This window comes from Cervus elaphus, chromosome 27 (genome assembly GCF_910594005.1).
Source record: "Cervus elaphus chromosome 27, mCerEla1.1, whole genome shotgun sequence".
Classification (NCBI taxonomy): domain Eukaryota; kingdom Metazoa; phylum Chordata; class Mammalia; order Artiodactyla; family Cervidae; genus Cervus; species Cervus elaphus.
In genome coordinates, this window is record NC_057841.1 from 56,064,550 (window position 1) to 56,208,728 (window position 144,179).

At 39.4% G+C, this 144,179-nt stretch overlaps 4 protein-coding genes across 12 annotated transcripts; 3 read left to right on the top strand and 1 right to left on the bottom strand.

The window, feature by feature from the left end:
- Positions 1–1,652: 1,652 nt before the first annotated feature.
- Positions 1,653–26,292, top strand: POLI (DNA polymerase iota). 4 transcript variants are annotated; one of them, XM_043888783.1, is made up of 10 exons: positions 1,653–1,815; positions 3,408–3,530; positions 5,993–6,157; positions 10,191–10,343; positions 12,099–12,335; positions 13,238–13,416; positions 14,235–14,326; positions 18,244–18,374; positions 23,430–23,635; positions 25,227–26,292. In XM_043888783.1, exons 1-10 carry the CDS (start codon positions 1,668–1,670, stop codon positions 26,040–26,042), a joined length of 2,250 nt encoding a protein of 749 aa, XP_043744718.1. In that variant the 5' UTR covers positions 1,653–1,667; the 3' UTR covers positions 26,043–26,292. The 4 variants fall into 4 exon arrangements, with proteins under 4 accessions (XP_043744718.1, XP_043744719.1, XP_043744720.1 ...); XM_043888784.1 differs by having other exon boundaries at positions 1,684–1,815; positions 3,335–3,530; XM_043888785.1 differs by lacking the exon at positions 1,653–1,815 and adding an exon at positions 1,914–2,033.
- Positions 26,293–32,754: 6,462 nt separating this feature from the next.
- Positions 32,755–51,260, bottom strand: STARD6 (StAR related lipid transfer domain containing 6). 2 transcript variants are annotated; one of them, XM_043888793.1, is made up of 8 exons: positions 50,436–51,260; positions 49,721–49,804; positions 48,204–48,297; positions 47,957–48,042; positions 45,078–45,204; positions 41,615–41,732; positions 39,113–39,206; positions 32,755–32,982 (listed from the first exon to the last, which is right to left on the bottom strand). In XM_043888793.1, exons 3-8 carry the CDS (start codon positions 48,291–48,293, stop codon positions 32,781–32,783), a joined length of 717 nt encoding a protein of 238 aa, XP_043744728.1. In that variant the 5' UTR covers positions 48,294–48,297; positions 49,721–49,804; positions 50,436–51,260; the 3' UTR covers positions 32,755–32,780. The 2 variants fall into 2 exon arrangements, with proteins under 2 accessions (XP_043744728.1, XP_043744729.1); XM_043888794.1 differs by having other exon boundaries at positions 47,957–48,006; positions 48,682–49,804.
- Positions 51,261–51,298: 38 nt separating this feature from the next.
- C27H18orf54 (chromosome 27 C18orf54 homolog) lies at positions 51,299–81,031 on the top strand. Of its 4 annotated transcripts, none has more exons than XM_043888790.1 (9): positions 51,299–51,513; positions 52,121–52,217; positions 54,216–54,538; positions 55,811–56,593; positions 56,930–57,080; positions 59,586–59,688; positions 65,719–65,850; positions 66,213–66,283; positions 80,774–81,031. In XM_043888790.1, the coding sequence occupies exons 3-9, from the start codon at positions 54,262–54,264 to the stop codon at positions 80,784–80,786; spliced, it is 1,530 nt and encodes a 509-aa protein (XP_043744725.1). In that variant the 5' UTR covers positions 51,299–51,513; positions 52,121–52,217; positions 54,216–54,261; the 3' UTR covers positions 80,787–81,031. The 4 variants fall into 4 exon arrangements, with proteins under 4 accessions (XP_043744725.1, XP_043744727.1, XP_043744723.1 ...); XM_043888792.1 differs by lacking the exon at positions 80,774–81,031 and adding an exon at positions 66,495–71,003; XM_043888788.1 differs by lacking the exon at positions 80,774–81,031 and adding an exon at positions 69,811–71,003.
- A 16,360-nt stretch (positions 81,032–97,391) lies between these two features.
- LOC122684863 (legumin J-like) lies at positions 97,392–121,657 on the top strand. 2 transcript variants are annotated; one of them, XM_043889317.1, is made up of 10 exons: positions 97,392–97,417; positions 106,250–106,356; positions 108,776–108,997; positions 109,484–109,690; positions 111,306–111,377; positions 112,951–113,104; positions 115,142–115,251; positions 115,810–115,923; positions 117,175–117,321; positions 119,693–121,657. In XM_043889317.1, the coding sequence occupies exons 2-10, from the start codon at positions 106,273–106,275 to the stop codon at positions 119,825–119,827; spliced, it is 1,245 nt and encodes a 414-aa protein (XP_043745252.1). In that variant the 5' UTR covers positions 97,392–97,417; positions 106,250–106,272; the 3' UTR covers positions 119,828–121,657. The 2 variants fall into 2 exon arrangements, with proteins under 2 accessions (XP_043745252.1, XP_043745253.1); XM_043889318.1 differs by having other exon boundaries at positions 111,315–111,377.
- Positions 121,658–144,179: the final 22,522 nt, after the last annotated feature.

Consider the following 144,179-nt stretch of genomic DNA (forward strand, 5'->3'; position numbering starts at 1 on the left):
ATTTATTTATTTTTTTTTTCTTTTGGACCTCAGTTTCGATGAGGAGACGGTAGTTGTCTCTGCTTTTTAATATGCTGTCTAGGTTGGTCATAACTTTCCTTCCAAGAAGTAAGTGTCTTTTAATTTCTATGGCTGCAGTCACCATCTGCAGTGATTTTGGAGGCCCTCAAAATAAAGTCAGCCACTGTTTCCACTGTTTCCTCATCTGTTTGCCATGAAGTGATGGGACTGGATGCCATGATCTTAGTTTTCTGAATAAAAGCTGAGTGCTGAATAATTGATGCTTTTGAACCATGGTGTTGGAGAAGACTCGAGAGTTCCTTGGACTTCAAGGAGATCCAACCAGTCCATCCTAAGGGAAATCAGTCCTGAATATTCATTGGAAGGACTGATGCTGAAGCTGAAACTCCAATACTTTGGCCACCTGCTGGGAAGAGCTGACTCACTGGAAAAGACCCTGATGTTGGGAAACATTGAAGGCAGGAGGAGAAGGGGATAACAGAGGTTGAGATGGTTGGATGGCATCACCGACTCTATGGACATGAGTCTGAGCAAGCTCTGGGAGTGCTGAAGGACAAGGAAGCCTGGTGTGCTGCAGTTCATGGGGTTGCAAAAAGAGTGGGACTTGACTGACCAGACTGAACTGAACTGAGTGGTAAAGAACCTGCCTGTCCATGCACAAAACCTGAGAGATGCGGGTTTGATCCCTGGGTTGGGAAGATCCCCTGGAGAAGGAACTGTCAAACCCACTCCAATATTCTTGCCTGGAGAATCCCATGGACAGAGGAGCCTGGCCAGCTACAGTTCATAGGGTGGCAAACAATCAGCTGGCAGAAGGGACTTAGCACACAGGCACGTGGACAATTAACAACCTTGCGACAGTTTCAGGTGAACATTGAAGGGACTCACCCACACCTATACACGGATTCTCCCCCAAAGTCTCCTCCCATCCAGGCTGCCACTTAACAGTGAGCAGAGTTCCCTGTGTTATATTGTAGGTCCTTGTTAAGTTTTCCGCTTTAAATATAGTATCTTTAAAAAAATAAATAAATAAATAAATAAATAAATATAGTATCTTTATATCACAGTATCTTTGAGTCAAACAACAAAATGCAAATTTTAACATAATAGCTAATCATATTAGTCGGAGAAGGAAATGGCAACCCACTCCAGTATTCTTGCCCGGAGAATCCCATGGACAGAGGAGCCTGGTGGGCTTCAGTTCATGCGATCATGAAGAGTCGGACACGACTGAGCAACTAAGACAAGCATATTAGTTTACAAGGTCGCCTTGCTCTCACCATAATTTCCATCGTTTCCCCTACCCCCATCCCCATAAAATTTCATCTCCGGGTTAGCATTTCTAACAGTTGACCGGGAGAACAAGCTGCCTTCTACACAAAAATAAACATTTAAAACTTGTGATAAGAACGTAACTTCGAAGACCGCAAGGGGGAAAAAAAAGAGCTGTTTGGGATGGTAAACACTCTTTCAAGGATACGCAGGAGGGAAGCCCCAAACACCGGTCAAGAGGATTTGCAGCCCCGGTCACCGTCCGGGCAGCCCACGGCTGGGCGCACACTGCGCAGGCGCGAGCCCCCGGCTTCGAACGGAGCGCGGGCGGCCGAGGCCGGAAACTGCCTTTCGGTGGGCGGTCGCCTGGGGGAATGGAGAAGCAGGGGGCGGAGCCCGAGGAGGCTGGCGGCCGCGACGAGGAAGAGGACGCGACTCGGGCAATGGAGCGGGCGGAGGCGGGGGCGCCCGGCGGCTGGCCGGGGGCGCTGGAGCCTGACGAGCTCGACGACCTCCCTTGGTGTAAATGAGGCGGGGCGGGGCGGGGCGGGGCGACGAGGGCGGGCGCCCCGGGCGGCGGCGGCGGCGGCCGTTGGGGAGCGACCGTCCCTGCCCCGCCCGCGTCCCGCGTCTTCCCGCTCCACCGAGAGAGCGGCCCTTCGCCGCCTGGTGTCCTGAGGCCAAGGTCCCCGAGAGGGGCGGCTTCGCCCAGTAGGGGAAGGCCGGGGGCGTCCAGTGGGGTAATGGAAGCTGCGCTCGTCTCCCCTCAAACAGCCCCGCGAAAGCGGAAGGGGCCTCGGGTGCCTCAGGGTTGCGGAAGCGGGAACCGTGTCGCCCACTTGGCAGAGGTTGCGGCCCGGCCTCAGCACGGAAGGGACCGCCCGGCTCGGAACCGAACCCGGCCGGCACGTGTGCAAGTGGCCGCCTCTGCTGACCCGCTTTCAGCCTCGGGGCCCCACCCCCGGGATTTGGGGCCAAGGCTCTCTCCTTCCCAGCCTCCCCGCCCTTCGTTTTTAAAAGGCTTTAAAATTTTTAAATACTTTTAGGTTTACAGAGAGATGCACAGATAACTTTTTACCGATTTTAGTGTCTTACGTCACCGTGGATACATTTGTCAAAAGGAAGTAACGTTGGCATAGTAATTAATATTCTTAACGGAAGGACAAGCTTTATTCAGATTTTACCAGGGTTGTTTATTTTTTTTCCATTTAATTTGTTTCTGTTCCAAACTCCAAACCAGGATACCACATGGCATTTAGCCTGCCTTGTTTTTAACTGCTGTTAATAGCTGAAATCTCCTGTCTTATCCCTCTGCCCCCTCCAAGATGTGAACTATTTAAAATCCAGGAAATATTTACTCAATCTTTAAATTTAGCAAGTATTTGTTGGTAGTCTAGGTATCCAGTATTCAGCATTGAACCAAACAATCCTGATCTCATAGAGTCTGTCTGCTGTTTTGTGTTTCAGGTTATTTTTTTAAGGACATGCCACTTAGAATAATTTTTTGTTGTTTAGTCGCTAAGTCATGTCTGACTCTTTTATAACTGCATGGAATGGACTGTAGCCCACCAGGCTCCTCTGTCCGTGGAATTCTCCAGGCAGGAATACTGGAGCGGGTTGCTGTTCCCTCCTCCAGGGGCTCTTTCCCACCCGGGGTTTGATCCCATGTCTCCTGCATTGGCGGTTAAAATCTTACAGGGAGCCACCAGGGAAGGATAATTTTTAAGTTGGTTGGAAGATTTGTGTTTTTAAACTTTTCAGCCCTTTCCGACTTACTTTAAATTTTCCAATAAGCTTCAAAGTCCTAGGATTACCTCTTGCATCTTCCATTATTGATAAAAGTTTTTTTTTCTTAAAATTTATTACTATCCTGAGAAAAATACAATTCACAAAGAAATAGTAAACAGGACTGAGGACTCTACTGTGGGTGGAGTTTCTCTCATATCCTTGTAAGTTTTAGATTCTTTGACACATGTAATAAATCCAGGGGGAAAAAAACTTAAAAAATCACTCTATTCTTTCTTGGTTGCCATGTTTTAAGGGACTGGCAGTTGCTCAGAGATGATAAACAGCCTGAATGTGTTTCTTTCATTTGGTTGCGTATTGTGCCACAGTTCATGATGAGCTGGAACCAGCAGGAAGTTCTTCATGTAGAGTCATAGTACACGTGGATCTGGATTGCTTTTACGCACAAGTAGAAATGATCTCTAATCCAGAACTAAAGGACAAACCTTTAGGTAATTCTGGACTTTGATATTATTTTCATTGTATGATATGATTTGTTATTATGTTCTATTAATCATATTAATGTTGGAAGCAGTTCTGTGATGCTTTATAGACAGTAATCTTTGTTTCGCTACTGGCTGTAAACTTTATGAGCCTCATTTACTAAAAGGCAAATGTGACAGAAGTAGTATAATTAACCAAATAAACAGAAAGACCACAATAAACTTCTAGTCCTTTTCTCAATGTTTGAAATTTTACAGCCATCTTATCTCAGAAACAACCTTTTAAAAAATTTTTTAATAGACATTTTCAACTGTTCTCCCACTTTTGAAATTAACTGTTGAATTGTGTGATAGTTGGATTTTGTGTGACAAAATAATTGGATTTTGAACAACCCAAAATATTAAGGCATGCATAGTACAAGCTTTTCATGAAAACATAAGTATGTTTTAAAATAAAAAGCAAAGAAATTTTACATTGGGGAGTTACTGAGTATTGTGTTGGCTTATTTTAATATTTTGTTTTTATATTAGAAAAGTAAATTTCTAGAATTTTATTTTATGCATGTAGTAAGGATTTACCTTTGAGTAAAAGCATAAACAGAAGTTTTGGTCACTTGCTGCCACCCCCTGGTGTCTACTTTGATTTTGATAAAGCCCAATTCAGCTCAGCCTAGTTTACTAAGGAACAGAGGATGACTGATGAGTACATTTTGGTTTGCCAAGGTCTAGGGTCTTTAAAATTTCCTGAAGCTGTCAAGGAGTTAGGATTAGGGGACCTGAATTTTCTTCATTAGGCATTTCTAATTAGTAGCATTGTAAGAAGATGTTGTTTAAATAATGATTAGTAAAGAGGGATTGTAAAATTAAGATGCCAGCTTCCCTGTTGGCTCAGTGGTAAAGAATCCACTGCCTGCCAATGTGGGAGAAGTGGGTTTGATCCTTGGGTCAGGAAGATCCCTGGAGAAGGAAATGGCTACCACTCCCAGTATTCTTGCCTGGGAAATCCCATGGACAGAGGAATCTGGTGGGCTATAGTCTACAGGGTCCTAAAAGAGTTGGACAGGACTTAATGACTAAACAACAACAATATTTGCTAATAAAATGAAAGACTGTTGTTTTCTTCTAGAAACTGTCAGCATAATATCCCTTATTTCCTGGTAATCATTCATTACTGCATTTTAATTTGTTTAGTCGATAAGTCATATCCAACTCTTTTGTGACTTCATGGACTGTAGCTTGCCAGGCTCCTCTTTCCATGGGATTCAATAGGCAAGAAGACTGGAGTGGGTTGCCTTCTTCAGGAGCTCTTCCCAGCCCAGAGATTGAGCGCCAGCCTCCTGCCTTGCAGGTGGATTCTTTACTGCTGAGCCACCATCAGCAAATATATGACTGCTTAACTTGGGCGGTGACTCAATGGTGAGTCCGTATAATCCTGCTTTAAAAGACTGATTTTTTAGTTAAGGAAGTGACTAACCTGGTTTTTTTATATAGTTTACTGATGAATCATAATTTATTACTTTTGACCCCGTGATTCTGTTTTGGGGCATCATCTGACATATCAAAAATATGTGAAATGTTTCTTTGCCTGTTTATAATATGAGAATTTTAGAAAAAAGCAAACAGTTTTAGCAATTATAAGTCACTGGTAAATTAGAATTTTTAAGCAGTGTGTAGGTGATCATAATTTAATCTTTTTGATAAGGAGCGGGCTCATTATGCCACTTCACTGTCTAATCTTTTCTGTAGGTTACTGTGAAGAAAAGCTCAGTCATTAGAACATTTACTGGGGGAGATTCCTAAAAACTGCTGTAGGTTGGCACCTGTAACAGAACATAGCTTTATATTAACTGGGAAGTTATTCAGAAGACAAGTTCGATTTTCCAGCAGTGACCAGTAGTTAATTGTATTCAGTTACTTTCATCTGCCTTACTTTTGGTAAAACAAGGCCTAGAGTTATATGTAAAGTTACACAGAGTTAATTCAATATAATTTGTTTTTTTATTGTTTGAAAAAAATCCTGGAAGGACTTTATTTGTATCTTTTTGCTGAAGATTTCATAGAGTTGTTGATTTGTGGTGAAAGTGAAAGTTAGTTGCTCAGTCATATCTGACTCTTTGCAACTGCCTGGACTGTAGCCCACCAGGCTTCTCTGTTCATGAAATTCTCCAGGCAAGAATACTGGAGTGGGTAGCCATTCTTTTCTCCAGGAGATCTTCCCAACTCAGAGTTCGAACCTGGGTCTCCCACATTGCAGGTAGATTCTATGCTATCTGAGCCACCAGGGAAGATCCTGATTTGTTAAATTGTACTTCATAGAACCTTGGTGGATGGAAGCTATATTTTCTAACTGAGATAAGAGCTTTTTACTATTATCAAAACATTGTATTATAACTTAAAATTAGAATATGGAATAAGTAAATTTTAATTTTCAATTCTACTTAATTTTCTCATAAAATATTTGTTTTTTATAGGGGTTCAGCAGAAATATTTGGTGGTTACCTGCAACTATGAAGCTAGGAAACTTGGAGTTAAGAAACTTATGAGTGTCAGAGATGCAAAAGAAAAGTGTCCACAGCTAGTACTAGTTAATGGAGAAGACCTGACTCGTTACAGAGAGATGTCATACAAGGTTACAGGTACAGATTATGGGCAATATACTTTCAGCATTAAATTTTATATAGGATGCCTGTTAACTACATGATTGTTTAGTAAGTGTAAAGTGCGTAAGTCAGTTTTCTTTTATTTGGGGGCTTTCCCATTTAAAAAAAATTTATATGAGAATGACTTAATATGTCATGAGTAAATGGTGAAAGAAACGTATAGTTGGAAGGAATTGAACTCTGTCATGGGTGATGTTTATATAAATATGAGAAAATGTAAAAAAAATTTAAAGTGAGAAAATGGAAGAAGATAAATCAAAGAAAACCAGATACTTAAATTTAAATGCAAGCTGGAACTATGAAGAATTATGTTGCACTCTAATGTACTAATGGCAGTTGAGAGAGACTTCTGTAATGTTTGATTAACATAATTACAAAACAATTTGTTAGGAACTATTAGCAAAGATAATGAGTCTATTAGTTTTTTTTTTTTTTTAGATTTTTATGTATGTATTAGATATTTCAGTGTGGATAAACTCCTCCTTACTAAGGTTTGGATTTGAATCTTGCTGTTTTAGTAAATTATAGGAAAAATGAAACCATGTGTGTACCGGCATACGGCAAATAGATATCATTTTAAAGTGTATAAGAATCAGCTTTTTACTTGTTTGCTATTATTTTTATTTGTTCTTTTGTTACTTGCAGCAGCTTTCAGCTGAAAGGGTTAAATATACTATCCCAGAGCTCTTACAAATTAATAAGAGGAAACAAGCTGAAGCAAAATGGACAAAGGATATGAATAGACAGTTGACAAAAAAGCAGACTCGACAATGTGAAAATGGAATGCTTAAATTCATTTGTACTAAAAATAAGAATGTGAGAAAAAGTAGAAACAAAGTATTACAGTCTTAAAAAAAGCAATCTAGGAGCATTTTTTGAAATTAAAGATACATACTATGTTCTTTAACCCAATAATATAACTTCTAGGGTTTTATCAAATAGAAATAAAATGATAACATATATATACAAAAATGTCTCATAGCATGATTCATAATTGCTAAAAATATGGAATGAAAACATGCTCATCAGGATGAAAATGGCTAAATGAATTTAAGACTTCTCTATAATGGAATATTATATGGCCATTAAAAACAGCTCATTGGTATAATTTCATTTGATTGATAGAGGTATGCCTTGTTGAGTGGGTGAAAAACAAGATGCAAAAACCTGTATCAGGTTTTTCCATATGAGTAAAACAGTGACCCAGACACCTTCCCCCACATATGTGTATGTGTCTATGTATGCTCAGGAAGAGAAAGAAGAGAGGGTGTATACTCGGTGTTTAACCCTGGATAGCTTCTGGGGGGGCAGAGGTGGTGCTGAAACAGGGGCGCCTGTTTCAGGGGAGGGGAGAAGGGATAGCCAAGCAAAGAGCCCACGACTACTCCCAAACCCCACTGTGTGTGCGCACAGTTATGCGTGTATGTCTGAACATTTAGAAAGTAATTGTTTCCGTACATAGATGATGTAGCACAGACAGTTGTACGTCTTTGTTCTTGGTGATCTTTCACATCATCCATATGGCTCTTCCTCATTCTTTTTAATGCCTGCACGGTATTCTATTTTGTCTCAAACTTATTTAACCATTCCTTTACTGATTTGAAGGCAGTATATCTCATTTTATGCCTGTTGTCCTTATGTAATCATTAATAGTATCTCCTTTCATTCAAAAGATATTTTGGATGATAAATTATGTGATTTCTCTTATAGTGAGGGGTTATTAGGCTCTTACCAACTTTTTGCTCTTAAAAAATATCAACATGTGCTTCAGTAGACATATTCATATAGAAATTTTCACATACCTCCGTGAAGATATCCTTAAAGTAAGTTCTTAAAGGTTAACTGCTTGATCAAAGATTTGCATTAGGAATTTTGAAGACTGCTCTATGGTGCACCTCAGGTTTTCCTAGCACATTGCTAGTATGTATGAGAGTATTAGATATTCATAAAGATTTTGCCTGATAGTTAAAAAAAATAGTAAATCATTGTTTTGATTTGCATTTCTCTATGAGAAGTTTGAACATTTTTTTCGTGTATTTTTGATCATTTATATACATGTTTTGTCTTTTTTGCTTTATAATGTCAGACTAATCAGTCTAAATGATTTCTGTACCACTGCAACTCTTCACAGTGAAAAGTATCATACTAGAAAATCAATGCATAAATCTCAGTTTTTATACCGATTCTTAATTTACAAATTAGTATCTTGAAAGAATTAAAACTGCACTAATATAACAAGATATATTCTAAGCATGATTTATACATTGATAAAAAGTTATTTTTTTTATTTTTTTCATGGTATTTTTGGAGTTGAAATAGGAATGTAGCCTAATAGTCCTATACTGAATTTATCTCAGACCTATTTATAACATATAACCTTATTGTTTACTTCATACCTTCATTCTACAGTATTCCATTTTTTTCTCTAATTATAAACTCCTTTCTGTGGTCTTGTGTAATCATAAGGTTTAATAAATGCATCTGGTTTATGAAATTGACACATTGACAGCAAAAAAGGTTAACTTCACAAATAGATAAGTGATTTATTCCTATGACCTGGTAATAGAACTAATATAATCAATTTATGTTCAGCAGTCCATCAGCTTTGTACATGATTCTGTATTTAACTTGCTTTTCTGCTTGGTAGTTAAAATAAAATTTTTCCTTTATTTTTCTTATTGTAGTATTGTTTTGATAAACTTTGATTTTTCACCTGTTGCTGCTAGGCTTCAGATATATACTTTTGGGAGAAAAAAAGCAGAAATTGGTGAGGAAAATTCAAAATAATTCTTTTTTTTTCCATTTATTTTTATTAGTTGGAGGCTAATTACTTTACAGTATTGTAGTGGTTTTTGTCATACATTGACAGGAATCAGCCATGGATTTACATGTATTCCCCATCCCCATCCCCCCTCCCACCTCCCTCTCTACCTGATCCCTCTGGGTCTTCCCAGTGTACCAGGCCCTAGCACTCATCAAAACATGTATATTATCTAGGGTGAAACAGAACACCAGCCCAGGTTGGATGCATGAGACAAAATAATTCTTTTATATGGCAGACACATTGTCAGTTTTTCCCTCAGAGTAGATAAATGGATTTCTCTTGGTAGGTTGGAAATGATTTTTGAAGTTCACTAAATCATACTGTTTCTTTATTAATTGTTTTATCCTGCTGTTACAGTGTTAGCACCAAGAAAACAGAGCTTTCATATTATAGGACTTTAACAACATTTACGTTTTTATATAAGTGACTGGTAAGTTGTTTTCTGCCACCCAGCTGGTATCAGTAGATGATTCGGAGAGAAGTGAAAACTCTTCCTAATGGTTTCAAAGTTATTAGTTTTAATCCTAAAAACGAGACTTGATAGTCTTTTTGACTATTTCAAATCTTGGTTCAGTTCAATTTAGGAAACATTTGACATAAGGACTAGGCATTGTGCTAGAGGCTGGACGTTCAAATACATGTAAGTCATGATCTGTTTCTGTCCTTATGGAATGAGTTGGAGGGTGACTAGTCAAAATATTGCATTGTAGTATATTTTGTATTAAGTAACTTTTCTTTTTGACTTAGTATTAATTAGAAATTTAAATTTTATTTTTTTCCTTTTTAAAATTCTAGTGAAAAATATAGCTTGAGTATATTATTACTTATCTTTACTTTTCTAAGCAGACTCTATGACCTACTGCTTCAAGATCATAATTAACTGTATGCATTGATATTTAATGTACTACAGATAAATTATTGGTGTAGGAGATTGTGCTAAATATATTGCTATGAGTATCTGCCCAGGGAATGTTATTTTTGAACTTATTTTATTGGAAAATATTGCTTTTGTGCAGAATATGGCACAGAAAAAAAAATCCCAGTTAACTGACTTTATTCAAGATATTGTGTAATTGTGAATGTACGTAAAACCTTTATTTTGTTATTTTTTTAAGCATTACAGAGTTAAATCTAGTCTAGTTATAACTGCAGTTACATCTGTACTCCAATATTATTTTAATTTAGAGTTGTTGGAAGAATTTAGTCCAGTTGTTGAGAGACTTGGGTTTGATGAAAACTTTGTGGATCTAACAGAAATGGTTGAGAAGAGACTAGAGCAGCTTCAAAGTGATGAACTCTCAGCACTGACTGTGTCGGGTCATGTATACAATAATCAACGTAAGTGGGATCTTATGCACTCTATTTAGTAACTTAAAGTACCTGCATTTCCTAATGTTCAATCAGTTCAGTGAGTTGACTGTGTCTTTCGAAAGTTTTATGGCTTTTGTTGCCATAGTTCAGCCATCTAAGGTGATTAAAATTAGATATTGTTATTCCATATTAAACAGGCAGAAAATGGTATTTTGATGACATACAGCTCAGTGCTTTGTGCACTTTTCATTTCTCTGACACGGTCCTGTGTTAACCACTTTTAAGTGTCATGCCTCTTTAGGCCATCCTTAGGTTACAGGAGTTGGCTTCTCAGAGTAATGTTTGGTTTTCCTAAAACCATCTTAAGCGAAATTCTAGGTCGACTAAATTTGCGCTTGTTGCCTCTTTTCTTGTTGGCTTCTTTTCTCCCAGGGCAGCAAGACCCTCCCACGTTAGGCCTTGTAGGAGCTTATCCTGGCCTGCCTGCCATCCTTTGCATGCTCATGTTTAATCAGTTAGAATTCGTCTCCTTCACTATTAAAGTGCCAGTGACTGATGGTATTTCCAGGGCAGTATTGTGTTTGAAAATAAGCTGCAGTCAGCTTCACTGAATATCTTCTTAGGCTGTCAAACATCCAGTGACTGCTGGTGACTTGCAGACCCTACCGCGTAGAAGGCGAGTTCCTGTGTTTCTGTGTAAGATTTGTCCTGACCTCCTTGCTCCCGGGTCTCAGCCCGCCTGTGCTTCCTCTTACTCTCCCCAGTCATCCTCCACCTCTCTGATGTTAAAGAAGAGGTGGCGCTCCAGTTCTCCTTTGTAAGAAAACATGCAGCTTTCATGTGTCCTTTGTACCTGTGCTCCTTTGTCACTTACAAGGTCTGGGTAACAAGAAGGTTCCAGGCGTGTTTCTGTATAATTTCTAAAGCAAACTTGGAGTCTGCCGGTTAGAACATACTCTAGAGAGCTAGGTTTTATGGCCTTAAAAAGTCTAATTCTTCATGATTCTTTTCTCTTTCGCATAAGATTTTGTTACTTTTTTTTTTTAACCTATAGAGAAGTTGATGGAGCAATACAATGAGAACAGTCATTATGCCTTTCGTTGTAGATACTCCTTTTGTATCGTTTTACACATTTGCTTTATCTTGCTGCTTATTGATCAGTTGATAGGTCATTGAGCATTTGAAAGTAAATTATAGACATCATGGCACTTCAGACATAAATACTCCTGAGGATCAGTACTGTCTCATATAACTCTTGTGTCATTTTCACATCTAAGGAAATTTGTTTCTATATAGCAATTTCCCTGTACTTTTAATAAATGATGTCTTAAACTGTATACAAATCCAAAATTGTTTTTAGTAGCACGCACCACTAGTGTGAAAACTTCAAATTAAAATCTTTGAATCTGAAATGTTAGCTGTACCATTAATGTAACATTTTTACTTCTATGCTTACCTCCAGGTAAACATGAGTAAAAGTTCTGGTAGTGCCAGTAGGAATTTTTTATGAGAGATCAGTTTTTGTAATCTGTTAATCATTCAGCACTCTCAGTATGTATTTGCTATCACAGGCCCTTGGAATTCACTTGTGATAGTTATTTTACAGAATTGCTGTGAAGAGCCAAAGAGATTAGTTAAGTGTGCAGCAGTGTGGTGGTGTTGAGGGGTAGGGTTGGATATAGATTAAGCCCTTTGTCTTTTAAAAATTCATTTGTTAAAAAAGAAAACAAAACAAAAAAAGTTTTGTCGATGACTTTTAACAACATTGGCTGTTTTCTGTAGCTGTAAACCCACGTGACACGTCGCACATCAGACTCCTTGTTGGATCTCAGATTGCGGCCGAGATGCGGGAAGCCATGTATCATCAGCTGGGTCTCACTGGCTGTGCTGGGGTGGCATCTAATAAATTATTGGCAAAATTAGTTTCTGGCGTCTTTAAACCAAATCAACAAACAGTCTTACTACCTGAAAGTTCTCAAGATCTCATTCATAGTTTGAACCACATAAAGGAAATGCCTGGTAAGACAGATATATTTGAAAAACATATATTGGTTTTACTGTATTTCTTTTAAGTTAAAAAGTTACAGTTATGCATAATTAATTCTCACAGAGTCTGTGTACTTGGCTCTTGTGTGTGTTAGTTGCTCAGTGGTGTCTGACTCTGCAACCCTGTAGGCTCCTTCCAGGCTCCTCTGTCCATGGGATTCTCCAGGCAAGAACCCTGGAGTGGGCTGCTATGCCCTCTTCCAAGGGATCTTCCCAACCCAGGGATTGAACCCGTGACTCCTGCACTGCGGGCAGATTCTTGACTGTCTGAGTCAGCAGGGAAGCATACTTGGCCCTTGGTGAAAACCAAAAGCCCCCCAAAAATCCTGACGTTTTCTGGAGAGAATCTATATTAGGAATCTATATATATGAAAGTGTTTTTCTAGTTTTACCTGCTTTTATATTGTTTGAATATGATCATGAAAGTTATAAACTGGAAACATATGGCCCTTTATTTTTAGTCCCTGGTTCATACTTTAATACTGTAGAGAATGGAGTTGGTCTTTCACTAACTCTGTTTTGGGCTTGTACATAAAATATTAGGGCCACAAAGGACCTTCGAAAGCAGCTGGGCCCACTTTTTATTTTAGATACGAGAAACTGATTTTCTTGAGGGGTTCAATGACCTATTCATATCATTGGGCAAATTTGTATCTCTGAATATCAAATGGTTACATTTTTATAGACTGTCAGTAATGTATGTATTAAAATTCATTTCTGTGGCATTAAATTTTAAGTTTGGTCTCAACAAAAATGCCAATGGTATGCAAAATTATGGTATCAAAAGATGTGGTTGATACATTTATAATATGTTCATTAGCTGATTATAAAGAGAAAAGCTATTGTAACACTACATGTACCTCGTTCTGCTTTAGGTATTGGCTACAAAACGACCAAACGTCTGGAAGCACTGGGTATCAGTAGCGTGCGTGATCTTCAGACCTTTTCATCCAAAATATTAGAAAAGGAATTAGGAATTTCAGTTGCTCAGCGGATCCAGAAGCTCAGTTTTGGAGAGGATGACTCTCCTGTGACTCCCTCAGGACCACCTCAGGTATGTGAAGGTGTTACTTATTTTAATTGAGTACTGGTGGTCACATTATTGGAGATAAAGATTTCCAGTGTTACTACTGTATTCTTACTGTTCCAATTTGCTTATTAGGTTAGTATGTGATCGTTTTCCTGTGAGAAGGCTATTTATTATATTAAATTAATAAATATTCTTAAATAGAATCTAAGAATTAGTATTTAAATCTCAAGTTAGCCACTTTGACTACTGCTTAATTTTAATAGCCTATATTGTATATAGGAGGCAAAACAATTTGTAAAAATATTGTTTTCAGAGTAGTCTAATGATTTAGGAAATGGAGAAAGTTTATAATCACCCAGGTAACAGTGATTAATTTTTTTCCTGTAAGGTAAGAATATACATATATATAATCCCATTTAATCATCACCATAAACCTTTCATGTAGGTAATATTAACGTTTGTTCATACCTTTTCCTCCCTCTCTTACTCCCTTTTTCTCCTGTAATTTTTTTTAAGATGAAGATACTGTATTTTAGAGAGGGTAAGTAACTTGCCCAAGGTTAAACTGAGATTCAGGTCCTAGGAGATTAAGAGCCTCACTGTAATCACACATTAAAGCTTGGCATTGGTACTAGAGCTTTGTAATTTTCTTGACTTCCAGTTTACTTTCTAGTGGAGTACAATAATTTGCAGATGAAAAGATTTAATATAAAAGTGAACTAAATGGCTCAGACTAAGCGTAAGAGGTAAAGAAAGTGTTGAATATTTATTTGACATATACACTGATAATTGGATATGCTTATTTGGGTTTATGTTAATACTTATTTGTTCTTCTTTGGTAGTCCTTTAGTGAGGAAGATTCATTTAAAAAATGTTCATCAGAAGTTGAAGTTAAAACTAAGATTGAAGAACTACTTGCTAGTCTTTTGAACAGGTGATTTTTCCATTTTGCCATATTATCTTACAGATTCTCTGTACAGTACATGGAAATACTATATATTTACTGTATTTGATGTTCTTTCTTGGAATTTACAGATTAATTGGAGACTAAACATGTAAAGATCATCTATCTTTGAACCTCTCCACATTATAAAGTATTACAAAGGTAGTAATACATGTTCTTAACTAAATTTAATTCATCTGCTTCCACTGGTCTTAATATTAGTAACATTAGTAGTTCACTGTGGATCTTAAGCTGCTGATCATTACCTAAGGGAGTTTTGTGGGTATCTCTGGAATCGCTACACTTAAAAATTTGTGATGATTGAGGATAGTCAATTGATGGAGAAAGCAGAACCCTTTTATCTCCTGTGCCTCAGAGTATAGAGTCAGATGAAGGAATGACTTAACGGGACTGTGTGTGAGCAGTGAGGGTGATTGTGTGTATGCTCAGGGTTCAGTTCAGTTCAGTCGCTCAGTCGTGTCCGACTCTTTGCGACCCCGTGAATCGCAGCACACCAGGCCCCCCTGTCCATCACCAACTCCCGGAATTTACTCAAACTCATGTCCATTGAGTCGGTGATGCCATCCAGCCATCTCATCCTCTGTCGTCCCCTTCTCCTCCTGCCCTCAATCTTTCCCAGCATCAGGGTCTTTTCCAACGAGTCAGCTCTTCGCATGAGGTGGCCAAAGTATTGGAGTTTCAGCTTCAGCATCAGTCCTTCCAATGAACACCCAGGACTGATCTCCTTTAGGATGGACTGGTTGAATCTCCTTGTAGTCCAAGGGACTCTGAAGAGTCTTCTCCAACACCACAGTTCAAAAGCATCAATTTTTTGGTGCTCAGCTTTCTTCACAGTCCGGCTCTCACATCCATACATGACCACTGGAAATACCATAGCCTTGACTAGACGGACTTTTGTTGGCAAAATAATGTCTCTTTTTAATATGCTTAGGGTTACTGGCCTTTAAATACATGAAGAGTGTTAATTGGAATTATGAGTATACAAATAGCATTGCAGAAACTAATTTCATTTTCTGATGCTCCTTTGCCATCATATATCTATTTCTCAATACTCCATAGAAGAGTGTTAACTTCCTTTCCTCCCATTTCTTTGATTTCTCAAAATAGGGTGTCAGGGGTCTAACAGCTCTGGTTAAGTGTGCTTCTGTAATGATGTTAGGATGGCCTCTGTGACAAAAAAAATGGTTTTTGGATGACTAACTCTCAGAAAACTGATAAAGTGAATTTTCCTTCAACTTTGCTGCCACATGCATTTTAGTTCTCATGTCTTGAGCAAGGCCATGCAACTCATCATTTGCTGCACGCAGCTGGCTGACTGTATGACGCAGCTTCAGGGATATGACTCAGGCCGAGCCTTTGAGTGTGCTGGTGAAACTGGGTCATCTGCTTTGCTTCAGCTAAATAAGACTACTGTGAAATGCCTAGCCACTGGAGACAGTTCTGGACAAAGGGAAACCACAAGAATTATACATTTTATAGGTTCCCTTAGTTGAAGAATCAACCCATAAATGAGTCTGTGTGTTAGTCACTCAGTCGTGTCCGACTCTTTGCGACCCCGTGGACTGTAGCCTGCCAGGCTTCTCTGTCCATGGAATTCTCCAGGCAAGAATACTGGAGTGGATTGCCATTCCCTTCTCCAGAGGAACTTCCCAACCCAGGGATCGAACTCTGGTGTCCTGCCTCGCAGGCAGATTCTTTACCATTTGAGCTACAGGGAAGTCTGTAAATGAGTCTAGATGCCCTAGACCTATGAAATACTACTAGCTATGTCTCCTTATCTCTGCTTGGCTTGCCCTCTTCTATACAGTGGCTTATAATGCCATCTAGCTGGCAAAGAAAAAAGTAACTGCGTATGTGTGACTGTTCTCGAGCATATGATTATTAATACTATAGGTATGTAAGAGGTATAAAATCATACATTGTTTAATCCTTTCTCTAGGCACTGGCCTTAAGATTGCTTAGAGTATAACCCTTTTTTGGTATGTCTTAATTAGTTATAGGAGCCAAATCACCCTCTTTGAATTGCATATTAACTTAACAAGTTTAACTGGAAGATGTTTAAACTAGTAACATGTTTATAGGAACCAGTTGAGATATTTTATTATCTTAATAAAACAGCAGTCAAGTTTTGTGATTAAGCAATAAAAAAAATGCTTACTACAAAAATCTAAATATTCTAATTCAAAATCAATTTGATTATGCTTATTAATACTATTTGTATTTTATCTTTGTGATCTTTTAGTGCGTTGACATATATATAGAAAGGTAAATGTTATGTTTTGATGACATTTATTTTCTGTTAGTGATTAGATTTTCTACTTTTTAAGCGAATTTTCCATGGCATTAAAACTTTTCAACACCAAAACCAAGATCATTTGGATGGATCACTTTTAAGATTCGTGGACGAGTGCTTACTTTCCAGAATATAAATATCTAGTTGATCTTTCACATTATTGCTCTAATATGCCATATAATGGTGATATTACTGACTCCCTTGGATATATTTGAGAAGTGCTTTTTGACAGAAATAATTTCATTAAGTATTTGTTTTCTTTTTGTAGTTTTACTTTTTAATGTGTAAAAAATTTGTCATTTTTCATATATTTGCTTCTGTCAGTAAATGATTCTCAGTTTCTTAAATTTCCTGCTGATTTTAATATGTTATTTTAGTTATGATTTGGATTTGGATAATAAAATGGCTTGTTATAATTGTATCTTATTTCTACTTTTTCCCTGATAGCACTCAATTCTGTGTGAGGCCTGAGAGCCTTACATTTAACATTTCAAGATAAATTAAAATTTAAAATTTATTAATTGTTATTATATTATTTATTATACATAATATATAGTATATAGAATATTATTATATAGAATATTATATAACATATATTATATATAATATATCATATGTTAAATAATATATATAATGTATAATATATGATTACATATATAATATATATAAATAAAACATAAATTATATAAGATATAATATAATTATGAATATTATATATTATGTTGTATATTATATATTATATAATTATTATATAAATACATACATTAAATATACAAATATTGTGTATGTATATTTTATATGTATATATTATACATAAATATTATATATATTTATATTTAATATATATAAATATATATTTATATTATTTATATTTTTATACATTATACATTTATATATTTTATTTTATAGTTTATATATTATATTTTTATATTTATGTATATATAATATATAATTGTATATAATTACATATATATGTAATTATGTATGTATATGTACATTATATATGTACATATATGTAATATATGAATTATGTAAATATAATATAATCAAATAATTATATAATGTATATGATATATAATATACTATAATATTATGTTATGCAATAATCTAATTAATATATATTATATATATCATCCAAAATCATTATTATATATAATATATATTAATAATTAATAATTATATTATACACATGTTAAGATATAATGTTATAATTTAATTATATAATGTATAATTATCAATATGTTTATATATTATATAATATTTAAAATATATTATAAATATATTTGTATATTATTATATTAATAGCAATTAATGTTTATTATATTTATAATATATAATGTATAATTATAATATTATAATTATAATAGTTGTTAATTATTATTAATTTAAAATTTCATAATAAATTATGAAGACTTTATGAAGTTTACTTGAGCTGTTCAGGCACCTTTATTGCCTACTGCCTGATTATCAACTATATTTATAATTGTTACAGTTACTCAGTCTGGCACTTCTAAATAAATGAGGTATAGTTGATCATCAAAAAAAAAAGAAAACTTTTTCTAATTCCTTGTTTCCTCTTTCTCTTTATTTTTAGAGTCTGCCAAGATGGAAGGAAGCCACATACAGTAAGATTAACAATCCGTCGGTATTCATCTGAGAAGCACTATAACCGTGAGAGTCGTCAGTGCCCAATTCCATCCCACATAATTCAGAAGTTAGGGGCAGGTGATGGATTACTTTCTGATCATTTAATTGGCAGGTTGAACTCTTAAAAAAACAAACTTTGAGTTAGAAATGTCCAAAAATGGGTAATACTCACATGCAGTTAGTGAGCTATTAAGTACTTTATTTTCTATAAGAAATTTTCATTAGAAAACTTGTGTTGTTTCAGTAGATATTAAAAGTAAATACCCTGTTGAGAATGCTTCCCAACTCCAAAGAAAACAAAACTATAATAATTAATTATATGGCGTTAGATAATTTCTTTATGAGCAATTAGGTTGTTTCCATTTTTTGGCTGTTCTAAAAAATGGGGCTGTGAACATTTGAGTGCAAGTCTTCAGGCAGATATATGCTTTTGTTCATCTTAGGTAGATTACAAAGAATGGAATTTCTGGGTTGTATGGTAGTTGAACTCTAAGAAACTGCCAGATTTTTTCCCAAAATGAGTATAACAAGGTGGATATTCAGCAACAGAGTACAGAGGCTTTCAGGTTTTTCATATTCTCATTTATGTTTTAATACTATCATTTTCTTGACTCATTCTCATGACTATGTAGTGGTCTTTCATTATTTTTTCTTTTTTTATGGATATTACTTTTGATATATCTAAAAATTCTTTGCCTAATGCAAAGATTATAAATATCTCCTATGCTTTTTTTTCCCACAAATTTTATACTTTTAAGATTTATATTTAAATCCACTTTGAATTAATTTTTATGTGTTGTGTAAAGTAAGAGTTTTAGTTTATTCTTTTGCATGTGAGTATCCACTAGTTCCATAGAATTTGTCAACAGACTGTTCTTTCCCCATTAAATTGCCATGTCATCTTTGTCAAAAACTAGCTGACCATAAATGTAAGGCTTTCTTTTTTGCCTTTCTTTTCCCATTGATCTGTATACTTAACGCTTATTCCAGTTCCACCCTGTCTTGAAGATACTTTGTTGTAAGTTCTGAAATTAGGTAGTGTAAGTTCTCTAGCTTTGTTCTTTGATGAAGTTGATTTGGCTATTCATGGTCCTCGACTTTGTGGAAAGATTTTTTTTTAAAGGAATTTTATTTCTTTGTTATGAGTTTTTTCTGATTTTCTATTCATTTTGAGTCAGTTTTGGTAATTTGTATCTTCTCAGAATGTATGCATTTCATCCAGGTTGTGTAACTTATTATCATGAATTGTTAATATTCCTTTGTAATTCTCATTTTTATAGGGTCTACAGTGATATCCTCTCTTTCATTCTCGATTTTGATAATTTCTTTTTTTTTCCCTTTGTTATTCTAGTAAGGTTTATCAGTTTTGTTCATCTTTTCAAAGATTCAACTTTTGGTGTCATTTATTTCTCAGTTTTCTTTCTACTTTGTATTTCATTTATTTCTACTTTGATCTTTGTTATTTCCTTCTTTCTGCTTGCTTTAGGTTTAATTTGCCTTTTCCTCCTGGGTTCTTAAGATGGCAGCTTACTCTATTTCTTTTATACTTACCTCTTTTCTAATAATTCAGGTTAAAAGTTACACATTTCCTTTTAAGCAGTGCTTTAGCTGTATTCCATAAGTTATGTTGTGTTTCTTATTCATTAAGCTCAGAATAGTTTCTAATATCTGTTGTGATTTCAAACTTATTTAGAAATTGGCTGTTTAATTTACAAATATTTGATTATGTTTCAAATAACCTTTTGTTGTTGATTTCCAATTTGTCTTTATGTTGACCAGAGAAGATACTTTGAGTAATTTCAATCCTCTTATATTTATTGAGGCTTCTTTTGTTGCCTTGCCTCTGGTCTGTCCTGGAGCATGTTCTAGGATTTGCATTTGAAAAGAAGAGTTGAGCAACACTGTCATACCATTCTACTGAACTAAAATTTGTGGCCTCTTCCTCTAAAATAGCATTTTTTGAATGACAGTTTGTCTGGATATGTAATTTTTGATTGGTTTCTTTGCATACTTTAAGTATGGTATTCCATTGCTTTGTGTTCCATTATTTTTGATGAAGAGGCAGCTTTAATAGTTTAATCAGCAGAGATTCCTGTTACTAGTTTCAATCAAGAGAGCATAACCACACAGAAATTTGAACAATGAAGGTTTCAAAAATGGCTAAACTATGATAGGGAGTAACTACAAAGATATAAAGATACCCTTAAGAGGTACCCTGGGGCCAAGCAAAAGTAGCCAAGGAGGAGCAGACTTGGAAAGCGAGTCTTCCTCCCTCCAGGAGAAGATGTGGTTGCAGAACCCTGGATGGTGGAGAAAGCCTTTGAGTTGCCTGGCCCAGAGCGGCTCCATAGTTACTGGGCCGAGGGAAAGCACCCCCTGGCCCCCAGAGGAGCTGTGGCTGACTGGTGGGCACACAGGCGGCCGTGGGCACTTGCTCCCTGGCAGGGCAGCGTGTGAGCTGGGGTTCGCAGGCGTCCGTGCTGGGAGGGCTTCTGTTGACAGTCCTCTAGGATGTGGGCAAGCTGAGATCAATGGGTGTTCCTACTGAAGGGATCTTCGTTTTTGTGCCAGTACAAGGGTGGAGGGCATGGTGCCTGCGTAGGAAGGGCTGGAGGAAGCAGCCCACACGGGCGAGGCAGGCCTGTGAGCTGGGTGTGTGGAGGGGCTGCGGGCGGGGCACAGGCCTGCTGTGTGCAGGGTCTGAGTTGGTGGTGCCGGGGAGCACGGGCACTGGGCTTGACGGGCTGGGGCTGCTGAGCCTTCCACGCACATGTGGTGTGGCAGAGCACTAGTTGGTATCTCCACATGTACGTACTGCACGCAGACCATGTTACACAAGCAAGAAAAAGTACAGAACAGTGTACTGGAGCAGGAAGAGAAGCCCCCTTTCTAATTTAATGATCCTCCAGTTCTCTCTACTGACAAAGCTTAAGAATTATGTTTAACATAAAAAAAATTTCAGTGTCTACCCCATTATCACAGCAGGTACTAAGTGTGATTTGGAGCTGAGAGGCAGTAAATTGTTACCAGGCATAGTCATATCGTTGTTCTCCTTTATGTGATGAGTCACTCACCTCTCTTGTTTTAGCAGTTTGACTGTATGTGTGTTAGTCCCTCAGTCGCGTCTGACTCTTCTTGACTGCATGGACTGAGTCTGCCAGACTTCTCTGTCCATGAAATTCTCCAGGCGAGAATACTGGAGTGGGTAGCCATTCGCTTCTCCAGTGTTTTTTTGTATTTATCTTACTTGGGATTTATTGAGGTTCTTGATTGTGTAGACTAAATTTTTAAATGAAATTTGGGAAGTTAAGGGCTCTTATTTCTTCAAATATTCTTTCCTTTTTCTTTCTCTTCCTTCTGGGACTTTAATTGCACATATGCTTGATATTGTCCTATAGGTGTGTTAGCCGCAGGAGACAGGAATTCGATCTTTGGGTTGGGAAGATAGCTGGAAGAGGGTGTGGAAGCCCACTCTAGTATTCTTGCCTGGCAAATTCCATGGACAGAGGAGCCTGGTGGGCTAAGTCCATGGGCTTGTAAAGAGTGGGACAAGACTAAAGTAACTTAGTGTGCATGCACGCACACTGATAGTCCAGTAGTTAAGAATCCACCTGCTTTTGTAGGGAACATGGGCTCGATCCCTAGTCTGAGAGGATCCCACATGTCATGAGGCCACTAAGCCCCTGCGCCCCAGCTTCTGCATACCTTAGAGCTGGCGCTCTGCAACAAGAGAAGCCATAGCAGAGAGAAGCCCAGACACCACCTCTCGAGAGGAGCCCCTGCTTACCACAACCAGAGGACGCCCAAGTGAAGCACTGAAGACCCAGTGCACCCGAAAATTTGAAAATGAAATTTAAAAAAATCATGAGAAAAAAGTAGCAACTTTGAAGTCTTTGCTAAATCATACTTAAAGTCAGTTTCTATTGACTGCTCTTTCCCCCTGAGTATGAATCACGTTGCTGTTTTTTTGTATGTATTGTAATAGTTTGTTGACGATTGGACATTTTAGAGAATGTAAAACTCTCAATTTGGATTTTTCCCCTTTGGGCATTTTTTTTTTTTCCTTTTCTTTGTTTGTAACTTTTCTGGACTTAAGCTGCAAAATCTACCTCTCTGGTGATGTGTTGCCCTGATTTCTCTGCTTAGGTTCTTTTTGAAATTAAAAACATTTATTTTGGCTTCCTAGGAGGTTACCCTGTTGTCTGCATAGATTGGTAGTTAGACATAATTGGGCAAAAGTTTGCTCAAATACAATGGGCTGGAACGCTTTGGTCTGTGAGGGGAGATGTGCCTGGGTGGGAGGGCACCTTTGAAATGTAGGCTCTCTGCAGGACTGCGTCGGCCTTGTCCTCTGCTCCCGCCTCTTGCGTCTCCCTGCTGTGCTGGTTGCCATTCTAGGCAGAGACACGTGCAGAGCTGAGGCCTTCTCTGCGCTCAGTCAGCTGAGGTTCTCTCATTTCCAGATCTCCTGGTTAGATGTTATGTCTGGTCTACTGATCATTCACTCATCCCAACCACAGTGGCAGTCCCGGGCTCAAGAGCTATGTGATTTTATTTGTTTCCTACCAAGTTTGCTCATTTTTCTGGCATCACTGCTGGTTGTGGGCTCTTGCCCTCTTCCTCAGATCAGGTCAGTCTCTGCTGGCAGCAAAGCTGTTGGCTTTGACAGCCAGCCTCATCCTGGTGAAACTACTATCCCAACCGCCCTCTGTGAGTGGGGGATACAAACAACTCCAGCCAAGAAGGCTGCTGTCCCCACTTTGTTACCTAAGTTCTGGCAGTTTTTCATAAGTCAGTGCTTCTCAGTTTTTTCACCTTTGGTTCGTTCCAGAATTTCAAAATGATTATTTTGACCATTTTGTTCAGTTTTAATTTTATGCGGAGATTTTTCAACCTCCATATTCTCCCACAACTAAAAGTTCAATATTTCAAATCCTCTGGAAAGTTCAACTCATTTGGCAGTTGGTGTTAATGTTGAGATGTCCCAGTTCAGTATATAATGTCAAGGTGTCCCAATAATATCTATTTAGGATTTTAATTTCTTAATCTAGGCAATATAAATTAGATTAAGCTCTTAACATTAATTTATGACATAGTATGTTTAGATATTGTCTTCTTACACATTTTATTTAGGAAATTATGATGTGATGACCCCAATGGTTGATATCCTTATGAAACTTTTTCGAAATATGGTGAATGTGAAGATACCATTTCATCTTACCCTATTAAGTGTGTGCTTCTGCAACCTTAAATCCCTAAATACTGCTAAGAAAGGGACTATTGATTATTATTTAACACCTTCATTATCAACAACTTCACATGCTGGAAAACGCAGTTTTGTAAGTACACTGTTATTGGATTTGTATAGTTAAATTGCAAATATAAATTTGTGTTTAACTGATATAATTTAGAGATTCTTGGGGGATGAGATTTGAATGACTTACTTATATATATTAATAGTATCTTTCATATTATGGTTACTAGCCTTAAGTATATTGTACTGTGGTCTAAAAATAAAACATAAGTGTCACTGGATAAAAGAGAAAACCGTGATAGAGGTACTCTGTTTTGGAACTGTTAAAACATTTTTTAACAGTATATAGGAATATGATGGTGAGCACATGTGAGAATATTTTCAAATACTAGAAATTGAATCTTGTCAGTTTATACATAAGCTACCAGCAGCTCCCCCACACCAAAGTTTTTGTTCAAGTATTTGAATTTTTTTGGTTTTGAAATTATATTGAATTCTGGTAGCAATATTGATAGAGTGTGAATGCTCACTTTATAATTGTAGAAATTAAGAGTATGGTAATAGAGAGGCAGAGGTCAGTCATAATTTCAAATGATTAAAGAAAATGCTGTGATGGCCATTCTGTAAACTTTTGTTTACCAAATATGGGATGCTTTAAAAAATAATCTTTCACTAAATTATTTATGCCTACAATTAACTCTTAATTTAAATGTTTTTGTTATTTTCTTTATTGTTATTGTTGGTATAATTTTAGTAATATTTTCAATTACTTTTAAGCCTATAGTGAGAACAGGATAGTGTTATGGAAATAATGAATTAATGCTGTCTTCAAAGTACTTTTTTTCAGTGACCCTTTTTATTAACTGAAATTTTAAAAGATGTTTACTTTTTGAAATTAGTCTGTAGAATGAGGATTAAAGGTCTTTAATTCACTGTAGAATTAGAGGGGTAAAAATAAGTGGAAGTACCTTGTTCATGTCTGGCACACAATAGGTGCTCAATAAATACAGTGGCCCAAATCTCTTCTACTTTTATTTTTTTGAAATTACTGTTGTGTTGACGTTTCTTGAATTATATTTGACTATCTATACACTTTTTATGGTGCTTAAAACTAGAGGGAAAATTATGCACATTAAAATGGAAGGTGTTTTAAAATTTTTATTTCAGGTACATATAAAAGAATGTTACATCTTATAAATGATATTGGATTTTTACCGTAGAGATTTTTTTTTCCTTTCTGTTAAATGTTACACTTCAAAGTGGAGAATTTTAGAAAATCAGTCCTTGATGCTATCTGTGCACATAGATGTTTTAGATTGAGTCATTGGTGAGTCATCATTTGTATAGGCCACCATTCTCTTATCCTCACAATTGGAAGTTTGAATACATGATCGTTAAGGTCCTTTCCAGGTCTCCAGATACATACCTACCTTCTGGCTCAGTGCTGTCTAGGGAGGAAGCCCTCTTCCTGGAATAGTGAGCAAAGGTCCACACAGCAGTGTGACTAATTGTGGTGGATTAATCATTTCTAGTTGTTTGGAACTGTCCAGAAGGACTGAAGTTATGGAGTAGGATAGAAGCATATTGGTCCCATAATAGCTACAGTTATACTTCAGCAGCATGAATATTTAAAAGATATCAGATACCTAAATTACTCTGTTATCCTTACATTCTAGAAAATGAAAGACTGTCATATGGAGGATTTTTCTAAAGACAAGGAAACAAATCGGGATTTTCTACCAACTGGAAGGATTGAAAGTACAAGAACTGGGGAGTCTCCACCAGATCCCACAAATTCTTCTAAAGAAAAAGACAGTAATGAATTTCCCCTCTCCTCACTTCCTGAGGATATTGACCAAGAAGTCTTTAAGCAACTTCCTGTAGATATTCAAGAAGAAATCCTTTCTGGAAAATCTCGAGAAAAAGTTCAAGGAAAAGGAAGTTTGAGTTGTCCATTACATGCTTCTCGAGGAGTATTGTCTTTCTTTTCTATGAAACAAAAGCAGGATCGTTCCTTAAATCCTAAAGATCATGTACCCAAAAGCACACAGGTCTCCTCTGTATCTCCCTGTGAACCAGGAACGTCAGGCGGTAGCAGCTCCTCTTATGCATCTAGCCAGAAGGATTATTCACATTATTTAGACAGTAGCTTAAAAGATGAACGAATGAGTCAAGGACCTAAAGAATCTCAAGGATTCCACTTTTCAAATACAAACCCTGCTGTCTCTGTTTTCCATTCATTTCCAAATTTGCAGAGTGAGCAACTTTTCTCCAGAAGCCGTACCACAGACAGCCATAAGCAACCAGTGCCAACAGTCTCTCGTCAGGAAGGACTTAAAGAAAGTAGAGAGCAAGAGTCTCCCGATGAGAAAACTACTTTTCCTTCTGACATTGATCCTGAGGTTTTCTATGAACTGCCGGAAGAGGTACGAAAAGAGCTGTTGGCTGATTGGAAGAGAACGGGGTCAGATTTCCACACTGGACATAAATGAGCACTCTCCACAAAAGGGAAAGACGGTTGTTCTCAGATTAGCAGTTTATTAAGCTCTTCTCAATTAAACACTAATACTTTCAATAATGTAGAAACGTAATATGAAATGTTCCAGATAAAGCAAACATAGTTATGGGAAGAAATTCGGGCACAAAGCATAAAAATATAACAAATAATGTAAAATATTACCTTCCTCTCATTCCTAACATGTTTTATATTGCTTTTCAATAAAAAGAATATCATGATCAGCATTAGTGTATTTTCCATACATCATGGAAACATTGGGAGGAAGATATATATGATTGTGTATAAAAAATAGAGTAGCCAAATCATTGCTATGCTAGAGCAAAGAACAGGGCTTTTTCCTATGAAGTACAGAGTTGCTCAAGAAATTCACCTCTTTTAGGAAATAGCCATAAAGAAATTCTGTTGCCAGCTAAGCTGCTAAAAATGTATAGGTCTTGGTAATATGTACCATTTGCTAAGTTGATTTTTTAAAAAATGCCAAAGCAGTGCATATTCAATTAATGCTCCTTAGTATACCTAGAACCTACCACAATGCCTGGCACCCAGAGGGTGCTCAGTAAACACTGAATGGATGAATTGTATGGCACAGGCCCCATGAGGAGTTGGGTGGTGGAATATACATGTTGTAAAGAACTGGAAGGAACTCTCCATACAAGCTGATTAAGGGAAGGATGACACCAGAAATTCAAAGTGATCTGTCTTTAGGACTGTCAGATAATAGAAGTCCACTTCCTCTGGCCCGTCTGTAAGGTTTAAAAAAAGCAAGGTATTGGATGTGTTTGAATCTTCTCTACGATTTTGTAGATGGAGATTTAGAGATGAGATTAAGGCTGTCACACCCCAGCAGATACACGGAGTGACTACACTGATGGTATCCGCTGTTCCCCATTGTTGTCCCTTTTTGCCTTCTAGATTAAAAATCGGATATAAGATTGTGGACGTAATTTGCAAGGCATAGAGGATGTTTCTAGAAGACTCCAAAGTATGGCTCAGCACTGGTTTGGAGCAGTTCTGTGATTATGTAGGTTAACATCATATCAGTGTTAATCCGCTGATTGAGATTTATTGTAAGCATTTATTATCACATTTAGATTTATTTTAAGCATTCAGTATTATTCACTTTCACATATAGGTAAGCATTCTAGATGTCACCAAGTTCCATTAGTCAAAGTATGCATTTGTAATTATTGCAAAGTAAATGTTGCACTAATCAATAGTTATGAAAGCTATATATTGGTGACAACAATTTTCAGTTATTGAGTAGGGAAAGATATTGACAGTTAATATGAATGTTGAGGTAGTGCAAATACTTGATAACTTTATGGTAAACATTCTTTCTGAGTCAACAAAAAATGTGTGGTTATTTGTTTTGTGGCATTATTTTGTTAATAGGCAACTACTACAAAATTCAAGAAATGGGGAGCTGTCACCAACCAACAAAGCCCTGAAAATGTGCTTTTGGCTTCGGTAGGGAGTTGAGAAAACTGTTAGCTGAGGCTGGAAGAATGATGCGGAAGTTTCTTTATTAAAAAGCTTTTACGAAACATTTGATAAAACAGCTGTGTATGGTATCTTGGAAAACCTAGCTAATGAAAGGTTACCTAATGAAAGGTTATCTCCAGGCAAAATGTCTAAAGCCACCACCTGGTGGCTTTCAGTTATATGGGTTAAAGTACTACATGCAAGAAAGAGTTGAGCTTTAGAGAGAGGAGAGATGGTTAGGTTGCAAGCAGAAATACAGAGAGCCAAAACTCTGAAGTGGAAAACTTGCCGTCTTACTCTCCAGCCACCCCGGTTAGCAAGGCGGCAAAGTGAGATGTGAGCATGGGTCAGACATCAGGATTCGCGTCTCACTCCCACACCTCTGGTATTCATGCCCCGTTACTGTGTGACTTGACAGTTTCACTCAAAGGCAGGTTTTATTTCCTTGCTTACGGATTATGAGTTTAGCCAAGTGACATGCTTTGCCAATGGGATGTTAGGCACTTGAGGTTTTTTCCACTTCCTTCCTTGCTCCTTTGCCTTCGTTGTGAGAACAGCTCCATCCCCACTGGAGGGTGGAGACTCAGGAAGCAGAGTGACCTCACTCCAGTTGTTCCCGCCCAGACCATCCTTTCTCGGATGACCCACAGCCAGTGCGAGACATGGGATAAATAATGTTAATTGTATGCCTCTGAGGCGTTGTGATTGTCTGTTATACATCATTATTGTTGCACTTGATACATGATAATCTACAGTAGTGTACAGAAGTCACCTTAATTTATGAAAAAGATAAGTATGTGAAGAAAGCATTAGTGAAAAAAAGTGGCATTGGAAAACAACTTATTCAATTAAATCCCAAAACAACCTTCAAGTGAAGGATAAAGTTGAAAGCAACTTATTAAAATGATTATTATAGACTGCCATTTTTTAAAACGGATTTTTGATATTTGTCAAAGCTATAAACCCTAAGAAACTCCCAGATTTTATGTCCAAAGAAGTTAGTAATATCATTATATGTGCCACTTGAACCTGTGTAGAGAAGGTGTATAATATAGTGTCTGCAGGTATCGTCCAGAAGCTGACAAAACAAATCATTTTTTCCTGTACCCTGTCAAACTTTAAAATGTAGATTTCTGAAAAATTTAAGCAAAATTATAATAAATATCTTTTGATAAAACTTCAGATTTATCTCTCTATCCCAGTTCATCGTATGGTGGTGATAATAGGAAGGACCTTGATTTGGACAGATACTGATTTTAATACTATCTATTTGATCAAAATGTATATTTAATTCAATGTACTTATATTTTTATAGAATTTAAAATTATAAATTTATTTTGTTAAGTATCTCAAGACATGCAAGACAGCTAGGATGAAACTCATTTTCGTTGATAGTGGGTGTAATTTTATATTTCAAAGAATCTTGGTAATTTTTCTAGCTTGTGAGATTAACATATATATTGTTATTATTTACTTTCTAGTGTTGCAGAGATCTCACGATAGTGAAATGTCAGCTCTGCTGTATTGTTTTTGTTTTCAGTATTTGCATTTTCAGTCCCTAGTTTCTTTATAGAAATCTTTTAAAGTCATTTCTCCATTTTCCCAGGATTTTATTTTCATTAAAACTATCCGTTTAAACGTACCCATAGAAAACCCAGTTTTTCAAAATATACTGAAAGCCAGCGGTCACTTTCAGAACTTCCATATTGTGGAACTTACTGCTCAGAGTGTCGTGTATGATGTGTGTGTCTCAGGACTCCTTCATAAATGGCGAGGTGTGATGCTGGAGTCAATGTACACAGTGTGTTAGTAATTAGCGGTTTATTTTTTTTTTTTTAAATATAAATATAAGTTGTACTATTTTATTTCTGCACTCCAGTGGAACCCCCACCCCCACCCCACAGGTGGGGAATACCACAGGTATTTTTCTACCACAGGTGCTGGAATACCTTTAAATACCAAGCATGGCCATGTGTTCCACCCTTGGCTAATGAGATGTGAGCATCTTTGACTGAATGAGGGGGTTTCCAAAAAAGCTACGTGTAACAGGGTGAAATCAAATAAAATGTCTTTTTGCTTTTACCCCTCTTTGTCCTGCTCGGAACACTGGGACAGAAAGGAGCTGTCAGCAAAGCAGAATTGGTGTAAAGAGCCTCCCCTGTCTCAGTTATCATAGACTTCTGTATGAGAGCAGTAAGCTTCTCAGCAGTGTGTTCTCTGAAGGTCCTTTATTTCTTTTTCCAGCCAAATATTTTCTTAACTGATATAATCATGTTGCACTGTCTGGTTCATTAACATTACATGTCCAGCATCATGGTTAGATAAGGTCCAAGCTATGAAGGTGCATAGGGAATAAGCATTTCTTTGATTCAATATAAACATTTTATTTTGGTAATTCCAGTAATGTCTGAGTATCTGAGATTATTAGAGTTGCATGATTAGATTATTTAAAAGATTTAAAAATCAGTTTAGAATTGTTAGATTTTTATTTTTCATATTATTTGGATGACAGTATTACCTTCAAACTTGTGTTATATGGGATTTTTGTTACTACAGATGACAGCTTTCATAATACTTCATAAGGCCTTTCTTAGAGCAAAACTTTTGATGATTAATTTATTACTTTTCCGTACATGAATCATACTTGTGGTATCCAGTGTAAGAACTCTGCCTAGCTGTAGGTTGTGAAGATTTTTCTCCCAAGTTTTATAATTTAATGTTGTACATTTAAGCCCCTGTTCCATGTTAATTTTTGTATAAAGTGCAAGGTTAGGTCTTTGGATGTCAGTTACTCCAACACCATTTGCTGAAAGGTGGTTCTTCCTGCCCTGAGTCGCTTTCCCACCTTTGCTGACTATCAGATGGTGGCCTCCCAGGTGGCGCAGTGGTCAAGAATCCGCCTGCCAATGCAGGAGACGCAGGAGACACAGGTTGGATCCCTCGGAGAAGGAAATGACAACCCGCTATGGTATTTTTGCCTGAAAAATCTCAAGGACAGAGGAAACTGGCGGGCTTCAGTCCCTGGGGTCACAAAGAGTTGGACACGACTGAGTATGCACGCACAACCATCGAATGTGCTTTAATGTACTCCCGAGGATACACTAATGACATTTGACATTTTCACCTCTTTTTACCCACTCTGGTCTTGCTTTCCGAAGGACTGTGGACCCGATTGAAGCTTCTGTCTCAGCAGGCAGTCTCCTAGTTGCCGTGTCACGGAGGGCTGGTGGGAGCGTGCACTCAGCTTCCCACCCGGCCCAGCTCTCACCACCCTGCTGAACGGAGACACTGACCGAGCTGTGAGGGGGCAGGAATGGGCCCTGATTTGCATTAATTGTTGCCTCCAATCAAAAATACAAGCTCAGCTCTGCACTTGGTCCCGAGGACACCAGGGCAGGAAGGGGACGTGCAGTGCTGACCGTCCTCATGTCCCACATCTGGTTTCCCCTCCCCGATGCCATCTAGGAGCGGAGGCCCAGATTCCCGCTGAGCCCTGCTGACTGCAGCCTGGGTGCACCGGTTTCCTTAAGTGATGCAGATGACCACAAATTTGGTGGCTTGGAGGAACAGAAATTTATTCTCCATTCTGGAGGCCGGAAGTCTGAAATCCAGGCATCCGCAGGGTCACGCTCAGGCTGAAGGCTCTAGGGGAGAGTCCTTGTTTCCCTCTCAGCCTCTGGCAGCTCCCGGGGCCCCTCGGCTTGAGGTCGCAGCACATCATCCCTGCCGCCGTCTTCACACGGCCGCCTCTTCGCCACACGGCTCTCCCATGTGCATTTCCTTGGGGTTGGATGGAGAGCCCACCCAGATGATCCAGGGTGACCTCATTCTGAGGTTCTTAATTACATCTGCCGAGATCCTTTTTCCAAAAAAGGTCACAGGGCCCCAGGGATTTGACAAGGACATACCTTTTGGGGTCACCACTCAACTCACCACAGAGGGGAGGCCATCACAGCTGGGTGGGGCGGGCGGCTCGGCATTTTCTGGGCTGCGGTGACGCGGAGCCTGACTGGTGAGCAGCGCTTCTTTGAACTAGCTGGTTAATTCATGGTGCTGCCAGGAGGGGCTGGAAGCTCCTTTTGCCACTGGCTCCCACGGCCACCACCCCGGCCGGGATACCAGGCTCCGTAGCTGCCTCTGCCGGTGAAGGTGGACGGGGAGCTCCTGCCCAGCCTTGCAGATGCCAGGAGGAGGGGCGGCTGCGGTTTTTAGGTTGGTGTTTGGCTTCAGTTCTGTGGGTCAGCCTTCTGTGTGTGGACACTCCTAATGGAGCAGGGGAGCAGGCTCTTTCCTAAAGCCTCCCCCACCTCTTCTGATTTTTACCTGCGGTTCAGCAATGCCAGGTTGCAGCTTCTGCAGCGCCCCATCTCAAATATACATATGGTAATAAGGGAACCCAGAGAACTCTCTGCTAGGACACCCCTCAGGTGCCCAGGTCCTTGACTAGTTTGCTGCCTTCGTTCCGTCTAAGCTGGAGTCTTCCTATGCTTGCCTGGTGAGTGCAGGGTCTTCTAGAGGAAAGACTTCGGAGGAACGGGCTACTACATTCTGGCCAGACCAGAAATTGATTCATGATTCAGCTCCTGATGCCAGATTGTTGTTGTTTGGTCACTAAGACGTGTACGAGATTTTTGTGACCCCGTGGACAGCAGCCCGCCAGGCTCTTCTGTCCATAGATTTCCCAGGCAAGAAAACTGGAGTGGGTTGCCATGCAATCCGCCAGGGGATCTACCTGACCCAGGGATCAAACCCACCTCTCCTGTATTGGTAGGCAGATTCTTTACCACTGATTCATCAGGGAAGCCTGCAGATTCCAGACATCAACTGTCAAACATTCTAGCGGACTTCTTTTTGGTTTTTAGGTTCATGTTTCCTACAGTTATCGATTTAAGAAGTAAAAGAAAAACAATTTAAAATATATTTTAATCTTTAATTAATGCTGACTTCTGACTGTATATGCTTTCTTATTGATGCTTTTTTGCAGAGAATTTTACAGGGGAAAAAGCAAAAGTTAAAAGTACATTAAGAACCCTTGTTATTTAACATTATTCTCATATGAGATTAAAAACTATATTTAATGCTGTTCTCTTGTACAACTGTGTGGTCTTATTTTCATGAAGTACCTTCAGTAATTTGTTCAAGAATACTGTTTAGAAGAGTGTCACAGTATTTATGCATACTGACTTAGAAGCAAAAGGCTGTAATTGCCACACATGATTTTTAAATGGCCTCATTTCTTCTTTAGGAATGATGAATGCCCATTATGATGATATCCATGTCTTGATGGAATTTTTTGTGTCTTTATTCCATCTTTTACATTGAGCATGAAGCTTACTAAATTGGAAGGCATGGTTGCTTCAATTATTGATGGGGCCAATTTTCCTCTCATTTCTGTCTGAACAAACATCACTAGTTTGGAATATGCTGGATTCCTGTAAACAAAGGAAGAGTTAAAAAATATAAAGAATTTTTATCTATTGAATTTACAAGTTTATAAGGAGCAGGATTCTTATTCACCATTGATTGCCAACACAGTGCTTATGACAGGGGAAATAGTGACTGAAGGAAGGAAAAAACATGTGGAATGATTTGCACACTCAAAATTATTTTACATAAAAATATTAAGTAGTCAGACTATATCTTAAAGTCTTCAGTTTTAGTTATCATTTTTCTTGTCATTTTATCGACTTCTTAAAATTATAAAAGTAAGGTATGCTTATGAAAATTTAAACAGTAGAGCATTTTCATAATTCCCCTTCATTCTGCTCCCCAGAGACAGTCACTATTTATAGCGTTGACTGTATCTTTTCAGATGATCATCTACGGATATACAAAGATAACATGTGTGTACATATATGTTTATGTACCCTATATATATGCACATGTACATTCTTACTTTTGCAAAAATGAGACATATTTATTTTTCTGGAACTAATTTCATTCTCCTCTTAGTATGATACCATGCACCTCTGTGTCTATACAGATCAGCTTATTGTTTTTAATGACTGCATATGGTATTTCATATTAGATTAACCAGTCCTCTATTGACTATCATGGAATTATTTCTTACTTGTTGCCACGATAAATCAAGCTGCAATAAAACACATTGTAATATATTCATTTGCACCTCGAGAAATATTTATATTGAGTTTCCAGGTCAATGTTTTTGTGTATTTAACATTTTGAAATGTTATCTCCAAACTACCTTCGTATTTTATGTTCAAACCCAGTGAATTTCAAATTAGAGGATATGAAGACTTGCCAAGGGGTATGAGAGGCTGAATAACATATAAGGGAATACAATTTCAAATCTCTGACTTCCATGTACCTTCTCCTTAAAACTGATCTGAGAATATATCTCTGATGGACATGCCAGCTTTTGTCCTACCAGCCTGATCACACCAGCCTTCTTAATAGAACCTTCTGCTTTATAGAATCAAGGGATGTCTGTCATCTCCCCCACCTAAGACTGAATGGTACTAAGGTGCTTTACCCTGGCATATAAACGTGAGTTACTAAAGGAAAAATTCAATCAATTGGAAGTGAGTTAAGACAGTGAATGACGGATGATGGTAATAAAACCTTACTGAGTCAATTCTTTGCTTTCAGTAAAACTTAAGGATCTAATTGAGTTGTCAGCTGATAAGTCATTAAAAACAATTTTTGATTATAGGTCACTACGTAACATGGAATATAACTCAGAAGAATGTCAAGGGATTGTGTGATGGTACTAGAGTTCTACTCTCCATTTCAACCCACCTGTTCATGTGAACAAAGTTTCTTACACTTATGTTCATAAAAATGCACAGCATAAGTAGACTTGAGGTCATTCTATCTGATGGGATATCTACAATGGGCCTTTTGTCCCACGTTTTTTACAGTAAGTGAGTGTAACTGACAGAAGCATGATGACTCTCGAACCAGAATGCATAGTTTGAAGCTGAGCTTTGCTGTTACCTATGTGAGACCTTGAGAAAGTTACTTAATTTCTCTGGGTTTCCATTTTCTTTTCTGCAAAATGGGGGTAGTAAGACGACTACTTTATGGGGTTCTTGTGAGGATCAAATAGTTGACATTTGGTATCTGTAAATTGTAACAGTGTCTGACTAACAATTTGCTTTTACATTTAACAATTATGTAATACATTTTTATTTTGATCAATGGGTAATAATAACAATTTAAACCAGTACAAATAAACTTATTTTAACATTTAGATACTTCAGTTGAGTCACCCAGTGTCCGAGTCTTTGTGACCCCATGAACTGTAGCACGCCAGGCCTCCCTGTCCATCACCAACTCCCAGAGTTTACCCAAATTCATGTCCATCGAGTCGGTGATGCCATCCAACCATCTCATCCTCTGTCGTCCCCTTCTCCTCCCGCCCTCAATCTTTCCCAGAATCAGGGTCTTTTCCAATGAGTCAGTTCTTCGCATCAGGTGGCCAAAGTATTGGGGGTTTCAGCTTCAACATCAGTCCTTCCAATGAACACCCAGGACTGATCTCCTTTAGGATGGACTGGTTGGACCTCCTTGTTGTCCAAGGGACTCTCAAGAGTCTTCTCCAACACCACAGTTCAAAAGCATCAATTCTTTGGCGCTCAGCTTTCTTTATAGTCCAACTCTCACGTCCATACATGACCCTGGAAAAACCATAGCCTTGACTAGACAGGACCTTTGTTGACAAAGTAATGTCTCTGCTTTTTAATATGCTGTCTAGGTTGGTCATAACTTTCCTTCCAAGGAATAAGCGTCTTTTAATTTCATGGCTGCAATCACCATCTGCAGTGATTTGGGAGCCCCAAAAAATAAAGTCAGCCACTGTTTCCCCATCTATTTGCCATAAAGTGATGGGGCCGGATGCCATGATCTTAGTTTTCCTAATGTTGAGCTTTAAGCCAATTTTTTCACTATCCTCTTTCACTTTCACCAAGAGGTTCTTTAGTGCTTCTTCACTTTCTGCCATAAGGGTGGTGTCATCTGCATATCTGAGGTTATTGATATTTCTTCTGGCAATCTTGATTCCAGCTTGTGCTTCTTCCAGCCCAGCGTTTCTCATCATGTACTCTGCATATAAGTTAAATAAGCTGGGTGACAATATACAGCCTTGACGTACTCCTTTTCCTATTTGGAACCACTCTGTTGGTCCATGTCCAGTTCTAACTGTTGCTTCCTGACCCACATACAGGTTTCTAAAGAGGCAGGTCAGGTGGTCTGGTATTCCCATCTCTTTCAGAATTTTCCACAGTTTGTTGTGATCCACACAGTCAAAGGCTTTGGCATAGTCAATAAAGCAGAAACAGATGTTTTTCTGGAACTCTCTTGCTTTTTCAATCATCCAGTTGATGTTGGCAATTTGATCTCTGGTTTGTCTGCCTCTTCTAAAACCAGCTTGAACATCTGAAAGTTCATGGTTCACGTATTGCTGAAGCCTGGCTTGGAGAATTTCGAGGATTACTTTACTAGCGTGTGAGGTGAGTGCAATTGTGTGGTAGTTTGAGCATTCTTTGGCATTGCCTTTCTTTGGGGTTGGAATGAAAACTGACCTTTTCCAGTCCTGTGGCCACTGCTGAGTTTTCCAAATTTGCTGGCATATTGAGTGCAGCATTTTCACAGCATCATCTTTTAGGATTTGAAATAGCTCAACTGGAATTCCATCACCTCCCCTCGCTTTGTTCATAGTGATGCTTCCTAAGGCCCACTTGACTTCACATGCCAGGATGTCTGGCTCTAGGTGAGTGATCACACCATCATGATTATCTGGGTCATGAAGATCTTTTTTGTACAGTTCTTCTGTGTATTCTTGCCACCTCTTCTTAATATCTTCTGCTTCTGTTAGGTCCCTACCATTTCTGTCCTTTATTGAGCCGATCTTGGCATGAAATGTTCCCTTGGTATCTTTAATTTTCTTGAAGAGATCTCTAGTCTTTCCCATTCTATTGTTTTCCTCTATTTCTTTGCATTGATCGCTGAGGAAGGCTATCTTATCTCTCCTGGCTATTCTTTGGAACTCTGCATTCAAATGGGTATATCTTTCCTTTTCTCCTTTGCTTTTCACTTCTCTTCTCACAGCTATTTGTAAGGCCTCCTCAGACAGCCATTTTGCTTTTTTGCATTTCTTTTTCTTGGGGATGGTCTTGATCCCTGTCTCCTGTACAATGTCACAAACCTCTGTCCATAGTTCATCAGGCACTCTATCAGATCTAGTCCCTTAAATCTATTTCTCACTTCCACTATATAATCATAAGGGATGTGATTTAGGTCATACCTGCCTGGTCTAGTGGTTTTCCCCACTTTCTTCAATTTAAGTCTGAATTTGGCAATAAGCAGTTCATGATCTGAGCCACAGTCAGTTCCCAGTCTTGTTTTTGCTGCCTGTATAAAGCTTCTCCATCTTTGGCTGCAAAGAATATAATCAATCTGATTTTGGTGTTGACCATCTGGTGATGTCCATGTGTAGAGTCTTGAGTTGTTGGAAGATGGTGTTTGCTATGATCAGTGCATTCTCTTGGCAAAACTCTATTAGCCTTTGCCCTGCTTCATTCTGTACTCCAAGGCCAAATTTGCCTGTTACTCCAGATCTTTCTTGACTTCCTACTTTTGCATTCCAGTTCCCTAGAATGAAAAGGACATCTTTTTTGGGTGTTAGTTCTAAAAGGTCTTGTAGGTCTTCATAGGACTGTTCAGCTTCTTCAGGGTTAGATACTTAGGGTCACAGAAATTAAAACAAATTTTAAAAATTAGGTACTTATTCCTATAGAGGTATGATAGAAAAATAAAGTGATTGATAAAAGAACCTAAAGCATAAACACCGATTTATAAAAGAACCCAAAGCATAAAATATATTTTATTTGGATAAAATTATGCAAGGGAAAAAGAGTAAAAATATCAGATCAAGGATAAAAAAAATGATATAATATTTCTGACTGTTAAAGGTTATATGTATTTTGAAACTGAAAATGTAGTGGTAGGTTTCAAGTTGTTACAGTATTTAGGTTCTGATGAATGCACTTAGAAGGGTGATAAAAACATTTTTTTAAAGTGTCAAGATTTATAGTATGCTGGAAATTTCACCCTCGATATAATGCTATACAAAATTTTAATATCAACTTAAAAATGTGCAAGGCAATATACGGTTTTACAAAATTCTCTTAGAGGGGTTTGAAGACCACTGCTCCAACCAACCATATGAGCATCTATTTTCTTAAACCCTTTTCCATTCTGAGTTTAGACTATTTTTACATTGTCTCAAATGGCTGGACTCACTAGCAATTTGTATGGCCTTAAATCTCTATGTGAATTTACTAGGGCTTTACACACTTAACAACACTTTTCCAAGATTTCCTGGAGAGTACATTTACTGTAGATAATATGTTTTATAAATTTACTACAGGACTTGAGCTGCACAGAAGGAAAAGGTACAGAAGAATCACTTTTTTGTCAGTACCCTTCTCCAGCAGGTTGCTGGGCAGAGTTCCCACTCTGGGTAGAATATCTAAATTAGAGTTTTTCTCTTTTTTTTTTTTCTGCAGTGGAAAGGGAATGGTGACAAGATGCAAGAAGGGGACTTTGCCTGTGAAGCACACTTGAGGTTGTATAACTTCCCAACCAGAGTCCCCCTAGCAGCTGATTCACCTACCTGATACGGAGTAATAATTTTTCCCTTGTTTTATCCTTTCCTGCTGTGGAGAATACAGTTTTGGCTATATATTGAAAATTGACCGATGGGGAGAAAGACTACATTGTCATCATCATCTGAACCAATTATCCTGTCCATCAATGTAAATATTTTTGGATTTCTTTTAGTTCTCTTATTCAGTAGAAAATATTAAGGAATATGGGTCTAAATGTCATTTTATTTTGACTTCCTTCACATACATATTTTTCTCCTACTGAGTGGTTTACATGTCATTTTGTGTGCCAGTGTCTTTTATTTAATATAAAATCATTTAGCAAATATGTAAGGAAGTTGTAGAATGATATATATTGAATAAATATATATATATGCATTTACAGAATATGTGTATTGGATGTCACCATCTTATCCAGTGGCTGGCCACCTTTGGGCAAAGAGTCATCTCTAATTTCTCCAGCTCTTCCCTCTCAGAATTTACCTACTGGGTGGCTTGTTCTACAGGTAACTGTTCACAGTAAGTAGTCCACTGGAAAGAATATTTCAAAGTAAAGCATGATTCATTGCTGATAAATGCTAACTATTATAATTCTAGAGAAATTTATTTTTCATTTGCAAAAATCCTTTAATAATTCACAGAAGTGACTAATGGAGAAACATAAAACATCAGGTTAAGGTTAATTGGAGGGCATGATGATGTCTGTGAACATGTGACTGGTGCCAGAAACCACAGATTATACTTCATAGGGAATTGTCTATTCTTATTATACTTAAGACGAAAAATACTTGAAAAGTTATTTTAAAAATTGTTTTTAGGGGCATTTTTTCCCCCCAATAGGATATACCAGAAAATATTTCTGGTGAGTTCGTTAGCAAGTTACAAACTGAACTAAAAAATGGTTAAACAATAAATATATGGAAATAACACTTACTCTTGCACAGGTAAACATATATAGCCACAAGCATGGTTATAACCTCGGATGTAACTTGAGGATGAAGGATATGCTGGAAAATCCACACTAGTAACTAAGTGATCAAAAGAAAAATTAAAATGAAACCTATGCCACAAAGATGAAAAATTCAGTTTCCAATAGCATATTTTCAAAAATACATGACATAGCATTTAACAGACATTAATTTTAATATAGCTATGTATGTTTGCACACTTGAGTGTGTACACAGGCCAAAAATGAAAAAGTATCATGCTACAAGTACTAGCATGAAAAAGTATCACTACTGTCCTCTCAAACTTTTTCATGCTAGTTCTTCTATAGATCCTGCCTCCTCTTACATACAAGAAGAACTGTTCAAAGTATAATTTATTTACTTTCTGAGATCAGAAGCAGAAATTACAAATAAAAAGACTAATCTACTAGGATAGATTTTTTTGGTTTATCATTTTTTAAGTAAAATATTTGATGTGTTATTTAGCCTGTCAATAGAGGTAGTTTAAATGCTCTTTTCTGCCAATTCCCTGTAGCTAACTTCAATGTATGGTTAAAAATCAGTAGATTTTGTTTTAGGAATTATGCAGTGTAACTTCAATACTGCATGTGAAGGTAGAAGGGAGGGGATCTGATTACCGTCACATTTATGATAATTATGTGACTCTTCCTAAAAACATTGTAAAACATGTATTTCGTCAGTCTGTGCAACTGAATCCTGCTCATCAGAGGATTTCCCTGTGTGGTTCTAGTGCACATAACCCTTTTGGTGGAAATGCAACGTTCAGCTCTAGTTAGGAGACAAAGGTGGCTGTGCGCGTTTCCCATGTGCACGGTCCGCTCCGTCACCGTAACAGAGCCAGTTATGCTGGCAAAACGGTACTGCCAGAACTGATACTAACATGTTTCTTCTCTGTTTAAAATATGGAGATTATATTTGTCTTTATTTTTGAAAATTTTGTTATATTCCACAAACAAGTATGGGTCTTTTGTGAGGCACACAGTGAGGTAGTTAGCACAGATTCTGGAAAATCAGAAAGACTTGAGCTGTTGATGAGCTACGTAACTTGATTTCTGTGAATTTCAGTTTCCTCACTGGTGAGAAAAATGCATGCAAAACATTTAACTAAAAGCAAACTACACAGTAAGCTAAACAACAGTGGAAACATTAAGAAGAAAACTATCAGTGTTCATCAAAAACTCATTCAGAGAAAATCACTTTAAAGCAAATTCAGTAGTGATCACTGAATGACTGATTATAACTATTCATGGATTTTATCTTCTATACTTCTTTTTGACCTTCCCTCTGACCAGCAAAAATGAGACACAAATAGAATGGTTTCAAGATAGACAATAAGAGATCAATAAGAGATCTCTGATTCAAATGGACAGTATTTTGTGTTATAGGCAGTGAATAAATTGTTATGTGCCCTCATTTGAAAATGAGAGGACTAACGACAGCTGTATGAAAATATACGAGACAAATATGTGAAAGTGATGAACATCGGTCCCCAGTGGTATAGACGGTCAACAGAGCTAACTGTCTGCCTGAGTGCTATTAGCAGAGCTGTTACTCCGTCTTGTACTCTGAAACTTAAAGGGTCCTACAAGCGGAAAAGAGTAATTAACAACAGTTAACTGTCCCTGTCCCCAAGTAGTTACAGTAGGGGAATTCAGGTAGGAATAGCGAGATTAAATTGAATTGCAGAGGAGAAAAAAGGCTCTAGGCTACTACTGTCCTACCAAAGTCCCTTCACCATAAATTATCTTGAGTTCTAGGAGTCCAAAGATCTCTGGGGTGTAAACTGGTGTGTTTTAAGTGAATAATGCAAATAGGAAGTCATTACACATTTGCATTTTATAGAGTGATACATTTTTGGCCAGGGGTGGAGGGTAGGATAAGGACTGGAGAAGGAAATGGTGACCCACTCCAGTATTCTTCCTGGGAAATCCCATGGACAGAGGAGCCTGGCGGGCTACAGTCCATGGGATCACGAAGAGTTGGACACAACTTAGTGACTGAGCAACAGGCAATGGATAAGAGTGTGTTAAAACTTTTAGTTTTTAAAAGAAATGTAAGCACATTTATGAAAAGAGCTATCTAGTAGAATTTTCTTCAAGAGTTTTATCAGTTTTTAGATATATCCATTCTACATATTCAAATATAGAAGTATATATCCAAAGATCCATTTTGTTTCTTGGTAGTTTTGTAATGTAGCCTGAAAGTATCTGTCTATGTTCAGTGCTGCAAGGTACATGCTGCAAAAAGGCCAGGAGACGCCACAATGATTGACTATGATGTAAATGGCACCTCCAGAATTAGGTTAAAAACTTCAGGCTTACCTACATTACACATGTATTTATTGGTCTCACCAAGTAAATACAAGAATAATTAATTGAAAATATTCTTTCAAACTGTGAGTTAAAAGAAAAAAAATTTATTAATGACTCATAGTAATTCCCAAGTGTGGGCAAAATGTTTCAACTTACCACTGATAACATCCGTATTCCCTTCATAGTGCTTCAAAGAGACTAAGTCGATAAAGTCTCGGGGGGAAATTGAGCCCATGGCAAAGCTTTGTGTAATGGTATGACATATGAATGTATCCTGAAACAAATCACATCATAAAGATTGCAACAATGATTTAATATCTGTTCTTTGTACTGCTCCCCAAAGAATTTTACTGCCTAAGTTTGGCCTCTTTTTGGAAAAAGCAGGGCTTTAAGGTTTTAAGAATTTATCACCAAATCAGCTTGCATTTTCAGTGTTAAAGAAATATTAGATGTGTAATTTTAAGTGCAAGGCAACAAAAGCAAAAATAAAAGAGTGGGACTATAGTAACCTAAAATGCCTCTGCATAGCAAAGGAAACCATTAACAAAATGAAAGGGCAACCCACCGAGTGGGAGAAAATATTTGCAAATCCTACCTCTAACAAGGGGTTAATATAAATTAGAAATACAATAAATTTAGAAAAGAATCTTGATATTATCTAATCTTCGAATTTTCAGATGAAGAAATTGAAGCCTAACATTAAGTTACATGTAGAACTAGAGAGATGTACAGAACTAGAACCTGGGTTTCCAGATTTCCAGGTCAATAGTGTGTCTGCTACTCCACACTGACTAGGTAATATATTCGGAATAATATATTGACTTAACAGCCTGTGGTGTAAAGCCTAAAATTAAAGACCAGTATATGTGCTGCTTTGACATCTGTTAAAATTGGGAGGGTCTTGAATGGCCAAACTGCAAGATCCTCTCTCCACTTTGTTCCCATAAGTAAGAGCCCTTGGTCCCACAGCCCTCCATATCAGCAGGATAAGACACAGTTCCCACTTATACCTGAGTAGTGGGTTTCAGTTCCCTGCTACCCTGTAGAATTAGTCCAACAACCAATCAGATCCTCCTGCAAGAATCAGGGGTCACCTCAGCTTCCTGATACTACAAAGCCTGCGTGCACAGTCCCTGGTTATTAACTCTGTTCCCGATGCAGCTCCCTGTCACCCTGCGGGGCGCGGTGCGTCCCAGAGAGCTCAGCGGGGCCACTCCATGTGTTGCTGCCGCAGCATCCATTTTGTTTGGCCAAGCAGCCTGCGTGGCCTTAAACTAACACCAGCTCTCTCACGTAAGCACAGCTTAGATAACAGCCCGCAGAGTCACAAGCAAATGCAAGCTCCTGATATGACTTCCCCAACAGCCCTTCTGATCAGCAGCCTCCCACACTTCCCAGGGCCTTCCCCGTGTGAGCCCCTTAGATCAGACCCCCTGTGTGGTTTCCCAAAATCCTGTCCTGTTTGGTTCCAAATGATCAATCTGGCCTTAGCCTAGGAACCCCAAAGCACTCCACCCACAGGCCCTAATGAAGGTGCGAGTCCACCTCTGTCTGCACCCTGCCTTGACCTCCCCACACGGGGCCCTTGACGTGTGCTGTCCACTTCCTCCAGGACTGTAATAAACTTCTCGATTTCAATTTCTCTTGTGGTCATTTGTTGAACCTGGCTCACCACTGGCACCCTGTTCCCCACCAACAAATGTTAACTGAACAAAATCTTAACAGTCTTCCTTTCCTGGGCTGTGATTAGGATTAATAAACTGCTGTTGATCTTATTTGTCTAAGTGCTGGTGTCAAGCGTTTGTTTGACCACCGCCATAACCCTAGAGCAGGAATCCCTTCCTCACCAATAGGATGAGTGAGCCAATTAAAATGCACCCTTGCAAATGAATGCTACAAACATTCATAGGAAGGCAGAAAAATTCTTCTCGTTGTGTAATGTGATTCAGAGATATTATAGTATACTGAAAAAGACATCAAATCTGAATCAGGAGATCAGTATAAGTCCTGTTTCTACCATACACTGTCCGTATTGACCTTGGGCAAATCTAAATTTTTCTGGCCACCTGATGTGAAGAACTGACTCATTTGAAAAGACCCTGATGCTGGGAAAGATTGAAGGCGGGAGGAGAAGGGGATGACAGAGGATGAGATGGTTGGATGGCATCACCGACTCAGTGGACATGAGTTTGAGTAAACTCTGGGAGTTGGTGATGGGCAGGGAGGCCTGGTGTGCTGCAGTCCGTGGGTTTGCAAAGAGTCGGACATGACTGAGCGACTGAACTGAACTAAACTGAAATTTCTCTGAATATGTTTTCAAATCTTTTGATGCCAAATCTACTATACTTTCCATTACTATAGCTGACTTGCAGCAAAAACAGAAATATCTGAAATGCTAATGAAAGTATTATACAGTTATGAATGAAACAATCCAATGTTTGCATTTTCATTTGTGATAGACCAAGTTCAAATCCCAAGAGGGTCACAGACATGTGTTCTCTGTGGATAGAACTCCAGAGCCTTTCTACAAGATGAAACTACTTTACCTTCCCAGGCTTTTCTACAACCTCACCCTCATCCCAGATTTTAAAATCAGTTTAATAGAAGGAGGTACAGTTAACCTACAGAGTTCTAAATAAACGGTAAAGTGATGGCAGGTATGTGGGACATTTGTTTTGATGTGTGAAATGGGCTTGGAGACTTGAAGAACCGGACTCAGTCATCTGTAATTTTACAAATGCAACTGTTTGTAAAAATCATAAAAGTTTGCATTCCACCAACATTCTTCACCATTTCCTTCTAATAAAATTATTATTAGCCAAAATATAGAAGTCACTTTTTAAAATCAGCCTACTAAGGTGTAATTTACTGTCTTGCCGTCTAGCAGTCCCCCTAAGTAACGGAGTGCCACGGTACTGCCCCAGAGTTCAGAGTCCCTCGGCCGGCCCGTCTTCCGTTCCTCCCCCTTCCCTCCACATCTCAGTCTCTCTCATTTCATCCATTTTGTCTCCTCCCAAGCTCTCGGCGTCCCTCGCCTCACCCTGCTCCTCTCCCCTTCTAAGCCCTATTCGCCTCTTGCATCCTGTCTTCCCTTCTCTCACCTCTAGGACTTTAACTTTCTATTCCGTTACCTGTAGTTTTCCTTTCTCTGTTTTTATTCTTCCTGTTCATCTCTGAGATACTGTATTTGAAAGTGTTTCTAAAACCACAACCATTATAATGTTATTTCACACATGCATTTAAAAAGTTATATGCTATTTGCTCTTCACAGTGTCTACAATGTTATCTAGTGTGTTATCACTACGATAAATCTACTGACTTCCATCAACAAGGCATGCTTAATCTTTTTTTCCCCTTGATGGAGGAGGCAAATCCATGAGTTCAGTCCTCTCAATAACCAAAGGCACACATCTGCAGATTCAGAATGTGGTATGCACTAAAAATAGAATAAAGCTAAGTAGAATTGAACTCTCGGTAAAGAAAAAAGTTTTAAGCTTTTTATAAAGATCTCAACTTGATTTGAATATATAAAATACAGATGTAATAAACTGAAATACTAAGATATAAAAACTAAAACTGAATTAATACAGTAAAAGTCCAACATTAAACAATAAATTACCGAATCAATCTTTAGTACTATGTTGTACATTTTCAATGCTTTGTCCCATGTGACTCTGTTTTCAGGTTTGAAGAGGAAATCAGATAGTTTAGATGTTGATTCTGGAATCATTCCTTCAACACGATATCTATGGTTACCAAAATAAAGAAAATTCAAAATTTCATTGAATTTAGCCTAAGTTGAAAATATGGTATCCCAGTATAAAGCACACTCATTTAACAAGTAATATAAAGAAAATTTGAAGGTAATATTAGCAATTTAAAATACTAACATTCAATTGTAAGTTGTTGCTTAGTTGCTAAGTCATGTCTGACTCTTTTGTGACCCCATGGACTGTAGCCAGTCAGGCTCCTCTGCCATGGAATTCTCCAGGCAAGAATACTGGAGCAGGTTGCCATTCCCTTCTCCAGGGGATCTTCCTGACCCAGGGATCAAGCTTGTGTCTCCTGCATTGGGAGGGGATTCTTTACCACTGAGCCACCAGGGAAGCCAGTAACAGTTTTATTTAAATATGCATTGCAATAATATAAATTATTTGAAAATTTATTTTTCAACAAATTTTGTTAGTACTGTTTCTATGGTTGTCTTTTTTTTTTTTTTTAATTATTTGGCTGCACTGTATCTTAGTCGCAGCACCCAGGTGGGCTCTGTGTTGCTGTGTGTGGGCTTCTCTCCAGGTCTGGCTTGTGGTCTCCAGGCTGCACACGCTCAGTAGTCGCGGCGAGTGGGGGTAGTTGCCCTATGGCTTGTGGCATCTTAGTTCCCCAAGCAGGGATTGAACCACGTCCCCGGTATAGGATGGTGGATGCTTAACCACTGGACCATCAGGGAAGTCCCTATCATTACCTTTTCAAAGGGACTACGTTCATTTAGAATTTTTCTAAACTCTTTCTCATAAACATTTACATGCTGTATTTAGCATAAGTCTCTAGTAACTGACGAGACGCTTGTGCAGTTGTGCAGCATCTTGTGGCCTTAATTCTTAATTTAAGAATGTAATATGATATAAGCAGAGGTCAGAAAACTTTTCAGTAAAGAGCCAGATGGTAAATAATTTATTTGGCTTTGCAGGCTTCATGTTCTATGTTGCAATTATTCAACTTTATTAGTGCAGCAGTGAAACAGCCATAGACAATATATAATAAATGGGCCTGTCTGTATTATAATTAAACTGTCAGTTTTCACTCCAATACCAAAGAAAGGCAATGCCAAAGAACATTCAAACTACCATACAACTGCACTCATTTCACACGCTAGCAAGGTAATGCTCAAAATCCCTCAAACTAGACTTCAACAGTACGTGAACTGAGAACTTCAGATTTACAAGCTGGATTTAGAAAATGCAGGGTTTTGGAAAACCAGATATCAAATTGCCAACATCTGTTGCAAACACAGAAAAAGCAAGGGAATTCCAGAAAAACATCTATTTCTGCTTCACTGACTTCTGCTAAAGGCTTTGACTGTGTGGATCACAACAAACTGTGGAAAATTCTTAAAGAGATGGGATTACCAGATCCCCTTACCTGTCTCCTGAGAAATCTGTAGGCAGGACAGGAAGCAACAGTTAGAACTGGACATGGAACGATGGATTGGTTCAAAGTTGGGAAAGGAATAAGGCGAGGCTGTATGTATATGGTTACCCTGCTTATTTAACTTCTATGCAGAGTACATCACATGAAATGCTGGGCTGGATGACTCACAAGCTCGAATTAAGATTGCTGGGAGAAATATCAACAACCTCCCATATGCAGATGATACCACTCTAGAGGAAGTCAACCCTGAATATTCATTGGAAGGATTGATGCTGAAGCTGAGGCTCCAATACTTTGGCCACCTGATGGGAAGAACTGACTCATTAGAAAAACCCTGATGCTGGGAAAGATTGAAGGGAGGAGGAGAAGGGGATGACAGAAGGTAAGATAGTCGAATGGCCTCAGTGACTCAATGGATATGAGTTTGAGCAAGCTCTGGGAGATGTGAAGGACTGGGAAGCCTGGCATGCTGCAGTCCACAGGGCTGGAAAGACTTGGACATGACTGAGTCACTGAACAACCACCCCCCCGAAAAGAAACTGAATCAAACTTGGTTTTCTAAATAACATATCATGATCAATAAATGAACAACTCTTAAAAATATGGTTTAAAAAACATCTGCACAATTTCTCTTAGTGTATTTGAATTTGAAACAACAGGTTCCTAAAAAATATCCTTAAAGGCAGCTTACAGAAAAAATTATAAAAGAATCTGCCTGCCAGTGCAAGAGACTCAGAAGACATGAGTTCAATCCCTGGGTCGGGAAGATCCCCTGGAGGAGGAAATGGCAACCCACTTCAGTATTCTTGCCAGGAAAACTCCATGGACAGAGTAGCCTAGAGAGTTACAGTTCATGGGGATGCAAAGAGTCGGATACAACTGCGCAACTAAACGTGCATGCACGTGTACACACACACACCACACAATATCCTTAAAAGCACTTACAGAAAAAATTATATACATTTGCAAGAGAAATATATTGGGGAAATAAACTTTATCTTTAAGTGGTTCACTTAATGGAAAGATAAAATGTTGAAAAGACCACAAAATACTCTAAGAAAATACCAATCTATTTTTATAGTAATTAGTTCTTGAAGTGGAAATTTCCTAGCTTTGTGAAGTATTCACTAGAAGTGATTTTTTTTTTCTGTCTTCAGTTTTGAAAATTAGATGGTACATATTATTCTTTTTATTCATCCATGTTTCAATCAAGTGACTTTATAAGTAATTGCTATTTCCTGTTCGCTATCCAATAATGTCTTATAGCTAATGAAGTAGCACTGAATTCTAGATACGTCAATGTCATTGAATTCAAAACCATGATTATAAATAGGAAATTGTACTCACAGATTTCCATGGAATTTTTTAGAAGCCTTGCTGGAAACAGTTATTTTTTTCTCAAAGAGGAATAAAAAAATCCACAAATAAATTAGCTGTCAGATACAGAAAGAAATAAATTTAAAAAACAAACCAAAAAAAATGAAAGTAAAAACGTTTTTTAGTTTGTAAAAAAAAATATTAAAAAAAAGTCTTTGCAATGATTTGTCTCCATTAAAAAACAAACTCTTGAAATATATATAACTTGTTTTCTTACTGAATTCTTAACCACTTTCCAGCCTGATGTATCTTGATAGTAACCTAAAATTTCTTGAGCAGTTTGTTGGGCAAGTGCCTTATAGTCCATCTACCTGCAAATATGCAAAGTATTAAAAGCAAATGACTGGTGAGAATGCAATCATACAAAGATTTTTTTTTAAATGCTGTATTACACTTTAACACTATTTTTAAATATCTGTCACATAGCAATGAACAATAATTCTGTTTTGAATACACGCATCTCTTCTTTTTCATTCAGTATTTCAAATAAGAAAATGTGATATATTACAAAGAGTAGGCTTTAGCTTTGGAGTCAGAGACTGGAGTCAAATCCTGTCTCTGCCACTGACAAATTGGAAACCATGTTCTTTAATATTTCTCTTTCCCCATTTTACCAAACTGTAAAACTGGGATAATACCTAACTCAGTAGAACTGATGTGAGGATTAAATGAAACAATGCACTTAAACATCTTACCCCTTTACGTGGCACATATTCTTTCTAACAGCTCAGTCTTGCTTCCTTTCCCCTGTGAAGCAACATAATCTGTTGATCAGGGGTTAGTGGGGCTTTATCTCTTTTAAAGTGAGTGGCAGCGGCACTGAAGGGCCTGACCCTGGCTTCCTCTCCAAAGTCAACTTCTTCCTGTTTCCTTCTCTCCCTCTTAGTGCCAATTACATCGAGCTTCTTGGTTGTTCCTCAGATATAACCAAGCAACTTCCTACCTCAGGGTCTTTGTACTTGCTGTTCCCTGTGCTTGTAATGTTCTCCCTCAGTGTGTTCACAACTGACTCCTCCTCATCAGTGTCTTTGCTTAAATATTCTCTTCAGAGAGGATCAAGTTCATATCAATTCAGATCAAACAGATGTACTGAACTCTTGCTAAGGGTTAAATATTGTGGTATCTGTGGCAAAAGCAGTTGAGTATGATCCTGTTTTTGCTTTGAATGAGCTCAGGAAGGTGGTGTCTCATTGGTCCTTTGGCCCATCACCCAGTTTTCAGTTAAGGGAAGCTGGTTGGTGTGGTGGAAAGAATGACAACACAGAACTGGATTCAAATCTTGGCTTTGCCATTTACCACCAGCTTTATAATTTAGGGTAAACTGCTTAGCCTTTGGACTTCAATTTTCGTTTCTACAGACGGAGGATAGTAATACCTGTCTCATGGGGTTATTATGAGGATTAAGTGATTTAATATATGCAGAAGTGATTGAAACAGTGTCAGGCCCTTCTTGGTGATCAAAGGTTAGTCTTTTTCTTTAAATGGACATATTTAAATCTAGCTAAAAACAAATAAACACTCTCCTAAGAGCTGCCTGAATAAACCTTCTCAAAGTTTAATTCTCAGCACATGTCTTCCAGCTCTCACCTAAAGGCCTTTAGGTTGGATCATAAATCTACTTTTCTCTTGTCTTAGTTCTTTGGCAAGGCACAGCACCTAATTGACATCTATATTTGAAAAACATTGGTAAACTGTTATAATTCCTTCTTCTTAGGAGACTCTTGGTTTCTTTACCTTTCCTAGTAGATCTAATCCAGAATTTTAATAACTACTGGGACTCTTCTCCAAATCCTCATGGATATCTCCATATCTTTTAACCTGTGAAAGAACAAAAGTGGAAGCAGAATTATTTTGATCCATGAATTAGAAAATATATTTGATAATTTCCTTAATATTTTTTCAGCGTCTTTGATTTGTACTTTATGTACTCATTCAGAAACATATGTTTCCTCAATGTAAGAAAAAGGTAGTAAGAACATAAAGATAATGTTTATGAAAAGAATCTTTAAGAAATTATCTTTTAAAAGGACAGGTTTAAACGACACTAAGTGTGAAATGTGGATTAAAATGTCTAAGTTTTTAAGCTCACGCCACTAACAATCCTTGGTTGGTCTCTGACCTGGGTTTCTCCCAGTGTATATAACACAGTTCTTTATTTCCTGCCAACAACATACTTGATACTGAAGGATCATGAAATTGCAGATTTTTTGCAACATATCACTGGAATATAAACTTTCTGCAAGGACTTCATCTTATTCATTTTCAAATCACTAGCACTGCTTACTGCCACAACAAACATGTGCTTAACTGAACCACTCAACTAAATTTTATAGCTTCTGGACCTTTTCCTTTGCCAAGAAAAAAAAAAAGGGATGGTTAAGCCTAGTGGGCTAGAGAGAGTGACGAGATAAAAAGAGCCAACGGCAAGGCTCCAGTTGGACAGTATTACCTGGTGATGTAACACTGGTTGAGCAGGAACATGTTCAGATGGGATAATGATCAAGGATATCTTCACCCACAGGGTCAGGTGGAAAATAAACACAAACCAATATTGAGATGGCATCTTTTCTGATAACACCACTTGGTTGAAACTGGATTCTTCGCACCTCACATCCTGTCCCAGCCTTGTAGACAGGTTCCCATATGTTGTTAAGTGGCTCTTTACATCTGTTTGTATAATCTCCCTCTTTCTGGGCTGCCTGAGTGGGTCCCCAATCCGTGCTGGGTCACTGCCATTCTTCGCTGGGAATCAAGGTCCCCAAGGACTTTGTTAAGTCGCATCGCGGGCCCAACTCCCTCCTCCAATTCCGCGTCTGCTTTGAACGCGAGGGGGCTGGTGGGGAGACCAGGGGAGCCGGGTTCACGGAAGGGAAGGGGAAGGCGCAGAGGGAGGGAGGGAAGAATGTGGTCTGGGGAGCTGCCCCCCGGGCCGAGTGGCTGTTTTATCCTGGGAGCGGGTTTCTGAAAGCAGGGAGGCCAAGCGTGTGGGGAGGACTGGAATGGAGGGGCTAGCTCTCAAAAGACTGAAACGGAAGCCGCCAGGGTTCCCGGCCCCCCTTTCTGCCCAGTCCCCTCTTGAAGCCTCGGGAAACTGGCCGAAGGGAGCTCAGCCTGTCATCCGTGGAGACCCGCCGCGCGGAGCCGAAACCAAGGTCGGGAGGACGTAGCGCGTGCGGGTCAGCAACGCTGAGGTAGCCCAGCAATCTCCGCACCCCGCAAGACCCGGAAGGAAAAACTACATTTCCCAGAGGCGACCGCGACCTGGCCCCGTTCTCTCCGCCCTGCCCTCTTCCGAGCACCACGCATGCGCACCGCAAGTCAGCGCCATGTTGGGTCAGTTTGAAAGCGAGCGCGGGCGTAGCCCTGGGCCCTGACGGCGGAGGGAAATGCGAGCGACCTGAGACGGGGGCGGGGCGGCGACCGGGTCGGGATGCTTTGTCGCGTCTCCCATCCTGTGACAGCCCGAGGCTTTCAGTGGAGAATTGTGGACGTGTGCGCTTTTCTCTGTTTTTTTCGGGCCTTCGTCGGTGAGTTCGGCCCGAACGGCGGGTGTATTTTCGAGGGGCGTCTCATTCCTTGACAGCCTGAGGGGAGGGGAGGGCTAAGGGAAAGATGGCGGGGTGGGAGAGGAAAGGCGTTTCCTGAGGCAAGGCTCGGACTGAGAGGTCGGGTGTAAAGCGGCAAACTTAACGAGGAGAGGCTCGGAATGGGACGGAAGGGCCTGGCTTGGCCTTCGGGCGCTTCCGGAGGCTGAAGCGGGCGGGGAGGGAGGCTCTTGGGCTTCGGGGGCCGCTGCCTCGCAAAGACTCAGCCCACCCACTCCTGTTGTCTGATAACGGTTTAGAGAAACCTGTGTCTGTGACCGCGGCGTTGGGTGGACGGGCGGGGGATGCTGGAATCCCTGAGGGAGGTGGGTTCTAGTTCTTTCAGGGCGCAAGCTTTGAATCCGAAGATGCCCGTCAGCAGGGGCGCCAGCGATCTTCGCTTTCCAGGGTCAATAGGTCTTGTTTTTGCGGCAACCACAAACACGTTCATTTTCCTAATATAAATCACAGAGCCGTTGAGTCGTTTGTTTATTTCCTGTGAGCTATTACCATATTGGTTAACGCTGTACGTTTTGCGTTTGAATCAAAGGTAGTTGAAACCACTGGCCACTCCTTTCAACATTCTATTCGTCGGAATGATGGATTTCCTTTTGGAGCGGCATGCTGAAATGTTTACGGAAGAAATGGTAAGAGCGAATTTGTTTCCAAATAATTCTGTGGCGGACGTGAGGAGAAGTGAATGGATAAAGAGTGTGGTTGTGTTGGTCATTGATGGCAGAATGATGGGTGCCCAGGAGTTGACTTAAACTTTCGTTTGTGTACTTTTGGAAACTTTGCACAGGAATAATTCAGTCGTGGGTTTTCTTTTTGCTTCCTGTGAATTAAAATAAATGTTATTACCCACTCACTGAGAACTGTAATCCAACAGCTTTCCCTTTTAGGGTTTTGTTTTTGTCTTTAAGATTTTGTAAAATAAAATACAAAATCGGTAACCTGTGCTGTGTTGGGATAAGGGCGGAAACGTTTGGTCAGTTTTGTCATGCAAGCAATATTTACTTGAGAAGATTTAAAATCATTAGATGGGTGAAGAAAAGGCAACGCTAACTTGGTCTAGCCAGTCTTTAGAAGGTATACCAGTAGTATCAGAGCAGTCAGAGAAATAATTATCTTACGTTTGTCTGAGGCTTCGGTTGACTACTGTCAACTCTGACCTTTTTCTCTTCTTAAACTGAAAACTTTCTCAGTGTTCTAAAATCAAATTTGACAGTTATTAAGATTACATTAAAAATTGTTATAAGTTAAACATTCCTAAAATTATAACCCCCGATTGAGGGTGGGAGGAGAAGGGGACAACAGAGGATGAGATGGTTGGATGGCATCACCGACTCAATGGCCATGGGTTTGAATAAACTCCGGGAGTTGGGGATGGACATGGATGGACAGGGAAGCCTGGCCTGCTGCAATCCATGGGTCGCAAAGAGTCGGACACGACTGAGTGACTGAACTGAACTGAAACATGTTATAATATCATAGCATATGATAAGTCCTAGACATTAAGCTTTTATTTTTACCTCAGAAAATCCATTGATTTAATTCTAAAAGAATGTCATGTTATTTACTCAAGTAGTGCCTGTTCATTCTGTTATTTCTTAGGTTTTCAAATATAGATACTGTTGTTGCTCTTTTAATGTAGACCGAAATTCTCTCAATTTTAATAATGGAAAAAAAGATGAGTGCATTGAGGCAATTTTTCCATACTGTTAAGTCTCCTTCGAGAGGTGGGCTGAATCTGTTTTACATGAGAATTGAAAACAGGGTAGTATCAAAAAACGAATGTCAGAAAAGGATTGTTAAAACTGCATTATTTTAGGAAAAGAACATTTTGCCAGCTTACTTCACAGTAATACTTTCTTTATTGATGAATATTGTAAATTATTTTGTTTGCTCACGTCTTGGGGGAAAAGGTTGCCTAAAGTTACATATTGGCATTTAAAATGTTGAAAGTGGATAATTAGTCTCCATTTTTCCTCCTTGTTTCAACTATGTCATTTGATGCCTTTTAAAAATTTATCAAGCACCTACTGTGTGTAGTGTATGGTGGTGGGCTTATGAGTTGAACAATATTTTGTATGGGGGAATGTTATGTATTGTGATGTCATAGAGTGTTTCAGCATAAGAAAAGACTACATCAGTAGTTTACAGGACTTTAAAAAAGTGAGTATTCTTCCTTGACACTTCCTATATAGTCTTAGATGATTTTTTAAAAAATATATTTGTTTTTAGTTGGAGGATAATTACAATATTGTGTTGGTTTCTGCCATATATCAACATGAATCAGCCATAGATATGTCCCCTCCTTCTTAAATCCCTTCCCACCTTCCATCCCATCCCTCTAGGTTATCACAGAGCAGCAGATCTGAGCTCCTTGCATCATTCATCAGATGATTTTTGTATATATAATTCCAAGCATATATTAGGTGCTCAATGCATGTTTTCTAAATAGATGATGAAAGAATTTACATTAATTAAAATGGAAAATATATAATGTGTGTTGCCTAAAAATAATTTACAGATAATGGGTTTTATTTTTTAAAGTTGTAAAAAGTTTATACAAATTTAGTAATTTCTCTGTGTGATATTACTCTTTTTAATTGGAACTTTAACCTTTTCTTTTTGTATTATAGTTGTTTTTAGGAGAAATGAATAGAAATAACCAATTTTGAGGAAGCCATGGCAAAATCAAATACAAAACACAGGGTTTGTTCTCGGCAATCTTCAGTATCTTCTCTGTTAAGCTGCAGCCTGAGTGGCAGTAATTCCTCTAACTCTGGCTCTTTTCGGTATAAGGATAAACTGTACAGCTCTGCGTCTCAGGCTCTACAGGCCTATATTGATGATTTTGATCTAAGCCAAATGTGTCTTGGTGCAAGCACTGGAAAGATTAACATTGATAAATGTTCTACCAATATGCCGGAATTCTCCAGCTACATTTGTAAACCAAACAATGGTATGCTTTTATCCTTTGTTTTCTTTTTACCTATTGATTTAAAGCATTTTGAGAGATGTATAGTCTTAGAAAACTAAATGCTTTATTTTGTTTTGAAGTAAAAAATGACTTGTAATGTTGAGTTCTGCATATATTTCTTAAATGATTCTGTGATTTTTTGGTTCTCTGGAGTTTTGGGGTAGATCCTCTTTTGACTTTGGAGTAGAAGCTTATAAAATGCAACTAGTAATAGCAGATGGCTGATTCTAAACCCTTAAGCCATTCTGTTACAGTGTAATGGAAAGAGCATTGACTTGGTGGTTCTAGCTTTCATTACCTAGCTTAATGACTTTAAACAAATCTCAGCCTTTCAGAATTTATTTATTTATTTTTATTTTTAGCTTTTCAGAATTTATACTTGATCAGTTCAGTTGAGAGGATAGGGCTGTATTAATCTTCCTTGTCTCTATTCTGTGGGTCAGTAACATTCACAGGATGTTAAGGATTTTTCCTTGGTCAGATGTCCATTAGGGCTTCCCTGGTGGCTCAGTCGGTAGATTATACCTGCAATGCGGGAGACCTGGGTTCGATCCCTTGGTTGGGAAGATCCCCTGGAAGAGGACATGGCAACCCACTCCACTGTTCTTGCCTAGAGAATCCCCATGGACAGAGGAGCCTGGCAGGCTACAGTCTGTGGGGTTGCAAAGAGTCGGACACGACTGAGTGACTAAGCAGAGCACAGCACGGTATCGAGGTCCATGAAGACAAGTTTGGAAAATGTATCTGTTGATAACCCAGTTAACACTTGACTCACCTCTAGGGTGAAAAAAGTTTACATCAACTGTTAGAAGACTGGGCAGTATATTCCAGAAAGGAGAATTAGAACAGCTGTTCTGTGTATTTCAGGGTTAGCAAGCAGGAAAGCAAATTGTTTTTTCACCTAGTTTAACGACTTGTTTTTTTCCTGTGTTGCAGTTGAGTGACCGGTATTCCTGTGAGTGTATTAGTGCATTGGGTGTGTCTAGATGAAGAAACTGTAAATTAAAGAATATGAGAATATCTAGGAGGCTAGAGAGAAAAAAGTGTAGTGAGTAGTTAAATTGAAGACATGTGAAGGAAAAAAACCATATCCTATTACATCAGCCTATACCTTTCATGCTTTTAATCAAAGCTTAAGTAAAGATTAAGGGAAAACAGCAAACATGATTCTTAATTCTCATTTACTGTTGAATATTATGAAGTATTTTTATATGTGATACAAGAAGATAAACAGAATTCTGCTTTGTTTTTCAGCTTTTGAAAATCCTGATGACAAAAGACATTTATCCTTATCCTATAGCGGACAGACTCTTAATGACATAGACTCCATTAGTCTAACAACTGATGATCTATTAAAGCTTCCAGCAGATGGATCATTTTCTTTCACTTATTTTGGATCAGGTCACGGAAGTAGCAAGAAAAACAGGAAACACATTGGAAGACTGAGTTCATCTGACAGAGAAAAGAATCAGAATTTTCAAGAACCAGCTGCTCTCCAGGGCAAGGATAACTTAGATACCCCAGTTGTGTACACAAATATGAAAGGAAGGCAATGTGGTAGGCTGAAAAACCCAAAATTCATGAATAAGGCTAATAAAAGTGTTTCTGTACCTTCTTTATCTTTTTCCAAAAAATTACCTTTTAGGGACAGTTCAGAACACAATCTTGAAAAGAATTACCCAAGATGGCTCACTAGCCAGAAGTCTGACCTTAATATTTCAGGGATAACTAGTATACCGGACTTCAAGTACCCAGTTTGGCTCTACAATCAAGACTTGTTACCTGATACAGATAGTCAAAGAATATATCAAATGTTTAAAGAAGATCAATGTTCTCCTCGGCATAGTTACCAGGCACAAAGAACTTCTCGGCTAATGAATAAATTAGATTGTTTTGAATATTCCTTTGAACCATCAAACATTTCACATTCCTTGAGTGAGGATAAAGGATTACTGAATGAATATAAATGTGGTCCTGAACCTAGCCAGTGTCTGTGTGAGAACCCGCTTCTTCCAGAATCCAAAAAGCCATTCAGTGGTAATTGTTCTTTTTTTGTGTGTTTTTACTGTTTTTAGTAACTAAAGTGCTGTAAATTTGACCTAGCATCTAGGATCTGTTATATTCTTGATACAATGCTCAAGTGATATTTTTGTTTTGAATTCTTAATCACGTTTATTTATGTAGTATTCTGTGACTAGAAAAATGTCTTTATTTTTTCCTTTGTGTCACAATAAATGTCACATTTTAACATAGCTTGCTATTGTGGATATGTTTATATTCCAAATAATGTAAATTCTTGTTGCCTTTATAAGATTTTACTATGCTTTGCATTTATTTCTTTTCTTAAAGAATTAATGTAATCTTTTAAATTAGGTGACAAAATTGAATTGCTTATCCTGAAGGCCAAGAGAAATCTAGAGCATTGTACTGAAGAGTTACCAAAGTCTATGAAAAAGGATGACAGTCCTTGTTCATTAGATAAACTTGAAGCGGAAAGATCATGGGAAAATATTCCTGTTACTTTGTAAGTTAAAATAGAGAAATTATTCAGTTTTCTAAATGAAGAATGCCATGTGCACATCTGATTTAATCTTTAAGTAACTTAATGATAATTAACAATGGTAGTATCATGGTATTTTTACAGAGCATAACTTTGTGTTTGCTTTAGATCGCATTTTTCATTAGTTACCACAAGATGGTGGTAACTTTAGGTACCTTATATAACTTTTGTCTTTGTTACATGATCCTTTCGCTGCACTAGAAAATATTGATATATGTTTAATAGGAGGAATTAGAACCAAAAGCAATTATTTTGCAAATGGAGAAGGCTATTAAAATTTTACTACTTTCTTTTTTTACTTTTAAGTTTTTTCTCCCTCTATATGTTCTCTATATTTTAGAATACTCCTTTCTCTTCATTTACATTTTAATATTTTTCAATCATTATTTTCCACAAATGATGGTATCATTTTTGTTTGGTAAATGTTTGAAGTTTCTAAGAGTGTTTTCATTTGTGTGCTAAACCTTTCTGTGATATAGTTGCTCAGAATAATTTAAAGTGTTTACCCATGAATGTGAGTGTAGAGGAAGAGTCTCGGAAAGCTTCTTTTCTTAGTGATATTAATTCCATGTTAGAAATGCATTCTTTGTAATCCTATATCCTGTCCTAGGCTCTGATAATTTAATATCTTCAGTTGTCTAAACCTTCATTCTGTTTAGAGTTTATTTCCTGACTCCTTCTTTGATTACTTCTCATTTGAGTGTCTTATTTTCTTAAATGTGGACATTGACTGTAATTGCAGTTTGGAATCTTGATTCTGTCATTTCCTTGCTGAGATTTTGTACAGGTTGCTTCTACTTTGGAGTTGTCAGGATTCAGTTGATTAGAAAATAAATATAAGGTACTTAGGACAGTTTCTGATCTATGACACTCCCTTGTAAATTGTAATAGTGGTGGTGATCATCCAGAATATTTTTTGTTTGTTCAGCTTCATTTCTCAATGGTTGGTTCATTAATGTGTTAAAAAACAAACAAACTAGGATTAATAATTAGCTCTCTTAATTCTTAAAGTTCTCTTATTTTTCATATTTACTAATTTCTTATTTTCTTATCAGTTGGTTGTATTGTATCTGTATTTGTAAAATCCTATATATAGGGTGAGCAGATATCAGAGGTGCTTAAATTGAGTAAAGTTTTTTAATATACTAAATGTATTTTGTAATTAGATACTATGACTTCTGACTTGTATAATTATCGTTTATGGTTTGCCCTAGTACCATCATATTATGATGGATATGTTTTACATAAAATTATTGATGGTGTGATAAGGAATAGATCTGACTTAAGTGTGATATTGACAAATTATTAATCTGTCATCAAAAACAAAATTGACTAGGTAATAGTGTACTAAAAGATAGAATAACCACAGCCAGAAAATTGTTTTTTTGGTTTAACTTTCTGTAATAGAAAATGTCAGACAAGTACAAAAGTAGAGGAATAGCATGATGATTCCATATATATCCAGCACTCATCTTTTATAATCAGATAAATGCTTTTTTGATGATAGTTGGATGTACAAACTCTTTGTTAAAGAATGGGAGGAAAAGCTACTTGGGAACAAGAAAAAGTTCATAGTAAATTACAAATCAGATGAGTGAATAATGAAGAACTGCTAATTACCGAGAAAAAAATGTGCATTATGATGTTTAAGTGTTTTAAGAGTCTTAGATATGTGAGTACTTGAATAAGAAACACATATTGATATATAAATGAGAGATAGAATGAGTTTATTCTCTGCAGCTAATGGATTTTTGTTTTGAGAAAATTTTTACTTTTGCTAGGGATGCACTTTTCTTCCCCTTGAACATTAAGAAAAAAACTTTCATTTATTGAACTTCTTTTAAATGTCCCAGGTATGGAGAGTTAAATTTATGTAGTACATGAGATAAGAAGGACTGTGAATGTAGAAACTGAAGTGAAGGTAAAGTTTTGTGAAGTCATACCGGGAGTGAGATTGGGAGTTGAACTCAGGAATTTTAATTTCAGAATTAATCCTTCTCTCACTTTAGTCTGTCCTTAGTGCCAGTTCTGGAGGAGAGTCTGTCCTGTTGCTTTGATGTAGAAGCAGCATGTAGTTCCATCTTAATAGAAACTTATAAATTTGTGGGGGCTTTGTGTATTAATGTTGAGTGACCAAAAATGTTTAATTGGAAAAATGTACTGCTTGTTTCAAACAAATGAGCTTTTGGAGGATAAGTATATTTGAAGGCTCATTTATTTAATTAAAGACTAATGTCTTCAGTTTCTTTATATTTTTCCTTAAAGCTTTACAGGAAAAGCAAGGAGATAGGGAGCGATGAAGGAAGAAGTTTAGGGAGAAGATGAAGGAATTATCAAGCAACATCCATAGGAATCCTATCTATAATGGTTACTTCATGGTGACCATTTTAAATGATAACCGTCAGTTATATACTGTCTAATTTTTATCAATTGGGAACTTATATGCTGTCTTGTATCCTTAAATCCTAGCAAATCTCCTGTTCCTGTTAACACTAATGATAGTCCTCAACAAATTGCAAAGACAAAGTATGCTAATGAATTCCTTGAAGATTTTTTAAATGATGATAATCAGGTGGGTGATATTAAATCTTTTTATCTTATTAAAGGAATATTTATGACTAATTTATAGATATTAATTTCTAAGTTATTTGGATATTATAAAACAAAAAATGGCTCAAATCCTCTCTTCCCCAGCACATATCCGTAAGACCATCACTCCTAGAATTACTGATAATATTGGTATTCTGAAGTAGAGGGACCTGGGATTGAACTCTCTGGGGAGCCTAAATTGTCATTACAGTGGTTTCTTTTTTTTTCCCCCTGGAAAACATGTAAAACAGCACCTTACAGAGTAAGTTATATTTTCCCATAGGGCAGTTGCTTATTGAGAGTTGTGTTTCTAAGAGACAATTATACATCTGTTTAATTTAAAATGGGAAATTTATTACTCAGCTTTATAAAATCAGCACATGTACATCTTGCAAGTAATCCTGAAATAAAGTGTAAATGTTTATATATATACATAAGGAATGATTATATGATTTAGAATTTTAATTCATGGCTGTTAAATATTGAATACACTTTTGAGATACTGACATCTGGAAGATTTGAGAGATTGAACATTCCAGACAAAAATTAGCTAAAAATTTTAATATATATCTTTTCTTTAAGTGAAATTTACTAGAGAAAGTAGAGGTTGTCAGAATATGTCTGACCTTAGTGCTCTAAGAAGATGCTATAGCAAATGCTGGGTAAGTGAAACTTAATTATCAAATATTTATTTGCCAGATAAATTTGAGTACCAAACACTTTTCTAGGAATTGTATTCCTAATAGTGAATAAAAGAAGAATCCTTGCCTCTTGGATTTTTTATTCCAAGTTGGACAGAGGAGCTATATCAAAATGAAATAGGTAATGGTGATTGAATAATAACAACAAACAATAATATATAAGTGCTGTGCTCAGTCATGTCTGACTCTTTGCAACCCCATGAGCTACAGTCCACCCGTCTCCTCTGTTCATAGGATTTCTCAGGCAAGAATACTAGAGTGGGTTGCCATTTCCTACTCCAGGGGATCTTCCCAACCCAGGGATTGAACCTGTGTCTCCTGTATTGGCAGATGGATTCTTTACACCATTGTGCCACCTGGGAAGCCCATGTATAAAGGAGAATCTTATAGATATTGTGAAGAAAAACTGATTGAGATAGAGAAACGAGGGCAGAGAAATTTTAGCTGGAGTGGGCAGGAACGAACGGCCTCTTGTGAGGTGATGTTTGCACCAAAACCTAGAATGAGGGAATAAGCCATATGTGTACTCAGAGGGAGATAACTTTTCATTTAGAGGGAATAGTAAGTGCAGAAACCCTAAAGCAGAAAAATGTTCAAGGAAAATCAGAGTCCAGTCAGTGTAGCTCAGTCAGAATGAGCAAGGAAGAATGTTTAAGAGATAAGATGGTAACCAGGAGTCAGATCGTATAGGTAAGTAAGCAGTGGAATGAAGATTTTACCTTTTAAGTGAGATGAAAAGTGCCTGAAGTACTTCGGAGGAATGAAATGATCAGATCTACATTTTAAAATATAAAGTGGCAGTGGTATGGAACATAGACTTGAGAGGAGCTGGGGAAGGACAAGGAACCCAGTTAGGAGGTTTTAGCCGTCTTCCAGAATAGGGATTGTAAAGACTTGGGTTAGGTGGGAGCATTAGAAGTGGTCAGAAATAGTTAGACTTGAAATGTGTTCTTAAGGTGACTGGGTAGGATGGAGACAGAAGATTCAAAGGGTGAGTCCAAGATGTTTGAGCCAAGCAACTAAAGCAGTGAGTGGTACAGTTTACTTAGTTGAAGTGAGCCCTGGTAGAGGAACAGATCTGCGTAAATTTTGTAAAGTTTGAGATGGGTGACCATTAAATACTAGCCAGCCAATCTCTTTTCTTTTGCCTTTACACAGACACCACCTCACTACCACTGTGTTTCTTAATTTTTAAATAGTTCTAAGTTTATAGAAGGTTGCAAAAATAATACAGATAATTCCTGTCACCCTTCTCTCAGCTTCCCTAATGTTAACATCTCACTGACCATAGTGTAATTTTCACATTGGCATAATACTGTTACTTAAACCACAGACGTTATTCTGATTTCACCAGTTTTCCTGCCAATGTCCTGTTGTAAGATCTAGCATTGCATTTAGTTGTCATATCTCCTCAATCTGCTTCAGTCTTCACAATTCCTCAGTTTTGTCTGTCATGATCTTGACACTTTTGAAGACTTAATGGTCAGTTGGTTTTTTCCTGTAGATTGTTCCTCAGTGGGGTTTATCTGAAGTTTACTCTTGATTAAAATGGGGTTATGAATTTTTGGCAAGAATGCAACAGAAATCATGCTGTGCCCTTCTCAGTGCATCATATCAGAGGGGTCATGTTGTCGTTGATAATGTTGATAATGTGTCTTAGTTCGGGCTGCTGTAGTAAATATGCCATAGACCAGGTGGCTTAAACAACAGACATTATTTCTCACGTTTCTGGAGGCTAAGAAGTTCAGATGAAGGTGTCTGGTGAGATCCTGCTTCCTAGTTTTCAGGTGGCCATCTGCTTGTTTCCTCATGTGGCAGAGAGCAGAGAGGGAGCAAGCTTTCTGCGTCTTTTCCTGTAAGGGCACTAATCCCGCTCGTGAGAATTCCACCTTCATGACCTAGTTACTTCATAGAAGCCCCTCCTCCAAGTGCCGTCATGTTGGGATTAATTCACATTGCACATTTGAATTGTAGGGGGTACACACATTCAGTCCAGAGCAGTATACTGATAATGATAATATGTAATTATCTTAGAAATTTATTTTTATATTTATTTATAGATAATTTATATTTATTATAGGTAAACCTATAATAATATGTTAGTACTGGTAATATTAGTCTTGAACATGTGCCTACTGGCTTTCTCTTTAGTAAAATTACGGTTTCCTCTTGTTAATTAATAAATGTCTTAGGGGAGATGCTATGAGACTGTGCAAGTATTAATAGTCTCAAACTTCCATCCACTGTTTTTAGCATCATTGGTGGATCTTGTTTTTTCGTCTGAATTATTAGTTGAAGTTCTTGTGTAATGAGCTCTTCCTCCCTCCCCATTTGTAAAACTGTTTTTATTGGGACTCAGATTTTTTTAAAACTTTATTTTATATTGGGGTGTATCTGATTAACAATATTGTGAAAGTTTCAGGTGAACAGCAAAGGGACTCAGCCATATATATACACGTATCCATTCTCCCCCAAATTTCCCTCCCATCCAGGCTGTTACATAACGTGGAGCAGAGTTCCATGTGCTGTACAGTAGGTCCTTGTTGGTTATCTGTTTTAAATATAGCAGTATGTACATGTCCATCCAAACTCCCTAACTATCCCTTCCCCCCAACCCCCCTAGCAACCATAAGTTCGTTCTCTAAATCTGGGGACTTACAGATATTTAATTCTAGGTTTGAAAGAAAAGTGAAAGTGAAGTTGCTCAGTCATGTCCGATTCTTTGTGACCCCATGGACTGTAATCTGCCAGGCTCCTCCGCCCATGGGATTTTCCCAGCAAGAATACTGGAGTGGGTTGCCATTTCCTTCTCCAGGGGATCTTCTCCAGGGGATCTTCCCGACCCAGGGATGGAACCTGGATCTCCCACATGGCAGGCAGACTCTTTATCGTCTGAGCTACCAGGGAAACCTGGTATTACTTTCTAGGTTTACAATATAATATTATTAATTCGTTGCTTAAATTGTTCCAGTTTAGGCCGTAAGAGTAGCTTCAGGTTGGCTCCTGTGTCCTTTTGACATGTCCCTATCATTTTTTGAGGACTACTCTGAGGAGCCATGGTTTCTTTTTATTTGAAAACTGTTTAGAAACTAAGATCTAAGCATGAGGTGCGCTGATTGCTCCTGGGTTGTTCTTTATGCTAGACTTTCTCAGCAGGCAGACTTAGAAAACATGTTTGCTAACCCACATATACACGTATACATATTTCTATGTCTATTTACATATGTATTAATATATTTTATGTGTAGGTGTAAAATCATGAGTTCATACTGACACCAATTCCAGTTCAATACCACAGTATTAGTTTCAGCCCTTTCTGTTCTTTATTTGTAACTTCTTTCTCCTCTGGTAAGAATCTCTGCTGTTACTATCTATAATAGATTTACTTGTTTTTTCAGTGTTAGCATATGCATAGTTTCAGAATTGCTGTAAGAAATAAATTTACTAGCTAAGTTATATTGTTTGTGTGCGATTCTGTTTGTCTTTGGGGCTTCCCTAGTAGCTCAGACAGTAAAGCATCTCCTGCACGACTGAGCGACTAACGCACACAGACACACTTTTTGTCTTTAGCTGCACAGTATCCAGTCAACGTATTCTTTTCCAAACGTACCTTGGTTAATTATTTTCTGCTCAGCTCCTTTCAGTGTGGTCATGTCATTGGTTTGTAATACTCTTAGGTCATTTTTTTATTGTGTAAATTGGGTTATTCCCACATTTTATGTGGTTTAAATGGTTGTTTTTTGAATATATGAAACAGTACTATAGTTCTAAGAGTCAAAGCTATATCAAAAGATGTATACCAAAAGATGTACTCAGAGGCATTCACTACCAGGATTTAATGCCAAGTCTCAGAACAAATTCTATCAAATGTACTGAATAGCATTTATTAAACATTCATTCATGAATGACACATAACAGTTCATATAATCTGTTTTTTTTAGTTTTCTCGTTTTTGGTACTCTGGCCACAATTTTGCCTGAAAAGCTCACTCAAGGCAGACACCAAATTTCAGAGGCAAGCTTTTGTAACTTTTATGGTTAGTATTAGCAACTAGAATTTCTTCTAAACCAGTGACTGGATGCAGATCATTTAGAGATAATGCCTCAAGTGCTGTCTCCGAGGTTGTTAGGAGTATAAGCCAAACTGAATCCTTATGCTGTTTCTTTTTCTTCTTTTTTAAAATTTTGGTAAAGTATTCATAATATTTTGACCATTTTTAAGGATATAGTATATAGTTCTGTGCAGTAAGTATCTTTACATTGCTGTGTACCCATCACCTCTATCTATTGCTAGGACTTTTTTATCTTTACCCACTGAAACTCTGTACTCATTAAACACTTAACTACTCACGCCTGTTTACCTATATACCTGTTTACTACCCTCTGCTGGCACTGTTCTACTTGCTCTTGATAAAGTTGATTATTCTGGAAACCATGTATGTTTTAGTCTGCTGAGGCTGCCATAACAAAATGCCATAGGCTAGGTGGCTTAAACAACAAATATTCAGTTCTCACAGTTTTGGAGGCAGGATTATCTAAGATCAAGATGCTAACTTATTATTTTACTGGTGAAGGCCCTTTCCCTAACTTGCAGACAAACCACCTTCCCACTGTGTCCTCACATGGCCTTTCCTTGGTCTCCTAATTCAATGGTTGTCAGGGTCCCACCTTTATGACCTCACTTAACTTAATTACCTCCTTATAGTCCTGTCTCTCAATACAGCCACATTCATAGTCATGAATTCTGGGGGTGGTGGCAGGGGTGGAGGACACAAATTGAATCCATAGCATAGTATAAGATGAATTGTACTATATTTTTCTTTTTGTTATTGACTTATTTCATTTAGTGTAATGTTGTCAAGGTTCATCCATGTTGTATTAGAATTTCCTTCCTTTCTTAGAATGAAGAGTACACCATTGTGTATTTGAACTGCTAGTTCTTGTTCAGTTGATAGCTTCATTTACACACTTGAAAGGAGCATGTTGGCTTACCTGCTTTCTAAGGACCTTTCACTTGTAAGAATCTATGATTTTAAATGTGGTAAACGAATATGTTGCAAATGTAAACATGCACCATTCATTGTAAAAGAACAAGGACTAGAAAGTATATGCCAACATTTTAATAATGATTGTCTTTAAGTGACTCCATCTGGGGGCTGGGTAAGAGGAGGTTGAGTTACAGTTTTGATTAGGTGAAACACTTTATTGACATGTATTATTTGGATTTTGCATTAATTTTATATTGTGGGGAAATAATGCAGAATATAACTTTTCCCCTTATGAATTTGAGTGGTTCATGTGTTTTAACTTTAGAGCTGTACCCTTTCTGGAGGGAAACATCATGGACCTGTTGAAGCCCTGAAGCAAATGTTATTTAATCTTCAGGCAGTGCAAGAAAGTTTCAATCAGAATAAAACTGCAGAGCCAAAAGGAGAAATTAAACAAGTAAGCATAAACTTAATTTATGAATTGAAATCTATGAATGCAAATTGAGATCTGTGAAGGATACGATTTCCTCCTAGATCTTTTTGTAGTTTTTCCCTCTAGTTTTATGTTAATAAGCATGGTATATAGTGAACAAATATTTAGAGGCATACTTTAGGACTGTTGCAAAATAAAGTTATATTTTTAGAATTAATAGTATATATATATAAGCTTTACTGAAAATTATTTACTAGATTTATTTCCTTGGGAATACAGACAATATTTCTTAATGTGTTCTTATTAATCACATATTAAATAACATTTAAGTTTGTAATTATATAACATTTTCACTATTTCATTATATTTGGTGTTTTCAATAATAGATCTCAGAAGATGATCTCTCTAAATTACAGTTGAAGGAAAGTATGGCTCCTATTACTAGGTCACTTCAAAAGTAAGTGTTCTCTGTTAATTTCTGAGTATGTTATGAATACAAATCTGTTTTAGTCATTGCTTTGATTGAAATCAGAAGGTTACAGGATGGACTTAAGTAGCTCTAAGAAGGAAGAAATGTACTAGGTATATTTAAGCTTCCTGGAGTATGTTGTTTAACCCTCAGACTTTTCTCTTAAACGTTTGCTATTCTCTATCTAAAATATTCTTAGGGCTTAATGAGATAACTGTGGACACCTAAAATATAATAGCTGTGAATGGCCTGGAGAAATTTTCCTTTTCCCTTCTGAGTAATATCAACAATTTGAGAGAGCAATGGTGTGAATATTCTGGAAGGACAACTTGTGCTTGAGATGTGTTGTCCTGTGTTCTCTCTAGAAGAGGTAAATAACTGTATCATTGTTTGATGTATCTCCACAGAAATCTAAAGTGAGTATAATGCCCTGGATGTAAAGATAGGTCCAAATGCCCTAAGGTGTTAATCTACTTATTTTCTTAGTTCCATTATCTTAAAAGTTGGAAAGAATGCAATTCTTTCCTATAGTCATGATATTGATGGAAGAGAAGGTTATATTTTAGGGATTTGGTTGTGTGAATATGAAGTGCCCTCAAAAGATGGAATAGGCAGTTTAGTTAATGCTAAGATTAAAATTTTTTACTTTGTAACATTATTTTGCTTGGCTGTAAGTGGGCTAGACAAATACTGACTACCGTTTGTCTTTTCAGAATTGCTTAGGATTCTTTTATGTAAGGAAGCAGTGGAAAAGTGAAACCCTAGACTTGTAAACTTATAATTGTCATGAGAAAGATATGTATCTCATTTTTGTTTTCATACTTTAAAAAGTATGTATGGATTTCTGCCACTATTCTAGGTAGAAATAATGCCTCTTCCTTTGTTGCTTGCCATAGTCTTGGCTATAATGTTTCATATCTAATAGGGTTCAGTGAGTAGTGATACTAATAACTAATCTTTATTGAACATTTACCAAGTATCAGTATTCTTAGTGCTTTGTATGTAATTCATGTGATTTTTACAACCCCGTGAGGTAAGTACTATTATTTGCTCCATAATACAGATCAAGTAATAAAGTAACTTGCTCAAGGCTGCCTGGCTAGTAAAACAGCACTGGAATTCAAACCAGACAGATTCTACAGTCTCTGTTCCTAATACTACTCTCATTAATGATAGTGGTGCATTATCCTTTTAGTCTCTGTGCAGTACCTCAGTTGATTATCTTGGATAAAGACCTCCTTCTGCTTTAAAATTTAAAGTAGATGACCTTAAGCTTTCCACAGTTCTTAAAAACATTGATATTGAACTTGTGTCACAAGACTTGTGTATTTCCTGAGTTGAAAGTACGTAGCCCAGAAGATGTTTTTCTTGGTGGAAATGAACTCTGAACCATACGTAGTTAACCACAAAAATTGATACTGATTGTACAGTTGCTTTTACCATTTTCTATAATTTTTTTTAATAGTAGTAACTTTTTTCTAGCTTAGACCATCAGTAATCTTGTCTACAGAATGCCAGTTTTAGAGAGTAAGAGTCCAGTTTTGTTAGATGGGTCTTAGCTGTTGATTCTTTTGGATTAGCTGACGCAACCTTAATTTGGCTTTTATTTTACATTTTGAAAGTATTATCAGTAAGGCATTTGTAGTATTATGAAGTAAGTTTAGATTTATGAAGAAAGCATGTCATTTCCCCTCTCCCCCTTATTTTCAGTCTTTAGATAGACTGTTTTAAGGACAACTTAAAATTAATTCAATCTCAGAATTTCTCTTACAAGACTGCAAAGTAGCCGTTTAGGATTATGGTCATCTTTTCATACTTAAAAGGAACCCAACTTTTGCAGAAGTTATAGGTTGTATTTTAGGAGCTTTAGTTACTTTTCTAGGGTGTTTCTCCCCAATCCTCAAATAACTGGATTTTCTCACAGTTTGGATTGCTAACCAGTTCATTAAAATATCTTTCATTAGCTTTAGGAAACTGCAGGATCTTGGTATGGGTTCTGTTTACTCCCCTGGACACTCAGTTTTCTTAGGTTCTCCTATTAGAAATAACAGAAAAATGTTCATTGGACCTGAAGTATAAATGGCTGATACAGCTTAAGGTGTTATTTTTTCCAGAAAGATTTTGCTTTTAGTAGGAATCAAAGTTATATTTGTTTTGTATCCCTATAATACTTAGTTTTGTCTTATGTGTTTACATATTAAAGTTATCATCTTTAAGCAAATGAAAGAATTGGTTTTTGAGCCAGTACCTTTTCTAGGATCTTTTATTATGTCGTATAAGCTTAGGATGGTTGTAAAAAATGAGCAATTGCATATTGTTCACATACTATAAAGGTGAGCAATGGTGGATGATTGCAGAATTATCAGTCCTCCAAAAATAATTTGGTTTTGGCCTCAGGACATGTAATTTTATATATTAATTGGAGATGAATGTGTAAGAATTCTCAATAATAAAGGTCATGCTGTGAAGACCATGCTTAGTGATAGCTGGAAAATTGTCTTGTTTCTCAGATCTCCTTTCCTGCTCAGTTTTCTGGTGTTCATTCTATACTAGGGATAGACAGAATTAGCTCTCAGACTTGCAAAACATGACCCTAAAGCAAAGATTTTTCTTTGTTCTAATGTGCCCGTATGTTACTTAGATCTAGAAAATAGTAGGCAGTTTGTCCAGAAAAGCCTTTTGTTCAGTTCTTGCTGAATACTAGGCTGAATATTGGTCAGTAAACATAGTCTTTAAGAGAACAGCCAATATAGTAGTATTAATAGAAACGTAAATGCAAGATATCAATAAGTAAATTAAAATATAGCTGAATTGTCATCATATAATCAGTGTTACTGAGTTTCTGGGGATTGATTTGTATGTATTTGAATGGTTACTGGTAGATGCATTGTCAAAATAAGAAATGAGTTTTTAAATTTCAGTTTTTAAGGTGAATGATTACCCAGTGTTGTAATATAATCCTTAAGTTGATCTTTTCCCCATTAACGTGCTTTTTCACTTTTTGACAGAAGAAAATCAAGAAAAATTTCCTTCTGCAGTTTTATCCTTCCCTTCTCCCTTACTTTCCTTTGAAATACCAGTCACTTTTGATAGTCTCTTTTCTAAGCTTTATTCTCAAAAGAGTTAGATGAAAGAAACTGCCAACTGATTGTGTAACTGAGGTAGAGCCACTAAAGGTTTCATATTTCTACTTAGCTTTTGTATTCCTTTCCTTTATTACCCACCCCCCCTCTCTACCTGACATTGTGTTTTAAAGGCGTAAAATATACTACATGGGATTAGAAAGGAAACCAGTTACAGTGAATTAATTATGAAAATATTTAAATACATTTCTGATTAGTAATAATATATGCTTCTCTTTATTGCATTTAAAATAAGACAATACATTTAAAATACAGGTAAGTTAAAACTCATTTTGTAAAAACGTGTATTATTGTGAAAGCCTTTTGCATAACTTGAATAAAAGCATTAACCATTTGTGTGGTCTTTTACTTAACCTTTCACATGTTGATCAGCAAACAGAGAATATTGGAAGACATTGATGTCTGGGTCACCACTGAGACTTCACTGTTTGGTGGCTCAACAACTAGACTTAAAATTTTCTAATAGTTACCTAGTTATGTCATATGAACTTCTAGACTGAGACAGAAAGAATAAGAGTAACTGTGTTACAGCAGTGGATTTAATAACTTGTAATTTTGTAACTATTATATAAACTTGTAATTTTGGAATAGTCATGAGTATAGAACATACCTGCAATGACTTATGTGATATGAAAATATCTCTGACTTCTGTGGCATGTGAGATCACTTTGGTCTGTTGCTTACATTCATAATGGAAGGAAATGCTAATTTAGAGATAGCATTTAGTGAAAATAAAGATAATTTTTTTTCCCCATCCCATTGTATAGATCTTCAAATCTAAAGAATCTGTGGTCCTCCAATTTGTAAACAATGAGATCGAATTCTAGCCTCTTGTCTTTCTGTATCTTGAATCACAACCTGAAAAGAAAAAGGAAGATAAGCCCCAAGTATTATATTTACAGATTGTATTCTTCCTCATAAATGTGTCTAGGAAGAAGAAAATTCTTTAAGTAGAGATTATTATAGGATGTAGAAATAATAAAGTCTAGTTTTACCTCTAATTGCTTAGTAACCCTGGATGAGTTATTGTCATTTAGTTAATGAAGATGACAGTCTCAAAAATTAACAGAAGCTGTTGAATGGGTGTCAGAATTCAGATTCTTACTACATTTGAGTGTCTAAGAAGTAGAGTACAGGGAAATAGATACGATGTAATATAGTAATTAACACTACTAGTTTCCTCCATCTTCTTACTCTTGGTAAAGTGGAGGGTGTATTTTATTTATTATACATCATTGTAACTTCTCACTAATTTCTCACCTTAGAGATTACTTCATGTCATAAATGTTATATTATTTCTGTTTTTCTTAGTCTCTTGTTTACAAGAGACATATTTTTGGATGGTTGATTAACATTTTCTGAGTGATCCTCAAGGATCTGAAAGGTAGGGGAGAGGGAAAGCTGGAAGAATACTTTCAGAGGAAGACTGGAAAGTTAAGGGTCCCTGTCTTCTTGGTTTGTCTGAGGAATGATTGGGAAGACCAGGTTGCTGGTATAATACTACATTATTCAATGTAATTGTCATTTGTTTTCCCCATGCTCAATAAAAATGAGTTTTCCTCAAATGTAACTGATTCTTTAGTGCTATTTTTAAAATTTTAGCTGCTTTGAATGTATATGCTAAAAATGAATTATGTCCTTTATTTCTTAAATGATATACTTAGTATATCAGAAGGCATCATCTCTCTCTGAAAATCACATGGAAAAGATGTTCTAAGTGTGATACAAATGATACCTGTTATTGTTTTTTATTAGGCTACTTGGTACACTTAAAAAAGAAAATCTTTAAATGTCAAAGATAAGTTTTTATCTGTTTATAGAATTTTAGATGAATTACTTTAGCCCTGAGTTATTCAGATTGCAAGGTTTCATAAAGAAAAATTTTCTTAGTTTTGATGCTAAACATATTCCATAAGTTTATCTCTTATACTGATTTTGAAGTTAATAAACAATGTAATGACCATTTCTTACTGTCTGCATTACCTATTCAGTCCTTGATGTTGGTTGATAATGTGTTTTATACTTTTTAATGAAGGGCTTTGCACCATTTATCTCGCCTGAGAGACCTGGTTGATGATACCAGTGGGAAACAGTCACCGAAAATATGAAGAGGAAAATAAAAGTTTAACCAATAAATAGTCACCACAGAACAAAATGTATTTTTTTCATATCGCTTAAACTGACAAAGTTAACTATAAGCCATACGTTATTCTGTGATTGGTTCAAGTATTACATATTTTTTAAAAACCAGACTTGAATACGTCCATATATTTTTTTGTGGCCTCTCTTCATTTTGTGCCAAAATACCAGAGGTGAATTGGGAGGACCCATAGTCCTAGTCTGACTTTGGTCTTCAGGCTATCATATGTCTAATAGTCAAAGATGGATGTTTTCTGTTCTTGAAGGTAACATGGACTTAAACCTTCTTCAGCATCCTCAGGATTTTATCATCTGGTTCTGGATCATTTAGAAGCTTTTCCTGATTTCTATCCAAAATCTCTTAATTAAATAGGCTCATAAAGTTAGCATCCAACATAAGGAGCTTAAGGAATATCAAAATTGTTGATGTATCTTATCCACATGGAAGTATGTTACTTTCAGGTCTCATAAAGCAAACATTTAAGAATATGTTGTATTTGCAAATAACATTGATGGAGTGCTAAAAGGAATGTTTTATATTGTGAATTCCAGGAAAACCTCATTTAATTAATGCTTTGATTTTATGTGAGATAATCTGACAGTACTTGACAGTTTTTAAAACACTTTGCGGGGGATATTTAAGAATTTAATATTTTGATATTTCTTAGATTTAAATTTTGAGGTTAGCTCAAACTAGTAAAAACTATTTGACCAATTGCTTTATGAAATTTGGTAACTGAAATGAATATGGAAAATCAGTTAACTATATTAAAGCTATTTTGTAAATGCTGAACTTTTATTTAAAGCAATCTATAGTCTTGAAGATTTGTCACTAGGTAGAACTAAACAAAGCTCTCTAATTTTGCAACTTCTGCCAAGTGAGCTTCTGATGAGCAGGAAGTATGTTTACTAACAAAGAAGAAATAAGTCAAGATGTGGTGAAGTGTATTAAAAAAGCCTGATGAAATTAAAGAGTATGTTTGTATGTATACAAATTAACACTACTCAAATTTTGGAGCATTTTTTGCTAGTACCTTTACTGTCAAGAATTTCTAAGCACATTGGGTCAAAGAATTCCTGCCCCCCCACCACCTCAATTTAAAACACCATATAAGACCTTTGTTACAGAAATTACATGTCAAAGACTGTAGAGTGAATCCTGTCTTCCCCTTGCCGAGTGAGTCAGAGTCACTACTGTTCTTTTTGCCCAGTGTGAGAGTCACTTGCTAGTAAGTTTGTTTTGTTTACTCTGGATGTGTTTTTGCCACCGACACACATTCAATTTTCTGATTACCGTCTTCTGCTTCACAGCAACTAGTTTGCATGCAATGAAACAAGACATTACTTTGATGATTGTGATGTGGTTGGCCGTTAAGTGTGAATGGATTGATTTTAAGTTGGATGAATTGAGCTTTTTTTAAGTGGATGAATTAATGGATCTGAGTTGAGCATGTTTCAGTGAAATCTAGGATTTGATGAATTCTAAAGGCACAGCAGATACAAGATAATTATGTATTACATGTTGATCAGACATATATTTAATGTACATAGACGGAATCTGCAAAGGGACTATGCTTAATGACTCTCTGTAACACTGATTTGGTTAGTGCTTCATTTGCAAAAACATATCTCCTAATACTAAATAAGATAAACTTGTTCTAGAATTTTAACTAATATTTTAAGAAACTTGATGATACTTATCCCAAAGTTTTTTGTATTAAGGAAGTTTTAAGTTTTTTAGCAAAAAGAAACTTTTAATGATTAATTGTAACCTTTAAAAAAATATCAATGATGCAGTAAGAAAAATGTAAATGATAAATGTTCAATAAATTATTAAAGGAATTTAATTGAATATTTTAGCATTTTTTTGAGATTTCCAAAGGAAAAAAGGAGACATCAGTATTGAGACAACTGAGTTGGGAATTTAAGGCAATTAGATTTTAAAAATAGCATTGTGAATATAAGGCTTTATCAACCCTTTTCTCTCTTTTAGGTGTATTGAAAAATAATGAATAGAAAAAGTGATAAAACTTTAATGACATTTCAAGTTTTTAATTGAGTGAAAAAATTGAACAAACCTAATTACAAAAGTTATTTGAGATCCAGGGATAAAACTGTGATGAATATGTGAAGACTTGAACTTAACTACATTTTCTTTATTATCAGTAGGAACTCTTCAGTTTTTTCTGGGATAATTCATTTCAGATTCATAGAGATTTCTGACCACATTGAGGAACACTGTGTTGGGTTCATTTGGGTTATGTGTTTCTCTCTCTAGTTTTGTTATTTCTTGTTGAAATTTATGAATGTGGGTTTTGGGTATTTTGTATATTTAATGTTTGGGATAATGTTAAATCATAAATGTAAATCATATGTAGTTATACCAAAATGTTGCCTGAAGATAAGTCATGGCAAGATTTTCTTCCCCTGATGTTTTGCATATGTGGAATCACTCACAGTTTTGATTTTATGTTTCCTCTTTTTCTGTCCTGCTTTTCACAATGTCTCAAAATCTCTTTGGTAGAAGTGCTCTCAGAAGTAAACTTGCCAAGGGGTGGGCTGAATTGGGGGTTGGGATTGACCTATATAATACACTGTGCTGTGCTTAGTCGCTCAGTCATGTCTCACTCTCTGCGGCTCCACGGACTGTAGCCTGCCAAGCTTCTCTGTCCGTGGGGATTCTCCAGACAAGCATATTGGATGGGTTGCCATGCCCTCCTCCAGGGGATCTATCGAACCCAGGTCTCCCACTCTGTAGGTGGGTTCAGTGCCTTCGGAGCCACCAGGGAAACCCAGGAATAATGGAGTGGGCAGTCTATCCGGTCTTCAAGGGATCTTCTGACCCAGGAATGGAATGGGAGTCTCCTGCATTGCAGGCAGATTCTTTTCCCGGCTGAGCTACCAGGGAGGCCCATATGATACACTCCAGTGTATAAAGTAGGTGACTAATGAGAACCTAGTACAGCACAGGGAAACCGCTTAGGGCTCTGTGGTGACCTAAATGGGAAGGGAATCCAAAAAAGGGTGTGTGTACAGTAGGTTCACTTTGTTCAGAAGCATCGTACACAACATTGTAAAGCAACTGTTTTCCAATAAAAATAATTAAATGGCTAAAAGGCAAGTAGCATGAAAGGGAGCAAAACTGATGTATGGCTAAGATCTTTTTTGAACAAAAACCTAATTTTTTATCTTCCCAGTTTATTCTACATTGTCCTTACTGTAGACCAGACCTGACCAACTCTCTGTGTAGCAGCCTCTTTACTGAGACTAGTTCATTTGCCTCCTAATACTTGTTTCAACCTTAACCATTCTTCCCCTCATTTTTGGCTCAAAGATATCCTAACGAGTCTTTGCAAGACACTGTTATGCACACCACTACTGAAATCTTACTGATTTATTTCAGCAAGTTTGCTGTAGCTAAATTGCTTTACTCAGATTCTCCCAAACTTCATAGGTATGTTTTCATTTTCACCTTTGTACATATTGTTTCCCATACTTGAAATACTGTGCAATTTCTTTAAAGCTCTGACAGAGTTTATCATTTATTCCCCAAACACTTAAACCTTCCAAACTCTGGTAGGTTGGCTCTCCTTTATCTTTCCCCACCACGTGTTTAACTGTTAGATTTCTTACTTTAAGTGTTGGATGTACCTCTTGTAGCAGAATTTGTATCCCAGGGGAGAAAATGTCTTAAAAAATACGAGGTTGATTTTGTTTTGTCTCCTTGATAGTGTCTCTTACATAGTGATGTAATAACCAGAGACATGTTAAATTGATTATTTTAAGCCAGGTTTCCCGTGTAAGATTGTAAATTCATGGTAGAAACCACATCCTTTATGTGATGTCCTACAAATCCTTTTTAAAATGAGGTAAATTAAACCTATTTTGGAAGAGGTTTCTTTTTTGTTACTGCAGTTTATCAAACAAGGTTAACATTTAGGTATTTTGGGTGACTTGGCTGTAAGCTTTCTAACGTCTTGAGCCTTCAAGACTTTTACGGTTTTTGGGTTTTTCTGTATTCTGCATTTCATCCGGTACATGACCTATGTTACAGATCCGTTCCCCAGACTAAGTCTAGGGAAGCTTTCAGTGACTGGTTTTCATTTTGTTGCTTCTGTGAGCCTGGCTAGATGGGAACCTGTCAGTCTGGGTCCAGTTTAGAAACAAACCACCCAGTGATTTTAAATAGGAGCAACTCAACATACAAAAGTTTTAAACTAGTCAGACCCACCGGAGTTCAGTGTTTGCAGCAGCCAATGAAGTGGTGTTGCCCTGGACCTGGCTGGCTGCCTGCCTCCCAGGTTCCACAGAGCGGGGCCAGAAGTTCTGAATTATGACAAAATAGGAGAAGTCTATCTGGTACCCCTGAGCTAAGGGAGCAGACTCAAGGAGGGACAAGCCTGTAAGGACAAGCAAGTACTCAAGGACAAGGGATCTCAGATGGGAGTCAGACCTTGTTGAAGGGGTAGTTGCAGCCCACTGGATGGCAGAGAAGTTTATAGGCTTGCCCAGACCAGAGTCGGTTTGCAGTCACTGGGCAAGCAGGAAGCCACCCTTCAAGGTTCAGGGGAGCTGCAGCTAGTGACCAAGTGTGGGCCTGGAGAGGGAGTGAGGGAGCCTCCGCATGCTGGACGGTGCTGGCTGGATGCCAGGAGCAAAAGAGATTTGTACTGGGGAAGTTGAAAGAAGGTGATCACTGGCCTGGGCCAGGTCTGTGTGACGTTGCCAGGGAGAACCATACATTCTGGGATGGTGACTGGGCCAGAGAACCACTGGGTTTCTTCATATCCGTCGTGTTAACTGATGCTGGAGCTGCCGGAAAGCTGCAAGTGAGCCCCTTCAGGGTGAATTTGGAGCTGAGAGACTATGAATTGTTGACTGGCTCAGAAACTTGTCAGGTTCTTGAAAGGTTTTGGTGGGAAAAAGCATCACAAAGGGAAATTAAAAATTGCTTCACCTGTCCACCTCTGACATCCTGTTTTGCAATATAGCCTGTCCAAACCAAGAACCTGGCATAAAGGTAAAATAACAAAAATATCAGCTCATTTAGGAAACAGGCCCAATAAGAAACCTTGGGTCAATACTTTCAAAACCTAATAAATTTGATAATTTTATAGAAGAAACTCTGAACCAGAAATCTGGGACTGTTATAAACATTCTGGAATTATACAAATGAAGATCAGAATTTTAGAGGAGTAGATTGCATTTAAGTGTTTTTCATCGTGGTAGCCCCATAGGTTTTATATGAGTGTTTCTGGAAATTGAGCATTTCTTGCAATTGGAATGCTTTGCATTGTAGTATATTGCTTAAATTAAGCCATGATTTGTTTTTCTGTGTCTTCCACATATTACCCTTATTTAATTTTGCCTTTCAAGGCAATCTCATACACAGTTTGGTCGTCTTAAAATACTGAAACCAACAAAAATAATGCTACTTCCATCTTTCAGGCTGTCTTTAATTTCTAAGTACTTTGGACACAATTTAATGTTCATAATTGCCTCACTTGTAATAATGTCATCTGGCTTTCCTTTTATTGTTTAAATGTCTAAATTGATCCAGAGCCCTACCTAACAGCAAGACGCTAGAGTATGCATTTATTTTGCATATTGATAGGAGGATTGATATATATTAGTTTTAGGTGTCTGACATAATGATTGAACGTTTATGTGTAAGTCTAGTTAATATCCATCCACTTTAATTTTTTCTTACTGCCACCCATAGCTGATTTTTTCCAGCTTTGTTGAGGTATAATTGGCAAATTGTAAAGATACTTAAAGTGTATGTTGTGTATACACATTGTGAAAAGATTCTCCCATCTTATTAATATATTCATCACCAATTACTGTCTTTTTTGGGACAGTTAATTTTTTTAAAATGTGGTATCAGATGTCCAACATGCATAGAATAGGTACATGAAAAGTCTACATATGATTCTTTGATGATTTATTCCATTCAGCTAGCATGCATTTGATTTCCCTGGTGGCTCAGACGCTAAAGTGCCTACAATGCAGGAGACCCAGGTTCAACCCCTGGGTCGGGAAGATCCTCTGGAGAAGAAAATGAATGGCAACCCACTCCAGTACTCTTGCCTGGAAAATTCCATGGATGGAGGAGTGTGGTAGGCTTCAGTCCGTGGGGTCACAAAGAGTCAGGCACGACTGAGCAACTTCACTTTCACTTTTCAGCATGCATTTGGCTCTGTGGAGGTGGGAAGGAGGAGAGGAGAGGGTAGGGGTAGGAGAGATGATGGCAAATAAGGTATGACATCACGAGGAACTCGATGGAAATATGTAGACAGATATATTACCACCAGGTAAGTATTGTTTCAGAGAAATGAAGATGGAGCAATAGCTATTAAGGCACAGATGATGGAAAGTACGACCAACCTAGACAGCATATTAAAAAGCAGAGACATTACTTTGCCAACAAAGGTCCGTCTAGTCAAGGCTATGGTTTTTCCAGTGGTCATGTATGGATGTGAGAGTTGGACCATAAAGAAAGCTGAGCACTGAAGAATTGATGCTTTTGAACTGTGGTGTTGGAGAAGACTCTTGAGAGTCTCTTGGAGCGGAAGGAGATCCAACCAGTCCATCCTAAAGGAGATCAGTCCTGGGTGTTCATTGGAAGGACTGATGCTGAAGCTGAAACTCCCAATACTTTGGCCACCTGATGTGAAGAGCTGGCTCATTTGAAAAGACCCTGATGCTGGGAAAGATTGAGGGCAGGAGGAGAAGGGGACGACTGATGATGAGATGGTTGGTGGCATCATTGACTGTATGGACATGAGTTTGGGTGGACTCCGGGAGTTGGTGATGGACAGGGAGGCTTGGCGTGCTGCAGTTCATGGGGTCGCAAAGAGTCGGACACGACTGAGTGACTGAACTGAACTGATGGGGCAGCTAAGTGGCCGGAAGAATCAGGAACAAGGTCATTTAGGAGAGGTTGCTTGAATTGATCTCCAAAATGAACAAGTTTACCATCAAAGGAATTGGACTGAAGGATGTTTAGACAAGAGTAAGACATTCAAAGGTCTTCCTTGGTGGCTCAGTGGTAAAGAATCTGCCTGCCAATGCAGGGGATGCAAGTTCAATCCCTGGGTCGGGAGATCCCCTGTAAGTGGCAGCCCACTCCAATATTCTTGCCTGGGAAATCCCATGGACAGAGGAGCCTGGCAGGCTACAGTCCATGGGGTTGAAAAAGAGCTGGGCATAGTGACTAAATGGCAACAGCAACAAGACGTGCAAAGACTTGAGTTGTTAAAAAGGCCTGATGCAAAATTTTTTATTGACTTGGGTATGCTGTGTGTCATAGTGGAGGAAACCTGTGCTTTAATAGCAGGCAGATGTGTTTTATGATTCTACCATTTATTAACTCGTGTGAACAAGCTCCTTGGTCTTGCCTGAGGCTTCATTTAAAATTTCCCTTTCATTCGACCCCCTCCCCCCGCCCCGCCCACACGCCCCCCAACCGCCGTCCCCCCCCGCCCCCCGGCCCTTTCATCTGTAACAGCTATTTCGAAGTTTTGTTTCAAGGATTGAATGATAATGCCTGGCATCTGTGATCTCAGTAAACACTAGCTGCTAATAATGCTAATACAACTAGGTAACGGAGGTGCTAGGAATAAGACAAGGCTGATTCTGCCCTTGTGGTTACCCGTTCTACTCTACATCATTGTTGTGCAGTTGTGTCCAACTCTGCGACCCCGTGGACTGCAGCACTCAAGGCTTCCCTGTCATTAGCCATCTCCCAGAGTCTGAGCTGGTGATGCCATCCAGCCATCTCATCCTTGCTTTTGTCCCCCTCTGCCTTCAATCTCCCAGCATCAGGGTCTTTTGCAAAGAGTTGGGTCTTCGCAGCAAGTGCCAAAGTATTGGAGCTTCAGCTTCAACATCAGTCTTCCCAATGAATATTCAGGGTTGGTTTCCTTTAGTACTGACTGCTTTGATCTTGCTGTCCCAGGGACTCTTCAAGAGTCCTACACCAAGGTTGGAAAGCATCAGTTTTTCAGAGCTCTGCCTCCTTTATGGTAGAGCTATATGCTCTACATTACAGCAAGAATTATAAAAATGCGTCCAATGATGTACTTCTTAAGCCTTCCAGTGGCTTCCTGCTGGAAGAGTAGTTGTGAAGAAGTTCCCACCCTACCCTGAAAAGCCCTAGACGACGTACGTGCCCACGCCCCTCCCATTGCTGCTCAAGGCCGAAACCTTTGCTACCACTCTGCTTGCTCTGATTCAGCCACATTGGTCTGGGTGTTACCAGATAGCCACAAATATGCCTCTGCGTCCAGGCCTCTGCAGTGTCCTTGCCAGTCTTTCCACAAACGCTTCTTAATTCCCTCCCTCGCTTCAGGTGTCTGCTGAAATGCCACTTTATCATAGACAAGCCTCCCCCCCCCCCCCCCCCCCATGCTGTTATACTTTGGTGGCGGTGGTTTAGTCACTAAGTCATGTCCGACTCTTGCAACCCCATGGACTAGCCTGCCAGGCTTCTCTGTCGATGGGATTTCCCAGGCAAGAATCCTGGGATGGGTTGCCATTTTCTTCTGGGGATCTTCCTGACCCCCAGGGATTGAACACACATCTCTTGTGTGTCCTGCTTTGGCAGGCGGATTCTTTATCAACTGAGCCGCCAGGGAAACTCCTACCTTATTTTTCGTCACTGAATGTTGAGGGCTGGAACTTTGTATTATTCACTATTTACTCCTGAACAACTAGGATAGTGCCTAGCAGTAATTTAAAGAGCTACGTAGCTGTTTCTCTGAGTGAAGACCAGAGAGTGGCTTGGGGACCCTTCTGAGGCAGTTGGTGTGCTCAGCTGAGAATTTTGGATTTTATTCCCTAGGAAAAGGGACCTATGTTTTTGATGCAGCCTTGAGTGAATATTAATTTTTGTTGTTAGTCCCTACGTTGATTTATGGCTGCAGTCAGACTGAACTGTTTTCCAAATACTAGAACCAACAATTTTTCTTCCTTCTGATAGTTAAATCTTTAAAATCTGATACCACAGCATAAATGCATTGTTTTAGTAATTTTTTTAGGAAGTAAAACTATAAAGCAGGCCTTATTTAATTTTTTGCTCAGAATTAACAGTTTTACTGATGTTCCTGTGATGGTTTATTGTAAAATAAGTCCCTAGAATATAGGCTTTTTTTCCCTAAATACTAATGTTTAGGGGACTATTTATTTGTCTCAGGTTGAAGTACTAAATGCTATTTGATTTACTGGATGATTTTTGTGGGATTTTGGACACGAGTATAAGAAGACAACAGAAAGAAGCACAAAGAAGTCTCTTGGAATGGGATTCAGAAGTCCTCATGACAGGAGCCCTGGAAGGACCTTGATAATGCCCCCGACAAACGAACCACTCAGCACTCCTTCAAATCATTTCAGTCTTCATTTTTTTTTTTTTAAGACCTGAGAGACATATGAAAAATTTTATTTAGATTTATTTCATCATCTCCAGTTAAAGTGGTATCAATTTTCTATTAAAAATGAGCAAAGTTTAGCAAACGTTTCCCAACTTCCTGCTGTAGTTCTCATTCATTGTGTGTGTGTTTCTGAGATTTCTTACAAGGGTTTAAACTTTAAATGTCTTATTCCCTCCTGCCCCTTCTTAGTTGGGGTGCCTTGAGCAAGTTAGAGCTGTAAGATTTATAAAGCAGAGCTAATGGGGCTGCTTCAGGACACAGTTGAAGGGACTGAGAGAATGCCTATAAAACACTTCCTTAGCACAGTGCCTCACCGTAGGGAAGTGCCCAGTGTAAACTATTATTGCTAAATGCAGTTAGTCAGTACTGGTTTTCAGAATTTCAGCTAGTTATAATTGTTGCCATTTAGCTGTCTGTGTGTGGATATTTTGTAGAAGCTGATCCAAGTCTTAGTAAGGACTGTTTAAATTTTTTCCCCCACTAGAGGGCACTGCCTGCTTTGGCAGTAACAAGATTAAGACATTTTTGTCATTGGCCTTGTTCAATAGCTGAGCCGTGTCCAACTCTTTGTGACCCCATGGACTGCAGCACACCAGGCTTCCCTGTCCTTCACTATTTCCCAGAGCTTTCTCAAACTCATGTCTGTTGAGTCAATGATGCCATCCAAACATCTCATCCTCTGTCACCCCCTTCTTTCAATCTTCAAGCCCTCAATCTTTCCCAGCATCAGGGTCTTTTCTGATGAGTCCTACTACTCCTTAATCTGGTTTTGAGCTTGTGAAAGTCACTTGGTCGTGTCTGACTCTCTGCAACACCATGGACTGTACACAGTCCATGGAATTCTCCAGGTCAGAATACCAGAGTGGGTGGCCTTTCCCTTCTCCAGGGTTTTGAGCTTAGTGCCTGGCATTCGTTCTCTGTTATAGCTCTTAAAAGCTGATGGGGGTGTGTTAGGAGATGATCTTGTCTCCCTCTTCTTTCCCACATCAAGTCACAACCTTTTATAAAGAAGCAGCTCTCCCCATTCTGTAAACCAGATGTATTCTTTAGACTGTAATCATTCCGATTAGGACCCCTATTCTCTTCTCCCTCTTCAGGAGGCTTCAGTCCTGAAGTGGTTCCTGTTAGGCCACTAATGGCCTTTGTGTCCTGTCTCTCCCTAGTTACTGTCCCAACACTCACATAATGGAAAGGTGTTTTAGCCTAGGCACGTGTGTTTGCCATTGTACAGGGGTGGCCCCTAAAAGAAACACCTGGCCTTGGGTCTTCAACAAGATACAGGCTTGACGTCTTGAGTTGGGCGTGGAGGTTCAAGGGAAGGACCCTTGTCACTTATGCTTCATCCTCTTTCCCATAGGTAAAGCAAGTTTAGCTGGTAGACTAAGCCAGTGGCCGTAGCCTCCCCAACAGTCTTTTTTTTTTTTTTTTCCCCCAACAGTCTTAATTTCAAGTCAGAGGAAAGAGAAGGTGTGAGATGGGGAAGGAGTGTGGGTGCTCAGTCGCTTCAGTTGTGTCTGGCTCTGCGACCCCGTGGACTGTAGCCCGCAATGCTTTTCTCTCCGCGGGATTTTCCAGGGAAAAATACGGGAGTGGGTTGCCATGCCCTCTTCCAGGCGATTTTCCTGATCCAGGGATCGAACCCACCCAGGGATCGAACCCACATCTCTGTCTGCTACGTTGTAGGCTGTCTCCTGTGTTGCATCTCTGTCTCCTACTCTTTAAGCCACTTGGGAAGCCCTGGGGAAGGTCAAAAAGCCAAAAACCCCAAAAAGATGAAATATGAACAAATTTTAATAACACCACTATTTTGAACTAACAGACCTTGCTTAGGATAATCTTTTCATGGATTAGTAGAAACTTCAGTTTCCTAGCTAGTGACTATGCCTACAAAGTAACCTTACACGGGAGGTTATAACACCCTAGTTTGCTTGTGGCTTAGTATTTGTTTTCTGTATACAACGGAACGTCACATTGAGGGTCCCAGTTTCTGTGTCAGGTCTCTACTTGGCCATGGCCACAAAGAGGAACCCCCAAACATGAAAGAGTGAGTAAGGTATAGAGGGATGAGGAGTAGAGGGGAGGATCATCCAGGATGTTCAAAAGGTGGGGGTTTCTGTTGTCCAGTAGGGATAGACGGGGAGCTCCCCTTTGAGTCACCTTTGTACAGAGTTCTGAATTGTAAAATGAGTCTCTGTATCTTAGTTCTAGATTCTAGACATGTCTAGATTTTTATAGCATGAAGTTTTTATAGCATTCTCCATGACCCAGAGTCTCAGATTCAGTAATACTGGTTTGCCATCTCCTTCTCCAGGGCATCTTCCCGACCCAGGGATCGAACCCATGTCTCCTGCATTGGCAGATGGATTCTTTACCACTGAACCACCAGGGAAGCCCGTTGTCTAGATTACGGACGGGCAAATTATGGCTCACTTTTGGAATTTAGCCTGCCACTGGTTTTCTGTACAGTCAATAAGCTAAGAATATTTTGTAAGTTTTTAAATGATTGAATACAATTTAAAAGATGAACGTTTTATGACACATAAAGAATACAGCCTCTGTCAACATTACGAGACCAAGTACTCAATATTTCCAACTTACAGAAAAGCAAATTAGAAACAACTTTTTAAAAATCACAGCATAATTTCTTCAAAAATATAAAAAATGAAAATGAGGCTGAAGTCCCAGTAAGTTTAGAATGGCTTGTTTGTTAGCCAAATAAGGAAAACTGTTTACTGACAGTGGGTTTATTAAATTCTGCTTAATTGAAACAACTGAAGGAATGTGTCTAGAGGAGATAAACTTGTTTAATACTATTAACCTCTTAGGGAGAACAATTGACCAAAGAGTTGATGATTTTGGGGAGCAACATTGGTAGTTAAAAATTGGTCTAGTGATGTTGCTAGAGACTCTTTGGTTTTTCTTGTCTCTTGATGAGTCCAAAAGGTATTATTGATACTATTAAGTTGTGTCAGGGAATGTTTGACTGGAGGATTCCTACGTGCTGTCTCTCATGAGTCCTTTGTCCCTCTTCAAGCGGAACAGCACGCTGCTCCCAGGGACTGAGGTCATTGTGTGAGGCAAGCATGAGTCTCCTTTAGTAAACATTCTCCTTAGGACAAAACAGCTTAATCTCCTTCCCCTTACTTGAGATATAGGTTGTCTCCTGACCTTGTGACTAACGTTACCCCTTGTTCCCCTTGGTAACGGTTGCTGTACATTTGGTTTTCTGATCTCTATCATTCCCGAAAGAAGTTTCTTGTACTGCAGTCTATATATACTCATAGAAAAATCATTAAAGCACCTTTGCTCCACCAGAGCTTAGGTCCCCGGGTCTTTTTTGTCTCTCTCTCTCTCTCTTTCTCTCTTTCACTTTCTTATCGTCGACTCCGTACCACAAGGTTCCGGTCCATTAAAGGACCCCAACAAATGGCGCCAAAGAACAGGGACACTGGTATACGTGGCATATCGGGCGGAATGACTCAGGGACCTATTGAGGTTGGTAAGTACTAAGGCATGGGTTAAACGGCTGGCCAGCCCCATTATTTTTCTACTTTACTTCACCATTTGTTTAAATTTCAGGGACTTCTGGCTTCACGGCAATGAATAGAGGCTTGCCTTCAAACAGTAGTTGAACATAATCCTTAGTTTCCAGATAAATGCAGTTTTGATTTAGAAATTTGGCTCCAAGTCAAAGAAAATGTTAAATGAGCAGCCAAACAAGGGAAAAATATTCCAATTGATCTCTAGCCCCTATGGGCTCTTATTAAAGCTGTAATTCTGCCATTTCAAGGTACATTCTAGCCCTTCCAATATTCAGCAACAGATAGAACACTTATTACATAAATATAAATTAAATGATTAAACTTTATAAAAGGCCTAATTAAAACAATACAAAATATCTCAAAATTTTCTTACTAGCCCTGCCCCGGCTGCTCCAAATGCTTCTCCTCTGCCAACAGTCGCAACTCCAAAAGTCTCTCATTTATTGGAACCTAATGAAAAGTTATGCTAATTTTTAAACTAGATTAGAAGCTGCTATTTCCCATACTGTAATCGGAGAAGAAACCAAAAAACAGCTAGAGAAATTACTTGCTTATGAGAATGCAAATCAGAAATGTCAAAGAGCCATAGCTGCAATTTGTGAGACTAGGACTATTATTGATTATTTAAAAGCTTATTGCAATCTAGGATCAGAAACTCAAAAGATGCAAATACTGATTGAGGCAATGGCTACTACCTTTAAAAAGGGAAATGAAGGATGCTTTAATTGTGGAAATGAAAATCATTTAAAAAGGGACTGCCCTAAGAAGGCTAATAAAATACCAAAAAATTTGCCCTCTCTGCCGTAGAAGAATGCACTGGGCCAAAAGTTGTTAATTTAAATTTGATATTGATGGAAAACCTATTCCAGGAAACTCCAAACAGGAACAAATTCTATCTTTTCCCTCAAACCCTCAACATCCAGCAGTACTGCCATCTGTATACCAGCCCTAAATGATTTTTTCCTTTACCCTCAAAACAGTCCCTACTAGAGTGCCTACCGGACCTTTTGGACCCCTGACCCCACAAACTTTTGGTCTTTTGCTTGGCCGATCTAGTCTGACTTCTAAAGGAATTACTGTTCACCCTGGAATAATTGATTCAGATTATAAAGGAGAGATTCAAATTCTGATGTCATCTCAGATTCTATGGCAATTCAAAAAGGGGGACAAAATTGCTCAATTACTTCTTTTACCTTACATTTCTATTAATTCCTCTAATAATGTACGGACAGATGGGTTTGAAAGTACAGATCAAAAACAGTCTTTGTAGACATCATTAGTATCTGAGTATGCCCGACCAAATATAAATATCAAAATTAATGGTAAAAGATTTTCTGGTCTCCTCGACACTGGATCTGATATTACTATTATTTCCAAACATTTATGGCCCAAATCCTGGCCTGTACAAAAGGTCTCCTGCCAAATTACAAGAATTTCTCAAACTAAAGTACAAGAAGTTTATCAAAGTGTTCAAATATACTCATGTGAGGGACCAGAAGGCCAACCTGCAACATTAAAACCTTATGTGATAAATGTACCCTTTAATCTAATAGGAAGGGACTTACTTATACAATGGCAAACTCAGATATGCATTCCACATTTTCCCCAGGGGCCACTGCTCATTTAACAAACAAAACAATTATTAAAATAACTAAGAAAAATTATGAGCCTATTTAGACAAAGCAATGGCCCCTTACGAAAGAAAAATTACAAGCTACTAAAGAACTTATAAACACACAATTAAAATTGAAACATATTGAAGAATCTTGCTCTTTTTTGCAACCAGAGATCCCATCACCTATTACTATTCCTCAAAATTGGCACATTATTATTACTGATTCACAAGATTGCTTTTTAAATATACCTTTACACCCTTTAGACCGGGAGAGATTCACTTTCTCTCTCCCTTATCCTAATCATATCGGGCCTCATAGAAGATTTCAATAGACTATGTTACCTCAAGGTATGCTTAAAAGTCCTGGTACTGCTGCTGCTAAGTCACTTCGGTCGTATCCTACTCCATGCGACCCCATGGATGTCAGCCCGCCAGGCTCCCCCGTCCCTAGGATTCCCCAGACAAGAGTACTGGAACAGGATGCCATCGCCGTCTCCATAACAGTCCTAGTGTTTGTCAGAATTTTGTAGCCAAGGCTTTACTTCCTATGTGACAGCAATTCCCTCATGCATATATCACTAATAATATACTACAGCTACAAAAAAAAAATGATATTTTTGACACTGAGTGGCTATGATATTCTTTAGACTCCGGAGGAAACTGATGAAAATAAAATATTTTTTGAAATTGCAAAACCGGTTCTTCTTGCACGTGCAGTTAGGAAAAGGTTAACTTGTTAAAATTTTTTTTTTTTTTTGAGCTCCAGTTCTGCCTGGGAAACAAAAATAGGCCTAAGAAAAAACCTTAAGTTAACTCTTACCATGTCCTTGGGATACACAGCCCACTCTATCTAGGACTCCAGCCATTAACAAATTGGTGGAGCTCAAAATAAATAAATAAAACAAAAGGATATTTTAAATTTCAAACGGAGAACTGTGCCTATGTATCTAAAATTATCTATGTCTCAATGTATGTCTTTGTTTTTAGATAGTGTGGAGTTAATGAGCTCTATTTAGATTCAGCTTTACATGAACTGAAGGGTATTCAATGTTGGGTATAATGTTTATTTAAATGTGAATGTGATTTAAATATAATTATTTGTTAATCTAATTGGGACATGTCTTGAGTCATCAACATTATATAATACTTTTATTATGCCTTGGTTTAAGGTAAACTAAGTTTGTCAACAAAAGGGTAAATCTTTTTATATATATATATATATATATATATATATATATATATATATATATATATACACAAATATATAGATGAGATAAAAACTTTTAGATAAGCTCTATTAGAAATAATTGTATTTTTGATAGAATGATCTATTATCTATAATCTGGAGCCATCTCTTGGGATTAGAGTGACTTAGGTTTCTAGAGTTGTGCTGAACTAAGTAGTAGAAGTTTGTTGAATGGCTGGGTCATTTCCAAATGAAGTAGGATTTTGAAGCGTTAATTGCTGAACATTGGCTTACTCTTAAAAGGGGTTTTTCTTGCAGAAGAGCTGAAGAGATTTTGAGCTGTTAATGAATATAAATATATATTTATATATGAATGGATATATATATAATATAATATGATTTGAGAAATATGTTCAACGGTCTATAAAATGCTAACATATAAGACATTTCATGGTTGCTATAGAAAAGTAAAATATATGCTTTTAATAGAAAGATATAAAAAATGGCAAATAAAATGATGAATACAAAAATATTGTTTTAATTGTTGAAATATTTATTATAGAATAAAGTGGTATTTACATAGACTTTACTAGACTAGTTTTTCATTGTCGTTCTAGCTACAGCAAATGTTCTTTCTCCAAATTAAACCAAATTGGAAACAAGAGAAAAATTCTGGGAAAACAATATTTAATAGAATTAACTTTGGTCAGCAGATACATTCAGACTGCAAATATATTAGAAAATGCAGTTGAAATGCTTGGGTGGATCACAATGAAAACCACAAAGTATAGTATGTTTATTTAAAATAAACATTGGATTTGTTTATTATGCTATCATACTTTGTTTTGGCCTTTTAACTTTTAAAGATATTTAGTGCTAGAATTTTAAAAAGGCTTATGACAAATGAAGGAAAATTTTATGGCAAATTGATGTAACTCATTGTCCTGAACTTTCTTCCTCTTCCTTCTTACATGTCTCGATCAATACAAATTCTTCTTTTCTAGGGGCAACACCTCTCTAAGGTAAGACTACACAACATGTTATAACTCACCTATCAACTTACTTCACAATAATGAGAACACCTAATTCTATAAAAACAGACAATGACTCTGCCTATATTTCTAAGCAGCTCAAACAATTTTTACATTCATTCTCTATTAAACAGATTGCAGACATTCCTTATAGTCCACAAACACAAGACATGATTGGACAAACACATTACACACTGTAACTGCAAATAAAAAATTAAATAAGAGAAAATACACAGGAACACTTTTGTCTTCCTTGTCCAGAGCAAACTTTGCTAGATTCTGGTGTAGTGTAGTCTTTAAGCCTATAACTATTGTTGGTGTGACTATTTCTGCTCCCAATGTGTAGGATTCTTAAAACAGGGCGGAAAAAAAAAAAAAAGACACCATTTCCCAAATAGATTATTTGTTCCTAAGAATATCAGAAATGTAGAATGTTTGCCTTCTTTTCAGGTCTGTCTTGGAAGTGTAATCATCCTCTTTAACACACTGAACAGTGAGATTCAACAGTTGCTAAGCTGCATTTCTTTTTCAAAGACAAGGTCAAATATATTTGGATGTGAGCAACATTTCATTTGTCAAGTTGTTCTGCATCACCTTTTCAATAATTTCACTTAGGAAAAAATATTTGAATGGTTACTCCTAATCCTTTGCCCCAAATAACACAAACCACAGCCAAATACCAGTCCCAACCAGATTTCTGAATGATTTTTTTTCTTTTAGACTGAAATATTTCCTGAGAATGTTTTCATCGTTATCGCTTTCCTCTCTTTTTATAACTATTGTTAATATAGCCTTATTTGTTTTATAGTTTTTAAACTTACCACAAAGAGATGTTTTGACAAAAGCAAAAAACAAACAAACAAAAAAAGAAGTTTTAAAACATTATAGGACACCTCCTTTCCTTTGCCCATTTGATATCAAGACGGGTTAACTAATCAATAGAAATCTAAAAAAACTAATCTTACAGGGAAAGGATATGCTTCTATTTCTCCAGATGGATCCAACAAGCTCACATGACTTCCTCTTCAGAAGATTCAACCTAAGGGGGCCCCCAGCATTCAGACTAGAGATGAAGCAGCAAAAAACCCAGGAAGAAAGAATTCCAATATAAGCCATGGCAACATTAAAAATTTCCAAAAAACGCCGCACTCGACGTCATCAACCTTATGATCTCCCTACTTGGGGACAGATAAAAACCCTTACTAATTAAACTGAAAACCTGATTTCTCAACAGGGAATGCCTCAGAATCCTAAAAATATTTTTCTTCGCTATGCTTGCTTTGCTTGCTTTTGCTTCCCCCGCTCAGGCTGACTTGATTGATCACACTTACTGGGCTTATATACCTAACCCCCCTTTTTTATTGTAGGTTGTAAAATGGACAGATATAGAACCAATCATATCCACTAATGAGTCAACACATATGCCTCCTCCTTAGAACTTGGAGGGGCCCTCTCATCCTGAAGAAAAAGAAAAACTAATTAATATCGTTCTAGGTTATGAAGTCCTTCCTTTATGTATGGGCCCAGCAGAATTATGTATAAACGTTAGTCGACAAACTTGGGCTTTCATCCTGCCTCCAGAAAAGGATTTTCAGACACTACTTGGATTATTTACTGCCCTTTCTTTGTCAGTAAACCATGTTTATACTACTGAAACTTTAGAGAAAGAATTAGGGAAAGAACAAAGAACAGCATGCCAAGGGTTTACTAATAAGAACTTTAAATCTATTCCTGTTCACTGGGACAAATGTCAGGCCAAACCAGGAAAATTAATGTTTATAGCTAATCATACAATTATCAATTGGGGACCCCATAGTATGTGGTTATTGAACTGCTCAGATGATATTAACAATACTATGTATGATTATATTACTCAAGTAACATGGAAGGTTACTAATACTACAATAGAACATTACCATGACAGAGGACTTCTTGGCTAGCTTGATGATGGAATGGCCCCTGCCTCGTCCTCGAATCATCCTTGATAAACAGATTGGGCCTAAACAATGGGACATCTGAAAACTTGCTGCATACACCGAAGAACTTGGGACTTGGACCAGACATTCCACGGGGACCAATCATAGCTATAGCAATTATTTCTTTCACTATAATCAATCATATTTTATACAAGCCTATGTTCCACTTCCTTTTGTTGTAGCTATAAAAAATTTACAATTCAATAAGACTATACGTTTTGTAACTTGCATAAATTGCAGATTATATACTTGTCTTAACTCCTCTATTTCCTTAAGATATGATTCTCTTTTAATTCTTTGATCTTGACGTAGTCTATGGTTACCAATAAATCTCCAACGGCCCTGGGAAGAAGGTCCCATGGCTGGACTTGCTTCCTGGTTGCTTACTAAATTGCTCTAGCGATGTAAACGATTCATTGGATGACTGATTTTTGGCATTATAGGATTAATAACTATTTGCACCATTGCTGTCATCACTAGCATTACTTTACAAACCTCAATTCAAACACATAATTTTATCCAAAATTGGACTAAAAATGCTCATACTATGTGGGCCACTCAGTCTCAAATAGATGAGGATATTCAAAAAGAAATACAGGAACTGAAAACAGCCATCGAATGGGTTGGAGATCAATTAACGGATGTACAAAAACAGGTGATGCTAAAATGTGACTGGAATTCTACTCAATTTTGTGTTACTCCTGTTCATTTTAATAATAGTGCCTACAACTGGGAACAAATCAAGTTTCATTTACAAAACATACATGATAATGCCTCTCTGAATGTACAATTATTACAAAAAGAAATATGTAAAACCTTTTCTAATAATCTGCCCTCTTCCACTAGTATGGGAACTTTAGCTATACAATTGGCTAATCAATTATCTGGGCTAGACCCACATAGATGGTTTCAAAGCCTTACTCTTAGCATTGGGTCTAGAACTATAATTTTGGTGATTGTCTTAACAATTATATTTGTTGTCTACTGTTGCCTTCATGCAAAGATTGTCAAAACTAAACAAACTCTGATGGTCAGAACTCTTCTTACAAATATTATAAATAAATAAGGGGGAATTGTCAGGGAATGTTTGACGGGAGGATTCCTACGTGCTGTCTCTCATGAGTCCTTTGTCCCTCTTCAAGCGGAACAGCACGCTGCTCCCAGGGACTGAGGTCATTGTGTGAGGCAAGCATGAGTCTCCTTTAGTAAACATTCTCCTTAGGACAAAACAGCTTAATCTCCTTCCCCTTACTTGAGATATAGATTGTCTCCTGACCTTGTGACTAACGTTACCCCTTGTTCCCTTGGTAACGGTTGCTGTACATTTGGTTTTCTGATCTCTATCATTCCCGAAAGAAGTTTCTTGTACTGCAGTCTATATATACTCATAGAAAAATCATTAAAGCACCTTTGCTCCACCAGAGCTTAGGTCCCCGGGTCTTTTTTGTCTCTCTCTCTCTCTCTTTCTCTCTTTCACTTTCTTATCGTCGACTCCGTACCACAAGGTTCCGGTCCATTAAAGGACCCCAACAAAGTTGCTTTCTTTTTTATTCCAGGGGTTAAAGATGAGTTTAAAGTGACAAAGAATTAGCCTCTATGATTAGTCTGCATGTTACAACTAAAAAGGGAATAGTTCAAAGAATTTTAGAAAAACGAATCAGTAAACATAAAGTGCTGGGGTCCAGCCCCAGCAGGATCAAGGGGTACCCTCAGGATGAACGGCGTTGGCGAATGAGAGAGAGACAGTGAGACAAAGCTCGGGGCTGTCTGGAGTTTATTTTTGCACGGCTCCTTTATACCCTTAACAACTTTTTGGGGGAAGTGCATATTGCTTACACACAGGTCATCTAAAAACATTACAGCAACTTGACCTTCAACAGAAACAGGATGTCACCCACATACTTTTTGTTCACAAGAGTCTTTCTTATCATTTGGCCTTTAGGCCTGCTAACATTTTATGGCTTGCACCTGGTGTGACTTAAGCAACTTCAGTAGCCGACCCTGTTTTTCTTATAATTAATCTATTTTCTTTCTAATAGGCATCATCTCTATGGGAACTAGACAGGATTACATTTTTACAGAACAGAAATGTGAAGGACTGCAAAAACAGCAGATATAGCACAAAACAGGCTCTTAGTCTAAAAATTAACTACCTGCAAGAAGTCGCCAGCTAATCTCTAAAGTATTTTCTATTAGGCACATTTGTGGCTATTATATTTGTGGAGCTTTTCTCACCCCGCGAAGGGGCCTATGTTTAATAGTTTCTTTTGTTAGCGTGCTGTGCTTAGGATGTTTAGAACAATCATGAGCATTTTGTGCAATGAGAGCACACATTTATCAAACAAGCCAGAATGCCAGCAAAAGGGTTTGAATTGAAGCATTTCCTTCATAGGGTGGAAGCGTCCAGGAGATTTATTAATTAGGGTTATAAGTTGGCCCTCATTCAGTGAAAGAGCAGCAGGAGAGCTCTCGGCAGGCAACACAAGAATCTGCAACAGGGCAAACGAGCAACAGCAGAAAAAAGGGGGGAGGATACAGGGTGGGGTAGAGGCCGAGGCCAACCTGGAGGGTCCCTTATCCTAGACGGTCTTGCCTGTCAGGTTTTTTCCTCGTGAGCTCGTCGTGGATGGGGCCCCGGATGGCCTTGCCTGCCCGGTATTTTCTTCATGACCTCGTCATGGGCGGGAACCCCCATAACGGCTCCCAGCAGTGAAGTGGAATCTGCTAAGATGTATTACAACTTACAGTGGCAAAAACGTGTGTGAAGCAGAGGAACAAAGCTTAGTTGTACAAATTTACAAATGTTGTGAAATGTAAGACGTTCATAGCTTGCCTGTGGTATTATTTGTTAATAGGGAGTTTGCAGAAAATATTTGAGTCTACCACATGTTACTGAACCAGTAGTGTCAATGGTGAACTTCATTTGCTCTTGTGGACTTAACCTTTATCAGTTCTGTGAATTTTTATCAGAAATAGTAGCTGAATGTTCTTTCTTGCCCTATCACACTTCAGCTTGATGACTCAGCAGTGGTAAAGTTTTACTGTGATTTTTTTTTTTTTTTTTAATCTTAGGGCCAAAATCAAAATTTGCTAATGAGAAGAACCAGTATTCCTCTAGTGTAAACACTGAGTGACTTTGGAAATAAGCTTTTGAGACAGTTAAGCTTCTTAATGAGTTCAACCTGAAGTTGCAAGGTAAAACATCAACTATACACAAACCTTATATGTGGTATCGTCATTTTAGTGGCAACTAATGTGGCTTGCATCTTAATGTCAAACACTGCTGGTGCTTTCACATGTTAACACAAGAAAGGAGAGCTCTACTCCTCCACAAATTTAATAGATTTTAATGCAGCAGCATTTTTTGGACCTCCCTGCAAGTACAAAGAAGATTTCCAGATTTTTTTTTTATAGGTTCTTAAAATGTATTTTATTTTCATTTTTTAAGGCTTTCTATTTTGTATTGGGATATAGCCAGTTAACAATATTGTGATAGTTTCAGGTGAACATTGAAGGGATTCGGCCATATGTATACATGTATCCATTCTCCCCCAAAGTCCCTTTCTATCCAGGCTGCCACATAAGGTGGAGCGGAGTTCCATGTGCTATAAATAGGTCCTTGTTGGTTATCCATTTTAAATATAGCAGTGTGCACATGTCCATCCCAAACTCCCTAACTATCCCTTCTCCCCGGTCCTTCCCTACCCTAACCCCTCCAACCATAAGTTCATTCTCTAAGTCTCTGAGTCTGTTTTATGAGTTCATTTGTATCATTTCTTTTTAGATTCCACATATAAGGGATGACATATGGTATTTCTCATTTCTGTCTGACTTAAGAAGACTTCCAAATTTAAAAATCTATATAATTGTACAGCTGAAGAGCTTTCACCTGGTCTTCAGTTGGAGGTGATTAATGTATTTTAAAAAGGCAACTATCAGGAGAAGAATCTAATAGAATTCTCTATGTGCTTTCCAAATGGTGAATATTCTCAACTGAAATAATGTGCTTGTGGATTAGTATCAGTGTTTGTCAGTAACTTTCCATGTGAAAAGACATGTTTAAAGATGAAATATGTAAAATCTCAAATAGGTCAGCATTAACAGATGAACATTTATAATTGGTTTTGCTGATAAGGAGCAATAACTTTGGATCCTAATGAAGCAAAATGTTGTAGGAACTGAGTGTCAACAGTCAATTATTGGTTGTGATAATGGGCCTGCTAACAGGAGCATTAGAGGGAGTCCTCTCTCTTTTTTTTTAATGGTTACATAGGGCTTCCCTGGTAGCTCAGTTGGTAAAGAATCTGCCTGCAATGCAGGAGACCTGGGTTCAATTCCTGGGTAGGGAAAATCCCCTGGAGAAGGGATAGGCTACCCACTCCAGTATTCTGGCCTGGAGAATTCCATGGACTGTATAGTCCATGGTGTCCCAAAGAGTTGGACACGACTGAGTGACTTTCACTTTCACTTTTCATGAGTTTTGCCTATTATATCATGAGACCTTAAGTACTTGTTTTTCCATACAGATTTAACTTGTGAAACTTGATATTTATCCCAGAAATAATTCAATCTTTAAATTTCCCATGGCCAGCAGTACCTAAACCATTTTTCTGTTATATTTTGTTGACCTGGTATGTTGACATTTTAAAAACATACATTCCTCAAATAATTTTATTGTGATTAGTAGGGCCACCTAGGGATTTTTCTTCTCCTAGTAGGTGAGGATTGGCCCTGTAATTATCTGTTCTCTTCAGAAATTTAGCTAGCCAATATTTTTGGAACACACAATTGGAACCCTTCTTTTGACAATAATTGTGTGTAATGCTGATTATCTGTTGAACCCTCCTCCTTCTACTTATTCTATGTGACCATTGGTGCGTCTCAGCCCTTCCTGATTTGGATACAGTATCTGTTAGTCTCCGAATTCCTCATCTCCTCATCTCACTCGTTGTTCTTTTCCTTATGTTTATTTCAGTATCTTCATAGAAATAATATGCCTGTAATTTATAAACAGATATATCTTTTTAAGATTATGTCCTATTAATTCAGTTTTCTTTCATATAAGTTGATACTGAAGAATGTGGTGACATTTTTTTTAACATGAGTCTTGCATGAGAGAAATGTGGCAAAAATCTTTGACTATACATTTTGTTTAAAAGTCTTTTAGAAAAAAAAATAAATAAATGTCTTTTAGAGCCACAAGCAAGATTTGGGTAGAGCCATAAGTAGTAGTTGAGCTTCTGTGGCTCAGATGGCAAAGAATCTGCTTGCAATGGTGGGAGACCTAAATTTGATCCCTGGGTTGGGAAGATCCCCTGGAGGAGGGAATGGCACCCACTCCAGTATTCTTCCCTGGGAAATCCCATGGACTTAGGAGCCTGGCGGGCTGCAGTCAATGGGATGGCAAAGAGTCAGACATAACTGAGTGACTGACTCTTTCACTTTCATAAGTATTGTTGCTCACAAATAAAGATATGGGCATGTATACTGTGAAATTCTCAAGATAGGTGTATCAGGTTGGCTGGGTGATATTCCTTCCTCAGCTCCATCACTGGGTTGTGATGAAGGATCATATGTGGCACGTGTCAGTCTCTGGAGACAAAAAGAATCTGACACCCCCTTTTATGCTGTAAATTTTCATCCTTTAATGCTGACCAATGATATCTTCATAGTTACATATGTTTCAGAAAACGAGGGTTGTGTGTAACAAGAAATGTTGGGGATTTCTTTGTTTCTAAGGGCTAGGTGGGGACTCTGGAGTCAGACCTGTCTTTGTTTGAGGCTCTGCCACGTGCTAGCTATATGACCTTGGTTTAGTTAACTTCTCTACACTTTGCCTTTCACATCTGTACAGTGGGATTAGTGATCATAGCTACAGCCTAGGATTGTCATAAACATCTCATGGAACAGTAAAATAGATCATAAAGGAAGCCTCAATAAATGTTAATTAGTACATTATCATTCAATATTATTATTGTTATTAGTAACTAGGTATAGTGTTTCTATGTCTCTTTTGCATCGGAGCAATAGAGTGTTGATCATAATTAACTAAGATCATTGTTATTCCTCATGATTTTTCTGTTGTCTGCTTCTTGGAGAGGTTTACCATGCCCTTCTAAACAGATATATCATTAACAGAAGAAACAAGTTTCCTATGTATTAATATCCTTCTACTTGTGACAGTGGGCTTTCCAGGTGGCACTAGTGGTAGAGAGCTCGCCTGCCAGTGCAGGGGACATAAGAGATGTGAGTTTCATCCCTGAGTCGGGAAGATCCCCTGGAAAAGGGAATGCAACCCCCTCTAATATTCTTGCCTGGAGAATTCCATGGACAGAGGAGCCTGGTGGGCTACAGTCCACGGGGTCGCAAAGAGTCAGACATGCCTGAAGCAACTTAGCACTCTTATTACAATATAGAATATATTCTATTATTATTATCAATACTTTATATTACCTTTTATCTTTTGAGTATTGTTATGACCTTAGAACCTTCTATAGGTGTAATACAGTCTAATTAACCCCAGTAGACTATTATTGAAGTTCCAGTTATCACAGTCTGGCCTGTCAGGTCCCTTGAAAGCCTCCTTCATGTTGACATTCTTGACAGCATCATTGCTTTCTGGAAGCAACTGGATATTCAAGACCTTCCTGATTTTTTCCTGCCATAGGACATATTTATAACCTCCTCCCAAGGAACCCAGAGTTCTTGTTCCTCATAGCAGGGAATTACATTTGAGATCAAAGTCTGGACACTTGAGAAGCAAAAGGGAGTGGATGGAGGGCAAAAGCCCAGCGACTGCAGGTGGTGGTGGGCTGTTTTTGGTAGTGAAGAGCTGGAGCCGTGTACATGGATTCACATTTGTACTTCTTCTTTGGCTCCTCATGTTCCTATACTGTGGGCTTCCCAGGTGGCGCTAAGTGGTAAAGAACCTGCCTGCGAATGCAGAAGACATAATAAGAGACGTGGATTCGATCCCTGGGTCAGGAAGATCCCCTGGAGGACGGACGGCAACCCACTCCAGTATCCTTGCCTGGAGAATCCCATGGACAGAGGAGCCTGGTAGGCTACGGTCCATAGGATTCCAAAGAGTTGGACATGACTGAAACAACTTGGAACACGTGCATTCCTATACTATATCTGTTTATAGGGATAGATATTATATTCCTATACTATAACTTTTAAAAAAAACAGTTCTGTAATATGATTGCATTGATCCTTTAGATGTTATCCTATTTAAAAACACTGTAGAAGGGTAAGATAAAGGATGGCAGATGGAGCCTGGTCACTAGTTGGTGATGGTTTGGGGGAAAGAGATGTGATTATGTTGAATGTAAAGATGACGTAAGAGTTAAGCGTTTATTCATTTAAGCCCGCTAAGTGTCAGATCTGGTGCTCAGCTTTAATGATGATGTCTCTGCTCTTTGTAATCTGGCACTGGAGCCATCCATGCTACAAATAATTTACATATAACTGAAATGAGACTGTCAACACACAGGTGTTCTGAGAACATGTTATAGGAGCACTTAACCCAGTTGGGGTATTAAAGTTAAGATAGATGGGAGAAAGGAAAAGGCGCTCGGCAGGTGGATGTAAGGTCTAAAGAACTTGCTGTGTTTGGAGACATTATAAGGCCCACACAGATAGGAAGTAAAATTGTAGCTACTGAAGACTCATAGTTTCTTGGTTTTTAAAAGATTTTTCTATTTATTTGTTTATTTTTGGCTGTGCTGGGTCCTCATGGCTGCGTGGACTTTCCTGTAGTTGCGGCGAGCAGTGGCTACTCCAGGTGCGGTGTGCGAGCTTCTCACTGCGGTCACTTCCCCTGATGTGGAGCACGGACTCCAGGGTGTGGGGGCTTCAGCAGCTGTGGCTTCCAGGCTCTAGAGCACAGACGCAGTAGTTGTGGCGAAGAGGCTTAGTTGCTCTGTGACATGTGGATCTTCCCAGATCAGGGATCAAACCCATGTCCCCTGTATTGGCAGGCAGATGCTATACCCCTGGACCACTAGGGAAATCCCCTCATAGCTTTTAAAGAAATAGCTTATTACATTTTGTTCCAAATCTTTGTGAATGAAAAAAGGATGAAAGTTTACAGACTGTGTTAGACTAAGGATGCAGAAGAATTGAGGATGTTCCACTGTAGTGACTGGCAATCATAGTGTCAGTGTTTGTCAGCAAATGTGGACTGCCATTGTTTAAAACAAGCTTCCCAGACGAGTGTAGGATTGCCTGAGATGTTGCCTTCCTTATCCATGGTCTCACGGTAGGTACTTGAATCACTAGTCGGCAGGTCTTTAGAATGAAGCACACGTTTTTTGGGGTATGTTTCTTTTTTCCCCAGGTGAGCTATTATGAAAATGAAAATTTCAGTTTCTTTCGTTTTACTTTATGTATTTACCTTTTATTGGTGTACAGTTGATGTACAGTGTTGTGTTAGTTCCAGGTGTACACCTATCAGGAATCACGGTGCATGTTTTCCAGCATTCTTCTCAGCCCCTCAGCACACTGTTTGTGTAAGACAAGTGCTTGATGCATTATCAGTTGATCTGTTAGTTTGCTGTAAGAAAGCTGAGCGCCGAAGAATTGATGCTTTTTTCTTTTAGAATTGATGCTTTTGAACTGTGGTGTTGGAGAAGACTCTTGAGAGTCCCTTGAACTGCAAGGAGATCCAACCAGTCCATCATAAAGGAGATTAGTCCTGGGTGTTCATTGGAAGAACTGATGCTGAAGCTGAAACTCCAATACTTTGGCCACCTCATGCGAAGAGTTACTCATTAGAAAAGACCCTGATGCTGGGAGGGATTGGGGGCGGGAGGACAACAGAGGATGAGATGGCTGGGTGGCATCACCGACTCGATGGACATGAGTTTGAGTAAACTCTGGGAGTTGGTGATGAACAGGGAGGCCTGGCATGCTGCAGTTCATGGGGTTGCAAAGACTCGGACACAACTGAGCAACTGAACTGAACTGAATGGTTTCTGGCTGAGGGTGTCCATGGACTGATTCTTGTACATAGTAATTTGCTTCATTCTTAACACTGTGGGTTTTTGGCTTTTGTCTAATAAAAAAATTCAGTCTGTGGTGTGCAAGTTCAGGAGATGGTGTCAGAGGCAGAGACCTTTCCAGGTGTGTGGCACCAAATGAAATGTGTGACATATCTGCAAATTAAGCTGGCTTAGAGATCATCTGTCAGAAGGATCACCTAAAACCTCTCTCCAATTTATTTGAAGGATTGATCGTAACACATCTCTCTGGAGTAGACAGAAAGCAGATAGGATAGGTGAAATTTGAAGGAAAAGTGATGTGGGAGCACTGTAAGGGAAGTGAGAAACCTAGATGTATATTTATTTCTCTCTGAAGGGGGAAGACAGGTAACTGCGAATCCCTTTAGTTTTATGGTGAGTGTAAAAGTTTTCCAAAACATTTTCTTCTATAGGTCATTGAATTTTTGTCATAAACTTCTGAAGTATATTGTTGGAAAGGTCTTATGACCTTACCCATTTACCTGAAGAGTAAGAAAGACATAAAGAATTTGTATTCCTTATTGATATTGTCACCCTGCTTATTTAACTTACATGCAAGTACATCATGAGAAATGCTGGGCTGGAAGGAGCACAAGCTGGAATCAAGATTGCTGGGAGAAATATCAATAACCTCAGATATGCAGCTGACACCACCCTTATGGCAGGAAGTGAAGAGGAAGTAAAGAGCCTCTTGATGAAAGTGAAAGAGGAGAGTGAAAAAGTTGGCTTAAAGCTTAACATTCAGAAAACTAAGATCATGGCATCTGGTTTCATCACCTCATGGGAAATAGATGGGGAGACAGCGGAAACAGTGTCATACTTTATTTTTTGGGCTCCAAAATCACTGCAGATGGTGATTGCAGCCATGAAATTAAAAGACGCTTACTTCTTGGAAGGCCAGTTATGACCAACCTAGACAGCATATTAAAAAGCAGAGACATTACTTTGCCAGCAAAGGTCCATCTGGTCAAGGCTATGGTTTTTCCAGCGGTCATGTATGGATGTGACAGTTGGACTGTGAAGAAAGCTGAGTGCCAAAAAATTGATGCTTTTGAACTATGGTGTTGGAGAAGACTCTTGAGAGTCCCTTGGACTGCAAGGAGATCCAACCAGTCCATCCTGAAGGAGATCAGTCCTGGGTGTTCATTGGAAGGACTAATGCTGAAGCTGAAACTCCAGTACTTTGGCCACCTCATGCGAAGAGCTGACTCATTGGAAAAGACCCTGATGATGGGAGGGATTGGGGGCAGGAAGAGAAGGGAATGACAGAGGATGAGATGGCTGGATGGCATCACCGACTTGATGGGCATGAGTTTGAGTAAACTCTGAGAGTTGGTGATGGACAGGGAGGCCTAGCGTGCTGCGACTCATGGGGTTGCAAAGAGTCGGACACGACTGAGCGACTGAACTGAACTGAACTGATTCCTTATTGATGGGCACATGGCTTGTCACCAATGAAGCTGAGAGTAGCATAAAACTCCCTTTTCTAGGAAATTTTACCCAACTGCAGACAAAACCTGTTCTCATCACTGTTAAGCTTCCTCCCTCCTACCCCACGCCCTCCTGCCTGCTCCTGCTTAGTCAGTTCTCATAGTCCTTATCACTTTCTAATACAGTGTGTACATCACCTCTTTTTGTTTATTGGTTTATTTGTCTGACTCCTCTAATAGTTGTAAACTGCACATTGGGTAAGGAATTATTGTCTGGGGTGCTGATCTACCTCAGGCACTTAAAACATTGCCTGGGCATTGTGAGCATTCAGCCAGTATTTGTTGCATGAATTCATGTGAGCTGTAACAGGTTCTAGAGTTGGACTCAGCTGATTTTGTTCATCTCAACACTCAGTGGCCTTCTCTTTTAATGTCAGATTGGCACTAAAAATTATAGATGAAGCAATTATTTGGGGGGAAAAAACAAAAGCTGAACTGTTGAATATCTTGAATTATGTCAATAGAATCTTGAAAAAATGGGAGTGCTGGGAATCTAGGAATATTATTTCTCAAGATAATTTTACCTCCAATTCAAGTGGGTAGAGCTAGACGGTCTTAAGGGTTATTTAATCCAGCCTTAATTTTATGCCCATGAGGAAAACTGACTTAGCAAGGTTGAGGAGCTAAGCCAAGATCAGATCATCATGCAGAGCTGCATGAACAGAATGTTTTCATTTTCTGTACAAGTTCAAGGCTCCTGCCCAGCTCCTTCCCTTCGCTGACACTTACTTTAGGGGCCCATACCCACCAAACACCTGTAGTGTTAGGGTTCTTCTTGAGAACATTTTGGAATGGGTAGCAGTGGGAGCAATGGGAACATGTATTGAGCCTTTCCCCACACATATCTGAAATTTACATGGATGGCATTGATTTTGAGGTGACAAAATATTTAAAATGTTTTATCTGTGGGGCTAGTAAGGTGATTTCCGTCTTGATCTTGTACATGTGTGGTGTGTGCTCGGTCACTAAGTTGTGTCCAGCTCTTTGTGACCCTCCAGGCTCCTCTGTCCATGGGATTTCCCAGGCAAGGATATTGGAGCAGGTAGCCATGTCCTTCCCCAGGGGGTGTTCCTGATCCAGGGAATCGAACCTGTGTCTCTTGCATCTCCCGCGCTGGCAGGCAGATTCTTTACCGCTGCACTACCTGGGAAGCCCCATCTTGTTATCAGGATACTATACAACATCATTTTCTTGTTGTTTAATTTTCCTCGTGCATTTGTTAGCTGGTGTGAATCATTACTCTGTTGTCTTTGAGATGAGGGTCTATATCTTCTATGGTGCTGGTAACTGTCTCCAGTGTCTGGATATCTGAAAGCTGAGCAATAGATAAGAAACATTTGCATAGTAAGAGCATTGATCCATCTTGTTACTGGTAGACATTTCAAACGAAGTAATCAAAACTGATTGCCCAACTTTGTCTTATCAGCTTTCTCCACCTGAATCATTATATAATTCAGATAACTTGGAGATGGGGGAAGCTGGGGAAATGTTCTTACTGGAACATAGAAGCACCTCCTTTTCTCTTCCACCAACATGGCATAAAGTAAGAATCTAGTTGACTCAGGTTTTCAAAGAGAAACAGTATTTTTTGATTGAGTGTGTTCCAGGAAAATAAACTCCAGTCATTTAATGAAGAGTTATATCTTAATATGTATCCATTTGATAGATATTGCAATCAGCAGTTATTCAATTCAGTTCAGTTGCTCAGTCGTGTCTGACTCTGAGACCCCATGGACTGTAGCACGCCAGACTTCCCTGTCCATCACCAACTCCTGGAACTTGCTCAAACTCATGTCCATCGAGTCGGTGATACCATCCAACAATCTCATCCTTGGTCGTCCTCTTCTCCTCCTGCTTTCAGTCTCTCCCAGCATCAGGGTCTCTTCTAATGAGTCAGTTCTTTGCACTTGCCAAATGTATTTTTAGCATGCTCCTAGCCCTTGTGATGCAGATAAACATTCAAAGAATAAACCTGGCAGCATACTTTAGTGGCAGTAGGACTAGAGATATAGCTTTATAGGGATACAAGTTTGTTTCAGTATGTGGTAAAAAAAAAATAGATTGCCCAAATGTAGAATGTTGCAATATGTCAGAAAATTATTATTTGTTTACACAAGTTTGAGATGAGTGTTCTTGGTTGGCAGGTGGGTTTCTTCTACATAGTGAATCAGAGAGCTAGACTCTTTCCCTTCTAGCAGCTCTGCCCCCGCCCCCGCCCCCGACCCCAGTGCATCACTATATCCTGCAGGTCTAGACAGAAGGCTCATTGTATTGGCAATAAGAAAACCGGGGTTTTAGTTGCAATTCTGTTATCTTGATGTAAGCAGGTTTTTTTTTTACTGTGATTTTCTAATTTGTAGAATAAGGACCGTTCTATAAATCATTCAAGGTAGTGGTTGAGGATGTAGCACTTTGACTTACTAGGAGGGGCAATAGGTGATTTATGAATTCAGATGTCCTTCTGCCATTTAAAAATAAGCAAATTATTAAAGTAGTAAGTCTAATTGTGCTTATTAAAAAGGATTCACTGGACATTTATTATGTGCAGGCTCTGTATGAAACACATTATCTGGCTCAATCTTTTCAAACCTTAATGAGGGCAACATTATTATCTCTATTGTAAAGATGAAGAGGACTTCCCAAGTGGCTCAGTGATAAAGAATGTGCCTGCCAATGCAAGAAACATGGGTTTGATCCCTGGTTTGGGAAGATCCCCTGGAGAAGGAAATGGCAACTCACTCCAGTATTGTTTCCTGGGAAATCCTGTGGATAGAGGAGCCTTGTGGGTTACAGTCCATGGGGTCGCAAAAGAGTCAGACACAACTTAGTGACGAAATAACAAACAACAAAAAAATGAAGCGTTTGAGGCACAGGAGGTTAAATAACTTGCCCTGGGTCACACAGCTACTAAGTAGCAGAATTAAGATTCAAACCTTGATGATCTGGCTCCAGAATTTTCACTCTGAATCATACACTATAAAATTTTGCCCTGGTTATAGCCATTAGCAGGACTGATACTCATCTAGTATATACTGGTGAGGCCACACCAACTGTATTTCCATTGAATCTTATTACTCACTCATTGTAAAGCACATCCCCTTTTTAGAGATGTTAAAATGTAGAATTTTCTCTCCGACAAATGCACCAGGAAACTTGAACAGGAAAATTTATGTTTTATGGTACTGTAATAGCACAATGAGAAAATCACCTTGCTAGCCCCATAGATAAATTATTTTGAATATTTTATTATCTCAAAAATCAAATGCCATACATTTAAATTCCAGGACTTTATGGGAAAAGGCTAAATTGATATGAGTCACTGACAAGTCTTAGGTTTGACGAGATGGTAGGAAAGCCACACAGCCACTCCCCATCGTTTGGGCACAGGTTAACCGTCAGCCTTGTCGGAGTCAGAGCTGCCTGACCCAGATAGGATCTGTATTTTTACTACATGCTCTCTTAATAAGCTCCTTCCAGGCAGCCAGACATAGAAAATAGAATGCAAGTAGGTATGCCTAACAAGTGAAATCGTGTCAGGACTCGAAGCCTTAGCTCAAAATTATGTTTTCAGATTGGCCCTGTCTTTTCTTTCTGTCTTAGACAAAGTTGCTCTCTCTGTCCTCCCAAGATCATGTGCATACTTCTATCATAACTCAGCACGTTGTTGGGGGAAACTATTTGGTTTCCTTTCTGTTTTTCCTACTAGATTATATGCTAATAAAAGCCTTCTTAATATGTAAAGTGGTATACAGCCTGAAATAGAGTAGGTATTCAGTCCTGTTTATTGGAGATATAAAGGGACAAAATAGATGATTAAATAGTTAATTCCTCTAGAGAATGGTAGATAAAGAAGAAAGTATGGGAGACCCCTGTAAGTTAATGGTTACTCAAGAAAGTAGGTTTGCTTAACCACAAAACTAAGCAGGCTTGCTTAGCAACAAACCATGCCACAGAAGCACAAGATATGCCTCAAAACAATAAAATAATGGTGGCATGAAACCCACATTCTGCTCAGTGAGCTCAGTAAGTAAATGACTCCTATGACATACTCTCTGCACATTTAAAATTCAATAATTTACGAAAACGTGACTTGAAAGACCTTCATTGTACTGAGACCTGAAATAATTTTTCCATGGAGCCCCGACAGTCCTGGCTTGACCATGGAGGGACAAGAAAACTCCTGTGCCTAACCTGGAGAAGGAGCTGATGATGGAAGCATCATGTCTACTCAAGAATGAGGAAGGAGGTGGTCTATTCCCCCTGCCCACTTTTCCTTTGATAAAAAGAATGTAACCCACCAAGTTCCTGGGGTGTGGCACCTTCTCACCCAGCTGTTTGTAAGCCTCACAAATGTCCTGTTCTAACAAATAATTTCTCTTTAAAAAATATTTATTTATTTTTTGGCTGTTCTGGGTCTTGGTTGCTGCTCACAGACTTTCTCTAGTCACTTTGCCCCTCGCTGAATTCTTTCTGTGCTGAGACAAAGGACCAGAGCTCCTTAGAACCCCCAAAACACCGCCTACTGGTTTCAGATGGTTGATTGTTTTGTGGGTTATAGTAGTAGATTTTTAGCTTACTCAGGCCACAACTCATTACCAGGAAAGATGATGTAAAATGAATTTTAAAGATTTAACTTTAACAGCATTATCCAATAAACAAACCACGTAGACCAATGAATCACACTCTCAAGAGACAGGGAATCCTAGATGGCACCAGTGGTAAAGAATCCACCTGCCAATGCAGCAGACACAAGAGACATGGGTTTAGTCCCCGGGTCTGGAAGCTGCCCTCGAGGAGGAAATGGCAACACACTCCAGTATTCTTGCCTGGAAGGACTGATGGGGGTGAAAAAAGGTTTGTACCCACATCAAACTCTGCAGAGAACCCAATGTTATGGGACAATCTTTTGATAAAGGGTATCTTTGCTCCTACTCTAAAACTAGGTGTGTGATTTGGGGCAGGTATCACACCTCTTGGTGCCTAGGTTCCTAATTTACAAAGTGGGAATAATCACCAGAATACCTGACAGGACTGCTGTAAGCATTAAATCCCATGATGTTTGGAAAGCTCTTAGCACTGTGCTCGGTACTCAGTGGAAGGGAGGAAATAAACGTTAGTAGCTACTGTCATTATCTGCCGTGTGTGTCATCAGTGAGCAAAGAGTGGTGGACCAGAAGTGTTTATTGGTCTCTAATTTGGCAATTCTTTCTATGGGGTTTTTTTTTTCAACCAATATTATTGTTTAAGAAACAGCTTCCTTATTTCATTTCCTTGACTTTCAGCTTTATATAAGCACTTCCTTACTTAAGAATGGTCATTCTTCTCAGGGGTTTCTGCATTTGCTAAAGCTACATCCCTCCCCTGTTGTTCTTTTTCAGTGACTTGCTTGCCCTCTTAGCCAATGGACAACTTAGCATTTGAAATGCATGAAGACGCAAAGCGGAAGGTTGTGTCTGAGGGGAAGATGAACACCTTCTCCAGAATGGTAAGAATGTAAATGGGGATTTACATCTTGAGATTACTTGCTTCAAAACCTTTATGCAGATCTCAGGAAAGAACCCCTCCTTAGACCAGTTTTCTTCAAGTGACCTTCTTCAGAAAGGTAGCATGTCCTATTCTGAAAATCTCCTGACCTGCCTTTTCTCTCATAAACTGCTAACTCCTGTAGCTATTTAGTGGCCCAGCTTTCTACGAATTCTTGTTCACGGCATTAATGAGTTATTTATCGTTCAATATAATACCCTCATACAATGTTAAACTGAATATGTTGGTAAATGATTATGCTATACAAAACATCATTAAATAATTTAAAACATTAAAAAATTTTTTACACGTTAAAAAAACTACATTCAAGTATTACAAAATATTGGCAATATTCTCTCTGTTGTATAATAATACATCCTTGTTGCCTGTCTTACGCCCAACAGTTTGTACTCTTATTCCCCAACCCATTGCTCTTCCCCTGCCTACCCACTGGTAATCATTAATTTGCTCTCTATATGGTGAGTATGCTTCTTTTTTTGTTATATTCACTAGTTTGTTGTGTTTTTTTAGATTCCACATATAAGTGATATCATACAGTATTTGTCTTTCTTTGTCTGACTTATTTCACTTAGCACAATGCCCTCCCAGTCCATCCATGTTGCTACAAATGGCAAGGAATTTTGTTCCTTTTTTATGACTGAGTAGTATTCCATTGTGTATAAATACCACATCTTCTTTATCCAACCATCTGTTAATGGACACTTAGGTTGCTTCCATACCTTGGAGATTGTAAATAATGCTGCTATGAACATTGAGGTGCATGTATCCCTTTGAATAAGTGTTTTTATTTTAAATATATACTTGGGAGTAAAATCTCCAAGTCCTATAGTGATTCCATTATTAGTTTTTTGAGAAACCTCCATATTGTTCTCCACAGTGGCTGCAGAGTTTACATTCCTACCAACAGTGTACAAGGGTTCCAACCTTTTCCCCACATCCCTGCCAACATTTGTTATTTGTGTTCTTTTGAATATTTATGAGTGTTAAAGTAAGAATATCTATATTAGAATTATTAGTGATCAAAAATTTACTTGCTCAGAGAGCAAGACCAGGAACTCAGAGATCAGTGGAAAAGGAGTCCTTGATATCACTGATGATAATCGTCATTTTAGTGGTCAGAGGAGTAAGGGCAAGTTGGTTCAAAGGTTGGGGTGAGTATTTTCTTGGCAGCTTTTAGTAATGTGGATTGTAACTCAGAAATAGTACTGTTGTTTATAGCATATATTTGTGATATGAAACCAGGAAGTAGTAACATAGAAATACATGGAAATACCATGACTTCGAGTTGAGTGATGACTTAGGACCTCATATAGGTAATACACAGGAAGGAGGGAATTTACTGAAGCTATTTAAATGACGGAGGGAGGGAGAGACAGAGACTGATCAGGTCAGGCCCATTGATTACTGATATTCCCATTACTTATTCCCATGCATGTACCTGTACACATAAATGCATTTGTACATTCTGGAACTGAAACATTCTTAGAAAATAACTCCTTATAACCTCATTGATTTTCAGGTGAAGAAACTGATAAATAGGGTCTAATTGACTGACTTGGAAGTACTTAGCTGGGTACTTAATTCCCCAGTACCTAATTTTCTTAATTTATTCTGTGCCCCAGTCCTCAAATGTTTATTTTTATTCTTGTTTATTTGGGTGTCATCTGATGTATGGGCTATGTGTGAGTGTCCTACAGTTCTTGCACTTGCTCAGCTGCTAGACTGAAGAGAGAACCCGAGTCAGCGACAGAGACGTCAGTGTGCACTGGACAGGGAGTCTTACAGGTCAGAGGCCAGGGCCTGGAGGGACACCCACCGGGTACTGCTGAGGGCAGGCAGGACACAGCCTCTGTTTTCCCTGCACGGGGAGGAGGGGGCTATCAATTATAGGGGCCATGATGTCAGAAGGGCTCCTGGGTTGCAGGGAGACTGTTGGAACGCATCTGCCCACAGCTCTGGGTTAGCAACCATTGCAAGGGCCAGTGTTCCTCGGTGATGACCGAACATACCAGAGACGATGTGGTCCGAGGGCTGGAACCATCATTAGTGGGGGTCAGGCCGATCACACACATGGTTACTGATTAGTTTTGCCTTAGGAGGGGAGGCAGTCATGCACATCAGGTAAGGGTGAGGCAGGGTGGGGCAAGGGCTGTACAGAGAGCAGAACAGCCGTCTTCTGGGGCCTGACCAAACTGTGAGTGCGTGTGCGTGTACTGATTTACACATGTCTCATTTTACCAAGTATATTTATCCCACAAGTGTGTTTTTCTTTTAAATAAAAGAGGACATAAACCAAACTCAGACAGCTGGCAATGTTTCTGATGCCTCAAGAGTGCAGAATAATTTCTAATTTCTTCTAGGAAAGGACGAGGCAGTGGTCACTGATGAGCATTTTCCTGGTGTGTCTTTTGGCCTGCACCATCACCACAGTGATCGGAGTCCTGATTCTCTCCTTGGTTTATGTCAACAACCCTCAGCCCCGTTCAGAACCGGGAGCCCAACCTCTGCAAACAGCAATTCCCGTGGTGCCAAAGGCTGTTGATCCAAAAGTTCAGTTTCTTAATCATTTATCTAAATCCAAGGTATGGATCACACGTATTAGGAAAAAGAATCATTATTATAAATGATGATTTCAAAATGAAGTTTCCATTGCTTGTTTACTAAGCTTTGTCCTCTCTTCATCAGAAGGAAGCAGTTGTGGGCTGTTTGGATGAAGGGAAGTGAGGGATGGAGAAGGGGAACGGTGGGTGGATGTTGGCTCCAGGCTGAACTTTGCTTTAGTAGCTGGTTCTCTGGCTGGAGGGGAGAGGTGCAGGTGGACAGATGGAAAGCCCTGTGTTCTCTTGTCAAGATAGGAGTTCATTTTTCTGTCTAACAGGGCCTGATGGCACTGTTGTCTCCTGGAGTCTTGCAGACCTGTTCTTTCTCTTCTTTTTGGGGGGGACTCCCGTATCCACTCACCCCTGTGTCCTTTTCCCCTGTGCTGCCCCCTCACTCTGGGGGCCGAGGTGGCCTCGCATTCCTCGGGAGATGGCCACCATGCTGACGGTTCGTGTATGACTTTTCAGGTGTTTGAGTTCCCTGGTGGCGCAATCCAGTGGGCCCGGTACAGGAACAATGCCAAAGACTACCTCAGCATGGAAGAAGAGGCCTTTGGCAGCAGCTTGAACAGCCAGAGATCACAGATGAGTCTGGGGACCCTGAGAATAAAAAGCAGTGGCCTCCGGGCCCCTCATTGGCACTTCAATGCCAACGAACATGGCTATCTTGTACAGGTATAACCCGTTTGCCCACATTCTGTGCTTGAGCATTCGTGCTGTGTGTCCTCAGGCTATTATTTAGGTTGTTGCAAAACCTACTTAACTAATAGGATGATAGACAACATCCAGGCTTTGGCTGTGTACCCAATTAGACCAGTTAGCAGTGCCTTGGAACATTAGTCTGTTTGTTTTAATTATTCGTGGCATCACTTTGAACTTCTTTCTTCAATATGAGATCATTTTTCATACATTGTTAAGCTCAGATCACTGTTCCTTCCTTTGAGCCAAAGCTAACTGTTAGCTCTGATCTAATGATCAAAGAGACTACAGCTTCCCTTTAGGGAAAAAGCAGGGACTGGAATAACGAACTAGTTTTGCTGATGTTCAACCTGGGATCAGCCAATGGGATGCCTTTTGTCCCTTTTACCTTTCAGAATTCTTTGGAAGTCAAGCGAAATGGAGCTGGAAGTGAAATGAGTGTACTTCCCTGAATTGCAAATAATTCATTAATTCTGAAATGTATTTATGGCTTCTGTGTTCCAGACACTGGGGAAATTGGAGTGATTAAGCTTTCATAGAACTTTCAGAGTTTGGTCTTACTCTGATAATCTTGTTAATAGATCAGCCAATTTTTTTTTTCATTTATTTTTATTAGTTGGAGACTAATTACTTCACAACATTGCAGTGGGTTTTGTCATACATTGACATGAATCAGCCATGGAGTTACATGTATTCCCCATCCCGATCCCCCCTCCCACCTCCCTCTCCACCCGATTCCTCTGGGTCTTCCCAGTGCACCAGGCCCGAGCACTTGTCTCATGCATCCCACCTGGGCTGGTAGATCAGCCAATTTTTATGTGTGACATATTTCTGTTATTGCTAATAAAACTTCCTTTTTATACTTGGACAATTCACTCGATTTTAGAATTTACAAGAGAGATTAGAGCTTCATCTATGAGATTAAACCCTCCTTAGAAGAATACTTGGACAAAACAGTAAATGCACTATGTTATTACTATTATCATTATTAAAATTGTATGTAGGCTTTTTCTTACCTGGTAAATACATACACATCTGTGTGAAAACACACAAACATACACAAGCATACACATGCATGTTTATGCAACCATCTGTGAACACACACATGTGCTTGCAGTCTTTTCAAACTAGCATGATCTTAGAGCTGTAAATGCTCAGTGGGGTGGTATTACCCGGAAGAGGGCAAAAACTGGTTATTAGCAGGGTGAAAATATTACTCTTTTTATGTCTAAAGCGTAGATGTACATGTAGTACATAAGCAGTGTGTGTGTACCATGTACAGGTTTGCAGTACCTCTGTAATGTTAACGTTTCATAGGGTGGTGATTAGATAAACAGTCTAACATGGTACCTTAGAAGGCAGGTAATGAAAAAAGGTTGAAGAACATCGCTCCAAATTGATGTTGGGATGTGCTCTTCCATTTACATTTCAGGGGACGGCGTGGGTTGGGGTGGTTGATGATGGTGCTGTCGTTACCACATACAATGTTACAGCTGGCCAAGTGATCTTCTTCCCGAAAAACACAGTGCACTGGATAAAGAATGTGGGGAGTGAAGACTGATTTTTCTTGCTCTTCTTTTCTACACATGAGGAACTTCAGACCCTGGATGTTGATGATGTCTTTTTTTCTACACCTGAGGATATTGCTTCCAGGTCACTTAAGGTCTGTATCACTGCTGAGAATACTTCCAGGTCACTTAAGGTGTGTACCACTGCTGAGAACAAATCCTGAGAGGGTGTACATTCTGTGGGCACCAAGAGGGCATGGCTATTTGAGTTTCTAAGGTGGCAGTCAGCAAAGTAACAGGTGGGTAATGGGCTCAAGAACATGACTTGCTTCCTACTTAATACATAAACTGCCTCGAAGTTGAACTGCTTTTTATTTTCCCCTAAGAAGGGCTTCTATAGGAAACTAGTTTTAAAAAATATTTGTTTTACTATTTATTTCTTTGGCTGCATCAGGTCTTAGTTGTGGCATGTGAAGACGTTGAGGTACACGGGCTTCTCTAGTTGTGTGTGGGCTCCAGAGCGTGTGGACTCAGGAGTTACTCTGTGGTGTGTGGGATCTTAGTTCTTCTACCAGGGATCAAATCTAACCAGGTGAATTCTTAACCCCTGGACCACTAGGGAGGTCCCGAAAACTACTGATATAATGAATTGGTATAAAGTTTATGATAGTAAAAATTACTATAATTTTTCATCTCTGAAAAGCCATAAACTCATCCAGGGAGAACTTTGCTACAGATGATGTGATTGTATTTTCTTAATCTAAAGCAGAGGAGCCCACAGTGTTTCCTGAGGAATAGCTGCTTTTGATCTCTCTCAGTTTCGCTGGAGAAACTGCTGAAAGGGTTTAGAGGGTCACATGGAGATGCTGAAAGTGCAAATCGGTGATCAGAACTGGAGATGGTCCAGGCATGGCAATTCGAAGGGGTTCTGTGGTAAATTTAGGGACTTTAGTAGTGGGATTCTGAGATTTATCTTGCAGTAAATCCTGCTCTAACGTTTTAAGGAGGAGTAGAAAAAATGAGTCGTTAGAATGAGAGTATTGGTAAGCATGGGAACCAGTGTACATTTTTGCAGGAGTTTACACTGACCATAAAGTACCAGTGCCAATCAATTGAATACTTGGACGGTTTTCATAAAGATCACAAATCTCAGGCTAGGTGAGGTCATCTCTTTTGCCTGGGCCATTGAGAACCACACCGGTGGCAATGCTACTCTGTCCTCAGCTGTCCTCTTCTGTTGCTAAAATTTGTAGGACGTTTCACAAATACCTTTTTTTGGGACATTTTAAAATATAACAACTTTGTTGAGATGTAATCCATGTACTGTAAAATCCATCCTTTTTAAAGTGTACAGTTTCAAAGTTTCTAGTGTGTTCTCAGATCTGTGCAACCGTCTCCACTGTCTGATTTTAGAATACTTTCATTCCCTCAAAAAGAAATGAAATTTCTTTGCCTCACTCCCCATTCTCTCCTACCCCCAGGCCCTGGCAACTACTGTTGGCCTTCTCTGTGGATTTGCCTGTTCTGTCTATTTCATATAAATGAAAACACACAACATGTGGCCTTTTGTGTCTAGCTTCTTTCGCTTAGCATAAGGTTTTCAGTGTTCATGTTGTAGCATGTATCAGTACTTCGTTCCTTTTTAAAATTTAAACTATTTATTTTATTTATTTGGCTGTGCTGGATCTTAGTTCACAAATATCTTACATGGTCTCTTATGTGTTTCAGCCTGAAGGTGGAATTAGTTTCATTAGAACATTCCACAAGCAAAAGGAGGATCAGGGGGTCAATCTTCCTCCCAATTTGGCAGAACTGGTTGTCAATGCTAATTACTCACAGTCACCAGATAGCTTTGTGTGGAGGTACTTTTATGACTTGAAAGGTATAGTATGTTATTTTGTGAAGGCTTTTTACTTTTTGGTTAAGTATTTATATATGTATGATTACATAGGTGTATTGGATTAAGATGTAATGTGTTTTTTTTTTTATTAAAAAATTTTTTACAGCCAGTCACAGTCAAGAGAACTTTGAAAAAACACATTTCTCAACAGAGTAGGAGATGAAAGAAAAGGCCTGGAAGCAAATGAGGATGTGGGAGAAAAATTCAGAGTGTGTGGGGATGTGCTGGGGCTGGGCAATGCTGTAGAAGAGCCTGATGAGAGAGGAGGGCTCCAACCATGTAGCAATTAAGGGGTTTATTTTTATTTATTTAAAAATTAATAGCTCATTAGTTTGGCTACATGGGATCTTTGTGCAGTGAAGATCCTGTGAAGGTCTCCACACACAGGATCTTTGTTGAGGCACATGGACTCTCCAGCTGTGACGCACAGGCTTGGTAGTGAAGGGGCTCAGGCTTAGGTGCTTTGCAGCATGTGGGATCTTAGTTCCCCCATCAGAGATTGAACCTGGGTTGCAAGTTGGGTTCTTAACTGTTGGACTACCAGGGAAGTCCCAATTAAGGGGTTTTAAACGGGAGAGTGATACAGTGAGGTTTTTAATTTACCTATTTTTATCATTTATTTTATATTATCTTATTGAGGTATAATTGACATACAACATGATGTTAGTCTCAGGTGTACATCACAGTGATTCAATATTTGTATATATTATGACGTGATCACCACAATAAGTCCAGTTATTAGTAACATCACCACTGTACATATTAATAGTTGCATATTTTTTTTTCTTATCATGAGAACTTACAAGATCTTAGTAACTCTAATGTATGCATTGTGAAGTGAAAGTCACTGAGTCGTGTCTGACTCTTTGCGACCCCGTGGACTATAGGGTCCATGGAATTCTCCAGGCCAGAATACTGGAGTGGGCACCCTCTCCCTTCTCCAGGGGATCTTCCCAGCCCAGGGGTCGAGCCCGGGTCTCCCGCACTGCAGGCGGATTCTTTACCAGCTGAGCGACCAGGGAAGCCAGTGTGTGCTTTACAGTGTTATTAACTATGGTGCCTTGTTCTGCGTCATGTCCCCATGACTTGTTTATTTTATAACTGGAAGTTTGTATCTTTTGCCTTTCTTCACCCATTTCAGCCACCTCCGTTGCCAGCCTCTGGCAGCTACCACTCTGTTCCCTGTACCTGTGAGCTTGGGCACGTAGATTGTTCCCATATCTTGGCTGTTGTAAATAACGCTGCAGTGAACATGGGCTGCAGCTGTCTCTTTAGTTGGTGTCAGGTTTTGCTTTTGAAGTGATGACCAGCCCAGCAGAAGTGTGGAGAATGATTGAAAGCGGCCAGATGGGAAGCAGGGAGATGAGTCAGGGACTCTTGCAGTCTCTGAGGTAAGGGATGATGGTGGCCTCCCTCTGGAAGACAGAAAGAATTGTTGAGAAGCAGGGAATTTAGAGTTGCTGAACTGACAGGACTTCATTGACTGATCGAGGAGAGAAGTAGAGATTGGTATTTAGGATGAGTCTCGCATTTTCCAGGGGCTTCCCTGGTGGCTCAGACAGTGAAGAGTCGACCTACAATGTAGCAGACAGGGTTAGATCCCTGGGTCGGGAAGATCCCCTGGAGGAGGGCATGGCAACCCACTCCAGTATTCTTGCCTGGAGAATCCCCATGGACAGAGGTGCCTGGTGGGCTAGAGTCCATAGGGTCGCAAAGAGTTGGGCACAACTGAATGGCTAACACTTCTCACGTTTTACAGCCAGGTCCCCTGAGCTGAACGTCTTAAAGAGGTCACTGTATGTTAGAAATTTCAGGAGAACTTGGGAAAGTAGGATAGCATCTGGTAGTTATCAGGTCAATATCTTGGCAGCACACAGGATGTGCAGCAGCACTTCCTACCACATAACTTCCTGCGGCTGTAGAAGGGCTGTTCCTGGGGCTGCATTAGGCTCTCCTTTTGTGGTACCATTTTGAAGTAGTTTTGTCTTATTTTGTTTTTTAAATTTCATCTGATTTCAGGTTCAAAAGAATATAAATTTCCAGGAGGAATAATACAGTTGGCACAATATTGGAAAAATAGAAATGAACTGAGCCACAATGAAAACATTTTTAGTGAATTCCTGAATCAGGTAATTGAGAAAAATGTTTTGATGATTATCAAAATGGATGAAATGTGAGCTTTAGGTTAGGTCAGTTTTTTTGGACAAAGCAAAAGGCAAGAACTAGTCAAACACTCATTGACCTGATTAATGCAAACTATTGATTGAGGCCTCATTGTGAATTTAGGAGCTTAACTTCTTGGCATGGATGGTTACATTAATAAAGAGACCGGAGGCTTGTGAGATTTCTCTTTTCATGTGTTTTAAATGCTCAACTGGTGGTATTGTTTAATGACTGAGAGCACAGCTCTGGCATCAAATCCCCTGATTCAAACCCCAGTTCTGCCATGGTGTCCCTAGTTTACTCAGGCAACCTGGACTTTAATTGCATCTCACAAAGTTGGTGGCAGTCTTGCAAGATTGTTATAAGGGACAAGTGACATAGTAACTGTAAAGGATATAAAAAATTGCCTGTTCTCAGTGAGGGCTTTGTAAACATTAGTTACTATGATGATTATACAAATTGTTAAATTGCTGAGTTGAATGTTGGCTTAATGTTGGAATTCATTTTTCCTTTTCTTTCTCAAGCATCGAAAAGCCCTCACTTTGAGTACACTCAGGATTTATAACAATGGATTACGACAGCCACACTTTCATTTTAATGCAAATGAAATGGGATATGTAATAAGTGGATGTGCAAAGGTAATTTCTCTGTGAACAGTTTTTTTTTTTTCCTGAACTTTCCTTTTTAGTGCAGAAGGAAGCAAGTAGGAGGTATTTCTTTGTTTTGGTTCAGTTGTTGGTAATAGAATAGGACTTTGTGCAAATGGCTTTCTGGGCATGGTTTCCATAGAGGATACCATGCATGTCCTGTGAGGTAACTTCCATATTTGCTCTTAGCATGAGAAGGGTTCTAAGAACATTTCAGAACTGATAAAGAGGTTTATCACTAATGGTGAAGGGCTGGAATACCTGCTTACATTTTCTGAGTTTTGCATTCTTAGGCAACGCAAGCATTTGGGGGCCATGAAATTGGCTGTTTGCCTCTCAGTGTAATATGAGTGGGGGTGGCGGGGAGGTGTGGAGCCCCAGTAGGGTGGCCATATAGCCCCTTGGTGAAATTATTAATAGCACCCCCTTTGACTCTACAGAGAGTCCTAGTTTGGGTGGTCAATTAATTATATTTACCATAAGAAAAGCCACACAAATAGCATCTTACCACAGTGATTTGACAGTAGCTCCTCTGGGTTTTCGTAGGGCTCCTGAGAAGATCCAAAGGTCAAAATGGGCTTCTCTAGCTTATATCTGCCTCAGTCGTGACAGATACAATCAGACCAGACTGAAATGCACCTTTTATGTCACCCGGAGCAAAAGTTTTATGTTTTTAGAGGTGACAGCTGTCTTAAACTCGAAAAGGGCGCTGTCATTAACCCTCCGCAGGTTTCCTTTCAAGGGTCAGATGCTCTTTGTGAGGCGCTTTGGGTGCATGTGTGTGCGCTTATGTGCATCCAGTCTCCAGCCCTCTTAGAGGAAGACCCTCAGGATTCGCTCTCCCAGAAGGCTGAATTTCCCGAATGAGTAGCAAGGAGGGTGTAGGCGTAGTAAAACACTGAAATTTAAATCCTCTGCCTAATTAGTGAATGAATGTCATTGATACCCTTAATTAGAACAATTAATGCTCTTTTTGTATGATGTTCTGCAGTATTGATTTCACTAATACATTTTGAGGGACATTTACTTCAATAGAGTATCTTCTGATTTTTGTGGAACTCTGTCTCAGAAACAGGAATGTGAACGTGAAGGATTGCCTCTTTTTTGCTGTTTACCTTCTCTGAGAAGTCCCTTTGTAACCACGTGCTTTTATTGATCTGTTCTTCACTATGAATACTTATCCTTATTGAATATTTGATTTTATTTGCTTCAGTTCAGCTTAGTTTCTCCCCCCCTCCTTAGGTGGGCATTATCAATGCTCAGAGTTCCACAAAGTTTAACATTCACATTGGAGATGTGATATTTTTCCCCACTGGAACCCAGCATTACATTAAGAGCACATGCGATGAGGATTTGCTTCTCATTCTTGCCTTCAGCACTGGAGACCAGGTGAGAATAAGCCAGTGTCGGAGATGTTGGTGAGTGCCAGTGAAGTGCAGAGTACTCTGCTAAGCAGTGTATCTGGGTCATAGAGGGGACTCAGCATATGGATATTGAGTCAATGACTGACTTAATGAACTGGCTGAACCAGTGTGTGAAGAGGAGAATTGGAGATCAAATAATCTTTTCATTTGGTTATAAAGGAATCCAATACATCATATTTCTCTCTTAATTCCCCGAATTCTCAACCAACTGAGAAAAAAGACGTGTGCGTGCTCAGTTGCTTCAGCCACGTCTGACTCCTTGCAACCCCATGGACTGTAGCCCTCCAGGCTCCTCTGTCTATGGAATTTTCCAAGCAAGAATACTGGAGTGGGTTTGCATGGCCTTCTCCAGGGGATCTTCCCAACCCAGGGATCGAACCCACGTCTCTTAAGTCTCCTGCTTTGGCAGGCGGGTTCTTTACCACTAGTGCCACCTGGGAAGCCCAAAGAGCAGCATACAGAGACTTAGAAAATCGTTTCTGTTGCTAATCGTGAAGATATGTGGGAATATGATTAGCATCTGCGGGCAGGTGGGTTTCCTAAAATCTATTGGGTTGGCCAGGATTGGGTTGGCTTACTGGTGTTGAAGTGAGCTCTTATACAGCTTATGGCATAGAGAAACATTACCTGAGTTTTGAAGCTTTGCCAGCTCCCAAACAGAGAGGGAGGCGGTGAAGTAAGCATGGCCAGTGTATTCTTCTGAAATTTATGGTAGAGAGATAAGGGAGAAGGAGAGAGAGAGAAAGAGGAAGAGGGAGGAAGGAAAAGAAAGTCTCTTGTATATGAAAAGAAACTGTAGGAGACACGAAGTACCATGAAGTATGACTGAGCAGTGCTTCCAAGAAGGAGAAGCATTCCCTCCCATCGTTGTTTTAAGCAAATCTGATATATCACGATCTGTATTATAAAACATGTATTAAGAGAAATTAGTTATTATATTAAATAGTTTGCTTTTAAAAGTTCACCCCAGTGCTCCTTAGATGGAATAATGTGTTTGAAGAACAAGAATAAATAGTAGAACTTAGATTTTAAAAAAAAGGTCTTAGGACTAGATTCCCTGCTGAGACAGGGTGAGAATTATGAGTCTGGGGACCCCTGGGGCAGGTCGGAAACAGACAGGCAGTGGTTCTCTTGGCTATGGTTCTTCCCACATGGAGACCCAACAACATCTCCAGCGGGGAGCACACTGAATTCAGCAGTTTCATCAACATGACCTATACCAAGAGGTGAGCCTGTCCTGCTGGGTGATGCTCGTTTTCCATGATGACACTTCCCCTCTTTAAGGGAGACTGGAAAACTCCAGAATCTGCTTCTCTGAGCCGCCAAACCTGGGGGTACGTGGGGTAAGGTTTGTGGAGAGGTCTTTGAGGAAGATATGCACTGGAAACTATTAACAGCTGTAGACTCTCTCAGGGCAAGGTGGGGGATAGGATTCCGGTGTCCCATGCTTTTGGTGTCGGCCTCACTGGAGTCGGACACGACTGAGCGATTTCACTTTCACTTTTCACTCTCACGCATTGGAGAAGGAAATGGCAGCCCACTCCAGTGTTCTTGCCTCGAGAATCCCAGGGACGGGGGAGCCTGGTGGGCTGCCGTCTATGGGGTCGCACAGGGTCGGACACGACTGAAGTGACTTAGCAGCAGCAGCAGCAGCAGTGTTACGTATGGAGAAGGCAATGGCACCCCACTCCAGTCCTCTTGCCTACAAAATCCCATGGACGGAGGAGCCTGGTAGGCTGCAGTCCATGGGGTCGTGAAGAGTCGGACACGACTGCGCGACTTCACTTTCACTTTTCACTTTCATGCATTGGAGAAGGAAATGGCAGCCCACTCCAGTGATCTTGCCTGGAGAACCCCAGGGATGGCGGAGCCTGGTGGGCTGCCGTCTATGGGGTCGCACAGGGTCGGACACGACTGAAGTGACTTAGCAGCAGCAGCAGCAGCAGTGTTACGTATGGAGAAGGCAATGGCACCCCACTCCAGTCCTCTTGCCTACAAAATCCCATGGACGGAGGAGCCTGGTAGGCTGCAGTCCATGGGGTCGTGAAGAGTCGGACACGACTGCGCGACTTCACTTTCACTTTTCACTTTCATGCATTGGAGAAGGAAATGGCAGCCCACTCCAGTGATCTTGCCTGGAGAACCCCAGGGATGGCGGAGCCTGGTGGGCTGCCGTCTGTGGGGTCTCACAGAGTCGGACATGACTGAAGCGACTTCGCAGCAGCAGCAGTGTTACGTAGCCACGCAGTTGCCGTTGTGAAAATGTCCTGATGGCTGTGGGGTCTCTGTGGCCGCACTTCGGCGCTGACAGCTCTTCTTCTGGTTTCCACTCTCAGTTGCAAACCCTTGACATGGACGATTATCTTCAGGCCACTGCAGACCACATCCTGGCTCAGCTTTTCTTCAAGAAGCAAAGTGAGTTTAAGAAGATCCCTCAATTCAAGGAAGACCAGGCAGTCAACATGCCTTAGATGTGCTGATGCATTCATATCTATTTTTCTCTCTTCATATGTTATTACTGTTTTTAAAGAAGGTCCACTTGGCTCGTGAACTTGGAGCTCCTTACAGAGTGACATTGGTCAAGCAGGTGTGAAGCAGCCCCACGGGCTCATTTAGCTAAGATCATAGGCAACTCATGCTAAGCGAACATTTCCGTGTACTCTGTGCAGCTTATCTACAGAGGGGCTCTGCTCAATTAAATTAATATTTTTTATGGATTTTAATATGCACATATATATTTATTTTCCTTTTGTTGCATCAAATTTATTACTACAAATGAAAATCCATTCTTTTATTTTGCACATCAGTGAAACTTAGTGCCATGCTTGTATTTTTGCTATTCATCACGGTGGAAGGAGGTATGGAGATTAGCCTACTCATGTACATACATACGGATGCAGCCAGAAGAACCCAAGTACATCTGACCTTGTTTAGTTTAGTGTAGAATCTTAGTGTCTTAACGCTTTTGTCAATATGAAGATACTTTTTGTAAGGCTCGAAATTTCAAGGACTCACACGAGTAGTTTACTTATTATATATTAGCTGAGAAAATACTTAATGGCAAACTAATTATAAATTCAATATTTTCTTTGAATGTATTTGAATTTTATTAATCACATCACAGACTACCTCTGAGGAACAGTCATCCCTATATTTGAGAAGCAAGTGTTTCTTTAGTCTATTGGCTGGGTGTGTATATGGACTTGAAGACTACTTTTCATCACTTGGAAGCTGGTAGGAGCCGGTGGTCTCTAAGTTGGGGGTCATTGTCTTAAGTAGAAAAGAGTTTGTTCAAATCTAATCAGTGCTTGAGTTTTCATTGTTGTTGTTTCCTCGCTAAGTCGTTCTAACTCTTTGTGACCCCGTGGACTGTAGCCTACCAGGTTCCTCTGTCCAATTTTCCTGGCAAGGATACTGGAGTGGTTTGCTGTTTCCTCCTCCAGGGGATCTTCCCAACCCAGGGATCGAACCTGTGCTTCCTGCACTGGCAGGCAGATTCCTTACCACTGAGCCACCAGGGAAGCCCTGAGTTTTCTTTATAGTTTGTCTCAGTAGGTATTTGGTACCTCTGCATTTTGCTTGGGTACCACTATCAGTTCTGGGCTATACTATACACAACTCTAGACAGTAGAGATGCTTGTTAATGCTTTCAGCCAGCACCCTCTTTCAGTCATATTTCCTTGACACATAATGAAAATTTTAGGTATTTTAAGGATTTTTGTTCTTAGACAAAGAAGGAATCAGTTTGTATGTTCCTTTTTCTCTGTGTCTCTCTTTCTCTATGTATGTTTCTCTCTCTAGATAACTAGCTCTCTTGACTGTATAGAAGACAGAGAATCAGGAATGACCCCCTTTGATGAGGGAGTAGTCATCTACATATTATATATGATCAGGTCATGAAAGGCCTGTCATCTCTTGCTACCAAGGTATATTTACCTTATTGCCACTTTCCAGGAGAGCCGGCTGAGATCAGAGCTTGGTAGCACAGGGGATTTTGTGGTGGTAGTCTTGCTTTGAAGAGACTTTGTAGGGAATGCGTCACCATGCAGGAGGAGGAGCATGGTTGAGAAGATGCAGGGAAGAGCATAGGACAGTAGGTGTGTGGAAGGTGGATGTCCAAAGAGAGGGGGAGTAGTCATAAAAGGAAATGGCAGTGTGTACACAGATCTTATCTGCACATCTTGTTTTACTTTGGGACTCTTTTTAAATATACTATAAACCAGGTGATAATCCCTTTTCTTGAATCAGGAAGTGTATCTGATTACTATGTGGTCATTTAATAAAGATTTTGTGTATCTGCATATTATTTTGTCATTTAATTTTTTTTCTTAATTTATTTTTAATTGAAGGGTAGTTACAGTACTGTGTTGGTTTCTGCCATACATCAGCGTGGATCAGTCATAGGTGTACGTGTATCCCCTTCCCCCTGAGCAACCCCCCCACCCCATCCCACCACTCTAGGTTGTCACAGAGCACCGGTTTGGGTCCTCTGAGTCATACAACAAATTCCCACTGTTCTGTCATTTAATTTTAAATGAAACCTGTTCTTGAAGTTTTATGAATTTGGCACATTACTGGATTCCTTCTATGCATTCTTGAAATATGCTATATCATTGTCTAAAGAAAATATATTATGGTGTTGGAACTTTCTGGGTTTCCTGACTTAGGTTTCCAGACTGTTGTGTATTTAAAAATAGAAAACTACTAAAAATAAAAATGAATGCTCTAACGAAGACATATTAATTGGATGTTGTTGGTATATTATTTTATGGGGGAGTTTTTTTCTTTTTGGCCACACTGCTCAGCTTCTGGGATCTTAGTTCCCTGACCAGGAACTGGACTCGGGCTCACGGCAGTGAAAGTGCCAAGTCCTAACCACTGGACCACCAGGGAATTCCTTGGGGAGGATGTATTCTTAGTTTTCGCTTGGCTGTTCTAATTTCAGTCCTTTTTCCCTGTTTGGAAAGCTGATTTCTAGTTTTAATACCATTTTATTCCTTAGGGTAATTTCATCCATTACTACTCAAGTGCTTTTAGGCTTTTTGGTATACCTACTTTATTTATTATCAAATCAATAGATTGAAGAGTGAATTGCTCAATCAGACTGATTATTTGACATCATTCAGGCAAAACCCTCAGACATTTGACTGAAAACCTCCTTTAAAACTGAACCTACCTTACCTACTTTATACACCCAGTCTATAATACAGCTACATTTGATTGATTTGAAATGGTATGAATTGTACATAAAAAGTTCTTAAATCTTTAGAACTTTTTAACAGCATCTTTGAATAACTGAATGGAGCGAGTTAATTTGACTAGAGGAGCTACAAGGTTAGGTAAATACCACTGTGTGTTCCTTACTGCTTATAAATAGTGCCAGGCGGTTATAAAAAGTTTCTTTGTTCATATTCTCATCCTTTCCTATTGAAGAGTAATCAGGCTGCTTTTTACAGCCCAACCAATTTAGAAAAAGGAAAATAGTTACTTTTACTATATAACTTGATTCTTAATGACCGTAATTTACCAACGGTTGCAAGTGATTTTCAGTTATATAGCATTATTGCTGTAAAGAAAAAAAACAACTAAGAAAAGAAAGGGGAAAAAAAAAGCCACAGTGATTTTGTGCTGTAATTAGAAGTGATAAGTGGTATTTCTTCCACGCTCTGCACTCACCATAGCTTCATGAAACTTGTATGTTCACCTTGGAGCACTGTTCCTTTATACAGAACAGTAGGACACTGGGGAGTCCAGAAAAGAATAGTGATGCTCAAGAGATGAAAACCTGTGTTTTCTTCAGTGTACTTAAGTTGGAACTGTCAGGGAAAAAGAAGTTAAGGGATTACGTAGAAACAATGAAGTTGTGCAGCTGGTAGAGGCCACGTTTCGTGTGATCTCAGTGCTTTAGTTTGCAGAGAGACAAAGTGATACCTGACAAGGGCAGGGCACCCAGACTGTAAGTAGGATACTTGAGACAAAGTCCAGATCTTTTGAGGTGCTTCCCACCTCCCCTGGGGCGGTTTTTTTTTTAAGGGTCAGCCAGTAAATATTTTATTTATTTATTTTTATTATTTTATGTTTGGTTGCACTGGGTCTTGGTTGCTGCGTGTGGGCTTTCTCTAGCTGCAGGGCGCAGGGGCCTAGGCTTTTCATCGGCGGTAGTTTCTCCTGTTGTGGAGCGCAGGCTGCAGTCGTTACGGCTCACGGGGTTAGTTGCTCTGTGGTATCCTTGTAGAGCTTTTTGATTACTGTCTTCAAGTATATAAAAAATTCGTCCACCTGAAGCAGAACTCTGCACTAGGAAATGGACCGTCTTCAAGTGGGAGAGGTGGCTTCTGCCACTGCACTTCGGCAGCCCCAGTGCCAACACCGCTTCTCCTTTTCTGAGCCTGGAATGTGCCCGGTGTCCAAGGCCAGTAGCTTCTGTAAAGAGGTGACCAGAGCCCCCTGAGATCATCGTCCCTATCTAGCCAAGTATTCCCCGCTTGTGTTTTCATTTCAAGTTTTATTAAACAATTTTTACACTGTGGCTCAGATGGTAAAGAATCCGCCTGCAATGCAGGAGGCCTGGGTTTGACCCCTGGGTCAGGAAGATGCCCTGGAGAAGGGCATGGCGACCCACTCCAGTGTTCTTGCCTGGAGAATTCCAAGGACAGGGGAGCCTGGCGGGCTACAGTCCATGGGGTCACAGAGTCGGACGTGACTGAGACACTAACACACTTATACTGATAAAATGTACATAACATAAAAGTCACCATTTTAAGGTGTACAATTCAGCGGCATTAAGTATATTCACCTTGTTGTGAAGTCACCACCACTGTCCGTTCCCAGATCTCTTCATCATCCCAAGCAGGGACATAATGCTCATTAAACAGTAGCTCCCCATTCCCTTCTCCTCCCCAGTTCCTGGTAACCTTTATTTTTTATCTTTATAAATTTGTCTATTTTAGGTCCCTCATATAAGTGGAATCATACAATGTTACTCGAGCCTCAGTTTTATGAATTTTTTTACTCATTTTCAATAATTATGCCTTTATTATGTTCTTATCATTGTGCTAGGATACACAAGAGACATGAAGATGTGGTCTCTACAAATTTATAATTAAAATGTTTCTTATTTATTTCTATATTTCTCTTCCCTCCCCACCCCTGTATGAACAAACCCAGCCCTTATCATGAGTATTCAAAAGGATGTTTATTCATTTAGACTATGTTAAGGGGCTTCCCAGGTGGCACAGTGGTAAAGAATCCACCTGCCAATGCAGGAGATGCAAGGGTTTGATTCCTGGATCAGGAAGATCCCCTGGAGGAGGAAATGACAGCCACTCCAGTATTCTTGCCTGGGAAATCTCATGGACAGAGAAACCTGGCAGGCTACAGTCCTTGGGGTCACAGAGACATGACTGAACACACACACACACACACACACACACACACACACAACACACACACACACACAAGGAGTCCATAGTAGCAGAATTGAAAAAAATTAAAGAGGTGAGTCTACATTATGCATTCGTATTTCCAGAGAAGGCAACAGTCAGTCTTTTTGGTGGTTCCCATTCTAGGGACTGTCATAACAGTTCTTGGTCCTCAAATTTTTCATAACTCTCATAAAATTACTTTTCCTCTACTTTTTTTTTTTTTAAGGCACCTCATTCTAGTCCCTGAGGTTTAAACATCCAGGTAAGAGTGTTTGACTTCTGTTTTTTAAACATTAACAAGAAACCCCACGTAGCCTCAGCAGGTGTCCTTTACATCTCTTATCTTGATTCAGGAATGCCCAACTTCATCCTACTGGCAATAAACCTATTGTTTTATTACATTAGCCTGTTGAATTCCCTCTTCCTTTGTTCAGAATGTGGAGTAGCTCTCAATGAAAGGGAGCAGGCTCTGATGTGCAGGCTAAATGGATATTGTACCAGAAGGGCCAGATATAGTGAGGGGGAGCCTGGACTCATGGAACGTCAGTGAAGGCATTAGCCTACATCCCCAAAGACCACTTTGGATGTAGGGTCAATGAAGATACTAAGATATTTAAATCATCACCTAGGAAAAATTTACAAAGGAAAGAGCAGTATCTGCTTTTTTTTTTTGGTCTTTTCAGGAAATTGCACAATTAAGAGGTGGTGTTTTTTAATTTGTTTTTGTTTTGGTGGTAAGCATGCAGTATGATGCAGCTGTTAGTAAGTGTCAAGAATAAATTAAATAAAAATAGGACAGTTACTCGTAAAGTTGGTCTCAAGTGATTCATGTAAAGCCTTTAAATGTCTCCAGTATCTGGGATAACTTTTCCTCCAGAATCAGCACTGCTCAGAGGATTGCTGTCCTGGGAGATAATTTTGTCTCTCTTTGTAAGGCATTTTAGATAGTAAAAGCCAAGAAGAAGGAATTTCTGTCAACCAGGATGGATTGTCCTTTCAAATGTACTTTCTCTAATGTTGTAAAATAAACCACTGGAGATGGGTTTACAAGTTTACATAGTTCTGAGCTCCCATCTGGCCTGGGTATGGGAAGGCTTTCTTAAATACACAGACAGCTCCAGAAGAGAGAGGAGGAGAGACACATACAAGGGAAGGGAAAGCTGTGGTCTTAAGGGCTGGTGTAGAAATCTTGAATTTCCTTCCATAAGACATGTTCAATTTTCTTTTAAAATATTTGCTTTTGACTGGGATACTTTTCTAGCCAGATACAATCTACTTTGGCCTATATGTTTGGCTACCACCCCTTAGGTCTCTACCTTTTAGTTCCTCACTTAGAAAAGCATACAGGAGCAAAACGTCCAATTGCAAGTGTACAGCTTGGTGATTTCTGCAAACAGAACATGTGCATTCAACCAGCACTTTGATCAAGAAGTATTATATTACCTGCAAGTCCTCTTGTGGGGGCCAGCTTCAGTCACCACCCCCAAAATGATAAGCAGTTTTTGAGCTTTATATGCATGGGATCGTAGTCTATGTGCTTTTTGGGACTTGATTCATTTTCCATAACATTATGTTTTCGAAACTCATTCATGTTGTTGCTCTTCCTCTTCACTTAGCTGTTTTTTCTTTCTCTTCAGATAAACATGTTGCTTTCATGTGTCACCTCCTTGATTCAGCGTAGCCAGCCATGACATGTGTATAAGTGGAGTGACTCTAAGTCAGGTCCTCTTGGTGGCCTTGATCCCTGGGGCTGTCCCTGCTTTTTTTCTTCTACATGGTTGTTATCTGGGAAGAACTGAGATCTAAGAAGAGAGAGGAGGGAAAGACAAAAACTCAGCACTTTCTGCCTGAAGTTTCTTTTCCTTTAACACACTCCTTACTCCAGCTCCTTCCACCCCAGTCCATCAGGTGGGAGGAATGTGGTCGATGCTGGCTACACCAGCCAGGTTCAATTCCATGGCGACACTTTCCCCCAAACAGCGGTCATTTTTCTTTAATTAGAGAGGGAGAAGTAAAGGAAGGTGATCTAGGAACATATTACCAGCTTTCATAAAGGGATGACTTGTTTGGTTGGCAAGTTGTTCATAACTGGTTTCCCTCTCCTGGTTTTCTTGTCCATGAGAAATGAGTTAGTACTTTATAAAAATAAATTTAACAGCAGCTATTTTCAAGAGAGAGAGATTTAAACTTCACAAGCATATAGCTTAGATGAAACAACCCATTCAAGTTTGAGCAGTTGATTTTATCAAAATTTTTCCCCAGGGCTTGTTGCAGAATGAAGTTTATAATAGTTTCTCTGCAGTTTTGAAGGTCCTGTTTTTACTAAGTATGTATCAGTTCATTCATTTTCATGCACTGTGCAGAAGTAAAGCCAATAGCTGTCTGAATGTGTCCACTTCAATTACTAATGCAGTATCAAGAAAATCAATAAGGTATTTCAACACTCTTCCAACTTATTCTTCTGACCTCAAAGGCAGAGGATGATGCTGAACTTGAAGACCCAATACTTTGGCCACCTGATGCGAAGAACTGACTCATTGGAAAAGACCCTGATGCTGGGAAAGATTGAAGGCGGGAGGAGAAGGGGACAACAGAGGATGAGATGGTTGGATGGCATCACCGACTCGATGGACATGAGTTTGAGCAAGCTCGAGGAGTTGGTGATGGACAGGGAGGCCTGGCGTGCTGCAGTCCATGGGGTCACAAAGAGTCGGACACGACTGAGCGACTGAACTGAACTGATTCACTGGAATGAAGTCAACTTAGATTCTTAGGTTGCTGTCGAAGTGGTTATATAACGAAGACAAGAGAATTGTGCATTTGTTTTCTGCTATCTCTCTTCATGTTTATGAGCAGTGTTTGCAGCACGGGGAGGCATGGAGGAGGAGGAGGGAGGACTGTAATGGCTGCTGTGGTTTCAGATGCTAAGGGAGGTATGGACCCTCCTGCAGCTCCGAAGTGGCTGCGAGGAGGGCTCTCCGGGGGGTGGATTGTGGTCCAGGGGCTGCTGAAGCCTTCGGGCACCTCCCTACTCACAGTCCTTGACACTGGCTGCCTGATCGGAAAAGCGACCCCAGAGGCAGAGCTCATCTGGAGAGGCCCCTCCACGTGCCTCTGCTTGGGGCATGAGAACCATTTTGATTTGTAAAATGAAATGTTGAGAATCCTGCATCTGTGGGCACTAAAAATTCCCCAAACCCAAGATGTGAAGGTCAAATAGAATAGAGAGACTCACCCTTTGAGGCCGAGTTATAAAATATGTGTGGAAAATTTGAATTTATTTTGTATGAGGGGTTTAGGGACAATTCCTAGTAAGGATATCACGATCTGAACAAGGAATTAGATGCAGGGCTGGGGTCCAAACACCAGTCATGCATCCACAGTAGGCATCTAAGAAATCAATATGAACTCGAATTAGTATCTGAAGCCTTTCCCCAAAGTACCTTTGTTTAACGGAGAGAAAATCCCCATCCATTAAGTGTCATGGGCCAGATTACTCTGTCACGTGTGGTGACATATCAGTAACGGTCTGGAATGCCACATGGCTTGTTACCATGTTTTGGAAAATTCTTGCTTGTGGTGACTACAGTTCTTCCATCAAAGCCCCTTCCCATGTGCTGCTATACTCTCTGCCTTCCTGATCCTCACTATTGCTTGACTTCACCCTACAGCCATATTCGGGAAGGTTGTAAGAGAGAAAGAGACCTTCAGAGCTGGGAAGGGACCAGCTAGTCCAGTAATTCCAAGCCGCGCTCCCGCGGTGCCCTAAGCACCTGCAGAGTTGGGACTCAGAGCAGAGGTGAGCCAAACTGGGTCTGCTCAAAGCTCTTACCAGCTTTCACCTGCCCTGCTGCAAACAAATCAGTAAAAGGTTTGAAAGTCAGTGACCCAGTCCAGTTGCTTTCTTTTCCAGGTAAAGAAATTGGAGCCTGAAGAGCTGACTTCCTAGATACAAAGCGCTTGAGTGTGGTAGTGACACAGCTGTTTTAGAAATGGGTAATTTCTGGGAACTGGAATGAACTCGCTAATGAAGGAGGGAGTTAAAAGGTAACTTTGTAAAGTTTTGGTTTCCTTTGGAGATTTTAACCTTCCCAAGGATATGCTTGCCACCTTCTTTAGAGTCTCTGTTTTGGGAACACAACTTTAGAGAACTGTACATGCCGTTTCAGGAAAAAATACAATAGCAACTTTAAGCTAGCGCTTCTCCTGGCAATGTAAGGCTAAAGATGGGCTGCTTTGGTAAAGACTGTGACTTTAGGCTATGTTTAGTCTAAAGCTCCTTTTTCACACTTTAGAGAAGGCCGTGATGAAATGATAAACATGCCTGATCCACGTCCCCTAGTTCCTAGATGGCAGCTTGACCTGTGATGGTGCTGGAGATCTTTGCTGTCACCTCTCCCCCTGCCTGAACTCATCTCTCCTTTAGACCCTCCCTCTCCAACCCTAGACTTCGCAACAGTCTGCCTGACATTTCGGTTTGCTTGTCTAGGAAACATCTCAGATTCACATGACAGAAGGTGAATTTCTGGTTTTCTCTCCTAAGTCAATTCCATCTGAACATTTTTCATCTTGGTTAATGGCAACTTTTCCAGGCTTCCCAAGTGGCGCTTGTGGTAAAGAACACACCTGCCAATGCAGGAGACTCAAGAGACCCAGGTTTGATCCTTAGGTCAGGAAGATCCCCTAAAGTAGGAAATGGCACCCCACTCCGGTATTCTTTTTTTTTTTTTTTTTAATTTTTTTATTAGTTGGAGGCTAATTACTTCACAACATTTCAGTGGGTTTTGTCATACATTGATATGAATCAGCCATAGATTTACACTTATTCCCCATCCCGATCCCCCCTCCCACCTCCCTCTTCACCCGACTCCTCTGGGTCTTCCCAGTGCACCAGGCCCGAGCACTTGTCTCATGCATCCCACCTGGGCTGGTGATCTGTTTCACCATAGATAGTATACCCACTCCGGTATTCTTGCCTGGAAAATTCCATGGGCAGAGGAGCCTGGCAGGCTATGGTCTATGGGGCTGTAAAGAGTCCAACATGACTGAGCAACTGAGCGCATGTCACATGTCATGTTACAGTGGCAACTCTGTCCTTCTGATTTCTCAGGCCAAGACGCTCAGAGTCATCTTACTCCTGTCTCACATCCTCTGTCCACTCTGGATCTGACCTGTTCTCACTCCCTCCACTGCTATCACCTCGGACTAAGCCACTATCATTTCCTGTCCTGTTTAGCTTGAGTTTCTTAACTTGGCTTTCCTTCTGCCTATGAATCTTGCTTTCAGTTTATTCTTGAAGTGGTCAGAGAGGTCCTTTTTTTATAAGTAAGGCAGGTCACGTCATCGTTTCTTCAAGACACTCCCCATCTCACTCAGAAGTTAAAAGATCTGCCCCCTCTGGCCCCTACCCTCTTCCGTATCCCACTGCTCCGAGCCACACCTGTCTGCCCCCAAGTCCCTCCATGCCCTCCCCCTTCCACGGTCACCCCTCCCCTGCCTCACCCCCGGAACTTCTCTGGCCTCATGGCTCCGCTTCTCGTCTTGCTCCTCCTGCTCACTCCACTCCAGCCACACCAGCCTCTGGGCTGAGCCTCAAACACTCTTGGCATGCTTCAGAATTAGACCGTTTACTGGTGGTCCCCTCTGCATGGGTCGCTCCAGTCAGATTTCTAACTCTCTCACAACTTCAGGGTTTTGTTCCAATGTCCCATTCTCAATAATCATCCTAGCTAAATCAGTAGGGAACTGCAAACAAAAACCGCAATGAGATATCACCTCACACCTGTCAGAATGGCTAGCACCAAAAAGAAGACAAATAACAAAACGTTGGTGAAGATGTGGAGAAAAGGGAATGCTCTACACTGTTGGTGAGTGTAAATTCGTGCAGCCACTGTGAAAAATGGTATGGAGGTTTCTCAGAAAACTAAAAATGGAACTGTCATATCACTTGGAAATGTCCTGGGGATATGTACAACCCCCCCAAAACACTGATAAAGATACCCACACCCCAATGTTCATAGCAGCATGATTTACAATTGCCAAGATATGGAAGCAAACTAAGAGTCCATCAACAGATGAATGTACAAAGAAGATATGGTATATATTCAAAGGAATATTACTCAACCATAAAAAGGAACAAAATTTTGCTGTTTGCAGCAACATGAATGGACTTGGAGGGTGTTATAAGTAAGTCATACAGAGAAGGGCCAATACTGTACACTATCACTTTTATAGGGAATCAAAAAAATACAGATAACTAATGAATATTAACAAAAAAGCAGACTCACAGATATAGACAACTAGTGATTACTAGTGGGGAGAAGAAAGGAGGAGAGTAAGAGATAAAAGCTATTAGGTATAAAATAATTTACAAGGATATATTGTACATTACAGGGAATACAGATAACATTTATAATAACTAAAAATGGGGTATAACCTTTAAAATTTGTGACATATTATTTGTTGTTGTTCAGTTGCTCAGTTGTGTCTGACTCTTTGAGACACCATGGACTGCAGCACACCAGGCTTCCCTGTCCTTCACCGTCTCCCAGAACTTGCTCGAACTCATGTCCATTGAGTCAGTGATGCCATCCAACCATCTCATCCTCTGTCATCCCCTTCTCCCACCTTCAATCTTTCCCAGCACCAGGGTCTTTTCTAAGGAGTCGGCTCTTTGCATCAGGTGGCCAAAGTATTGGAGCTTCAGTTTCAGCATCAGTCCTTCCAATGAATATTCAGGGTTGATTTCCTTTAGGGTGGACTGGTTTGATCTCCTTGCTGTCCAAGGGACTCTTCAGGAGTTTTCTCCAACACCACATTACATTATACCCCTGTGATACATATATTCAACAGCAACTATCAGTTCAATCGCTCAGTCGTGTCCGACTCTTTGCCATACTTCAATTAAAAAATAATTCAAAAATTAAAAAAAAAAATCATTCTAGCTAAACAGGAAAAGTCCTGCCACCCATACGGGTCTCTCTCCACCGGTTCTCGTCTGTGGATAACCATAGGGGTGTGTCCAGAGAGAGACCAGCGGGAGAACACGGGCAACTCTCGCGAGACCCTATGCCGGGAAGATGCGTGGGAAACGCTGTTTCTCCCAGTGCCCTGGCAGGGGGCGAAGGCAGCAAGAAGCCGAGTGACTGGGAGAGGCCCCTGGGAGTCCGCCAGCGCCCCGCAGCCTTCCTTACAGGGCGTGAGAGGCCGAAGTCGCTGAACGGGTAGGCGCTGTCACCCGGCTAGGCTTCAAGCGCTTGCTCTGGACCATGAGAACCGGTTTTACACGTGTCCCCGGCCCGGCGCTGGGGGGCGTGGTGACTGAGACGTAGGGGGCGCGCAGGGACCCGGTGTCCTGCCTCCTCAGCGCGGGCCGGGCCGCGGGCCACCGAAAATGGCGGGAAAGCTCTGAGACGGGCCACAGACTGACTCCTCACGGAGGGAGGGGCCAGACGGGATGGGCGGACATGTAATGGTTGACGGCAAGGAGCGTTCGAGCAAGTGATGCTGGGTTAGTAAATTGCCTCATTGGTTAAATTAAAAAACAATTTTTTTTGGGGGGGGAAAAAAAAGGAACAACCGGGTTTAAGTATATGTCCTTAATTTTTTGCCAGCTATTGCCAAACCATTATCCAGATTCTTTTGCTTCACATTTTCACCACATTTTCACATTACTTCATTCCTTGCTCCAAACCTTTGATAACACTTATTAGAAAGAAAGAAAAGAATTTCTAATAAGGAAACAAAAGAAATATCTTTGCCAATTCTTTAAGCCAATTTGCCAATTGTTTAAGCCACTAAATCGTGTTTGACTCTTTGGGACCCCATGGCCCTCCAGACTCCTCTGTTCATGGAATTTCGAGGTAAGAATACTGGAGTGGGCTGCTATTTCCTTCTCCAGGGGATCTTTCTGATCCAGGGAAGAATCAAACCTGCTTCTCCTGCATGGGCAGGCGGATTCTTTACTGTGATACAGGCCTACAATGATATGTTATTACTGGTTTAGTTTATATACCTTTGATTACTATTGAGGATGGACGTATTTTTACATCTTTATTGATAATTTGCAGTTTTTACTTTTATGAATTATTCTTTGTTTTTTAACCTTGGAAAATTATGAAAACTCTTTATGCATTAACCTTTTCCTAGCATTTAAATTTTTCCCCCTCGTTTACTTTTTATTTTTTTATGGTGTTTTTCTGAAAATTTTAAATGTTTAGAGAGTTAACCATTCATCTTTTCTTTTATGGGATCTAGTTTTGTTGTTTTGCTTAAAAACTGTCTCTCACTTCTCTTCCTGTCAGTATTTCTCCATATTTTCATCTGAGTTTTCTGTGATTTTATTGTTTCACCAAAATCATTATATGTTTTATGTTTATTCAGGTTTAATAGTTGTGATAGTTTGCAAAAATGTCTACAATCTTCAATTCTTGGTCCTTCTCAGGACCACTCCCCTCTGCAGTGTCAGGATGCAGCTCTGCGCATGAGGAGGTGGAATCTGTTTACCCACCGCTTAAGTCTGGCCTTGTGACTTGCTTTGACCAATAGAATCAGTGGCAATGACAGCGTGTGGTTCCAAGGCTAGACCTTATGAGACCCTGGGTGCTTCTCCTAGCTCTCCAGGAACTCTCCAGGGCCACCAGGTGATCAAGCCTGCTGGGTGAGCACTGGCCTTATTGCTCTCTATCACTCCAGCTGACAGCAAGTCAACTTCCAGAAATAGCAGTGAGGTTATCTTAGACCAGTTGGTCCCTAGCTAAGGTATCAGCTGAGAAGTAGCTGACAGCAGGAGTTGAATGAGTGTAAAGACTTGAAGAAGAGCTGCTCTGCTGGGTCCAGCCCAAATTGCTGTCCCACAGAAAAGTGAACTAAATAATTGGAAGTTGTTTTTAAGCCCCTAAGCTTTGAAGTTTTCCTGGTTGTATAGCAAAAGGTAGCTGATGTATGAAGTAGGGAATTCTATTTTATTTATCCAAGAGTTAGCCTGTGGCCTAATATCATTACTGAATAGTTCGTCTTCTCCCAAATATATTGTTTTGATTCTGCCTCTGAGTTCTCCATTATGTTCTATTGATTTGTCTGTCCTTTGTGTAATAGATTTTCTCAATAATATCTTCAGTATCTGGAAGGATAAGTCTCTCTTTTCTCCTACAATTCTTAACTATTCTTATGTTTTTATTCTTCTAGATGAATTTGGTTTTATTGTTTCATATTGCAAAAATAGATATGTTGGGCTTTTGAATGGAGTGTTATGAAGCATAAACTTTGAAAAGTATTGACTTAAAAATATTGAGCTATCTAGAAATATAATATTTTGAATAATTGTCATATTTTACATATTTCAGAAGAACTTTATAGTTTTCCTTATATAGCTTTCTCATAGTTCTTATTAAATTGATGCTTGGGTATTTTACAGTAAAAGGAAGATTTTTTCATTATATTTTATATGATTGCTTTAGATTTTTAAGAAAACTATCTATCGCAATATATTAATTTTGTAACTGACTACCTTACTGAACTCACTGTTTCTAGAAAATTGTTTAAAATTGTTTTTTTTTTAAACTGGATTTTTCAGCTATGCAAATCATATCATTGCAAGTAATGGTGACTTTTTCTCCTTTCCAGTGTTTTCCTCTTTATTTTATTGTTGCATCTTATTACTTTGGTTAGCACTTTCAGAGTAATGTTAAAGAATAGTGGTGATGGGTCACCCTTTTCTGAGTCTTGCCTGTATTGTTTCTTCTAAACAAGAAAATAACTCTTTGAGAGCAGATTCCATGTCTTGTTCTTTTATTCTTTCTCCCTTTATTCTTAGCACAATGCTTGCTTATATTTGGCAATAAAGAAATATTTAGTAATTTAAGGGCCAGATACTTATTGCAGATCTTCTTTGTGTTGGACACTTTAAAGGGAACTGTGGTGCGAAGATTAAGCTTCCCCAGCTTTGTTATTGTTGTTCTTGTTTTAGTCACTACATCATGTCTGACTCTTTTGCCTCTCCATGGACTGTAGCCCACCAGGCTCCTCTGTCTATGGATTTCCCAGGCGAGAATACTGGACTGGGTTGCCATTTCCTTCTTCAGGGGAACTTCTTGACCTGGTGATCAAACCTGCATCTCCTGCATTGACAGGCGGATTGTTTACCACTGAGCCTCCAGGGAAACCCTGATCCCCAGCTTTAGGGCCCTTTAAGTCCATTTATATTGTATGGACTTTGGAGTTGGATAAAAACAAACCTTGGCTTTATATCCTATCTGTTGTGGGACTTTGAAAAATTTACATCACCTTTCTAGATTTCTAGTTTATCCCCCTGAATACCTGGAAATTAATAGTCAACCTCTTATAAGTTTCTTGGAGAGATTAGATAATATATGTATAAGAGCATTTTGAAGAATTTCTGAATGAATGAACAGAATGAATAGGAACAGGAAATACAAGAAGAGCTTTGGTGGATGGGGGAGAACGCAGGCTCAGATTTGAACATACTGAGTTGAAAATGTCTGTGGAACTTTAAATAGACTTATACGTTGGATCATTGAATATACAGATCTGAAATTTGGAGAGATTTAAATGTATGAATATGCTACTTATGTCCTTAATGTTTTAAGGCTCAGAAAAATCACTCTGGCCACAATAAAGAGGGTGTTTTTTTTTTTTTTTTTTTTCCGGGCCGGGGGGTGGATTGGAGGGGAAATACATATGAAGCCAAACTGTAGATGGAAAGCTACCAGAATGGAGACAGCTCAAGGGTTGAGAGTGTTATCAGCAGAGGTGAACTCCACAGAGTGGTCTATTGAGCTGGGAATGAAAAGTGCCCTGATGTCAGCAATTAGAAGGTCTCGGGTGCCCTCTCAGGAGTGGCTGCACCACTGGAGGGCAGGAGAGGAGGGCTAATTGCTGGGCCAGTGGGAGGTGAGAAAGCAGAGAGCAGCTCTGCAGGGAGGATAGAGCTGAATGCCATGCTCTTGATTGACTTGATGGGTGGTTCATAGCTCAGACCCATGCAGTATCCATGGCTGGGGTTCAGATGTATCTCTGGGAAACTCTCCTCTGGGTGACCATGTCTGAACCCACTTCTCTTGGGGGATGAGGCACTTCCCTGGCAGGCAGCCAACAGAGTATAACCTGCCCCTGCCCCCACAAGGATCTCCCCACTTGGCCGTGGAAAGCAAGGTGGCATTGGCACACTGAGGATTCCAGAGAATGCAGAGAGTTTTGGCTTCTCAGTCGTTCCAGGACATCAGCACAGTGGACAAGGTGTTAATCAGGCTGCAGTGGTTGGCAAGTGGGGCAGTAGCTGGCAGAAGAAACAGGCGTGGCTGTGATGCTCAGGCTATGATGCTCAGCAGCGGTACCTGGAGGGGAGATACCGGTTCCTTCCAGAGCAGGCAGATTCCGCAGGTGCGGTGGTATCTTACGTCACCAGAGGAGCTGGGGGCTGCGGGATTCCACATGATACCTGACCAGGCTTTCCTGTGAGTACGTTTAAGACGGGGCTTGGAGGTTCTCAGAAATACACAAAGGGGCCTCGAGGAGTTTAAGGTCTTGTGTGGCAGTTAAATGTAAGAGCCAGCAAAATGTGGGTGGTGAGTATTCCTATGTTTCCTTGTGCACCCAAGAGGTAGGCTGTACCTGAGGCAACATGTGTTATCAGCTGAAAAAACTGTCTCTAAATAGGTCTAATAGGGCAACCATTTGCCACTATTGCTGGGTTTGTCTCTGCAGGAAAAGTGTTTTAGCAGGACACACACACACGAGTTCTAGCGTGAAATAATCTGGGAAACATTGGGTTAAAGGGCATTGATGAGGTTTTCATATATCTATCCTTTTATTAAGGGTCTCTGGTATCCTGATCCATTTGAATCATATTCATTTGAGCACCTACTCGGTCTCAGTGAATTAGGTACAGTGGTGGACACCAGAGACATGGTCCCGGCAGTCTAGACGGGGAGACAGAGCTACTGTGGATTGTGACTCTAGGAGGAAGGGGGGAGTATTCAGCGTTCCCCAGACTTACGCCATGAATCCTTTCTGGACGGATACCTTTAACACCTTTCATGCTTGGGATACTGAAATATCAAAGGAAAAGAAGTGGCAGGAAAGCTGGGGAGGGTGAGGTATGGCTGTTTGGTCTCTGACTAGAGGACATTAAACAAGTTGAAACAACGAAACAAACAATACAAACCATAGAAAAGGTTCATAAATGAGCAATAAAGCCCAAATAGGGACTTCCCTGGTGGTCTGTGGTTAAGAACCCACCATTGAACCCAGGGGAAGTGGGCTCAATCCCTGGTAGGGAAACTAATGTCCCACATTCCCTGGGGTAACTAAGCCCTTGAATGCAACTGGAGAACTACTGAGCCCGCCCTCTATAGAGCCCTTGCGATGCAATGAAGACCCAGAGCAGCCAAAAAAAAAAAAAAAAAAAATCCCAAATAAGGGTGAGGTGAGCGGAAAGAGATTCTGAATTGCTCCTACCTTCCAGAGTCCTTGTCTTTCTCTCTCCTTTCTTTCTTTCCCCTTCTTTTCTTTCTGATTTCATGGCCTCCAAATGATGTGAAAATCTATATCTCCCCTCTCACATACATACTTGATATTTAAACATAAGCTCAGTAGTTATAAATATGCAGTTACCAGATTATTGTGTGTGTGCTTCAGATGTATTTTTGAAGCTACTACTTTGAGTTATCTAGTCATAAAATATGGCCACCATGTAATCAATGGACAAAACTCTTCCTCATTTTCACCCCATGCAACCAAATCTTTCTAACACACACTGGTTTTCTTTCTCAGTCCCATTCAGATGCATTCCTTTGACAGCACTCCACGTCTGAATTCTTGTCGTAGAGTGGAGGGATCGTGCACGCAGCCATAGAAGACAAAAGGCTTCGAGATGGCCTTGAACTTGTCCCTGGGATCAATAAGCGTTACCTCCTTCAGGGTTTCCTGCCTCACTGCTCTGCTTTGCCTTCAGGGGAGATGCTTTCTCACACTGTCCGTGGGTCTAGTAACCTGAGGCAGTGGTCCAGTCCACCGGGCTGAAGGCTGTGTCTCTTCTTTGTGGGGGCGGGGGTGGTAGGACTGTGCGAGGGGAGGTGGGGGTGACCCTGCTCCAGGCCGGAGCCTGTGCGGGGCAGTCACTTTTAGGGAAGCACATGGAAATTGAGGGTCTAGTGTCCATGCCTGTGTGTCCCCTGAAAGCCTTTCTAGGTCCCAGCGTACTTGTATGCAGTTAAAACCCCACTGGTGAGCTTGCCAGAGAGTAGTGAAAAGAAGGCGTGTTTGATTAAGTTCATGGTCCACGCGGTGGCTCCCTACCTTTGTTCTTTCTCGGGAGGCACTCTTGAATTCAAAGCCCACGTTCAGTAGTCTCAGCCCACCTGGGGGACGGGGATCAATCTGCTGGGTGAGGAGTCCAGAGCTGAGGGTCATAGGCATTTGGGTTGGCAGGGGGCGGGTTGTCAGTAGCACCTGAGCTTTTATCCTGTTACTAAAGAAAGACATTCTTCCTGTGCCCAAGGCACACTCTCCTGCTTTACCCTTGTGTCTGTTATCAGGAGTCCCTCCACCCCCCTAGCCCCAGGGTTCAGTGTAGCGGGCTGATCTATACCTGCCACAGTCCTCCCCTGGCCGAGCCCACCAGGGTCTCAAGGAGAGGAATGCCCCCTACCACAGGGCAGCAGTCACCCCAGACGATCTCATACCCACCGTTCAAAAACCTCCCCAGACCCTCCCAGCTACAAGAGAGTGGGTCATTGTCTGAGTGTTCCCGAGCTTCCTTCAATTTCCTGTCATAACACTTGTAAATTGCTTTTTCCTCCTAATTTGTCTAGATGTTTTATCTCCTTGGCAAGCAGGGAAACTCCTAGGGGCAAGGTTTTTTTCTCCTTATTCATTTGTGTTTCCTCAAAGTACCAAGAAAGGGTGTCTCACATAGTAGATACTTAGCAAGTTAGTTCAATCAGTGAAATTGGAGGTGACATAATATACATAAAAGTATATGAGCTATGTCTGGGGGGGGGGAATAAAAAAAAACGTGGTCCTGCTGAACCTGTGCTGGTGGAGCAGACAAGTGAGCTGAGCTTTTTCCCCCCATGTCCTCCTCCTCTTCTGCCGCTCCCTCCAAATACTTCGTGAAAGGCTGTTATTTGATGAAACTGTAAAATAAAAGCATTGCAAAACAGTTAAAAAAAAAAAAAAAGTATATGAGCTATGTCTTGATAAGACTCAGGCCACAAGTATAGCATAAAATTGATATAAAGAAAAATACAGGGGAACTTCCCTGGCTGTCGAGTAGTTAAGACTTCACCTTCCAATGCAAGGGTAGCGGGTTTCATCCTTGGTCAGGGAACTAAGATCTCACATGCTTCATGGGCAAAAAATCAAAGCATAGGACAGAAGCAATATTATAACAAATTCAGTAAAGACTTAAAAAGAAAGGTATGAACACCCCACTTACAACCGAGGTTTTTAGCAGTCATAATGGCTGCTACTAGCTATGCTTTATTGACAAGAAAATTGACAAGAAAATTCATGGATCTTAGAGCGTGGCTCCTTATTTTGATAACCATATTCTGTGGTTAGTATGTTGAGCCTGAAACTAGAGACTGAAGCCACCCCTGCCTCTGGGCATCAGATGGCGCTCACACACCATTAGAGAAGTTTTTACAAACTGCCTCAGTCTGAAGTTTCTCTTTTACCAAAGCGGAGAGCTGTGGTTGTCTGCACAATTCTACGACAGATTAATTTCCTTCAGACGTCTGGGCCAGAGCTCAGTTCTCCAAAGGCAGGTTTAATACACACACACACAAAAACCTGATGTAAAGCACCCAGCTCAGGCTGTGTTGAAGGCCAAATTCTGTTTCTGTCAACGCAGTGACACTGTCTCTGCTTGCTTGGTCTTTGCGCCTTTTAAAGAGCTTTATTACAGCGAAGGAAAAGACCATCGGAAAAGCAGAGAAAGAGAGCTAGAGAAAGAGGGTATTATCTGGGCACGAGGATCAGTGGTGACCTATAGGGAAACCCAGAGTGCAAGTACTTTGGACAGATCACTTGCCCTGAGCAAACCTGGGTTTCTTCTTAGAGGGAGAAAACACAGCCTCAGTGCTTTCAGATCTTGGTTGTGTCCGACTCTTTGTGACCGAATGGGCTGTAGCCTGCCAGGCTCCTCTCTCCATGGAATTCTCCAGGCAAGAATACTGGAGTGGGTTGCCATTTCCTCCTCCAGGGGATCTTCCTGACCCAGGGATCAAACCTGGGTTTCCTGCATTGCAGACGGATTCTTTACCGTCTGAGCCACCAGGGAAGCCCATAGTAGGTACCCAATAAATGTTTGTTGCATGAATAAATGGTTACAACAGTCCCCCAGTGTAGGCACGGCAGGGGTTCCTGCTCCATTTCAGAGATGTTGATTGACTTGTCCTTGGCCGTAGGGTTCAGAAGATAATGGAACTAGAACTAGAATCCTGACTTTTGCCCCTGAAAATTTTAAAATATTTCAGTCTTTAAAATTAAAGTCTCATCTTTATGTTTATAAAAGTTCTCTTCAATATGTTGGAGTGTTTAGGTGAGATACAGTCCATATGTCTGATGGAAAACCAGTGCAGTCTTGTGGGGAATAAGTTGTTTTTCTATAACACTGGTGTTAATCCAAGTGAAGTTACCCTTACCACCTATTTTCCACTCATAAAATCTTGGACAGGTTTACACCTGCCAATTGCTGATTCTTGGGTGTGTTTCACAAACCAGTGATTAGTTCCAAAATTCTAATGCTTCTGTGAATTGTTATGAAAGGACGAGTCCAAAATTTCAGGAGGGGTGTGGCAGCAGCATTGTGCATATTGTAGGAGGTGCATATTTCAGGAATTGGAGTGGAGCTCTTCAGGTTCCCATTTATATTCACCCCTCCCCTGTAGGAGGTGAACTGGTCATTCAGGGAGCTCTCAAGGGTATCTCCTGTGTTGGTGCCTGAATAGAATGTCTTTGAAGATAAGATCTCTGGTCAAAAAAAAAAAAAATCTCTCAGGGGGACCTGGAATTCCTCCCAAAGGCTTTGTTTCTTCATTTTATGTAGAATCTTTGCCTTGAAGCCTTTCTTTGAATACAGATCTACTCTTCGCTGTGCTAGGTTCTCGGAGAGATGCAAAGAGGAATACAAGTTTTTTTCTACTCAGTAAATTTTTTCCTTCCTCACTTCCTCCTTCCTTCCTTTTCTTCCTTCTTTCCTTCCTTCCTTCCAGGAGTATTTCCTGAGTACACATTATATGCCAGACACTGTGCTGGGCTCTGGGTCAATCAAACAGTTAACATTTTGAATGTTCACTGTAGGCATGCGCTAACTATCTAAAGTGCTTTTTATGAGTTAACTCATAGACTCACAATCTCTGTTGATAAATCAGAAAAGTGAGGTCCAGAGAAGTTGGGTGATTTAAACCTGAGGTCACACCACTAGAGAATAGCAGTGACAGGATTCAAATTTGGGCATTCTGGCTCCGGAACCTGGGTCCTAACAGGTCCCTGACCTATGCTCCTCACCTGGTCGGAGGGGTGGCGGGGGGACGCAAATGTATAAAGATGAACTACAGTCCAGCAGGGCTGCGATGGAAGGGGAAATAAGGAGAGGGCTCCTGGAGCGACTGCCTGGAGGAGCTGGGAACCCATCACCAGGCACAAGGCAGGACCTCTGGAGCCATAGCTTAGTCACCAACAACCAGAACATGAAAAAACACCTCTTTTCTTCCTCGCTGACTTGCTTTGCTGTTAACATATGTCGTGCCACTGAGGTGACTTTGGTAATACAGTTTTTAATTCTTTTAAAACTAATATAGATAAAGCACTGATTGAAGCAATGAGTGCCAGTTGCGTTTGTAAAACTTGGCAGGCTGACCACGGGTGCAGTCTCATTTTACGCTCTTGCTTTTCTCTCGCAGCCTCTGTTGTTCTCTGGGTCGATGGCAGGGGTTGAGGCAGGGTGGAAATCTCAAGACACTAGTAGGTCTCTCAGGACCGCATGGACCTGATTACAGCCACTAGAAATGGAAAAGGAAAGGGGCGGATGAATTCAGCCACTCTGTTGTGAGATTTAATCTGTTAATTCTCGGCATGCTCACTGCCCCTCAAAGTCTTGGGTCTTCCACCTCCTCTCCTGCCCCACTGTCGTCCTGAAGGACGTGGCTCACAGCCTGCCTCTGAAAAGCCTCCCCTGCCCCCAGCCCCATCGCTGTCATGTCAGACTCCTGTGGCGCTTAAGGTCTGCACCTCTCATTTCACTAGTGAGCAGACGTTGCTTTTTGAATAGCTGATAGTTTCATGTTATGGCATCATATTTTATATCTCTTCAAATTCAACTCAGTACCCTTTTTCTCGAACAGAAGAGTCTAGTTAACTATACATTTAGGGTAGGGCTTCCTTTTAAAGCCGAGGAAATCTTGATTGTGCCCCTGTAAATTTCTCTCCTTTCAAGCTTGTCAGCAAGTCATTCTTCCTAATCCCATTTTGCTTAAAAATCAGTTCCTCTTCTGATGGACTCCTAACCCTTTTTCATAAACTTAGTTTATCTGGAAGTTACAAAATTTCAAAGTATCAGCATGGTTGTTGCTCCTTTTGAGAATATTGCAGTTTTATGTACACTTACAATTTTTTTCTCATGAAATATGTATAACATATAATTTACCATCTTAACCATTTGTCTATTTTTAAAAAATCTCCAAGACTTTGAGATAAATAATCTGAATACATTTATTTCTTTTTACATTTGTAATATTTCATAAATGTATAGAGTTCCATATATTTTTCATTAAATGTGTCCTATTGGAACATTCTTGTTTCCTTTTTGCTCTTTTGTGAAAATATGTGAAAAAAATATGGATAAGGAATATATTTACATAATAAATTCATTACACTTTAATTTTTGAGTTCCTCATTAATGCTCCTGAAAGTTTAATTGATAAATTCCCAGTTATGAACAACTGCACCAGGTTCATCACACTCTGCTTTTTACCTCCACACTCATCTAGGTTTCAAATGTCAATATTTACAGCTGGGATTGGATTTTTTTTGACATTACATTGAATATTATGACTTTGTATGTAAATAATATGAATACTACTACTAATAGTAGCTAACACTTGTCAAATACTTACTGTGTTGCTGGGGATTTTTCTAAGTGATTTTTCTAAGTGATTTACACAGATTGACTCAGGCACTCAAAGCGTTCATTGCATTGTCAATTTCTGTGCTCAGTGACACTTCATACCTTATCGTGAAGTCAGACCCATAACACAGGCAGATGTCTTTTGTCCTCTCCTGGATTTGCTCTTGGGATGTAAGGCACAAATATTAAAGTTCACTAGTAGGTGAACCATCTAACTATACCAGATTGGAAATTCCTAGAATTATTTATTTGTGATACTCCAGGTTATCATTTAGCACACAAATGTTTGAGAAATAAATTAATGAATATTATTTCATTAAAGCCCAATAAAATACAGGATCATGATGGGCTTTGAAATGGCAGGGTAAACAGCTGTGCAGGGAGCTGAGTGTGCAGCTAGAACTTACCTACTGTTAGTGAGGTGAGTCAAGGAAAACATCTATTCCTGTCAAGGCAAAATTTAAAGTACGTGATGTTGGCTTCGTGCATGATTGCAAATGTCAAAATTCCATTAATTTGATTTTTAAAGTTTAAGGTATTCTGCCATTTGGTTACTCAGTGTATGAATAGAATGACATTTATTCTACTTGGCTCTCTGTAAGCTGCACATGCACACTTATTTGAAGGGTATCATTTATCCCTTTAATGAGTATTTTAGGAGCACATCATGTTGGGCTAAATAGGATGTGTGAACTAAAGGAAAAGAACTCTGGTATTTAGACTCTAATGGAAGACAGACCTGATAAACTTGAAAGTCTTGTGTTATAATGAAAAACAGCGTGGGATTAAGTGGCAGGGAGTGATACAGACAAGATGGTATGTCTGCAGAGTTCAGAGAAAGGAGAGGATGATCAACTGAGGCCTGATGAGGAAGATGGGATTCTATTTGGGCTTGAATTGCAGGGAGGGGAAGAAGAGGTTCCTTCAGGAGTGGAGATATTTTATGACCCAAAGCAGGAATTAATGATATCTGTTTTTTGAGGTAATGTAATGATTTTTTTTTCCCCTGGAGTGTTTTTTTTTTTTTTAAAGAGACATCATTTAATTTAATTTATCATGTGGCCAGCTGAAACTCAAAGGTTCTATTCCTATGACAAGAGGAGAATGAGTATTGAGGAAGAGTTAGCAATCTCTGCCACAGAGGGAATGATTAAAAAAGGAGAAAAAATGTGAAAAGACCAAACTGTTAAAATCCTTGGCTTGGAGAGGGAGGCAGTCCTCTTAAAGACGTTGTCTAGGCACACTCTT

Excerpts from the sequence above, each read along its gene's own strand:
- LOC122684863 (XM_043889317.1), top strand. The coding sequence starts at position 106,273 with ATGGACAACTTAGCATTTGAAATGCATGAAGACGCAAAGCGGAAGGTT. Across the intron at positions 111,378-112,950 it reads TTGCTTCCAGGTCACTTAAG|CCTGAAGGTGGAATTAGTTT; the intron begins GTCTGTATCACT and ends TATGTGTTTCAG. Across the intron at positions 115,924-117,174 it reads TAATAAGTGGATGTGCAAAG|GTGGGCATTATCAATGCTCA; the intron begins GTAATTTCTCTG and ends CCCCCTCCTTAG.
- STARD6 (XM_043888793.1), bottom strand. The coding sequence starts at position 48,293 with ATGGACTATAAGGCACTTGCCCAACAAACTGCTCAAGAAATTTTAGGT. Across the intron at positions 39,207-41,614 it reads GAATACGGATGTTATCAGTG|TTACTAGTGTGGATTTTCCA; the intron begins GTAAGTTGAAAC and ends TTGATCACTTAG. Across the intron at positions 32,983-39,112 it reads ATATGTTTACCTGTGCAAGA|GAATCCAGCATATTCCAAAC; the intron begins GTAAGTGTTATT and ends CTTTGTTTACAG.
- C27H18orf54 (XM_043888788.1), top strand. The coding sequence starts at position 54,262 with ATGGCAAAATCAAATACAAAACACAGGGTTTGTTCTCGGCAATCTTCA. Across the intron at positions 59,689-65,718 it reads TTTTAAATGATGATAATCAG|AGCTGTACCCTTTCTGGAGG; the intron begins GTGGGTGATATT and ends TTTTAACTTTAG. Across the intron at positions 65,851-66,212 it reads CAAAAGGAGAAATTAAACAA|ATCTCAGAAGATGATCTCTC; the intron begins GTAAGCATAAAC and ends TTTCAATAATAG.
- POLI (XM_043888783.1), top strand. The coding sequence starts at position 1,668 with ATGGAGAAGCAGGGGGCGGAGCCCGAGGAGGCTGGCGGCCGCGACGAG. Across the intron at positions 14,327-18,243 it reads CTTGCTAGTCTTTTGAACAG|AGTCTGCCAAGATGGAAGGA; the intron begins GTGATTTTTCCA and ends CTTTATTTTTAG. Across the intron at positions 18,375-23,429 it reads AATTCAGAAGTTAGGGGCAG|GAAATTATGATGTGATGACC; the intron begins GTGATGGATTAC and ends CATTTTATTTAG.